Below are 135,503 nucleotides of genomic sequence, written 5' to 3'. Positions count from 1 at the left end.
TCGACCCGAGGCCTGTTCGGTCTTCGCCTGCCACCCCCTGGACTGAGCCGCGAGATGCATCAGACTACATCGACCTCGACGGCGCCTTGACGCGAGGCGAACCGCAATCCACCACAATGGCTACCACGACGACTACCATGACCTCTGCCCTCCCAGTGCGAGACCGTGCTGCTCCCCCGTCCTCGTCGTTCAAATCCGAGATCCTGTCCCACGCCAACGAGATGCTCTTGGAGCACCGCGAATTCCTCGACCGCACCCGAGGCAGGGCGTCCATTTCGCTTGACCATGACTCCAAGCTGTCGGGACTGCCGCACCAACACCATCCCCTACATTCCCACTCGCCAACCCCCAACGACTCAATGACACCCACCAACGGCAGCTACACTAGTGCTGTATTATCCCCTGACCGCTCCACCGATGCGGGAGACGAAACTGATTCGCAAGACTCGCACCATGAGCGTCACAAGGCCACCGAGAAGACGGAGAAGATTTGGTCCATTGGTTCTGGTGATGGCAGCGAAGAGGATGGTCTGGTGGAACAGTCAGTCGCCGAGGCCATTGCGGGGGTTGAACACAATGCACGCAGTCGCAAGTCCAGCTACAGCTTGCGCTTCTTCAAGGAGGGACTCCCCCCGGACGACAAGGCACGGCGCAAGGAGGCCAGAGGCTCGCATCGCGATAAGCATGTGTCTACGATAGACGAGGAACCCACTACTTTAACCGAGAAACAGCCACTAGAACAGTCGCACAAAACCACAAAGGCAACACCAGCTGCAGACGCAAGAGAGCCCGCAAAACTAACTAGGACCGAGTCTTTTCCAGCACAGGTGTCTGATTCATGGCCCATTGTCGCCTCGCCGCTCGAAGAAACCAGCTTCGCTGCCCAGCAAAAGGAGCAAGGTGGCGAAGCCTCTGCACAGCAATCATCTCTTCATCATAACGAAGCCAAGCTGGAGCCACCGCTTCATCAAGAGGTGGGGCCGGACACGGCTCAAGACGCCGAAGTGGAGAAGCTGCGGACGTCACATGACTCCGAGGTCGGTGTTTTGGAGGCTTCCGGCCACAAGGATGGAGGCGCAGCTGTGGATGCCGAGGCTGATGTCAAAGCCAAGACCGATGATGCTGAGATCAAAGCTGACGCCGAAGCCGTTGAACAGGGCCGGGCTGGCGGTCGTGTTAATGGCCACGCTAACGGCAAGGCCCATACCGACTCTGACGCAGACACTGACCTAGAAGCAGAGGCCGACGAGTCTGGTGAAGAAAAGATTGCGTCCGCCGTGTTCCACCCCCATCAAGAGCTGGATGACGGCCGTGCAAGTGTGAGTGAGGGTAGTGACAATGATGTGGTGCGACGGCCGAGGTCGCGCTCGCAGACTAAGAGTCATCCCTGGCTAGTCAAGGCCGACGAGCCTGAGCCCGAGATTGAGAATAAGGATGAGAGTTCCTACCAGGTTTCGCATGTTGCCTCCCGTGAGAGCCTTGTTTCACGTCGTGCAGAGGCCCCGGCAGAGGTCCATGTCCCAACCGAAGCTGCCGTGGAAGCTGAGAATGAAGTGAACCAAGTTACCCCTACTAAAACCCGAGCCGTGACCCATCATGAAGACCATGTCCATGACCACCAGCATCAGGCCCGTCGACCCCTAGAGGCCATTGAACTCATCCCATACAAGCATCAGGTCGGCGGCCACAATACGCTGTGGCGATTCTCTCGCCGAGCCGTCTGTAAGCAACTCAGCAACCGAGAAAACGAATTCTATGAAACCATTGAACGATATCATCGTGATTTGCTGCCATTCCTTCCTCGGTAAGTTTCTGATGTTGCGCTTCTTGACACCTTGCTCTTCTCTCATCCCCCCCTTTCTCCCCCCAACTCAACGTTTGGAACATTTCCCCCCGGTGTCTGAACTCAAAGCGCTAACACGTCTCGTTTTTCTAGGTACATTGGAGTGCTGAATGTGACATTCCAGAGGAAGCCTCGGAGAAAGAGCACCATTAAAAAAGACGAGACGGCGGATAAGCGCCAGCCGGAGTCAAATGGCAGCAACGAGGCTGGGCAGACGGCGACCACCCCTGCGCGGGTTATTAGCCAATCACTTGCCAGCTCCAACATCCCCATTCCCACTGTAACATTCGACGATAATTGGCACATTCTTCCTCGCAACCTTCTCCAGCCATCGCCCGTATTGGACCCGGCGCACCGCCGGAGCACATCGCTCTCCAAGATATCGTCCGCGGCGGCCGTCTCGGCTAAGGTGCCGGTGCGACCTACCTTGGAAGAGCGCCCCAACAGCTGGGGAGCAACGACGGTGAACAAGCGACTGCGCAACGAGGTGTTCAACGACGCATTCCTTAAGCAGCCAATCGAAGTTCAGAAACACCGGCGCCCATATCAGCGACCTGTTCCTCTACCAAATCTCCAGCGACTGCTCCGAACTAGCAATTCAGACCCCAGCCTTGCTGAGAATCTTGTTGGCAATGCGGAAAGCAGACCTATTGTAGCCAGCCCTCTAAAGCCACTGACTCCACTTGTACCGCAGATGAGCGATCCCGGATCCCAGGTCGACCGTCTATCAGCGGAGCAGCGAGATGAACCTGTTGAGGTCAAGGACGTCACGGGTACTAGTGCTCCCGAACCAGAGACATTGACGAACAACCCCTTGCTCGCCAAAAAGAAGCGCAGGTATTCTGGAAGCGGGCTTCGACGCAAGCCACAGGATGTTCGAGACTCAAGGGGAGATCTCAAGTATTTTGAGGAGGCGGATGATGCTGATTACAAGCGCGAACACGACGGCGACAACGGCGGTGAGGGTGTTGAAGGGGGTTCGCCAAAAACTACTACTACTGCCAACTCTGCCAACGAATCCCTCGAAAAGGTTGTGGCTGCTACTACAGCTGATTCTACATCTACCACCACCCAGGAGCCTGATTCTACCGAAAGCTTGACGACAGTCCAACAGGCCCTGCAGCATCCGTCAGTGGAATTTGCGCCGGTGCTTCGACCGAACAATCCCAAGGAGGCCAAAACTCAGCGTGACAGGGTGGAATACTTTTTGCTCTTGGAAGATCTCACAGCTGGCATGAAGCGACCGTGCATGATGGACCTCAAAATGGGAACGCGCCAATATGGTGTTGAGGCGTCTCCTAGCAAGCAGAGATCCCAGCAAGAAAAATGCAGGACGACGACTTCGTACGAGCTCGGAGTGCGCATCTGTGGACTGCAGGTATGGAACGCCAAGACACAGACGTATGACTTTCAGGACAAGTATTTTGGCCGAAAAGTCCAAGCCGGCAAGGAGTTCCAGGCCGCTCTCACCAAGTTCCTCTATAACGGCGTCGACTTGCACTCCATCCTCCACCATATCCCGGTCATTCTGAGGAAGCTTTCCCAGCTGGAGCAGATTGTCAGCGAGCTGCGTGGCTACCGCTTCTACGCCGCGAGTCTGCTCATGTTCTACGACGGAGATGCCTCAGACGAGAATGGAGGCTACGAGACGGCGTATGATTCCATGACGGACGCTGCGACGGATACCGAAGAGACTGTCCGGAAGAAGAGAAATAAGCGTGAGATTGATTTCAAGGTGGCAGACTTTGCCAACAGCCTCACGCCGCTGGACAAGGTGGAAGACAAGCCGTGCCCACCCCAGCATCCTAATCAACCGGATCCCGGCTTCCTCAAAGGGCTGCGAAGCCTGAGGAAGTACTTTTTGCAGATCCAACGAGACACCAGAGCCGAATTGGGGCTTGATCCCCGCGGATGGAGCTCGTCCCAAGGCTTTGATGCCATGGACGATGAAGAAGACGATGGAATGATTAGTGTATAATCCTATTTTTCCATACAGAGGAGGCATGAGGCCATGTTCCAAGCCTATGGCAACAACTCGAGTCCTTCTGGTTCCCTGCTTTTTACCGTTTTTAACACCCTCTGTTTATTCTTTCTTCTCTTTTACCTTATATCCTCTTCTAACGTTTCAACGACGCATCGTTTATGATTTTCCTTGTCTGCACCGGATACCAGGCCGAGTGGATAGCCTGATGATGAGGAATCAAACTTGTCATCAGTTGCTAGACGCTTGAGCAAATGACGACGACCCATGAAGCCTTCTTGTAATGCTGAGTATATTATTTGCGAAATTTCTTCTTTCTTTTTCTTTTCTTAGTCGTCCAAGGCATCCTCCATCCATCAACTCGGATGGTATTCATGGCCAGGTGGCCAGATGAGAGAGGAATCACGAACCAACAAACAAATTGTGCTTTTTTTTCCACTTGTACGGATAAGGGCGAAGCAATTCCCGGTTCCGCATTTATAATGCCATTAGCCTTTAGACAAACTGTCAGACCGACATTTGATCTAGCGTGGAATCAGACTGTCTTACTATGTGCTTTTTTCTTTCTAAATGCTTCAAGTCTTTTGGCGGACAGGCGGATGGACGGTATGGCACGGCACGGCACGGCACGGCACGATACTGGGCGAATAACAAGGGGCGCAGGTTCTTTTGAGCTTTTTGTGAATTGTTTATTGTGTGTGTTTATCTGTTTCTGGAACGGAATGAGAATGATGCTTTAGAATGGTAGATAAAAAATTGAATTGAATGCTTATTACTGCATTTTTGTTGATCTAGAAACTTGGTGAAGCTGAACTGTGAAATGAAGCTGGAAATTCGGATCGGCATCCGTCTTTTGGTATTTTTGTCTTTTTGGCGGTAGCAGCATTCAGTCTCCAATAACCTGCAGCTGGCGACTCACTAATACGTACATAATCTGGCCTCGGCATTTCTCAAAGACGCATCTGATCTGATCCATCACCATGAAGCAATAAAAATAGCCATCCAATCAGGCACCAATTCATCGACAGCGAATACTCATTCTCATCACAAATATCACAATCGTCACCATCATAGTCAAAAAGGCCTTCAAAAGCAAAGATGGGCGCCGTCATCTCAAGCATCAAGGGTGGCATCACCACCATCACCAGCGTCATCCGCACCATCTCTGCGCTCAACGCCAAATACCAGGCGCTGCTGCAGCGCATCCAAGCGGGCCCGTTTACGCCGGTCGAGAACCCTACGGAGTCGTACTGGATGCGGGATGCTCCCTTTCCGGACATTGGAGATGTGATGGGGGAGCTGCCGGGGGAGGCGGATGTGGTTGTCGTTGGGAGCGGAATCACGGGTGCTGCTGCAGTGAAGACGCTGTGTGAGCTGTCTTCTTCCTCTGAAGGCAAAGGAGCGCCGAGGATTGCCGTGTTAGAGGCGAGACAGCTGTGCAGCGGCGCGACGGCGAGAAACGGGGGCCACATCAAGTGTGCGCCGCACGGGGAGTTTGCGCGCTTGCGGAAGGCCTTGGGAGAGGAGCGGGCGAGGAAGATTGTGAGGCTGCAGATGAGGCATTTGGAGGTGCTGAAGAAGGTGGGCGAGGGGATGCCGTGGGGGGAGGTGAGGGAGGTTGAGACGGTGGATGTGTTTCTTGAGGAGGAGGGGTTTGAGAGTGCGAGGAGGAGTGTTGAGGAGATGAAAGCGTGGATGCCGGAGTTTGAGGTTTTGGTTTGGGGGGAGGAGGAGGCGAGGGTGAAGGTGAGTGATGTTTGATGTTTGATGCTTGATTTGCTTTATGAGGACCGATGCTGATGATTCTGGGGGGTAGTTTGGGGTTAATCGTCATGTTGTTGGTGCGATATCGTATCAAGCTGGGGCTCTTTGGCCGTTTCGTCTGGTTACAAGCACGTGGAACGACTTGATAACCCGATTTCCAAACCTCACCGTTAGCACACACACACCCGTCTCATCCATCACTACAAATCACGACTCATCATCATTCCCATACACGGTTCACTCCTCCCGCGGCTCGATCCGTACACGACATGTCCTCCACGCTACAAATGCCTACACGGGCCATCTGGTTCCCGCCCTCCGAGACTGTCTGACTGGTGTAATCGGACACATGACGGCGCAGCAGCCGGGAGCAGGGTTCGCACCCGTTTGTCATGGTGGACGGTCCTGGTCTGTGATTTACGGCAACGGGTTTGACTATGTGACGCAGCGACCTGATGGAAACGACGGAGCACCGGGGCCCTTGATGATAGGAGGCGGCTTGTTTCGGAGTAAAGACGAGGGATTGGATCAGATTGGTGTGTGGGATGATTCAAAGGTAGATACGTTTCCCTTGATGCATCTTAGGGGAAGCATGGCGACGGTATTTGAGCCGAAATGGGGTGCTGGAGGGGAATTGAAGGGTGCTTGGAGCGGTATCATGGGATTTACGGGTGATACGCTTCCATTTGTGGGAAGTCTTTCGCCTGCCACTGGGGGATTGAGGAAGAGTCTTGGAGGAGGACTTGATAAGGGTTCTGGGGAGTGGATAGCTGCCGGGTTTAATGGGGAGGGCATGGTTTGGGCGTGGTTGAGTGGTGTTGCTGTGGCGATTATGATGCTGGGTAAGGAGGATGTTGATTTGGAGGAGAGTGTTGGACGGCCGGGGGGAAAGTTGGGAGAGTGGTATCCGAGGGAGGAGGTTAAAGTTGATAAGGCGAGGTTGAGGAGGGCGCGGTTGGAGAATTTGGCGAATGAGATTTGAGTTGTGATTGGTGAGATGGCGCTTTGGAGTTGAAGCAAGGTGAGTAAATGTCTTGGGTGGATCTGTTGAAGACCTGCTGTTAGTAGCGATAGTATCAAATACAGAAGAGTCGCTACTCTCTCTATTGGTAGAAGATATCGCCAACTTTCTAGTATTTGCTCGACCAAATCTTTAATCCCAAGAGAGAAGAGGTTTTGTGTTCAATCGTCTCTATATTGCACCCAGCTATAGGGAAATTAAAGTAGCCAATTAAAGTATTTTCTTGTTGTCATACTATTTTACAACCGTACTGTTATAGCCTAGGTTTCTGCCTTACAACCACTTACTAACTCATCGCCTAACTCCTATTAACTCCTCGTGCTAGATACAGCAGATGCCGCTTCAGCTGCCGTAGATAGGATCCTAAACACTTGGGGAGTAAGCTCTAAGCTAGGCTGCTGTAAAGTATGATAGAACATGAGAAACTATAGCGAAGTAAGAGAATAGATTATAAGAGCAGAAACTGGATGATAAGGATTTATGTTCAATAAGATAAAAGCTAAGCTTCAGAAGTATACCTGCTATAGGTTTATAGTTGCCCTTTTGGACTTTCCACCAGGCGAAATAAATAAATAAATGAATGAATGAATGTACCATCGGCAATAACAAATATCCTAAAGTTAAGGCATTGCCCTATACGTAAAGCAATCCGCAATTTGCTGCCTAGAAATAGTCTTGCAGTAGACGAGTAAATGTGAAGTATTCTACCGACTTAATTAGCATTTATCAGCCTCAGGAGAAGCAGTCAAGATAAGAAAGGGCATAGTGTGATGGTTGACTGTCGCGATCGCAATAATCAACGAGCCATTCCTTGTGACTGATGGTTGGTTGGTCAACGGATTTGTAATAGCTACAGATCAAGCATCTATTTAGATGCATCAAAGCGCAACAAGGACCAGGAATAAAAGCACAAAGCGCCGTAGCTCCGTATTATATTGATGTAAAAACTGACTTAAATGAGCGAGAGAATACACTTGATTAATTGAAGCTATCGTGTAATGGAAACAAAGCCTTTTGTCATCTCACCAGCCGTTCCCAGCTATCGTTACCCTTTTCGGATCATTGACCCTTTCGATCAACGAAGCCCGCAGACCGCTTCAGCATAGTAGTAGTTTGAATTTTAGCCTTGATTGGTGAAGGCTATCAATTCTAGCCCACACATTGTCTCAACTTTTGTATCGATGATTGGCCTGGTTTTCTCCAGAAGTGTGCATCTGCGACGCAGGGCTGAATACGTGGGTCTTTTGCAAAGGCTGTAGGAGTTAGGTATAGAACTGTAGTTTGGCTCCTGGATATTGATAACAGCTTGTTCCAGTGCCTTGAAACTATAGCCTTCAAATCCTGATTTTGGTAGCGGGTCAAGAATACAAGCTGCATTCATGCCCTTGATAAGAGCACCCAGTAGAATCGAAGAACATTCAAAGGAACAAGTCCCTTCATCCTTAGAGAACTGGGATTTCAGGTCATGTAGGCCGGAAATAACTTCAGAGACAAGATTCTGCCTCCTCATCTCAAGAGCGTCTAGAGATAGGATTAGCTGTTTACTAAGGGCATACTATTCTCGATGCTTACCAATAACGTCCCCCGGTATTGGCAAATCTAGCGAATGAATGGGACCTCTGCTCTCATATACGACGGTCTTTGTCAACGACTGGAAAGTGTCGGCTTCTGAGAATACCCACGATACACAGAGCCTAAGCAAGAGATTTCTTCCATAAGAAGAAGGAACTGGTTCTGTCAGATTACTAATCCACGTTTTCGCGAAGAATTCTACCGCCTCGTGGCATTTGTAGTAATCGACAAGAACAGACATTTTGGTAAGCATCTCAAGACTGATTGTTCGGGGTACCTTTGTCGTCTGGCCATGGATTATATTCATTAGGATAAGTAACGCTTTCTGATCCCATCCATCAGCAGTTACAACATAAGAATAGCCATCCTCAGGGTTGGTCTCCCTCCAGTCGTTGGCCATCATTTTTTCAAAGTACGCAGACGCTAATGTAAGATGTTTTGACGAGAGTCGTATTCGTATTTCTTGCTTGTTCTCTTGAATTCGCGGCTTGGAAAGAGACCTTTCAGAGCCTCCTAAGCGTAGTTCATCCAGTCTCATTTGCTGGGACAAATGATTTGGCAGCCGGTTAGGCCAAAGGATAGCTGAACCTCGGATTGCAAATGGTGCGTTGGGATAGCGTAGGGTGAGAAGAGTATCCCCATTTGGATCAATTTCGTGAATGCCCGGCTCCATTGTGATAAGATAGAAAGGCAGATGATGATATATTCAATGCTTGTCATTTAGCATAGTCAATGCCCTTATCAAGGCAATAGACATAATGGAAAGGCAGGTGATGATAATACACAAGTATCATATGGTAGTGGCTAATGTTCGCGGCCGGGGCTTGACCTCAAAAGACGGGAATATGTGGCGGGGCGATCAACCAATCAGTGTGAAAACAATTTCTTTTCATGGCGCTATGTTGACGTCACGAGCATGAGTAAAGCCGTTGGAGCTATCCATGGACTTCTAGTTATGTGTGAAATGAAACAAACTAATCTACGCTGTAATTTGTTGCACAGCCTATGTATGCTATCTCCTATCTCCTTGAAGACGGAAGATTCCATTCAGGTATTGTGCTGCCCTTGGGACTAGGAGATGATTGAAGCACCTGCCACTTTCTCCCCTGATTGGGCGGGTGTTGCTCTACCTATATTACCGTGGCGGGAAATTATTTAGCTTGTTTGGAGCGAACATATTCCGTGGACTTTACTCTATAGGTCTTCTTTTGTTCCATAATAAGAATGCTTACGTTGGTCGATACAGAAGAATGGTCTTTTCGTTTGTGTGGGACAGCACTATGTATGTTGGCCGGGTTTTCTATATTTTTCCGAGTATTGTGCGGTCACTAGAGCTACATACCTGCTTTAATTATTCACAGGTATTAACAACTCTACAACCTGCTGCTTTGCAGCATAACATAATTGATGGTATGGGCTGACAAATCTTGCCTGCTAATATAATGACTATTAGTATATTACAACTGCCATTGTAATATTGCTGCAGTCTTACTATGACCTATTGTTGCCTTAGTACATTGGTGCCTTACTGCAGCACAGCCTAATTGCACAGCCTACGTTGCTGCCTTATTATCTCACTAACTACATGTATTACTATTCTGTTGCTGTATTATCGTTATTAAAACTTGTGCAATACTCAAGGCGAAGCCTCTTTTCCTTTGTCTTACACAGTCTCTCTGGAAACAGCAACTCAAAAAAGAAAATACAAAAGAGTCTACAATATGCGACTTTTGTGTGCAAAAACTCAAACGCTCCATGAATTTGTTGCTGATACGATACCCCCTTACGCAACGCTATCTCATACTTGGGAAGCCGATGAAATTACTTTTGACGATATTACGAATGGGCATTCTTATCGAGAGTCGAAAAAAGGCTGGGCGAAAGTAATCAAATGCTGCCAACAAGCGATTGAGGACGCTCTCGAGTTCGTGTGGATTGATACATGCTGTATCAACAAGTCAAACAGTGTCGAGCTCCAAGAGGCAATCAACTCTATGTTTAAATGGTACGAGATGTCGATCGAATGCTATGTATATGTATCCGATTTTAGCCACCCTGGCCTGAACGCAGATCCCCAAGAGAAACAAACAGCATTGCAAAGATATATGCAGTCACGCTGGTTCACTAGGGGGTGGACCCTTCAGGAGCTTCTTGCTCCGCCGTCGGTCCGTTTCTTTGATTCCACTTGGCTGGAGTTTGGGGACAAGATTTCTCTCCGGGAAGAGATCTCTGAGGCAACTGGCATCTCCCAGGAGATGCTGGTTAACTCTGCTATTGATGTACACCGGGCCCTGGATTTTACCAGCATAGCACAGAGGATGTCGTGGGCTTCGCGCCGCACTACAACCAAGGAAGAAGATATAGCATATTGCCTACTAGGAATATTTGACGTCAATATGCCGTTGCTTTACGGCGAAGGGCCCAAGGCTTTCCAACGCCTCCAGGAAGAGATCATAAAGAAGTTTGACGATCAGTCCATCTTGGCATGGGGTTTCAATCTTGAGGACAGAACCTTGTGGAGTGTCTCCACGGCCCTGGCGCGATCACCCCGGGATTTCTACAACTGCGGAGGGATAGCATCAAGGGGTGCGGCAGCCCCTGGAGATGGTTTTTCGATGTCACAGAGGGGACTCCGACTCGACCTGCCGGTTTTTGGAGACTTTGACAATGGAGACATAGCGTACTGCATCCTGAACTGCACCATGGCAGAAACAGGATTGAAAGCTTTCACAACACGTCTACTTGCTGTGCCACTTGCTCGATGCTTATCTCGGGCTGATGGAGCGAAACCCAAGCCAGACGAATATTATCGGCTATGTAATCGAATCCCCCACTGGGTAGAAGAAAATGAGATTGTTGCCAGCAAGAGGGCGACAATATATATGCCAAGTTTTTATCGGCATGGAGACTTGATTCGACCTAGACTGGACTGCAATCTGGATTTTGGACCTCTGCCTCCTGGTTACTTTATCGGAGGCATGTTTCCTCCTGAGAGGTCTACGGATTCCTTACTAAATCTTGCTCTTCACAACCAACATGGTACAAGTTATGTTATAGTTCATATTGCAACAAACTTCCAACAGCCTGGTCACCTAGTTGTTATGAAAGGCAGAAGTCTCTCTAAGAGCTCTACTATCTCTGATTCATTATACCACGAGGATTCGCGCCCAGACAGCCTGGACTCAAACAAGGGCCTTCTCCTTCCCTTAAATAACGTCCAACTCAGAGAGATGATTATGGAGTCCTTTGCCGCTGCACTTCATTTAAAGAGCTCTGAAATCAATTCCACGTCTTCACTGCAGGAGCTGGGTTTCGACTCATTGAGCGCCATTCATTTCGTTGTAGAATTAGAAGAACGGACTGGCATTGACTTTGCAGACCATATTTTTTGGTCCACAAAGACTATCAAAGATGTGGAAAATAAGCTACGGTTTGCTACGCGATCTTACATTCGAGAGTTTGCAAAAAGCGGGAAAAGCCGGTTCGAGATCCCTCTATGTACAATTGACAGCCCCCAATTTGCGGTAGTAGAGGTGGCACCAAATGCATCCTTGATTCAACTGCTAACCAGAGCAGACTTCTTGGAAACTGCTGAATATACAAACGACACTTCTGAAGCAATCTTCCAACTGTCAAAAGGCTTGCAGTTAAAGGTTAGCTATAATGATGTTGAAATTATGGATGGATATATCCGTAGGGGCGAAAAACTCTTCCGGATAGAGTTCTTAAATACGCAATAATCCATATTTTATTCCCCCGTCTAGCTACCCATTTCTCTTCTTGAAATCAATAATCTCTCTCATTTTCATTCATTTTAAATGAAGCGAAAGGTTTCCAATAAAGACTTATCAAAGGCAGAAAGGGCATACAATTTTGGGGGTGAAGCAAGATGGATATCGCTATGGAGATCTTGCTTTTGTTACCTGTGGCTTTATTCCTGTACTGTGGCACGTTGACTCCTTAAACTATAAAGATGGGACTGGCTGTGTTAGACTGACAGTCTTTTATATGCCTTTCATATCAATATAGCTGCCTTTTATTGCATTTATTACTGTTTCTAGTATCTGCTACCATCACAACTTTCTTCTAGTATCTGCTACTTTCCGCTACTTTGACTATCCGACTACTATCGCCATCTTCCTGGTATCCCCAAACCATGACCCTTTTACCAAACTGCGGTGGCGTTATGAGAGGAGGAGCCTTGCAAAGGTAATTTTACGCTACGTGCAATCTAATTCCTAGAGTACTGATAAACTTTGGTTTGCAACATATAATACCCCCCTTCTCCCCCCTCTGTTTATTTCTTTTGATTTATCATTTCAACTTTGATGAAGCCCGTCAATCACTATGGAAGATATGTGTGACCGAGATATCTTGGCTCAATTCAAGGCTTTCCTCGAATGTGGGACTGCAAGCCAGAAAAAACAAGTTTGCAGATTCATTAAAGCCCAGCCAACCCATGCGACTCTTGATGCACTTCTCCCCATGAAAGAGCTTCCCCTCAAACTTGAGCTTATCAGGGAGCTTGAGAAGCTTGTAAAGACAGATCTTATGTCTTCTGATAACATGTTTCACTTTACCAACCTCCAACTATCGGCCCTCTCCGTAATGTCGATCGACACTCTGCAAGATTTGGTCAAGAGCCTCATAAGATGCTTGCATATTATAAGTCATTATACACCTCAACTTCAATTACCTCTTTGTATGCAACTATATATATATGATTTAGTCCTATATAGCTTTCTAACGACAATCTAGTGATCCAAGGGAAACTTCTCCGCTGTGAAAGCAGAGGTGTGCCACAGGTATCGGAGAGTAGTGATAATAACATCCACCAGAGCGCAAATGAGAGCGAAAAGGTATAATAGATATCCTTTACTAGCCTTTTAACGACTACCACTTGCTGACTATTTATACCTTAGTGCTATCTTCGAGATCAACGGGCTTGCGTCTTAACCAAGGCCACAGACGCCAGAGCCTGCGCTATCATTCCATTTACCCTTACCGCAAGTCAGGAGAACATTAGCACCTTTACGAATTCAATGTTTTATAGCGACATATTAGGACACACCACCCGGGCGAATATCGGCCGTATTATGCATTCACAACCCCTAGGTGGCCTCAATAAAAGCTGGAACATGCTTTGTTTACACCCGACCTTGTGTACATGGTGGTCTCAATGCTTATTCGGTCTGAAGTACCTAGGATTCGTCACCAACGGCGATGGAAGCTCTGTTGCTGTTCAGATACAGTTTTACTGGATGCCTAGGAATTGGGTTAAACCTCAGGAGTTAGCCGAGCCTCCTTACGATGAAGCTATCGACGCAATGCTGCAAACTGTTGTTGCAGATGAACAAAGAGATTCTTTCCCAGACCTGGAATCGGGAAAGATTTTTGAGGTTCTAATCGATAATGAAGAAGAAGCGCTCAAAATGAAGGTAGCTTTGGAATGCCAATGGGTGGCTGTTAGGATTGCGGCTCTGTCTGGCGCTGCTAGAGTCTGGGACCTCGGTCTTGATGTACAGGAGGATGCGGATGTATATGATACTGGGAGTCTTGACTCGTCTGATTCTGAAGATTAGCCGTAGAGTCTCCCAAACCTAGAAGAAAGGTATGAATACTAGAGATACTACCAAAAATAGAGATGCTACCGAAGGTAGAAATACTACCGGTAGTAGAGAAACTTGCGATACTATCGATACTATCGATACTTACGATACTAGAGAAGCTAGCAATAGTGTCGTCAACTATCAGAGAGTAGTTGTGAAAAAATATGCAATAAATTAGCTTCAAGCACATGTATCTAATGCTTCTAGATAATGCTACCAACATAGTGTTCAATGTTAAAATGTCCATTCATTAAAACTCAATGTGCTCTTATTCATCCTCCTATTCCTCCAGCTTGCCATCTTGTTCTCCATCCACTTCGCCTGAATCGTTAGGAATAAACCCGATACTACGCCAGTCAAAGTTGGAAATGGCCGCAATGCGAACAACCGCCATCTTCACTTTCGCTGCCTCCTTCTCATCCATCAAAATCTCAAAGACTTGTCCCGTCTAAAGTCCGCGAAAGGAGTCCATTACCTCCACCTCCACTTCGGCGCTTTGCAACATTTTGTTGACTGTGTCTCATTACGGAGGCGTAACTTTTTGACTCGGATCAAGGCCATTTCTGGGCATCCAATGGAATTGGAGTTTGAACCATGGACTGATCATCTTGAGGGATAATACCAAGGAATTTAGTCCCAAACAAACCTTTATACCACCACGAATGCAAAGCTGGATGCAGGGAAAGCAATTTCCAGCTTTTACCCATGGAGCCTATGGGGTTGTGTTGATAAATGATTTTGATAAACTGTTGCAAAGAATCTCCTATAAATGACTTTGTAAATGAATGAAACGCTTGAAATTGACTAATATTTTCTCGACTTGCATCTACGGCTGCCGGCCAGCCCTCATCTTGGATTGCCGGCCGCCCCTATAGCATCACGCACGTCTTCGCAATTCACTTGGCCATCACTTGTTGCCACTTGGTCGCGTCCATCTTCAACGCGTAAACACGTCGACACGTCAAACACGCTGCTTTGTTTACTTTCTCTCTGACGAATCACCTCTTGCATCTGCCCCGTGTTGACCAGCTGCCACTTTCAAAAGCCCTCTTCACCCCCAGCAACTCGACTTCACAACTTTGCTCCATCAACCTCCTCACCCTTGCCGCCGCGATGGAGAACCAATCGCCAGAGACAACCATGCAGGACACTCCGCAGGAAATGCCGGGAGAACTCGCCGCCTCCATCGATACTTGGAGACACTCGGTCCCCAGCCGCATGGAGCGCGAGGATCCCTTTGTCAACGATGGCTTCGTGCCCCGACCTGAGACTCGCATCGTCAGTATCCCCTTCAAGATGACCTCTCTATGTATGCGTGGTACTCATTGTGCGTTACAGACCTTTCGTGAACCGGAAAGGCCCGTTCGTCGCCCATCCACCCGCATCGCCATGATGCGAGCCGCCATCCCGCTCTTTCGCCGACCCAACGGCCCCAACGCTCTCCAAGAGTCCATCATGGAACGCCCCGAGACCGCCCTGGGAGTCCGGGACGACGACGAGGACGAAGTGGTGCGTGCAGCGAGGAACCCCATCCGCGGCTTTTTTGCCCTGTTTGGTCGCAAGAGAAAGCACCGCAGTCCTTCGTTGTCGCCCACTCCCACGGTTGTGCTCGATAGGCCCTTGACTCTTCAGTTTTTGTTTGTTGGCGCTGAGGGAGCTGGACAGACGTCCCTGCTTTTGTGAGATTTGAACCTCGCTGCAACTTGCTACCGCAGGAAATGATTCATACTAACGATCAGGTAGCCGTGCTCGCTATGGTCATTTCCCCGACGTAAGACTGAAATGACTGCTGCTCCCACTCAAGGTAAACCTATGAACCAAGTCGAGATACTAACCATAATGTAGTCGAGCGCCATCACTCGAACTTGTTACGAGACGTACACCAACGTCCGCATGTACGAGTCTCAGCCGGTCCGCGTCGAAATGTAGGACACCTCGGGCGCGCCAGACTTGAACACGGTAGAGCGACTCTCGTACGTGCAGTGGGATGCCATCTTCCTTTGCTTTGACATCAAGGAAAAGACCACTCTTCACACTATTCTGCAGTGGGTAAGTCAAACATCATGCAGCACCTTTGCATTTGCCAGCAGACCAGTTGACAAAGCACCAACAGTGGCAGAACGCCTTGCAGGGTGGTTTCCTCAGTCAGCAGCAAAATCCGACGCTTCTCCATCTCATCGGCATGAAGAAGGACTTGCGTGCCAAGTGCCTGGATGAAGACCATCCAATTCCCGGTCCCTTTGAGCCGCAGGCCTTTGTGCCGTTTCCCACCTGCTGCGTGGCCCCTTCTGATGTAGGTCGTCTGTCAGTGCTCCGAGACGGGAACAATGTGTTAACAGATTGTCTCACAGGCCGTTTGGCATGCTCGCCGCATCGGAGCTGACCGCTACCTCGAGTGCTCTGCCATGACGGGCGAAGGAGTGGACGTCATGCTTGAAGAAGCTGGCGCAGAAGCGACCCGACGAGCCATCGCGTTTGCTCGCATGCGCCTGGCGCCCGGCAGAAGACGTTTGTTCTAAATCGAAAGCTTCAATGTGTAGTCAAACCACGCTTTTTGACCGAGTCTTTGGTCATCGGGAGGATTTGATCTGCTTGAAGAAGGATAACGGCCCTTGATTTGATGCCATGTTGGTGAGAGACGCTCTTTGCTTTTGGCTACTTAGCCTGCGCCTCACTGAGAATGTTCATGGCAATATTTGAAATCAGGGTCTTCAAAGTTGAAATAGCCGACTCAGGCGTGTTGAATTTAAATCACAATGTGTTGTTTCAATTATTGGGACGTGATTGTTTTCGCAGTGAAGCCGATTCGATGTTTGTCTTGCCAATGTAAAGGAGGGAAAACGAGAGTGGGGCTGTGCGCTGAAACATCAAGTACGAGCAAATGTACATGTATTCTGTACTTTGGACCTCACCTCACTTGCACACTCATCAAACTCACCATTTTCTTCTCCTCAAACGCCGCATCTTGAAACTACAAGCACTGCATATTTCTCAAGGCCAAAAATGCTTCTCTCGTGATTTTTTGCTCGTTTTCCGGCACTCAAAACTCACTGTCCAGTGGCTTCTTACCACGCTCGCTCAGATGAACGTGTCCCTCTAAAATCAAGGGAGACTCAACCTTCAACACCAACCATGGCTCGCTCCATCATCGTCTTCAGCCTCGCCAGCATCGTGGCTCTCGGCTCAGCAATCTTCACCATCACCTCTTCGCCCCGCCTTCTAAAGCGCAGCACCTTAACTATCGTCGCCTCCGGCATAGCCCTCATCATCTTCGCCTCAGTAAGTCAACTCCCTCATATCCAAGCCAGCACTGAGTTAACCAGTCAACCTCATAGACACGACACATCCAGCTCCTCTCTCACCGCAGTCGCAAAAGAAGCACAAGGCGGCCTAATCCCAATTCGCAAAATGATCGCATTCAGCGACCTCCTATGGACTACAACCTATTCGTCCTCGGCTCCGGCGGCCACACCAAGGAGATGCTCATGATGATGGACGACGGCTTCTGCGACTTTTCCCACTTCCACCGCCGCTATCTCATTTCCAGCGGCGACTCCATGTCGGAGAACCATCTCCACGACTACGAAGAGAGCCTGGCATCCCTGTGCAAATCTCGTGAGACCTCCCCCGGCACATACGATAAGCGCATCGTCACCCGCGCGCGACGAGTCCACCAGCCGCTCTGGTCAACCCCCTGGACTGCACTGCTTAGCATCGTCGATATATTCCCCGCGTTGCTCGTCCCGCCGGAAAACGAAGTGGGGAGGAAGTTACGTTATCCTAGCCGCGTCTTTTCAAACGGGCCGGCCACTGGCTTCTTTGTTGCGCTGGCGGTGCACCTGCTCAAAATGACTTACATTGTTCCCGAGAGCTGCATGAAGGTCATCTACATTGAGTCTTGGGCACGCATATCGACTCTCAGCTTGACGGGCAAGCTCTTACTCTACACTGGCATAGCAGACGTCTTTGTCACACAGCACCAAGAAGTGGCAGCTCGATATGGTGTGCAGAACGCAGGAGAAATTGTCTTTAATTCTCGCCGCTTGGATGACATAGAACCCAGCCCTGCAAAATGCTAACAGATCTTTGCCTTGTTTCTTTTTAATAACCTTCTCCCTGATTGTCTTCGTACACGTCATATAATACAAGCATGCCCAACCCCTGTCTATGCCTACGCCGCCGCCGTTGCAGGCTGCGCCTCCGCTGTGTCCACCGCACCCTCCTCCTCCTCGAGTCCAAACGTCTCAATGTCCGAGCTTGCTCTGGCCTCCCTGTTGGCTGTCTCCTTGCCGGCCCAAATCTTCCAGTTCTCGTACTCCTGGTCCTCGAGCTGCATGCCAATGTCCAGCCTCGTCTTTCCAAAGTATGCGCCGACGTAGCGCGCCTCCTCAATGGCTATCCTCTTCTCGACCTCCTCTTGCTGGCGCAGCCGGTAGAATTCGCGGCGGACCGTGTCGTATGCCTTGCGCTTGCTCATCTTTTCGTTTTCCATTAACCACAGCTGGCGTTGTACGACGCTGACAAGGAGAATTTAGTCAGTGAATATTCCTTCCGCCATTGAGATAAACCGCGGGGCTTGGGAATTTTTCCTTACCTTTCACCTGTTAGTGGGATACCCGGCTGCCTCAGCCCTTTACTCCAATCGCAATGCTGATAGTCTTTGCCGTCCAACTCCAGCACCACCCTCGGCCTGGCCAACTCCCACGGATGATCCTTGTAAAAGCTCGTCCGTAGCGCATCTTCCGGGTACGCAATGCTCTGCGGGCGGAACAGCTTCTTGGGCTTGACGGCCTTTGGGTTGGGCATGCGGTGGCGCGGCGTGACGGTGCGCACGAGCGTCTCTGACGGGGGCACCGAGTTCATTACGGCGAACCACGGCGGCGTGGGAACGTTGTAGCCGGGCATGAGCTGGTGCTTAAGCTCCTCTCGGACGGCCTTGTAGACGCCCGCGGGGCGGATTTGCCTGCCGCCCATGATGGCGGGTTTTGTTGTGTGGAGGGGCTTTTGATTCGGGGTGGTGAGGCTGTTTGAGAGATTCGATTCGGCAAGGCTTCGGGAGGGGTGTTTATGCGGCGAATTGGGCTTGCGACGGGCTTGGAGTTGCGGCGATTCAACTTGAGCCGTCTTTCTCGAGATCGAATTCGATGCTGGTGGATATTGGTCGTGCGATGAATATGGAAATTTTGGGGTCGTCGGCGAATCATTCGGCCGGCCCGCGTTTGTGCTTGTCGATGAAGATTCAAATATCTACAACAGCTTGCTTCTTTTTAAATCCAAGCCATTGGCCAATGTATTAATTCCCAATTGAAGCAATTATTCTTAAATTCATAAATATTCATCTCTTTTAATCGATTCATGCCACACATTCCCAATTTCAACTCATTGCAGCTCTTGACCAGTGAATCCGTCCCTCCAACAGCAGTGCTTAGTCATCGTCACAGCAATACATCACGTCACTCTCAACCTCACCCATGTTGGCGATCTCACATGAAAAAAAACTTACATCCAGACCACATAAAAGTCCACATCACCAATACCCCCAATCATGGCGTCCGACAAAACGGCAGCAGTTGAAAAATCCATATCCGAGCGTCTCACCGAATGGGGCTGTAAGTCTCAACCCATCTCCCCCCTGTCTCTCCATCTTACACCCAAAAAAAAAAACACATCCGCCTTCTACATCCTCGTCTCACATATATTACCCACAACTCATACACAAACACACATATATCCACAACTCATCTTCTCACCTCGATTCTCACCGCTAACATCATCCTCTCTCACACCAGCATCCTCCCTTCCCCCCTCCCTCCTCGCAACCCTCATCACCGCCCTCCACGCCCGCCCCCTCCAGCCCCTCCCCCTCACCCTCTTCACCCCAACGCTCCTCTTCTCATCCTACCTCAACCTCTCGGGCTATCCCACCGCCAGCGCAGGCCTCACCGCCGCCTGGTCCGGCCTGTACGCCCTGCTCGCCCTCCGCAGGCGCCAGACCCTGCGCGCAAAGTTCAGCATCCGCGGCATCGTGCGCGGCACCGCCGTCGGGCTGGGCGCCGCGAATTGTGTGGCGGGCGGTTGGGTATATCTGCATGGCAGCAAGGATCGTGATAGGGACGAGAGGGAGAGCCGGAATCGGTGGGGGCAGTTTGACGACAAGAAATAAAAGAGAGAGAGAGAGAGAGAAATTGGACGAGGCTAGGGCTGGAAGTGAGAGAGCGAGAGAAATACGTGGCAGAGGATGAATGGAGATGGAGAGGGCATTGTATGACTAGGAACGATGGGGGCCTCATTGTCGGGATTAATGAGATGTATACTATTACCTACTTGCACATGATTAGCGTGGAATACGAATTACGCAGATGACACAGTTAATCACTCTTTAGCTGAATTGGCGATACACATGTTCTTAGTATTCAACCACAGGCCAATGGTGTTTTAGCACAAAAGCCTCCAAAGTGGGTGTGAGCCACTATCGTCTATACAAATATTGGATATATAATGCTTAATATCCACTTCCCGATTCCACAACACCAAGGATGATAATGATGATATGATGATAAAATGTGAGATGGGGCAAATAGGGTAGTTAATTAGCATGCAAAGAGCAACTATTAAGTGCCCCTTACATCACCACCACTTCTAACAAAGAAAAAAAAAAGTCGACATAGGAAATAAGAAGGATAATACCATCAAGAAAGCACCTCACATAATAACGCCGATTCGCAGATCGTGTCAGCTCTTGAAGTCTCTGCGAGCCCAATCCCCACCCATAAGATCTGAAGTACAAATCTGTACCGCGATACCTTTGCCAATGCAACACCAAACACTAGTAATAAACAGAATAATCCGTAACCCCTGCTCTATTTCTGCGGACGTAATACCGCGTCTCTCTCTCTCTCTCTCTCTCTCTCTTTCTTCGTCTTGGTGATTCTTTCGAATAGCGCTATTGTGGAAAGAAAAAACCCCGAGTCGCGCGAGTCTCTCTCTCTCTCTCTTTCTTCGTCTTGGTGATTCTTTCGAATAGCGCTATTGTGGAAAGAAAAAACCCCGAGTCGCGCGAGTCATACGTAGTACACGTTTCAAGTAACTTTTCGCTGCTCTTCTGAAAATTTGTCCTAACTGGACATGTTGTCGCGGTGGACAGCCATGCGAGAACCAGACACCAACCATATTGTCGTGACAACGGCAGTGAACAAAAGGGTTCTCATAAATGACCGGATTTGGAGTGGGCCGAAGCGCGGGTTCTCGGCACTGACTGATCGAACCAATGTAATCTCCAGGGAGCTGGGTTGAAATGAGGTAATGTACTCAATATCACATTCCCGGACCTTGGGGGAGGCATAGGTCGTGTACTCGTCAACGACTCTGTCGAGGCCCCAGCCAGACAGCTTGCGGACAACGGCGACGACACAGCCGGTGCGGTGCTTGCCATGGTTGCAATGGATCATGAGGGGGTAGTTTTTCCGGTCCAGAACAAGTTCGAGGATGGACGCCATGGTGGTGGGCGGAATGGGTTCTTTCTTTGTCCCCTTCATGTTAAAGACAGCCTGCTGGATACCATTGGCAGCGACAAAGGACTCAAGCTCGTGATCGGGATCATCTTTCTTGACCAGGGTGCTAATGCATGGTTAGCCTTCAGAGCTGACGACATGGATAGATGGCCAACACGTACACTATCGTCTTCAGCTTCAAGTCCCTCAAGAAGGCGTAGTCCTCCTTCTTGGGATAGCTACTTCGGTAAACACCAGGAACAACTAAGCCAAAGTTGACAGGTCGTCCTTCCATAGGCGCCGTCGGGAATTCTGTGACGTGGGTTGGAGTGATGGACACTACTGATGAATTTGATGTCGAGCCTGGGATATGGTCAGTACTATTCGGGAGCCACATAAAAAGAATAAGGAGGAGTGTGGAGCAACTCACGAGACATGGCACTGGGCCGTGGTAGCGTTGAAGAGGTCAGTGTCTGCTGAACAACAGTACGACGCTGGGTGCGTGGGATGACTGGTTCGTCGATAAGAGTCCGTTCGTCCACGACAGTTTCCGTCTTCATCTCGGATTTGGTAAAGGATAGGCTTTCGAGCATCAAGTCGCGCTCATGCGTTGGGAGCAGAGTAGGAAACAGTTGGGGAGAGGTAAGGGGAGTTTCGGAGGCAAAGGGAAGGATATTATTGTCGGGCAGAATATGTAGTGCCATGCCGACCAGCTCGCGTCGTGGCTTTGTGTATATCGGTGGATACTGTTGTCTGCGCAACCGAGTTGATGGTTTGATGGCTGGTGAAGCTGTAGAACTCTAGAACTCTATCCTTGGAGTTCAGCCAGAGTTCAACAAGGTTCAGCCCGTGGAGATGCGATATAGAGGAACGGTATGGAGGCAGGTCCGTTTGGTCGAATAGGAAAGCCTATGCTCAAAAAACAACGTCGTGAATAGGATCGAAGACGAAACTCGAGCTCTTTAGCCCGTGAACCAAGGAGAGAGTAGAGTAGAGTAGAGCAGAGCAGAGGGTAGACGGTAGGTGGGTTGAGGCAAGGTTTTTCCAGGTCGACAATGGCTTTCAAGGCAAAGGCACTGCTAGCGGGCACGGCCTAAAGGATCGTGGGATTCTTTTTGGAAGAATCAAGCGGGAGTTGAGAAGCCATCTTGACGGGAGTGGGAGAGGGCCAGTGTAAGTACGAGAGAGTTGCAGGCTTCGGTCAGGAAGAAGAGGCAAGGTCGCGTGGGAGGATGTGGGAGGGAGATCGCCAGGTCTGAGGTCGACTGAGACGGGCATGGGGGTTTTGCAGGGCATTGCAGGGCACTGGCGGGCGGGTACGTACCGGCCAGGCGAGCAGCCGTAGGTACCGGGCAGGGACCAAGAGAAGAGAAGAGGCGCGCGACATGCGAGGCGCGAGGGTAGCGGGTACATGTGGTGGGCGTGTCCAGCTGAGTGCTGGGTACCTCAAAGGGGCCTGTATCAGCATAGCGTCAAGGCTGTCACCTCATGTACTCGATACATGAGGTGTCAAACACCAGGCAGTACCCAGTACATACACAGCAACACGCATCCTCCTACAGCCAAGGTACCTTAGTAAAGGGCATTTAAAACTGCCTGCCCCCCAAACCCTGGTCCGGAACAGCTTATGTGCGAGTACATGCGAGTACATCCAGGCCTGGGTCCGGTGCGTTAGAGCCCATTTTCCAGTTTTGGGGCCGGAATTGGTGGCATCGCAGTGGGCCAACAGTTGGTGTGCACTGAGGGTGGGGTGCATCATCTACTGTACTCTACTGTACTCTACTGTACTAGAGGAAACAGTACAGGTGCCGTAGCGGCCAATTTTAGTGCATTGGGTTCGCTGGTAGGTACTAAAGTAGGTAATGTATTCATGTATTCACGGACGTTGCTTAGTGCCGTTCCGTCTCGGATCGCGGCTGCAGCGGACATCTCGGTTTTTTTTTTTTTTCGGTGGTTGAGAAAAAGGGCGAAATCAAGCCATTGAAGCTTGCTAATTGCTAGATAGCTGCGGCTAGTGCCTCTGCCATGACTGACGCACTTCCACGGCTGCCCACGGCGAGTTGCTGTGCTTCCGGCGGCTTACGAAGCATCAATGGAATGGAAGCTTCTGTCTGAGAAGCCTGGAACTTGAACCTTTTTGGGATGGACCCCAAGTATACGTACTCTACTGTACTCTACTGTACTCTACTGTGCTGTGCTGTACGAGTACATGGACCGTGCTGCTCGCCTCAAACTTAACAAGACATAGCGTGGTGTTGTGTTGGATCGTCTCCAACTCTCTCCCCATACATGTACTTTATCCAGCACAGGTACTCGCTCTCCCCCCTCGTTAAATCGTCGAATTAGAATTAAAAGCTTCTCCTCTGTGGCGAGAGTCTCGACAAAGGATCCGTCATCGCAATGCTGGGGGGCTGGGCTTTTGGGCTTGGGCTGGCTCCATGCTAGCCTCGCTCAACTCATTTCTAGGGCACCAATGGCTCAGCCCGCTGGAGGATGCAGCTGTGCATTTTGCATTTTGCATTTTGCACTTTGCATGCAGGGAGACATGCAATATGGTTGCCATGGACGGTGATGCTGAAGACACTTTGACGGGCAGCATCAATATTGCATCTGCACGCCTGATTGGGGGCTGCACAACGCGGCCATGTATCTGCTCACGCGACTCAGCTCCGGATATACATAGTGCACATGGGTACATCCAGCATACATCCAGCATACATGTATTCAGCATGAAACGCCTCAACTCTTTGGTGTGCCGTTGCCAACGCACGAGTGCATGCGCTGACACGCATCCAGACTTTCTCTTCTCTTCTCGCTTTCCCCTTGTTTATGTTCTCTTGTCCCCTTTCAAGCTAGCCAGAGCTGGTGTCTGGTGTCTCAAGAGCCCGTCAGGCCAGAGGCGCCACTTGAGGCGAAGACTAATAAGCCGCGGCACAGGGATCAAGACCGCCGTGGTTGATGTAATTGGACCCCGAGACCATCTCCATCATGTCATTCGGTAACCCGAGATTTGCTGCGTCTCTCTTATTCGCTGTATATCGGTTTTAGCATGGAGCATAGCTGTCCATGTGAAAGATGCTTGGCCCAAATTACATGGATCAGTGTTCCTTTATTCACCAATGTCTGGATGCGGAAATGACGCACGCGGGATGCCAACTGGACAAATGTACAAGTTAATTACGAGTACGGAATCCTAGCACCGGGCGCGTTGAAGCCAAGTTGAGGCAAGGGGGGTTGATATAACGCCAATACATGTAACTAACTGACTGTGCGAGTGAGGAGAAGCTCCCATGTCTTCTCCTCACATGCCACCCCGCGCTGACCGTCGTGGCTGAAGAAGGAAGGATGACGAGTAAAAATAGAACGCTGCACAATGATATCAATCCCTTATTAGTGATTTTCCTGGCTGGTTGGTAACTCGATGGCTACATTGATTTGCTGCTGATGGAATCTTGGGACCGAGAATCAATCGGGTTGCCTTGCGAGCGACGACTAAGAACCGTAGTGGGTGTCTACCCAAGCCCGTGCCAAGGTGACTCTTGTTCCATCGGGCTTCGTTCCATCGCAATAAGTTCCCCGGAACGCTCTGATGGGGGGGGGCATCGGACGTGGTGTGAGTGGGAGCAACTGCCCGATCCTACGGCACGATGAAGAATCTCGTCCACCAACCCTTCAGGCTTGACTCTTATGTGCTAGACCCTGTGATCAAGCGTAGAGGCTGTCGAATTCGGATTTCGGGCTAGGTACCAAGACTTGATGCAGAAATACCCCGAAATCAGCGAGGACCGCGAGCTACGACATGTCTCTACCACTTATCTTGCTGTCCCAAGCAGCTGGGTAGCATCATGTAAATACTACCTATGAACATACTCGACACCGTCATACGACCAAACACGGCATGACCTATTCTGCGCATCCAAACTGCATACGACTCGAAGCTGCAAACATGGCTCGTAGGGCATAAAATAATCGTAGGGTATTAAATAACGCCGTGCAACCTTCCCATCTGGTCATGCCCATCACCGACGACGCAAGTAATCTGACAGGGCCAGCCAAGCAACTCACATCATGCCCATCACCTGGTACTACTGGGTATGTACGTGTCCCTACCCCAAACGCGGTCTCCTCAGCCGCAGCGCCAGGATCTGTATTATTAGACTATATGTATGTACTATTGCATGTGACATGTGCCCCCCAAGCATTGAGTGTTACAGTACATACTGCAATGTACTCGCTCTGCTATTCCGGCAGCCACAATACAAAGCCCATCACCTGACAACCCCATAGAATAGGGGTTCGCGAGATCTAGACAATTTACACTTGATCGCAAAAGGAGACGAGACGGCCCGCATGGCAAGCGGATCTCGTCTGTTCGACCGAGAGAGCTGCTGCTAATCCACAAGCCGTAATTCCTGGAACGGCCGGGCTTGACGAGTGAATGAAAGCATCGTTTAGACGCGGAAGGGCCGCAGTAGTACGAGAGCTTACGAGCGAGCTGCACATGTGCCTTAATCTAAAAAATAATAAATGACAAAAAATAAACAAGCCTTCTAGCCGTGATTCGGGTCTTGGCCGGGCAGCTCCATCCATCTCTTGGTCGAATCAGGCACTGCGCACTCCCTTCTCCGTATTCTAGACGCAAAAGAGCGCAGAAACGCGATCCTTGTAGCTGCTTGTACCACCAAAGTACAGCCAGCTCCGGCAGTTGGCCCATTACCAATCCACTTGGGCCTTATTAATGCTCCAATATCAAGGGACCACGGAGTTCGGAGCTGTTGCTGCAGTCAACCAGCCGCTCCGTGTGCTCAATACTCGTACAGTAGCGGTTTGGATTACGGGGTATCACTCCGAAGGCAATGGAAATTAGAAATTGCCTGCACTTTGTCCCACGCGACACAGTGCCGTATATGTGTCACTGGCAATTTCAATCTTCTGTGTAGGTACTCCGTACATAACAGAACATTGTAGAATGCAGAATAACAGTGCTTCGTCACTCGCCCGCTGAGCAATTTCCCGTTTTGGGCCAGTCCACCATCTTCGTGCTCCCTTTTTCTCCCACTCCCCCAGCTTAAATCCGTATGTACCTTTGAGAACATTGAACAAATGAGCCCATTATTTTGCGCTTTTTTAGCTGAGGTGGCAAAAAGCCCGAGGGACCCAAACGCCCAAAGCTAGAGTTTCCCCGTTAATTGCTTTTTTGCTGGGGAAAAAAGCACACAAAGAGAAAAAAAGAAAATTACTACACGCGACAAGCTACCGATTTTCGTCACCGAGCCTCACGCCTCGGCCGCGAACTAGCCATGCAGCCTAGATTGTGTTCCAGGTTGCTTCAGCCAGTGACGAGGCTTGATGCGGTGCAGAATGCGACGTTGTTTTGCGCTTTTCGTCTTCTGCAAACCGAGGCTGCAGGAGTGTGGATATGGCCTCGTTGGAAAAGCAATTGATGTCAATGTCAGCCCAATCTCAAAAGGCGTCAAGGAGCGAAGGGCAGCCGAAGCGGCACCGACGAAGCGGTACTAAAAAATAGCAACACACCCTCTTGTTACTCGTTTGTTGCTAGCTGAAGCAATATTTCCGGGAGCAGAGGGTAAGCCGCGACGAACGCCTTTGATCGAGGGCGGAATTACGAGATGTCAATTGTCCGCGGCAGAACGCCAGAAGGTGGCAGCTTGGCCTGCTTGACATATGTGGCTTTCTATTTGCCTAGAGGGATCGTCAATGATGCCACAAGTGGTGCAGCTGCAGATGCATGCAAGCGGGAACTTTTTTTTTTATTACTTGTCTCTTGTCTTGGCCCTTCTCTCTACCTAATGTTCGTGTGGCTTGCTACCTTACTCTATGTGAGAAGACGAACATGTCTATGCCTGCCTTAGTGGACTTAGTCGGAGCCCAACATCTCGTCTGTTGGAACATACTTCTAAAAGCTCGACTGATCACGGGACGAGGTTTGGCCACCGTTACCTGACACTCGAGGTCGAGCCCCCTGCTGTTGGATGCAGATTCTCGGGCATGAGGCAAAACCCTTCCTGAAGCTCCCGTAGCGTCCACGGATCTGATACGAGAGCATTGACTGCCAAGTGCTGTACGAAATACATACTGGTAATGGTTACATACATGTTTAGTAGTGAGTATTAGTTGGCAGCCAAAGTCGAAGCCGGCCAGTCATGCAGCATATACTGGTCACCTGTACGAAGTAACATCCTGTAGGTAGATGAAGATGAGATGGCTGGCTGATGTCATCCAACTGTTCCTCTGCAAGCCGCCTCGTGTCGAGTCACATGTATTCAATCCTACCTATTACGGATACAAGTACCTACGCAGCATTGATGTTCAAAACACCAAAACTCCAACCTCGTTCAAGCACATCTCCATGCCATATCCAAGCCTCACCATCGAGATGCTCCAGATGCTCACTAATACTCCAGCAACTCCCCCTCATCCTCACCATCCAGCGTCTCCTATCTCAAACCCCCCGCAATGCGCTAGTCAACATCAGCTTTATCCATCTTCTACCGTTTACTCCCCGACTTATTCCCTGCAAAAGACAAAAAAAAAACCACCAACTGGAATACTATCCTTGCTTCCCATTCTCCCATGCCGCGCCTTATTGCCGTTCCCCCTTCCCCTCTCCCCGGCGGAGATACTAAGCACGACGTGACGAGCCGGTTTCCGGCGACGGCTCCCGTCTCTTAAGAATCGCGTGCGCGCATATCGAAATGCTAGTTTCTGGCCCTTTCTCGTCTCGATACCGAGCAGCAATGACTGTCCCGTCACGGCGCTCAACTTACCTAAACCCCGGTCATGTCCAAGATCCAGCTCCAGGAGCAGCGTATCATGGAGCCGCAGCCTGTCGGTGCTGCCGATGCGGGCGTTTTGGAGGAGTCAGCACCACATGAGCTGCAGTCGCCGGCCGAACAGGCCCAGAACAACGGCCGGGACGACAGCAACGCGCCTCCGGACGGCGGACTGCAGGCGTGGCTACAGGTTGTGGCCTCATTCGCCCTCTACTTCAATCATCTGTACGGCAAATCATCCTTTCATGACGAGACAATGTTTGAGAAATGTGTGTGCTGACATGGAGATTTGCTCAGGGGCTTGCTCAACAGCTTTGGTGTCTTCCAGACATACTACGAAACAGACCTCCTCAGGGACTCTTCGCCCTCGGCCATTTCCTGGATTGGATCGATCCAAGTGTTTTGCTTAATGTCCGTTGGAGCTGTCATTGGCCCGCTGTACGATGCAGGGTACTGTCGCGCGCTGCTCGCCGTTGGGACGCTACTCGTCACCCTGGGCTTCATGTTGACCAGCATTAGCACACGCTATTGGCAAATCTTTCTGGCGCAGGGAGTCTGCCTTGGCTTGGGCACATGCTGCCTCTCCATTCCGTCCATTGCCATTGTGCCCATGTACTTCAAGAGACGCAGAGCTAGAGCCATGGGTCTGGCCACCGTGGGGAGCGGGCTGGGCGCAACGCTGTATCCCCTCATGTTCCAGAACCTCAGGCCGCAGATAGGCTTTGGCTGGACGATGAGAGCCATGGGCTTTATGGCGTTTGGAATGTGCTCCTTTGCCCTGATCATCATCCGGCCCCGCACGGCGGCCAAGAAGCCTGGGTGGCAACAGAACGGCTTCTCTATCAAGTGGTTCTGGGACTCTTCGGCACTCAAGGAGCGAACGTACATACTCTACTGCGTTGCCATCTTCTTCAACAATCTTTCATTCTTCAATCCGCCTTACTACCTGCAGAGTTACGCCGTCTCGCACGGCATGCAAGGCCACGTGCTGGCCGCGTATCTGTTGCCTATTCTCAACGCCTCGTCCATCCCTGGCAGAATCATACCCGGGTTCGTTGCCGACAAGGTTGGTTCTTTGGACACGTACGTCGTCGTCTGCGCCTTGAGCAGTGCCAGTGTCTTTTATTGGATCAGCGTGACAAACGCGGCTGGTAACATTGCCTTTGCCGTTCTATATGGCTTTTGGTCCGGCAGCGTAGTGGCTCTCGGCTCCGTGGTTTTGACCTCCATCACCCCAGATATGAGTCGTCTGGGGACTAGACTAGGCATGGTGTCCATCCTCAAGGGCATCGGATCTCTCATCGGCCCGCCCATATCGGGTGCCATTCTCAACAGTACTGGCAAGTATATCGGGATTCAGCTTCTTGCTGCCTGTGGCATTATGCTCACTTCGCTTCTATCCCTTGTTTTGCGACTGATTATTGCGAGAGCGCTGTTCAAGTCCATCAGAGATGATGACGAGGCATACACAGCTGCGAGTCGTCCGAAATCCAAGGTGCCTGCTGCGGCCCATGTCACTGAAGACAAACGCGCTGCCTAGAGCGCTGTGCCTGGTCTTGCAATTGCAATCAGATGACCGGTATGTCGTCGTTGGAATGTCGTGAAAACTGCCGATAATCAGCGCTAGATGACGAGATTCTCATTGTGATTGTTGCGCATGGCGCATATGTGATAGTAGATGAGTGGCCACTAATTCTTTGATTCGAGCAAGCAGCGAGCGTCTTTGTACGATGATTTACGCAAGCAATGAATAGAGCCTCTACTCCAAGGAGTACGAGGAGTAGACTGAATACCAGATGCCCTTTTCAATAGAACAGAGGCTATTTCGAAGCTCGCCAATTTCATTGCTTTACCCAACACAAGAGTTGTAGCAAACACTCCAGCTACCTAGGTTTCCATTGTCACTCGCGGAGTATCGCACATTCGAGTCCGAATTGCCAGTCACAAGGGTCACAGAATAAAGTAGCCTGCACAAAACCCAGCCGGTCAACCTGGAGAGAATCCTTCGGCTGCCTAAGCCACGTCTCCCATCGTGACAAGAGCATCGCAGCCAAGGAACCCCCATGCGCCACAAAAAAGACCTCATTAAGGTACATACATACATACGCAAGCTTTATATTAGCCTATTCACATGGTCTGATGCGCCCAATGCGGGTTATCCCTCGTGACCCCTTGCTTCTTTGTCTCAATGTTCGCTTTTTTTTCTTTTAGGGTGCGTTGGAGAGCGGGAGACGCGGCCGAGACATTTTGGGATGTTCCATGTCCAGCTGAAGGATTGGAACCTAAGCGACTCTTCTTTTTCTTGTGAAACCTATAAAGTAACGTGATATTTTGAGCCAACGGAGAGAAAATAAGGCTGTCGAGGAGTGCCGTAAATGCCGTCCTCCCAATTTCCCGGTTTCTTAGTCAAAAGAACGCCTACCAACAAACCAATAAACAGGAAAACCATCATTTAATTAGCTCTTAATATAAAACCTCCCACAGAAATATACCCACGCCCCTCTCTCCATCCATCCATCCATCCATCCCCCATCCTCACCCATGCAAGGCACCCAACACGGCAAAAAACCACAGATCCTTATCTAAGCATTCCCACTCCCATGCAACCCTCTCCTCCATACAAACCGCCAAAAGCACCCAATCACCGCGCGGCACACGAATTCCAGCCTGCACGATGGCATCTGGTGCCTGCCTGCTTGTTTTCTTCCAGCACTAGATCCTCGCAAACCTATTAGCTGTGCCCTCCCCCCAAAAAGGAGCGTATAGCGAAGAAAGGGAAAAAAAAGGGGGGGGGTGGGGGAGTGGACGCTACGATGATGATGGCGTATACCCTGAGGCACACACAACTTCACAAGGCCAGTCGCAGGGCTGAATCCGTCGGTTAACGTAGCCATCACGTACCACTTTTTTTTTTAGTTTTATTCCCGCCCCAAAAGTTTTCGGATTTTTAATTTATTTTGTTTACTTGTTTATGTTGGGGTGGTTACAAGGGTACCTGAAACGGTTGTTGGTAAGAAACGTCACGAGAAAGCGTCGACTCATCTCATACCAGATGCTTTTCGGAGAATGAGTCAAGTCCTGGTCTCGTGGATAGTTGCCTGCGTTTGTTCTTCACATGGAGACGATATTGCCGTCAAGATACTTTCAAGAAGAAAAAGGGAAAATTACGAGACCAACAAATAAGCCATCTGACCAAAAGTACGCGTGCATCGACGGCGAATCCAAGTGTAACATCGAATCTAACTAAGCTTACAAAAGCAAGCAATCTATAGGTGCTAATCCCTCATATCGTCCAATCATAAGCCCATTACCGGCATAGCCTCTGTCTAAGAAGTGTAAGAAACAAAAAGTACACGGCCCAATCCAGCATCTATTTCCCAAGGCTGAACGCTGCAGACGTGTTTCGTCATGCAGGGTGGCACAAGGGGGATATGATGCGGTGGCCCAAAGAAAAGTAGAACAGTGATGGAATGAAATGACGAAAAAGAAAAAGGAAAGGAAAAGGAAAAAAAAAAAAAAAAAAGAGAAAAGTAAAGAAAAGGGGTTCCTAAATGTACAAGTTGTTGCTGTAAAGGGGTATTCTAGGCATGAAATCGGATGCGCTGCAGTCCTCGCCAAAGCTTCACTTACACGGCCGCTCGGGGCCAGATCTAACGTGGGAAAAAGACAAAGGGAACAAAGAGAAATTGAAAAGGCCATAAAAGGGGGGGAAATGCAAATGCATGAAGCACAAAACACAAAGGGAACAAAGGACAAGGCCCTATTGCTGCTGGCCGCCCCAGTATCGGGGATCGTTGTTTTCATGGTACTGTCCGTACTCGTCATAGTTGCCGTAGTACTCTCCAACGTCGTAGTTTTGACCACTGGAGCCGGACGCGCCCGCGTATTCGCCATATTGTCCGTGGGAGGGCATATGCTGCCAGCTGCCTCCTCCGCCATGCTGCTGCTGGCCGTAATAAGCGCTGCTCCCATAGCCACCCTCTGAAGCCATGGCGTCACCGCTGTTGTCCAGAGACAGGGAGCGCAAGTCGAATCCATCGTCAGGACCGAGAGTGTCAGGGTCCAAAAGGTCCAGGGCATCGCCGTATTCGTCCCTGGAAGACCGGGCCCTGGACTTGCTGCTGCTAGCCCCGGCATATTGGGGGTGCTTGCTGCTTCGATGCCTTGACTTGCCAGACTGGCTGCCAGGGCTGCTGTCACCGCCTGCCAACTCGCGGCTGTCAGTGGAATTTCTGCCGCTGGACTTTCTACCACCTCTGCGTGAGGGAGAGCGGGTATATTCGCAGGGGAGCTGGCTGGCGATGCAGCGTTCACAGCCACTCTTGTCACCGCTGCACTTGAGCTAGTACGAGGGAAATTGACGGTTAGCGCTAGATCATCAACAAGGAGAAATACTTGCTTGGCAGTAGCATAATATTGCGTCTTATTACCTTCTTAGCGTGGCAGTTATTGCATGCTTGGTGCTGACTTGACCGGGCAGAGACGGGGTCTGAGGCCCGCCTGAGCTCTTGGACGCTCTTGGTCTCGGGGTCGTACTTGAAGGTGTTGAACATGGCTATAGATTGCACCGGCTTTTCTATGTACTCGTATAGCTATGGTGAAACAACAAGTCTGAAGATGAGACGAAAGAAGAAGAAGAAGAAGTTTGCTTCGATTGTCCTAGACAGTTGCTACTGGTGTAAACGAGAGTACGAGTGCTGATGTAGTTGCACGCCAACAGATCTTCCCATTGATAGACCCAGAAGAAAGGAAGAAGAAATCCCAGGATACAATGCAATGCAATGCACAAGTTGACCAAGGGCTCTGTATGGCAGGTATGCGTATAATGCTGCGACGTAGTATGGAATGATTCAATGTATTGACTGGACGGATAGTGAAACCAACCTGTTAATTCAGGCCAAACATGGCCTCTTATATCTCGATTGGGATGCCGGAGGATTTGACAGCAGCCAGCCAGGCAGCCGCGGGCCTTCTCCACACCGGCGATGTGTTCCCCTGGCCCCTCCATGAATCCCTCCACCAAGGGAAAAAGAGGCCATGGTTGACAGTCTGTCTGGTCTGGGATGTGCCAGATTCGGGAGCGCCAGCCAGGATGGGGCCTGGAGGGAGTGCGTGGAGAGAGGCCGAGCAGATCAGGGGGCGTGGCAGCATCGGCAGCCTGATTTGGCTGTGCGAACCACGGCAGCGGCTAGGCATATCATGCGGTTGATGGAAGAATCGAAGGTTGAGATGGTTCATGGCCCAAGATGAAGGAAAAGAATCCGGCGCCGTGATAGGGCAGAGGCCACTTTGTCAGCAGGTCCGGCTGCGGAAGCGGCAGGCGGTGGAGCAAAAGGTAATGAGGGGTGGGCAGAAGTGGGGCGTCTTTGCGCTAGAACTAGGCTCCCGTGGGTGGGGCTGCCAGAAAGAGCGTGGCAGTATTGCAGGGGAGAAATAAAGTGGTTACAGTTGAAGCTTTGGATGATGGAAGCAAGTCATAGTAAATTGATGGGAAAAGCGCTGGGAATAATGCCTCATCTCATCGGATGCCGGGACGAGGAAACGAATGAGTCAAGCAAAGTGAGGCGAGGAATCTGCGGGAAAAAAGAAAACGAGAGAAATAAAAAAAAAAAAAAAAAAAAAAAAAAAAAAAAAAAAGACGGGGCAAAAACAAGGCAAGACATCGCAAGACATCGCAAAGAGTCACAGCCAAAGGGGGTGGTGAATGACCACGAAAAGAGTCAATTCATCCATCCATCAACCCAGAATAAGCACCGAGTACACCGGACGCCATGCCAAGTGCCAAGTCCAACAGCCAATGACTGCAACTGAGTCGTACAAAGTCCAGTGCGCCATACAAGAGGCAGGATCTGAGTCTAAGACTCTAAAGGCGTGGCTTGCGTGCCACAACAAAAGTCCGCAAGGCCAAGGAGCCAGCCAGCCTGGTGCCATTACAGGTGCCATTAAACTTCAGCGAGGCCATTGAGAGAAAACGGCGGACACGGTGGCAGTGCGTCAGCGGCGACCTACGGGCTTTGACGTGGGCCTGGCCCCATTGCCCTGCGAGATGAAGATAAAGTTGTGAGGCATTCGAGCTTGGCTGGGGCTGGTGGCGCATCGTATTTCGGGTATTAACTGAGACAGTCAAGACAGTTGTCAAGATGGCGATAACAACGAAGCACTAATCATCCTTGGCTTTCATGGGTAATAGTGATAGCTCGACTCGTCTCTATACCCTCATTTCTTATTCGGGAATATGTATCCTGATCATCAGCGTCAAATCCCCGTCATGCGGCCAAGAACTGAAGGGTCTGGATCGTCTGCCCCGGACAAAAGGCCTTGCTCAACACCACGGTATGACGCAGCGGCGAGCGAATCACGAATCGGCGCATTCTTTAATTAGAACAAAGTCACAATCTCAAACAGGGAAAAAAACAAAATAAAGAAAAAAAAAACCGCAAGGGAAAATCGCAGACGTTACAATTAACTCAGCAGGGCGAGGATGCGCGTTGGACGGACTTATTCCGGCAGACCGAGAGCGAAACGACAGCACAGCCTTTCCAGTCACCTGCGCCGCTCCGGAGCAATCCGTGCGAATAGGCGCATTGCTTGCCCTACCTAGTATCCAGTAGTCTGGCGTATAGCCGTAGGGGTGCATATCCCGCAAGGGCTGAGCCTATTAGCCCTCATCCTTCCATTCATCCTGCCAGTATTACTGTATGGAGTGGATGCTGTCGTATGCTTCTGGACTCCCACTGGGTGAGCCCCGTAGGGCTGCATGGCTAAATACGTAGTACAATGACGATGCTGTGGTGTTTTGGGGTCTTTCATTTCATCGTTGAAGTTTATTATTAATCAGGTGCGCGTACAGCTTTGATTACGTGTAAGCTGTACGATGTGATTGGGCGTGGGAATCTCACCGTGATCGCCATGCATCGTGAAGGAGGAGATCCTCCTGTGGTGATCTGCAAGGAGGCGAGGAGCTGATGGCTTATCCGTGCTGTATCGGATGTAGCGACTATTTGGTGAATAATCTAAGAGAATTTTGAATAATTCAACAGTTCTCCCCCAGGGGAATAGGTGAATATGCCTAGCCATTTGTCTTCTAATTTCCTTGTAGTCAGAGAAGTTCAAGATGAAGAGCATCGCGCCTTGTAATGAACCTTGCCATCCGCCTTGCCCCATGAACCATGAAGCAAATAAAAATACCTGGTAATTAAAATAACAAAGAATACTTGTCTACAAATTACCCCGAGATTCCAAATGCAAGCTGTCATCGTCCCACTAAAAGGAACTGTCGTCTCATCCCCATAGCCTTGCGCTTACCGGGTAGCGTATCCAATACGCCCTGGGTATACTTGTAGGAGATCGAGACTCCGTCTTAGCTTGTCTTGTCTCGCCCTGCTTCGCAAGTGCCGCCGCACTGTCAATATTTCGATACGAGGATGCGATACGAGCCCGTCATACGAGCAACATCCTTTTGGGAACTGACAGTTCGAGACAATTTGAGCCAAGACGGGCATGGATGGCGGCGCTGGTGGCGGCGCTGGCCTGCGCCACAGCCGAAGCCCCGTGCCGGGCATGTCGCCCTGAATCCAATCGATCCGGATCCGAAACTTCGGGCAACTTGGGGGCCTGTTTGCTTCATGGCGATGGCTTCTTGGTACATGCGGGCATCTCCCATATTCGGTACCCAGATAGGTAGGCAACAGAGCATACCTGGGCAGGTATCTTTCTGTCAGCAGCCTCTTCATATGATACACCCCCCCCTTCTGGGTGTTAGCACATGCATGTGCATGCAAGTGTGTGCATTCTACTGCTGCACTATGATAATATTCCGGCGCGAATGGCCCTTGTCCACGCTCATGCAGCCACTTACATGCAGCGACGTCAATCACGCGCTCTTTGGCTCAATACGAAGTCTTTTAGAAAACACCACCCAAACTCTGGCGAGAACTCGTGCAAGTCGTAGGCAGACTTCCAGGCATCCAAATGCACATGCTCACATTTCTCTTTTCTTTTTACAAGAAGAGAGAGAAAATGGGCAAGCAAACAACCATCTGTCAATTGTGCCGAGGTTGAAGGCATTCCATTCGCCAAAAAGGGCATTTACTCTACAGACAACGTTGTCTTGAGTCATTGGCGCTCAAGAAGCCCGCCTCATTAGGCCAGGTCCACGGTTTGCGCGCTTTTAGACAGGAACAATGTAACTAAATTCTAGCAGAACAGGCGCTAAACAAGCAGGGCGGGATAAAAAGTTCCCAACTAGGCGGAGCAGATGCTTAAACGGGTTCTCGGTTAATACCACAACTCGTCTCCCAGGATAATGCTACGGCAAGGCGAAAGAGACTCAACGGCTATACAGCGCGTTTGGTGAGAGTTGTCAACTGCGGGCTGTTCAACCACCCTGCTGTTCTGCCTAAAGAAAAGTGGGTGCGTGAGTCACGGATAGATCTCATTTCAACGGCGTTGCAGAAGATGCGCTCGAGATTCTGGCCTGTTAATTAAACAACCCTGGCTCGCGTCTCCATCGCTGTGGGGAGGCGCTGCCATGTGCGCGTGTGTTGCATTTGCTCGGGAGATGGACATCGGAGAGTTTCATGATGACTGACTGGTGGAACTTTTCCGGGAATTGTGCAATCACGACGACAACGGGCGTTTGGAATACGAAACTGCATGATATTGTGATTTTCTTGGCATGGTAAACCAGCCATGCTACATACAAACAACATGAAGCAAGCAAACAAGCAAGCAAGCAAGCAAACAAAGCAAAACAAGCAGGTGCGAATACCATCTAACAAGCTAGTCAAACTCATAACTCTATCGTCGTACCGTTTCCTCTCAAGCTCATCACGACATCCATCAAAAACAGCTGTTCCCCTGTCCTCGCCATTGCGCCTCGCCATAGGCCACTCGGATGGCGTACTCAGCAATAGCAATATGCACGCTGCCGGTCCTTGACAATGATATGCTTGATCTGGCCCTTCAGGTCGCCCACCGAAACTCCATCCTCCAATTTGTCAAGCCTGCCATCTTTCCATCGAACAAGCACCTCCAAGGTTGACCTCGAATTGAATCGATGAAGAAGATCCCTCAAAGTGGCGTTGGCATTAACCGTAATGGTATATTTCTCTCCGTACATACGACGGTTGGGCCCATTGCTAGTGTCTACGACGTCAAACCTGACATCTTCGGGCGCTGTTGGTGGAGGACCGCAGACATATTGATAGGCGAGCTGCGGAGGGCACTTGGCCGGCGGATTCATTGGCCAGCAGTTGGACACCGGCCAGCAGCCGGGAGGGAGGGCCGGCCAGTCGAAGTTGGGTGGCGCCTCCTTGTAGCAGCACACCATTGGGTAACATGACGGCCCAGCAGTCGGCGCAACCCAGCCAGTGCCGATGCATGGACATGTTGGCTTCTCTGGCTCCGGCTTAACAACTTGGACATTTTCGGGGTTGAGCGGCAGGTTTCTATGAGATGAGCCGCCGCAACCACCGTGACTATGACCGTGGCTGTGGCCGTGGCTATGGCCATGGCTATGATCGTCATCGTGGCCGTGACCGTGGCCGTGATCATGATCGTGATCGTGGCCTCCGTGGGAGGAGTGAGAGCCGTGAGAATGTCCTTCACACATCTTCCAGGTTGTCTTCGACTTGATCTTCAAGCTTTTCTTCGTCTTCGTCTTTTTCTTCCAGTGCGAAAACATATATCTTGTATCTGAATGAGGCGTATCGTTATGCTGAAGCGGTAGATATGGTTTCTGTGGTTTCCGTGATGTGGTGACGAGAGAGAAGGGCGGATTTCCAACGACATACCCTCGATCTTAAATACTCCAATTCGGAGATATTGAAGCCAGATGCTTGGGTATTTTCGGGAAGTCCTCACTTGGCATAATGGCAAAGCAAAAGCTTTGAGTCTTTGACTATTTGGAGAGAGTCCAACACAGAGATATGGTGGGCTGATACAAGGCTTTTCAGCGACGGCCTTTGAAGAGTTGCTGTTTCTGGAATATCAGTGGAGTAGCAGCATGTATTTTCGGCAGCAGTCTTTGAAGTGTTAGTATTGCCCATGCACCCTCAGTGGAGCAGAATCATTGTGTTTCAACGGCCGTCTTTGAAGAGCTGTTGTTCATGGAATCCCGGTGGCGTAGGAGCAGCACGACGCATTCACGACGCATTCACGACGCATTCACGACGCATTCACGACGCATTCATCACATAGCGTAGTCATCATTAGTTTCCTGCCATGGTGTCACAAAGAAATAGTCGTTGGTTCTGGCCGACACTTGTCAGGCTGGACTATTGCTGCGATAGCTCTGGCATGTAACACAAAGGACGTTGCGGTCTGGACTAGTCAAGCGTGGAGATTTGGTTCTGCGTGCACGTGAGATTTCGGTGGGAAACAAAAGAGGCAGAATACAAAAAAGGACTTCAATTCGACGAATTTGGAAATCTCAACGCTTTGGCCACTTGAGTCTCTTTGAGGAACCGAGTCGCATTGACCAGACTGTTGTCGTTGCAATTGCAGTTGCAGCCTCTCTCAATCGAAGGCCTCGGAAACAAAAAGAATGCGAGGCTTGCACGCCTTCACCCGCCGCCGTTGGCCTTATCTGCTAAGAGCGGGGCGCCCGATTCGCCCCCGGAAAAAGGTGGTGCCCATCGCCGGAAAGGCCAGCAAGCCCAAAAATTTGGCTGCAATATAACAGCAACAAACGCCTTGCTTCTTCCCTCCCAAGAGGAACATTCCATCCCTCTCACGCCAGCATCCGGACTCTTTTGTTCGCCGTTTTCTTTTACATTTTTCTTTGGAGCATCACTGCGCTTGCAGTCGCCGCCACAATGGGTATCAGTCCGCAGATGTAAGTGCACAACACATCACGAGTCGATTCCGTTCGTTTGTCGCAGAGGCGAAGGACGAGGCATGAGCAACGAGAAGCCACGAAAAGCCTCGTCGCAAGTCAAGTGATGGCGCAACAACGATGGCCGCGTGAGGAACACGCCTTGGAGCAACTCGCTAATTCTTGGGACGCAGCACCAACCTCATGATCATCCTTGGTATGATGCAAGTCACCAAGAAGATCCCCTTCGAGGACGAGAACGTGCTCAACCTTGTCCGCGCCATCTACATTGGCAGCAACGTCATCATCGCCGCTCTCTACTTTTACATTCAGATCCAGATCAACAGGAAGAAGGGTGCGTCTGATTCACGTTTGGTCTTTGAGTTGACGCCACGCAAAAGCATTGACACTCTGATCGCTGCCTTTTTGTTCAAGCACGAATGCTAACATACCTGTTTCTTTCCCACAGACATGACCACCCTCAAGTACGTTGAGCCCCCGCCAATGGGCTCTTCCGAGGAGGGCAAGCTCGTCACCACCACGATCCACGCCTACGATTCCAACCAGCTCCGCCAGCTTTGGCGCGGCCAGCTGATGGGTATTGCCATGATGTCTTTCATGCACCTCTACATGAAGTACACCAACCCCTTGGTCATCCAGAGCATCATCCCCGTCAAGTCCGTCTTCGAGAGCAACCTTGCCAAGATTCACATCTTTGGCCAGCCCGCCTCTGGTGATCTCAAGCGACCTTTCAAGGCGGCCCAGAGCTTCATGAGCGCCATGCAGGGTGCCAACGGCTCCGTCCAGAGCGACAAGAAGGCTGTTGAGGCTGCCGAGAAGGCCGGTCGTGGCGGTGCCAAGGAGGAGTAAAATATTCCACAGAATAGATGTACCATATATGAGCAGGCCAAAAAGGCTCCACTGGGCGCGGGTTCGGATTCGATAATGTATAGTACCTTTGCATTGGGAAATATATTATCTGGCGCTTTGATCTTTGATCATTCTCGTCCGTAATGATTAATCTCTAACATCCTGTTTGTTCCTTGCCCTTTCGCATGTTCAGTGACATGTCCCATGTTGTTGCCAGCTATCTTTTATGAGTGTTTCCATTATTACTTGCTAGATGCCTAGTACAGAGTATTCTGCCAACTTACTAAGACTGTCTTGACTTATGTTACCAAGTCACGTTACCTCGCGTTAAGTGGGCGATTTTCTGCGTCACGTCTTTGCCCCTCCCGCGCCTCATCATCCTACGCTTCACAGTTCGGCCAGATCACGCGCAGAGTTCCAAGCTGGGAGTTTCAGGCATTTGGTCTGCTGTAAAATCTTACTAAACCATTGTTTCACTGTATTTGCAAGTTTCGTTACATAGCAGCAATGGAGCGTCCAGTCACGCCTCCAGCGGCTGCGAGCAAACCGCAGGCTGCCTCGTCGCAAACTCCAGAAATGACAAGGCGCATAGTACGTTTGGTTTCTGGGCCTCTAGGAGAGATCTCTGGCTAACCAGGGCACCGAAATACTACAGGAAGAGAGTCGTCTCCGAGCCAAAGCCATCCGTGAACATCGAGAGGCCGAAGAACGTGCCTCGGGAACTGCGGACATACTTCCCAAGTCGGCCGCCGGATTCATACCCACCGAAAATGTGCACGTATCGAAGCCTGCGAATGGAAAACGGCCCTTCAATGAAATTTCGACGGGAGATATTGCGGGAGGGAACAATCGTGATGGGCGCAACGTGGGCGACGAGGCGGCCCTGCGACCGGCACGCAAATTTACCAAATTTGTCGACTACAACATGAGCTCGATGACGGATACAAAAGGTGGCTTTCTTTCTATGGAGGACGATCCTCACAACTATGCGCTAGGTGCTCAGAAGCCCGGCCAGGCAGACGAACAGAGACCAAAGGGCATGACGATTCAAGAATGGGAGAAGCAAAAGACGATCCAAAACTTGAAGAGACTAAAAGCAGGTCCTTTTGAGCCTGGCATCAGCGTTTTAGACGACCAAAAGACGAGGAAGAAATGCAGAGAGTGTGGCAGTCTGGAGATTGACTTTGTGTGGGAAGAAGTCTTTCACGTCTGTGTGTGCAACAAATGCAAAGATAAATATCCCGAAAAATATTCTCTGTTAACCAAGACAGAGTGCAAAGAAGACTATCTTTTGACAGATCGTAAGTCCAACAACCTCATACCGTCGCTGCGGATTTGTGAAATCTGTGACACTGACGAGATATCGCTTTCCTTTTGATAGCCGAGCTGCGGGATCCCGAGCTGCTTCCTCATCTAAACAAGCCAAACCCACACAAATCTCACTGGCACGACATGATGCTCTTCTTGCGGTTCCAGGTAGAAGAATACGCCATCGGTACGAAATGGGGTTCGGCAGAGGCGTTGGATGCAGAATATGAACGGCGCGAGTCACAGAAGAAGGCCCGCAAAGAAGCCAAATTCAAAGAGAAACTGCTGGACCTAAAGCGCAAGACGAGGACAGAGGCATTCCGACGACAGGCAGGGACGCTAGGCAACAAGAATGGGGCGCCAAGCAAGTTTGGCGATGCTGTGGGCGGAGGGGGTCGACACGTGCATGAATGGGGGCGAACGATCGAGAACGAGGAGGGCATGACTGTCAAGACGTGTGTGACATGCGGAATGGAAGTGGAAGAGTTGGAATTCTGAGCGATGCTGCGCTCAAGCTCACTTGAGTCGCATCTTCACCTGAGCTTGTTGATGTGGAAGGGCATAAAGAGGCTCGTCTACTGACTCCGCAGATGAGCAGTGGATGACTGCAGGCATACTGACAAAACCCTGTCAAATTGTGATGCTGAAATGATTTTCACAATCACCACTGCCCTTGCCTCTCACTGCGGTCAAGCGGTTTGTCAAGCGAGATGCAAAACTGGACTAGAGTGGGCTTTGAACTGAGCCCCCTTTTCTAGCTATCCGGATGATGCCTATTTGGCTGCATCTTTGAAGCAGTTGTTTGCCGACAACCCCTTCGACCTACCGTTGGATCCATTGGGAGACGAACAGCCAACAGAAAGAGATCAACACTGTTTGCTCAAGGCCTTTTGACAAACTCTTCTCGGAGGGTCAGAAATCAGGCGCTGGCCTGCTGTTCACCTACAACAGTGACCCGCTACTCTATTCATGCTGGAAAAGGGATGGACACGAAAGCGCCATGGGAGTTGTGCTAAACCGGGGCTCTCTTCTTCCAGTACAAAGTCCAATCATGCCATCACAAATTTGAGCCCATCTTTTGTATCCGATTTGTGGGGTATCGGCGTGAAAGCTGCTGCAGAGACGGCTACATCGTAAGATTTGCAGCATCAGGTGCGGTTATCTTTGCCGTCCCGCTTTTCGGAAGCCATTGCGGCATCAATAAACTAGCAGTCAGGCGAAAACAGCAGCCGAATATCCAACTGTCAATCCGATTTGTTGGTAGCACATGTTCTTGTTGGGACAAGCTTCGTGCCTGGAGGCCAACTATCAACGCAATCTCGGCGGAAGATCCGGCTCTCCTAATGATTCATCCGGTATAGTTGATGATAGACATGACTGGCACCTGCATGGCCTATCACACACAAATGTGGATATGCTATATTAATATTTCATCACACAGCAGTCACTCGCACCACTGTCTAGGCGGAAAATGACAGGTAATATGACATCTCGTCACATACAACTGCTTTTGGGCGCTTGACTTGCCATAGGGCTGCGCCTGTGCCGATTATTGCCATTATCAGCACCCATACTCCCTCACACTGGCAGTGCTAGTATGCCTTTACAAATGCACGGATCAGTAGCAGCACTGCGAACTCGTAAGCTTATGCGGCTGCCGTGGAGGCCACCCGTATCGTGGGAGCGAATAGATGCATCCCGTATATTCGATGCGACGATCAGCCGCTGCAGCAACCTTTAACAAGGCCGATTCGACCAGATGTATGGCAGAGGACATGAACTACGATCTCTCTTGTGCTCGACGGATCACCGAAAAGGCAGCACTGCATGTTGTTTAACGATGAAAATATCAAGCCAGATACTAATATCCTGCAGCTCAGAGTGGACGAAAATATCCATGAGTCAAGGCAGCATATTGTACTCGGCGAGCCTGAATGATCCGAATACATAGTAAAGGAGCTTCGTGCTTCTTTCTCTCGCTTTCTTTTCTTCTTTCAAGTGACAGCCTATTAATAGGTGATAACACGACCGTTGGCCGTTATTTCCCACTACGTCCATGATCCCTGTTCTGGCGATTTCTTTTTCCATTACTCCGTACTCCGTACTCTTTATTTTCTTTGTCTCGCGTATTTCCGTTTTGTGTCGCATGACATGGCTGCAAAACGGCAATAGCAGCATCGGATCGGCTTTTTTTTTAAACGAGATTGAGGCATGCTGTCACCAGATTCGAACATGCCATTCCTATTTGCTCTCTTGTTTTCTCATGGTTCTTTGTTCTATCCTTGAGGATCAACCTGTCAATTTGAGAAATCATTGTTTTCGCCACCGCAATACGAGTGAAAGAGATGAAAAGAAGAAAAGAAGCGAAGAGAGGCGATGGCTGTGTCTAGAGAACGCAACAGCTGGAGCGACCCAATCGCGGAGGGCCCGACATGCTGCTACGAACCAAATATACTCCACAAGGCCATCATGTCCAGGGGGGCAACAATAAAAACCCGCGGCCTTGCGAATCGAACCTGGTCAAACGCTCGGTTCTTGCTGTGTGCCAAGCTCGGGTTCTCGACCCAGCGGGTTTTTAATGATTACAGCAAATGACAGAAAGAGAGAGAAAAGAGAATGTACAAGTATGTGACATATACTCGTACTCGTACGGGTAGAGAAATGAGAATCCGCAGGCACCTAGCCAAAATAACGGACTTTGACGGAGCTCACAAATAACATGAATCTTGGTCGACACCGCCATGTCAAACATACTAGTAATGCCACTTATACGAAGCACGCCGGCTTCTGTCCCCAATGTTCCCCGCGCGCTTGCGGCGCTGGAATTCCAAAATGGTTCATGGCGCTGGCCTTAGCATGAGTCTGCGAGACTAATAAGCTGGCGGCGTGCCTGGCCGTGGTGGAGAAGGGCTTTAGCCAAGGGGCCAAATTATGTTCCTTGGACAATCTTATCAGTCAGGCTGACCATCTCTCTTTGGATGGGACGCTCCGCCCGGGTTTTAGACTGGGCCTTATTGCGACGGTGACAGAAGGTCTGAAAGGTGCTCTCCAAAGGAGAAGGGAGAGAGGCCATGTTGGAGAAGGGCCAGGTACTGCTATGGAGCACACAAGCCGGGGGGGGGGGGGGGGGGGGTCCCAAGAGCCCCGTAATGCTCATGGCTTGTCTCTGCTCTGTTCCACCAGCCTCGCTCGACTGCGACGGGCGGCCGTCCTAAACGTGGGATGAAGCTGAACGTTGTGACGTGCATTCCGCTCTTGCTTCCCACGTCCCCGGCATGAGGCTCCCCCCATCGGTAAATGCTAGCGGTGGCGTCGTCTCTTGTGCAAGAGGGTGGAGCAAGCCGTTGAGGCCGGCTGTCGTTAATTACCAGTACTCATCCAAATGGAGGTGCATTACGAGGTACTTAGTCGTGGCCTGTGTTGCTACAGTACAAGTACAGGGTGCATCCCACCTCCTATTAGTATCGTCCCGGCGCCCTCTTGAGACGAGAATAGTGCTTCGTCACTCTCTCACATTGGCGTGGGCTCGGATATTACATGGATGGACAATAATCGGGTTCACAACACCACTACCAGATGGGACTTGGGGTGATTGAGGACTTCGGCATCGTGGCCAACCGAGTTAATTGGTCCCTAACAGCCATTGCCATAAGTTTGTCACGCCCTCTGGCCAACGTCTCATATGTCATTTGTTTGCTAACTTGAGGCCTTGTTTCTCTCTTCTCCGCCTGTAGTCATCGTCATACTTCGCATAATATGTCGAGCGTGCTTTCACCGGGGCAGATATGGCCGTCTTGGTCTCGATGACTTTATAACTTTTGTCTGCCTCATTATCCTCATCGTCAGCTGCATCTGCTCCAGTATTGGCATTAGTTACGGCCTGGGGCGGCGAGAAGAGACTCTGTCGCCGGAGCAGCTTGAGCAAGCCATCAAATGGAATGCCATCATTAACTCGGTCGTCATCTGGTCCTTTTCTCTTCCCAAGTTCGCCATCATTGCCATCCTCAAACGAATCCTCGATTATGGAACCAAGACGACTGTTCTCTTCTTGAGCCTGGCGCTTACCTGTCAGGCCTGCTTTCTCGCCGTCTCGATATGGTGGTTTGCTCAGTGCCATCCTGTAGCCTACCAATGGGACAAGACTATTGAAGGAGGCTCGTGTGCGAGCGGAGAGGTCTTGACGAGCCTGGCCTTTGCGACGTCGGCTTATTCCGCCTTTCTCGACCTCTTCTTTGCGTTTTATCCGGTTCCCTTTATTATGAGGCTCAACATGCCTCTGAAGAATCGACTGGCTGTGTGCGCTGCTCTTGGACTCAGCGCAATAGCATGCGCCGTGACGATTTACAAGCTTACAGTGTTCCAAGAGGCCTTTGAACAGATGGCTGTGGATCGGACATGTGAGTACATATTGACTAGGGGGGGAGAGGACGAGAGAGAGAACATGTGGAGTACACGCTTGAAGGTGATCAACATTGGCTAATCTTGATATACGACAATCTACAGATTCAGTTCCATATCTCGACATCTTTGGTGTCGCCGAGGGGGCCTTGCTCATCATCGGCGCATCGCTACCCACACTGGGCCCAATGTTCCGTATACTCAAGTATAAAGTCACCTCGTACGCAAGCAACAGCGCGTCGGGCGATCGCAGCCAAAACCAGTCTGGGACGCTCACCAGCAGCAACTGGCGAGGCAAGCGGGGCCGCGAGTTCGACGACGAGGAGATTGCCTCATCGCCAGGGATGCACGCCAGCGTCGATGACATCCCGCTCGTCAAGACGGCGAAGCCAGTCTCGCGATATCATGAAGATCCCTTCAAGGATGAGCTGTCGGTCGATAAGCCGGCCGCGTACTAAAGAAAAGAGACCATGGCATCGCCGTTGCCCCCCGACAGGGAAAAAAAAATCATTCTGGGAAATAGTCCTGACGATCATCTGACAATGCCCCGTTTACGACTCAGTTACAAATTTTATTTCACTCTTTTTTATTTGTCGATTTTGTTTTCCTTTTGTGTTACTACTGCTATTAACTAACTAACCCCCAAATCCCCCCTCTTCTTTCTCTCTGCCGGCTAAAGAGGGAAAACGGGCTGGAGGATCTTGGGGCATGGGACGACTCATGAAAAAAAGGAACAAGCGCACCGGCATCTTTCCCTAGTTTCGCCCGTTGAGTTTTCCGGAGTGTGCGATGGAGCATGTTGCCCGGTGCAGGTTGATTCTACAGGTAATTGGGGGTCACAAGGACAGAAAGAGGGAATGCATCTGCAGGGGGCTAGTCAGGCACGGAGTCGTTGTGACTGGGGTGGCTGAATAGACATGTAAGGTGTAATGTCCGCATACATGTGAGCTATCATCATTTGGGATTAGGTGTCGGGAGTTGTCATTTTTTGTTGCCCCCTGGCTACTTATTTGCAGTCCCGGCTGCGAGGTTGAGCCGCGGTGAAGACAAGGGCAGCGGGCCATTCGCTCCGCAAGAAACGGGCATTTTTCATTGGAGGGCTGTTGATTCCTTTTGTCGTTGTGGAGGCGGGCTCTGGGGGGGACTTTGTCGTTATCATAGAGGCTGGGGTTCACACATAGAGCATCGTTCACTATTAGAAATACCAAAACACGATTGTCGTACATTCGCCTCCCCACGTGCCCAATCTCAGCTGAATGATCTCAGCTGAATGGATACATTCCTGAGTCGCAATCATTGGAGAAGCTGTTGAAAATCGCCACTACTTCGGCGAAGTGGCCTCGGCGTGCGGAGCTACCATCCCTGCTAGTCACAACTTGTGCCGTTGCAGAACCAGGTGCCAGGCAAAGGACGACAAGCCATGCACGTACTAAACGTCGCTTGACAAGGGAGGGAGAGGGAGGGAGGAAGCGAAAAGGCCTGAAAGAATAGCGAAAGGGCAAACCCGTTCGTATCCATGGTGGTCTTAGTAGCGTTCGAACTTGATCCCTTTTCGGGGCTGATGTGCAGCTCTCTGCCGTCTGTTTGGCGCACGAGCTGAGGACACGGCAAAACGCCATCTCTCGCCTTGCAAGCTATTCTAAGCTAGAAATGTCTTGGACAATAATATAGTGTGCACTCCAAGGCGAGCCCGGCCCGGGTGATGCATCACATTCTCAGCTCTGCCAAGACATGGTTGTGCTTATTGCCGGTCCGTACGGAGTTTGAAAGGCGCAGTATCTCGATGTCTTGTCGCACGCCATGTGCTGATGACATGTTTTGTCACCTTTGCTCACGGTAGCCCCTTTGGAAGTGCGGAGAAGATGGGATGGCACCCTCTTCTATTTTCTCCTTGCGCGTGCCTGCGTATCATCGTCTCACCTCCTGGGCAGTGTTTGGCTATCACAGTAGCACTAGCATATCGTACCCCGGCTGAGAGTGTCCGTTTGCGACGGGACATGCATGTTCGATATAAATTGCCTGCCAAAACCCGGAGGCTTGCTATACTCGTACTTGCTGGTTTTGGGTGGCTGCACCCTGCTCTCTGGGGTTGACAAATTGGGAATATTCTACGCGGACTCTCCAAAACAGCAATCCACCGCTAGGTTCTTGCAAATACAATACAAACCCCAGAGGCCGTTTGTCTCGTTTATGCCGTTGGCCGATCAAAAGCTGAGCGCACCCGTGCGCGCGGTGCGGCCCCCTGGAATATACACGTATATAGCGCGGGGGGCGATACAGTAAAACGGAGCACCTGGATTCGGCCACAACCTTAGGTCCAGAAGGTTATGTCGAAGCGGGAGTCGCCTCTCCATGGGCGGCGGAGAATGGATGGGAGGGACCGGCTTATTGGTGCGGCCGAGTGCCAACTAGCTGTGGACGTTGCCTTGACAGCTCCATGACCCTGGTTCTCATAAAACTGTAATTATCTCTCCATTGTAGCGGGCTCCAGAGACCGAGTCATGCCCAGCAGTCTCGATTGTGCTAGCATCAGAGTGCCTGCATTCTAGACAAGCTACTGCAAGAAATTGGCCAGGCAAAGATGTGATAGATCAAAACGGACAGCAACGTTTTGCCAGAAGACGGCCTGATTTGCCCAGAGTTTCATCCTCCTTGGCCCGAGTTCCCGGAACGGAGTTCGGCGCATGAGCTGGAAGAAGATGCTCTTGATAGCTTGTCTTGTGATGCTGGTTCGTACTTCGTGATAACCCACGAGACCACTTCATCGTGGGGCCTCTCCTCTTGAATAGGGCTCTCAGCTCTTTGACGAGTTCGGTTCCGCCGGCACCTGGATGGAGGAGGAATGACCTCGTGGAGCTGAATATGATCTTCTCGCTCGGCACGTGGCGAGAACGGCCAAAAATGTCCATGATCTTCAAGAAGCTATGGTGTCATTTATAACGCTAATCTTGTGCCATCCTACAGGTAGGACTGTAGCATTAAGATTACCTTTGGGATTGAGTTCCGTACGGGCTTTTGCAAGAGCTGAATTCCGTGCCGTTACACACTATTGTCTCTTGGGAACAATTGCCTTCACACTTAAGACACAAAGTGGCCAAGGGATACAGCAAGGCGGATAAGGAGTCAACTACCGGTTCACGTGATGAATCAATAGTTCATCATAAATTCAAGGGTAGGTAGTTACGCCCGACTGCCGGATATTGAAACCGGGACTGGACAAGGATAAGTGTTCCAGATTAGACTTGTGTTCAGAAGACAAGAATCCAAGTATGGAGTATGGAGTAGACTTAGGAGTCAATCGATGCTCTTGAGGCGGTCAATTGAGGGCTCGCGTTGATTTAAAATGTGTTACAGGTGAAGATCGGGCACAGACCAGTGGAGTCTCACCACGGTCAGTGAAAGGGTACGCTGCTCCGATCCTTGACTCGGTTCGCTGGGGCAGCCTCGACGTGTCATCCCTGCTGCTCATCCCCTTGCTTTTTCTGAGATTTGCTGTAGAATCGCTCTTCTCCGTAGTGCCTGGGGTTTATTAGAAGGTCTGTTACTCCGTAGTACGAGTACAAGGATGTATGATAGACGATGCCGCCGTTGGAAAGTGATTGCATAACAGAGCACTCCTGATGAGACCCTTGCCGCGATAAGAGCGATAAGAGTTGCCTCTTGGCGTAGCCGCTGGCCGTTTTGGAGCAAGTGTAGTATGTAATTGTTCTCACCTGGGCCGAAGTTCAGAAAGCAATATGTCCGTGTAATATGTTGGTTCGGTTCTTGGATGATTGGGACAGCTCGAATGTCTCTCACGCCTCAGGCTACCTCAGCGGGCATCGGTTGCACAAATATTATAAGATGTGTGATCGAAGGTTCCCGGCCGAGAATAATAGAATGACTCTATTCGTTGAAATGTATGTTACTCTTGGTAGTGTCCAGGGTAGTCTTCAGAGGAGTTGATCTTAGTGGTGTGCTAGTTATGTTCCGTATGGAGGCAGCATTAAAATGCTGTCGAAGTATGCTTTCAATGCTGTAGTTCTGGTAGTATGGAATGGTGGATTGAATATGGATTAAGTTATGGTCAGGTCGCGTCCTGGAATTTCTCGCTGTGATAAAGTCGGAGGCCACTAGAAAACCAAGATTAGAAGGGAGATAATGTTATTGCTGACTATTATTGACTGAGTTTGTAAGCTTGCCTGGTGAATAGTGGACATGTGGCAGATTCGGCCTTGATTTTTCATGATGAGCTGCTTATACTCTGAATTATCTCGAGAACGTGAGCTTCCTCTCATAAACAAGCTGCTGGATTGTCTCTTTGAAGGCTGAAGCTTCATTATTGGTTCTTAGATTAGTTAATAGCGGACCAATCACGCCTTAGTGGAGGTGATATGGCGACTGCACGGCCCGCTGGTCTCACCCGTTGCGTGTGATTGGTCCTTGCATATTTCCAAAACGGGACAATGGCTAAGAAATTGATCAAAAAGAGGTCTATTTTGAGCCATTTTGGAAGCTTTGTGCTTCATAACTTACTATTCGTGAAGAAATGTTGATAAAGTTGAGTCAATAGAACTATCTCAGGCATATGGGCAACTCAAATGCGCTGACAAATTGGTCATTTGTCAGGAGGACTGCAATGGGCCGAAGGTCGTTACGGAGATAAGCAGCTCGATGCTATGCCCCTCACGACTGTGTTGATTGGGTAAGGAACGGAAGAGCGTTGCAGTCAAGACAAGAAAAAAATTCACCGACGTGTTTTGCGCGCGCAGTTGCTCTTTATAAAAAGAGAAGCAGAGGCGTTGAAGAGCCCAAGTCATTGAGTTCGCAGCTCTCATTGCGGGGGAAGAGACGATTTGAACGACAAAAAGCTCCCGGAACCGACAGCAATGGCCGCGGTTAGAGAAGACACCACGACGGGCGAAGAGGCTTCAACTGGCCTCTCCAAGATCCTCTCCAAGATGCTCTGGACACCGCCGTGGTTGAGATGGAATGCAGACGAGAACTTTGAAATGTCGTGGCCTCTAACTTGCTTGTTTGGATTTGTATGATTCACACGCCCTCGACCTTTGCGACGGAGATGCTGATGGACAATTCCTAGGTTGCAGCTTTTAGTGTCGCAAACCTCTATTATACCCATCCAATTCTTCACATCTTGGCGCAAGACTTTGGTGTTTCTGACGAGCGGGCTTCGCTGGTTCCAACATTGCTGCAGGCTGGCTATGCCACTGGTTTGCTCTTCATCGTCCCCATCGGCGACATTGTACACCGCCGGCCGATGATCATCAGCCTGGTTCTCGTGACGTCGTTGTTTGTAAGTTGATGAGACTTTTGCTGCCTTTCTTCTTCCTTGAAATCTCATCATTTAACAATTTGAATAACAGTGGCTTGGCTGTACTTTGGCAAAAACTTTTGAGCTCTTCCTCGGCTTGTCCTATGTCGTCGGCCTCTTCACCGTCACACCGCAACTCATGTTTCCTCTGACTGTACGCTATGCCCCAGCTCGACACCGACCCACCATGACCGCCATCGTCATGTCTGGGCTCGTCTTTGGAATTCTGGTGGCTCGATTGCTCTCTGGTATTGTGACGCAATACACAAACTGGCGGAACATCTACTGGATGTCGTTTGGCTTACAGCTTGCAATTGTGCTCCTTGCCTTCTTGCTCATGCCCGACTTTCCCGTGTTGCGACCGGGCGCGTCTTATCCTAGCATCCTTCTTAAGATGGTGAAACTGCCTTTCCAGCAGCCAGTGCTAACACAGTCAGCGCTCATTTCCTTTGTGCTCATGGGAATGTTTACTTCGTTCTGGACCACCTTGACGTTTCAGCTCGCGGGGCCGCCCTTCCATCTATCGACACTTGTCATTGGTCTTTTCGCCCTGGTGGGCATGTCACCGGTTCTCTTTAGCCCAATCTTTTCACGACTGGTCATGACACGTCTGCACCCGAGCGGCACTTTGATCATAGGGCATCTCATCCTGCTCACAGCTGTTTGTATTGGAACCTTTACCGGCACCTTTTCTTTGGCAGGACCTGTCATTTGGGCCAGCATCGGAGACTTGGGCATGACCATTGTGACTGTTTCCAACCGGATGGCGTTTGCAAACGTGGAGCCCACTGCCCAGAACTCAGTCAACTCGGTTTATATGGTCTTCACTTTCTGCGGCCAGCTATTCGGAACGGGTGTAGGAAACAAGCTGTACGCAAGTGGTGGATGGATCAGAAGCGGCTCTCTGTCCATTGGCCTTGTTGGCGGCGGCCTGCTGCTTGTTCTTGTTCGAGGACCACATGAGACAGGCTGGATAGGCTGGTCTGGTGGTTGGGAGGTGAGAACCAAGAAACTGCGCGCGAGAGAGGCGGCGAACTCGGAGGAAGTATCAGAGGCTACAGAGCATCCGTCTGATGAAGAAGCCGGCATTCCACAGGAGAGTGAGGCGAAGGAGAAGATGTGAGCGACGAAGAGAATCTGGATGATGCCATGAGAAACGAAATAGACGTAGATATAATTTCTAGATTGTGTTTTTTCTTATCTTGTTTGAAGATAGAGTAATATTAGGCGTTGGTTGTTCTTGCCCTGTCGTTCAGCCTCAGGCAACTGATGGGACGTTGAAGTGTTTTACTTTCACGTGTTAGGCTCCCGTGAATTGCTATACTGCATATATGCATTTTGCGGAGACAGCCAACTGCGCCAAAAAACAAGAAAGAAAGAAAATCGAGAAGAGACATGTAATAATGGGAGACTGTAATATATTTGGTGGATAGTCCAATTTAAGGTTCTTTTTGTCTATAAATTGACATGATAACTTGCGGGTCAGAAATCTCCGTGGAATAGACAACTTTGGGGAAAAGAGATCAATTATAGACAAGAGCTGGCACTCTGTAGGATATTGTATTTTCCAAAGAAAAAGACACGCCGATAATGCAGTTATATAGGAGGAGATGGTACACCGGACACCTTCCCTCAGTAGTATATATTGGTGATGCTCATGACAACTCCCACCAGTAAACTCAGCGCCACTCCAGAGCCCACAAAGACCTGCCACTTTTCGCTCCATACATCTGAGCGAAGTAACCAGGCCAGACTCCCCAGGGGAAAGAAGAATCCCACCATCATGCCACGAATCATGACGTCTAGCATGTTGGACATGCCGTTGAGATCATCCTCGGCAGCAGCATTCGCCGAAGGAACACCCCCAGCGTTGCTGTCGATCCATTCATCTTCCATATTGCGCAAAGTGTCTGGCGAAGGCATGGCATCTGGCGCAAAGCCTTCTGTGCGAATGGAGGCGAACTGCGTGCGTAGCGTCTCGATTTCCGACTGCGTAAAGCCCGTTTGGAGGAGGCGGTCGAAGCCTCGTGGACGAGGGCGCGTCCATGATGAGGGATGGCCATTTGGATGAGACGAAGATGCACTCGATGATTCATCAGGGGGGTTGGCCGCAGCAGCCTGCTCTTCGGCGAGTTCTTCGGCCGAGAGCTCATCGCCAATGGAACAGTTGATGTATACTCTCACGGGAGCCACGCCATTGTCCACAGCTTTGCCCTTTCCTTTGCCTTTGGAACTATTCTCATGAGTGGGTGGGGATGAAGATGGGGGAGGAGGTAGTTTGATGCTGGAACTGAGGGCGGAGGAATCGAGGAGGAGGCGGCCCTGGTAGATCAAGCGAAGGCGGTTCCGCGAGGAAAGGCGCTCTCTTATGAGTTTTTTCAGAGATAATACTGTTGTGGTTTGTGGAGACGCAATGTCTAGGTCTAGATCTGGGAGGGAGTTTGAAAAGCGGATGGTGAGATGGTATGGGAGAGAGGCGGTTGAGGATGCTGAGGAAAGCGGTAATGCAGGGGCTAAAGACGCCATATTGATGGCATTGTTTGGTGTCCAAGTGAGGAATTTGATTATGCAAATGGATGCGGATATTCTGTGGATGTAAAGTCGATGTCAGAATAACAACGAATGTGATTGATATTGAAGGTAGATGGAGATGGAGATTCTACGTGTAGCACTATTGTATCATCTGAAGCCGTCACTGAAGTGAAGTGACGTGACTGGGCTCAGAGCATTTAGCGGGGCTGTTAGCCTTTCAGGGCTCTAGTGGCAGCGATGGTCCGCTGGAATCTGCGATTACTAGCGTGTTTGGGGTAGAAATTATGGCGCTGACCGCCTGGCAGAATCGCTGACTTTCTAGAAACACCAGACCGAAGCTGCAGCATCAAATCGCCGCCCTGCATTCGCCGTTGCTGCAGCTCTGCCAATCCCATCGTCGCCTCTCCGCGCCGGCCGTCATCGTACAGCTTATCGGCTACATAGCGGCTACTTCTGAGTGACTGAGTGGCAGCACAGGGCAAACCATGGCGCGCCTGAGGGGGAGGCTGCTGTCCTGCTTCTACTGTGGGAAGCGGTCATCTATTCGATATGATGGCCGGATACGCGACTTTCTCTGCGCACATTGCGATGCGACAAACTACCTGGACGAGGTCAGTAAACATGCCCCCTAGTTATACTTGGCGCAAACTGTGGTATCTGTTCATCTCCGAACGGTATTGATGCTGACAGATGCATCTAGCATGGCGACGTCACCGACCCTCCTGCCCTCGAATCTTCCACGCCAAAGCGATTCGTCAAACAATTGCCATCTCGACCAGCATCACCCACAGACAGCATTTTCTGCGCTACGTGCCTGAAGAACCAACATCTATTTACCAGGTCATTGGCCCAGTACGAGTATCTCCCCGACGATCCTTCTCATCCCGACTACGCCGAACTGGAGCGCAAATACTTCCGCTACCGCAAAGAACTGGAGAGACGCTACCCTCAGATATGCGAAGACTGCGATGTTAAAGTCCAGGAGCGGATAAAAAAAGCAGATTATACTGCACAAACGGAATTTTTGAGACAGATGATGGAAAAGAGCCGAGGCAGAAGAGTTCCTAAGAGGATGACCTCTCTTGATGTGGTAAACGCTATGGGACGATGGCTGTGGTGGGGAGGCTTTATTATTCAAATTGTTTGGCACTTGGTAAGCGCATTACATGTGCTAGACAAGCGCGAGGAGAGCGGCATGCGTGATCCAGACGACGAGAGCACTTCAAAGCAGGTGATTGCATGGTTGAACTGGCTACGGGCTTTCCTGCCCGCTGCTGAGGCCTTGATTGGGTGGAGTATCTGGGTTGGGTTCCTCTCTGCTTGGTGGAATCCCTACTTTGTGCAGCTTATCCGTGGGTTTACACGGCATCTATTTGGATTCACGCAGTGGTATTGCTTTCAAGGTCTCATCATCTTCTTCCGGTACATCTTTCGCTCTGTTCTCCATATGCAGGGTGGCCAGGCTCAGTCCACTGCGGCACAGCTGAGCGCGCATTTTGCAATGGCTAGCATTATGGGATTGGTATGTGGTCATTTATCTGCTTATATTTTTGTTTTCCCACTTCATATCAACCATCCATTATCTGACCTAAACTGTAGATCTACTATCTTGCCAGGGGGTCTATTAAAGTCGATACGACACCACTATTTAAGTCAACTAGGAAGACAGTATCTGCAGGCCAGCAAAGACCTTTGCCGACCCCTAAAAAGAAAATACGAGAGCCGAAGACTCTTGCCGAGGCTCTAACTGAAGCGCTGGAATCGGCAAACCCGTCGCCGGTCAAAAATCCATCGCCCATCAACTATCCCACTCCTCAGCGACCACAGCGACCACTGAACCAGTTGCCGTCTCCTCGATTCACTAAACATCCGTTCCAAACACCCCATGATGAACTCTCTTTTGCCGGCTTCAGCATATCAGACAAATCTCCTCAAAAGGCCCTTCGCGGACAAGATCCTGATGCCATGGATTGGTCCCCTCTACCAAAGCATGCTCAAAGATCGCAATACCGGGCTTTTCAAGACTCTCCCACGTCTAAACCTGGCGCTCGTCCATTCGGCCAATCCCCCACACAGCCCGACAGTGGGCCATTTTGGTTCAAGGTACCACCTGCACCGGCGAACCCAGCACAGCGATTGCGCCATCCCCAGGGTGCTCCGCTGTTTAAGAGGGCGTTTTCGGTTGAGCCAAAGAAGGAAGAGAGTAGTTTCGGTTTCGGAATGGGTCATTTGGACGATAGGCGAGAGGAAATGCCGAGAGCGAGCAGCGTGGACTTTAAGAGTCCTAGTTTTTTCGCACCGGAGGGGCCTGACGATACAGATGCGCTGGCAGATGCCCTTGGACAGAGCTTCAGTTTTGCCAGCGTCATTGACGATGAATCCGACTCTGAGAAAACCGTTGTGAACGACGATATTCCTAGTATCCCTATCCACTCAAACCCCATCCTCTCGAGTTCGCAGTCCTCGCACAAATATGACCTCTACTTTTTGATGGCCATCCTCCCTTCCTGGTTCCTTCCACTGGTCATTACAACTCCTTATGCTAGAGAAGCACGGCTTGCGATTTTAGCTATTGCTGGCGTCATCGCCATTCGTAGCATTGGAGGTGCTACTCATCAGATCTTACGCGGCGGCGATGACTCGTCTGGATTGGCTATGTCCCTTGCTACCGTTACGAGTGTTCTTGAGCTAAGCGCTATTTGCTGGACAGGATGGCAACTATGGACGAACGAGAGCGACATTTTTCAACATGGTGCTTCTGTATTGGCCTTTATGCTGGGCCACCAAGAACTGAGGGGCTTTTCTTTGAGACGAAGTTCGTGATGCTGGGCGCGGCTTCAAAACTTATGTCTTTTTCCCTCTTTTTTGCATTGTTTGCGAGGTATTTGATCGACTAAACCGCTTAGTAGGTGGGGAGTGTGACGATGAGGACGAAAAGACCGCGCGGACACGGACTCAATTTATATAATCATGGTATACTGGAAATTGGCGGAGTTTTTAGGATAGAACGGCTGTAGCATATTAGAATCAAGCATGTGTACGTGTATTGGATGAGGGAAAAGGCTTCATGGTATGGGAACGGACTGGTTAACGGAACTATGATATTTTTGGGCGTTATAAACATTTCATCAAAGTGCATATACATTCGTGTGATTCTCATTCTACGTTTATTAAACTAAGGAGTAGCTATCCTGTATTTTTTTAATCAGATTGTTATGCGGTATCTACTGGGTCTGTATAATGCGCCGATGGAATCATGATATATAAGAGCTACATATTCAAGCTAAAAAAGCAATGCTTGCTTTGGCGAGCCGTATTCTAGCAATCCTCGTTTTATTTATTTTCCCTTTGGTATAGGATCATACCTTTTCCAATTTTTTTCACCATATACCGCAGCAACTCCGCCTGGCTGCTCCAGTCTATTATAAGTCCTATGTGGCGCACCTTTATAGGGCTCATTTGCTTTGAGTTCACCCGTGTAAGCATAAACCGGCCGGTTAAACAGATCGGCAATTTGTTGCCCAGAGGAGGTATTTGGCCCTATTGTCGAATCTTCTCCGCCGTGGCAAGCGAAAAGGTAGAAAGGCTTCTTCTCTTCACTTCGCTTGTTGAATTCCTTCCTTCCGTAGAGCTTCGTCATACGGGGAAAGATGACATCCCTCGCCACTAACTTTGCAGGACGTTGTTTAACTTCAGCCTTATTTTTATCCCAGACTTCCTTGGCCGTGGCGTGAGTTTGTAAGGTGCCGAGGCCGCCGTGTGCCATGAACCCTTCGACGCCTGGCTCGCCGTTGATTGTAGGAAAGTAGACTACCATTACAAGCCTATTCTTTTCGTCAAGGAAACTGACCAGTTCTTCTCTTTCAGGTTTTCTTGCCGCCGGGGTGACAGCTGGTGAGGCTTCGTTTCCTGCTCCCTGGCTCGGTGGCCTGTAGCCAGACGGGCCCGGCTGGTCATTAAGATTGGCCGGGTTGCTTATATTCTGCCTCACTATGGGTGCTGCGGCCTCGGGGGCTGCGGCTTGGCCCTCCGTCGGGTTGCCGGGCGCTTGCTGCTGATGATCAATTCTCGGCCTCTTAGCAGGTGGCGGATCATCGAGGGCTTCTGATGCCCGTCTCTTTACTGGGGCTCTAAACGTGCCTTGCTGGTCATGGAAATTAACCGGATCATTTCCTACATAGGCATACAGATTGAGTCCATCTTCCGGGCCAATTGGATCCGGAGAAGTCCAGCGCCCTAGCCATGGAGCGTAATATCTTGCACCACAGGCATAAAGACCGCTTTCCCTATCTTTTTCGTAGCCCATGAAGCGGTACTTGCGAGGGATACCCTTATTGAGAGCCTGGTATGTGCTTGATCCAAAAGGAGAGTATTCTTCGTAGGAGAGAATTTGGGAGGTGTCGTCAAGTTCGAGATTATGGCTTATCTGGTATCGAATTACTTGCTCCTGTGTATTGGCGTTGTGTTCAAGCATCATAATTGGCGTCCCAGAAAGACTTGAGTCGCCAATAGTTGTTGTGGTGATCTGGTTAGATACCGAGAGCCCGTCTCCATGATACGTGGTGAAGACATCTCTCATGGGAAGGTACCGCGTCTCCTTGATCCTTACAACAGTCGAAGCATCATCGCCCCTTGATGCTCCGTCGGTGACTTTTCGGGTTCTGTCACCCCGAGCATTGTAGATGTACCACGTTGTCTCTGGCGTTGCATCTTCTTTCGAGACCCTTTGTGTTGAGAACGAACGCAGCTTGTCGTTGTGATTCCAGGAGAGCGCTGTGTAGCCAGGGATGGACGTTATGCAACCGTTGCGACCTGCATCATCGTCGTATTGGTAGGTTTCCGTCACGTTTCCGATGGCTGTGCTGCTCAGCCTATTACTTTTCACAGCTTTGTCTATGCAACTGGGCTCATCATATACATATGTCCGTGTCCAACCAGAGTAATCTTTTGCTGCTCGTGGAGCATGCTTTACCTTCATGATATTTTCTCCCAGATCGTACTCATAAGTCTCAATGTACTCAACCATCTGACGGCCGTCTCCGGGAATTTTATTGCTTCTTGAAGAGGTTGCATCATGCGGACGTAAGCGCTTTTGACCACTTCTAGAAGCGTCAACCTGCTCACGACCTGTGGCTTTGATGAGTTGCCCAAGCGGGTTATAGCGATACTCTTGTGAAGGAGATATAACGCAGTTATTGAAATAAATGGTTTCCTCGACGCTGTTAGTCTTCTTGATTACCTTTCCGATGCAATCATGCATGTACGAAATGTCCTCTAGGACAGCCTCGTCGCTAGAGCGCTTTGTGATTGTTCCGACTAGTAGTCGTGTTTTTGGGTCATATTGATGCGTAGTGAGAGATCCATTGCCGTAATTAATTGACAACACTTTGTCATCTTCAGTATATGAGACATTGTCAACAGAGGATGTGACAGTCTGTCCGTCTTTGGCGAAAGATTTGAGAGTCTTTACATGGCCAGCGACGTCGTACGTGCGCCGTATGCTTTCTCCACCAGAATCTTCTGTGTAAACGATGAGGCCGAGGGCGTTGAACAAAGTCTTGGTCTTGTACTCGGTATCTTCTAACGCGTTGTTGGCTTCTACGGACCAATCTAACGTCTTTTTATACTCGACAGCGTATTTAATAGATGATTCGATGCAGCTGCCGTGGAAGTCAAAGCGATTGTTGGTTTGTAGTCCGGATTGGTCATACGTTTGATAAAGCTTGCCGTTGAGATTGTTTGTCAAGGAGTCTGGCCGGCCTTCTCCATATATATTCTTCACCACCGTAATCTCCGGGGTTGAAGGAGATAGCTGAATCTTGACACTCTCTACTCTCCCAACCCCGTCGTACGAATTGCGGTGTCGGATACCTCGGCCAGTCCAAGATAAAAATGGTGAACCCAAACAGTTGGGTAGATTCCATGCACTTCCGCTGTCCATGCTAATTCTGTGTAGCGGATGCCCGAGCAAGTCGTATTTGGTCACTGATACAACACGATCTAGAGCATCTCGCAGCTGAGTCACGTTGCCACGGAGGTCATAGTCTTTTCGCAATACTCTAATGTCCCTTGAAGAAGTTCCATCAGTTTGTGGTCCGTTGTCCAGCTCAACAACAATTCCTCGTCCTACGGCATCTGAATGGCTGGTTTTTGGTGTGTCGTGATATATCTTAGACTTGGAAGCTGCTTCACGAGGAGTCTCTTGGCTGTTGTACCAGGTTGGAAAATACGAATCGCGGTCCAGCATAGTAAAGTAGTTGCCTACATCCGCATCAGCGGCTGGATCGTCAATCTTGACAGTGGCTCCTGCGTTAAAGTCAACCTGCGTCCACGCTGTAAACCTGGTTTTGGTCCAGGTATGATCAGCATTCACCACCGCAACTACACGATCCAGGGGATCTCGCAGCAGCGTTGTGGCGGGGGCTTGTGAACTGTCTGCCTGAGGGCGGAATCTGTGCGTTGCGGCTGTGGATGGCAGGAACTGCTTAACAACCTGGCCTTTGTTATCTCGGATAGCCCAGCCGGTGAGGCGCCATTTCTCAGTGGCTATGTCGCTTCCAGAGAGAGAAGCTTCCTGAATTGCCTCACTGTGGCCATCAAGATAGACGAAGTTGACAGAAATTTGCGAAGAAACAGGTTGACCGTCATCATTCTTATAATGGGTGTCACGTACAAGCTCTGCCTGAAAACTTGGTAACATATTTGCCGGCTCCGAATCCTGCTGAAAGTGATCGTGATATATGAATCTACGCCCTGCATTACCCAAGAGCTGTGCAGCTATTGGTCCTGAGGGGTCGTTGAAGAACTGTTCTAGCTGTTCCTCAGTTGGTGCACTCAAGAAGCCATCGAGACTGTCCCCGAGCGTCTCCGTCTGTTTTCCTGCGACTGCGATACCCAAGGGACGCCCAAATGGGTCAAATACAGTTTCAATTCGATTGCAGTTGGCATCAGTGACCAATTTAGGCTTCAAATACACATAATTATTGTCAAATACTGTCACGTTCTTCACCGCGTCGACAGATTTCACCAAGAGAAGCTGAAATTGGTCCATCTCCTGGTGAGAGACGTAGCCAAATTGATTGATTTCCGCATTGGAAATGTAGAAATGAGACCTGGCAATGTCCAGATTATTCTCTGGACTATCATCGTTCATGCTTTGCTTGAATAGTTTGCGAGATGATGGAGCCCACCACTCATCATTTTGACCGTCTAATTCGGGTAGCTGCACGTAACCACCCTTAGACAACTCCTCAGCGAGCTTTCCTGGATTGATCAGCAAAGATTCGCCGTCTTTCAGGGCCGCTTCCAGAAGCTTATTGGTAAAGGCAAACTGATAGCTCTGGTAGTCGATCGAGAATGGCTCCAGCTTATGCAGTAGTAATGGGCCGGTGAGATCCGCCTTGCTGTACAAGGTACGATTTTTAGAAACGAGTACTGCGAGGCCTTTTTCCGAACCTCCACTGGGGGTTTCATGAATTGGAACTTCGTCTATTCCTGGTAGCGATGCATTCAAAGTTTCCCAGGTGTATCGATTTGGCGAGTTGCAAGCCCATTCGGATCCCGGAAGTATACGGTATTGGCGAATTTCGGATGGAAGGGGTGTTTGAAAGTAGCCAGAATGCTCTGAGGCTGTTGATAAAGTAGGATCGATAGCATTTGTATAATCTGATTCCGTGTAGGATATAACGGTTTCTTGCTGTTTCCTACGATCATCATCATTTTCCAGGTTACTCTCGAGCTTCCCATAATTCACAACCACTTGTTTGCAGACATTTCCATAGTCGTCTGTTTGCAGCGTCAAGGAGTGCTGTACTAGGCCCTCACTCATGTCTCTTTCGTAATGACATGTGAGTTCTTCGCGACCATGTACTCGGAAGATTCCATACCGTTGTCCTGAAGGAATACCTTGACGCATCACTACCTCATATGTTTGTTGAGAGACGAGGTACGGAACTGGAGTTTTAGTAGAACTGTCGGCGCCAAAGACTTCTTGTCGGCGCCTCTGGCCTGAGAGTGCTCTGTATGCGTCCTGAACCTCTGCCACGGCTAGTTTATACTGCCCAGTGGAGGCCTTTCCAGAAATCGTTGCGGCGGGTAATGGGGCCTGCTGAGGTACATCGACATGGTAGTACTCGGGAAGCACAATAACTTCGTCCATCTGCTGCAAGCCTAAATAATACCAGCTCTTTGTGTGAACTGGAGGTCTCTGAAACTTCTTCTGAGATGATTTTGAGGCAGCCAAATCCTCGGCGTCCCATTCCTCCACCATCTGAAAGCCGCAAAAATGCCGTTCAACTGGGTCATAGTAGCCATTGTGGTAGGCGTAGCGCATAGTATAGGCTGTCTGGGCAATAAGATCTCTGGTGATGACACGCTCTACGCAGTGGATTGGGAATGGTAGGCGTCTTTTCCAGCTCCTCCCGGCACGCTGATCATCCATATGATATTGAGTAGAGGAGCGATAAGCCATCTCAATTTGGCCACCAATTCCATTCGAACACTTCTTCAGCAACCCCGATTTGCACCCTCCCATCAAGTCAAAGAATCGTACTGTGGTTAATCCAGGGCCGCCGCTCAGGAGATCTGATGTCCAGCAGAGGCATTGCGTACCACGGGCGCCAATATCCAGCACATCAGTGGCGCACGAACGATCCAATACAGGGAATGAATCCAACACATGGGCACGACTCCAGCAATTTCCAGATTGGTTATAATATATGTGAGCACCACCCTCTGGTGGGAGATAGATCATGTCGGTAGTTCCAGTCCCGGTGATATCGGCCATACGGATGCGTTGAGTTGAGAAGCTAACATCATCGGCTAGAAACGGGGCATTGCTCATGACAACTTGACGACCGAACCGCCCGTGGCCCATGTTAGGCCAATAGCGGACGCTGCTGTTAGATATAGAGACAATGTCACTAAGACCATCTCCTACCATATCACAAAGTACCGTGAGATTTGATTCTCCCGAGGGCAAGCCTGGTGCCCCTCTTGTACGGTATTCAGCGTCATATCCCTCGCGACCGAGTGATGGATACCAGATAAACTCATTGTCATTCCGATACTGAAGTAGCAAGAGGTCAGCATGGCCGTCACCATTAAGATCAACCTTGTGAACATCCGGATCCGTGGCGAAGTCAACATTTGGAAATGAACGAAAGGGTACAAAATCTGCCCATTTTTCGCCATCCCGGTGCTCATAAAAGCCGTTCATCTGGTTCTTGGAGGATGCCACCACCACGTCCAAGTGCCCGTCTCCAGTCAAGTCCTCAAAGTTCCAGTCATCTGACTCAGTTAGATTCGGAATCGGGGATACTAACTGGGGACCTATAAAGCTTGGTGTATCACAGCTATTGTTTTGATAGTAGTACCATCCCACGCCCGGTCCATGTGCAAGGATGCCAGGAGCGCCATCGCCATTCAAATCAACCCATTGCACTGTGGGAGTAGACAGCCCAGCTAGATCCAATTGGAGTTCTTCCACGCCCAGATCAGCAATATCTGGAGCCGTCCAATATTCAAACTCAATGGCCGGCAGTCGAAGACACGACAAATTTGTGCCAGTCTCGTCCCATTGGTAGCCACACGGAACGCAAGACCGGAGAACAGACGCTCCGGACTTGGGATCCACGTCATAATTGAATTCAGTTGCAGCAACGAGATAATCTTGGGACTTCAACTCTTGAAAATGGTGGAACATGAGCACACGCTGGCAACGTCGGTAAGTGCGAATTTCGAAGCCACTATTGTAAAAAGAAAATGGGTCTGGACGAAGTGCCCATCCCTGCGAATCTTCTTTTGTAGTGGGCGACTCCCCAGCGTGTTCACCATAGTCAAAGACGACTTCGAACATCCAGTACCATGGGTCGTCTTGCGGTGGTGGGAGCACCTTTGTCCAATCCTTCAAATTGCGGTTTGGCGTCTTATTACCATATTTGATTGACTTGAGATAGCGTTGGGTGGTGGCATTCCGATGATTCTCGTATGCTCTCATGTTGTCGTCGAAAGCTGCCGCTAGATTATCTGTGGACTCGCTCTTGTACGAAAATATCATGTGGTTCCCATTCCTGTCGTATATTTCGCACCCTAGCCATGTGAATACTAATTTATGATCTCCTTTGTCATCATTTCCGCGGTTAGATGAGATTTGAGATTGAGCGTCTTTGCCAAAGATAACTGTAATGCCATTGGAGGACATTGTCTTCCAATGCATTTCATCAGAGCCATCTTGACTCACCCAGCGCTCAACGCGAATAGGATCCGATTCCACGCGTGGTCGATAGGGTCTAACACGATAATTGATACCATCCAGCTCATCATCTCTCTCGACAGGCTTTCCAGAGCCAGTGTCTACTATGGGGACAAGATCACCAACTGTAGAGTGAACAAAAGTATCCTGGTCGTCGTCGTAAACGGGAATCATAACAGATGTCTTGCGAGAGATGCTGTCAACACCTGACAAACTCCACCCCAAGCCAAAAACGCCATTGCTGCTGGCTGATCCAGAATTATACACGAGATCCAGTGAAGGACCAAAGCCACTGCGCCCTAGTGATGTCTGTATGGGGACGCTCAACGATACGCCGCCAGTGTGAGTGTCGACGTTGAACTTTTCGCGCAGAGAACGCTTATCGGCCTTGCCTGCCAACAGACGGTTAGGCGCATCTTGGCTCTGCTGGCTTGCATCATTGATGGTGTGAGATGAAGGATTCTCTGCGATTGTGCTCTGGCGGTCCTATTGAATAAATCGATGGTTAGGCGTGTGAACAATGCTGGAGCCCGAGGTCCGTACCTGCGACGCCTCTCCAGGAGTACCAGATACTGCCCGAGGTGAATAAGGCACAGAGGATGCCATATTAGGAGCGAAGTATTAAGAGCAATAAATCAGTATATGGTTACGGCGTAGCCGTTATCATGAACTTAACGTCACAGGACTGATGGTGATCTGGATATTGTTTCGTTGTTTGAGAAATCTAAGAGCGCGGGGATAGCCCCTAATTCGGGGCTTCCTTTTATCACCGCAACTCTGGGCGTATGACAATGTCTCAAATTACTTCAGATGACTGGCTACATATTTCCCTCCTGTTGTTATTAAGATAAAGTAGCGTTTGTAGGATTCGGTGTCATTTTCCACGGCGCAATGACGATATCAAATGATGAGTCGACTTCTCGGGAGCAAAATCCCCGCAACTAATTAATACATCAATACGAGTGATGCAATGAATAATTGAATGGGCGTAGTCGATGTTCTGAGTGGGATTTCAGCCAGCCACTGTGCCGTGCTTGGGGCTGAAAAGCTGTGCAACCCCTCAATCAGCGCTGCACATGCTGATTGTCAACGAATTAAATGTGCAGATTGACGCGGATACAAATTCGTTGTCTTTACGTGCGGCAATGCTATTCGAGGAGAGTTCCCGATGTATGGTTGAGGGATTCCACTTTCGTTGTTACCGTTGCTATTAGGATTTGCCGAGATCGAGACGAATAGTCCGAGCCAGCATCGGCTAACGGGGGTCGAAGCAAAATGCAAAGCAACATGAGTACATGCAATCATCTTTATGAACAATATCCCGTGTTTCTACCACTCTTCTTATAACCGCATTGTTAAATACATCTGGCGCTCTGACTATGTGTAACACCTAAAGACCGCGCCCATATCGGTCGTAATCCGCCGCAGTCAAAGCAGGTCCCTTCGCCGACTTTGTCTCACCATTCTGCAAATTCAGTCCATTATTGTGAACATAGCCCATCCATTTGTTTTCTAGATTCTCGCTGAGCATTTGAACATCGTCAATAGGTCCTTTGCTGCACAAATATTCGCACACCATACTGTCTGCATCACCTTCAGCATCATAGTAAAAAATTCCAGGAACAGTGTCAGCCGTGCAATAAAACTGCCAAGATCGGTAGGCTGCAGGCAATTCCGCTGGTCGAATGCGGTTCTCCATTGCAGCTTGAATCTCCGGAAGAGTAGCCTTGTTGCGCTCACTTGAATCAGGCATCATGTTGACAACTCCGGACATGTACGAAATCTGTTGCTTGACCCAAGCCTTAGACATTCGGCTCTTCTCGTAGAGTTGAATGGCTTCTGGAACAGAAATGACTCCGCGCACGACCTCACTAATGACACGGCCCAGGAAAGCTCCGTCTTCCATAGCCGTCGCTGCGCCTTGTGCCATATTGTTTTGCATGCAGTGTACTGCATCGCCCATCATCACCACGTTCTTGTGCTTGTTGGACCATGTTTCCAGTGGAGGCATCTGCAGAAGAGGCCATCTCTGCGTGTAGTTGACCAGCTTGAGGATTTTCTGAATAACCGGGCTATAGTCCTTGTAGTAGTCTCGAAATTCTTCAATATCGACCTGCTCCATTTTCGTCACGTAGTCATCTTTGCAGAAGGCGGTAACAATGTTGAGCTCTTTGCCTCCCGAAATGGGGTAGGTGAGGATATAGCCGTTGGGGCCGGCCCAGACATCCATACTGTTTCCGAGATAAGCACGGGCTTCTGGGATTTCGTCGAATATCTGCTTATAAGACAACACTCCACGATAAGCGGCAATCTTGGAAGGGGCCTTGGGAACGATGCCGGGCAGCAGTTGAGATCGAATGAAGGATCTGATTCCGTCTGCGCCAATGACCATATCAAAGGAGTACCGGTCGCCATTTGTGGTTTGAAGATGAACGCCGTCTGCTAAATCTTGCATCTCGCTTACTCGAGCTCCCACAATGACTTTGACTCCATGGCGGCGTGCCGACTCAGTGAGACCATAGTGCAAATGATCACGTCGGACAACCCACCTATACGATCACCGTCTGTAAGAGAGTGCGATACTTAGAGAGAGAGAAATGGGTTCATACCAGGGAAATCCAGCTTTTGCAGCCAGGTCAGATGCCAAGGAGTGCGCGATCAGAGTGGCATTGGGACCAAAATATGTGTTACAATCGTGGTGGCTGACAATGTTATCACCAATAATCTTGTCTACGCCCCATCGCACGAGGAATCGAGAGAAGTTTGGAAACATCTGAAGTTCATTTAGATTCTTGTAAATGAGAAAGATCCATGGAGTAACATACCTGAATTCCAGCACCAATCTCGCCCAGCTCAGGGGCAGCTTCAAGCAGAGTCACCGTTGCCCCAGCCCTAGCCACTGCAATAGCCGCAGTGAGTCCTCCGATACCAGCTCCCACTATTCCGACATTGAGGGTTTTTTGAGTCATTGTGAATTTGGGTTGGCTGAGATGAGCTTGGGTTGGCGCTTTACTTTATATGTCGATATCGAGCTGCGACTGTAATTGTACTCGACTTGACTGTGTCGTGTAGTAGTTTAGCTTGAAGGGAAGAGCGCCAGCATGATCCTTTTTATATGAGAGACGACAATCCCATCTCCGTCTGGCTCATAGCCCCAAACTTCCCCTCTCCGAGGAACATGATCAAGCAACAATCGTGTCCATGATTATGTCATAAAGAGCGCCAGTGACTTTAGCATCGATCCTTCGTGAGATCCTTCGCGATGTTTTCGCTTGAAGTGGGAGGCGGGATTTACCCGCTTGCACTAAACTGGCAAAGTTGCTCTGTTTAGAAACTCGTGACGAACGTATTATACCCGCATCTCCTATTTCTATGGCACACGCATTGAACGAAATAAGGCGGTGCGTTGTTCCGAGGTCAAAATGCCCTATTACGTGAAACCCTTGTTTCTTAGAAGGTAGTATCTGTGTAGGAGAGGGTTGTAAGGAGGCTATTCCGAGGATTGGTATTACGGCACCTCGGATCTTTAGCAGCGATGTTTCCCAAGAATAAGTCAGATGCACATTAATTGATGTTTAATTTGTTAGACTGAGATAACTATTTTTATAATTCCATGTAAAAGATACTGGCGGGTTTTCCAAAGTCAAGTTATTCGTCGCGCCATATGCCTGTGATGGTCTGTATTGGGCGAAGCTGACACCACTCATGAAATTAGTCTAACTTCGTAAAGGCCATCCATCATTGACCCTAACCGACGGCTACATGACAACACTCAATAACATACACGATCAAATTTGACTCGTATGGCTAGAAAAAGAGAAGTGTTTTTCCTGGGAACGAAGCCACGCTTCGGCTTGGCCGACAAGAGGCGCCCTGGCCTCAGCGGCTCTCCGCATTTACATGAGGCTTGATCGAACATGAATTAATAGTACTTGTAATCATCGTGAGTTTGCCCGCTCCTAGACAGCAAGACTAGACGGTAAATTAGCGCGAATCTCAACGAGGCACGATCCACCCGTCTTCTTCGGGTGCATCCGTACTCCGGGGAATACATGTTGCTTGTTGCAGGACCTGAATCTCCCGGATAATTAAATCCTTCCCGCCAGCCATTGTGTTGATCATGACGGCTGTTTGCGCCTTGGAATTCGTGTTGAGAGCCATCATACCCGCCTCACCTCCATATCTCATAGTGAATATTTTGTCCATCTTATTCTTCAACACTGACTCGTAGTGTAGTATCAGTTAACTTGCGTACATTTCAACTTCTCTTAAACATCCCATAACCTATACTACGCTCATTTCTTACCTGTCAATCATTTTGCCACTTTCAGTCGTCTCGAGAGTTGTCTAGAAGCTAGCACATCTATTAGAACAGGGGTTGCGGCAAATACCCTCCCGAAAGCGTATATTTCCCGGTTGAAAGACTCTCGGGGCCGAAAATGCCGCCGAGCCGGATTCTCGAATTCATCACCAGATTTTATTGACCTCGGAGTGGTAGAGTAGGACTGGTTGCTACCAGCGCGAACTTGATGGCTCTGACAAAGTTGTATTTCCAATCTGTTTGTCATCAAGAGTATCGTCTGAATTTCTCCTTTGGGCTCCACCGCAACCCCAGGCCCGGAAATCTGGAGACTTTATGCCGCCGCATTTTGATTGGGACCAACAGTACCAGATTATCCAACAGAGGTCACCAACCACGTTTCACTCTTCAGAAGTGACATTCTCTTATTCAAGATGGGTGATTCTGAATTTATTTGCGAAACTTGCTCTGCCTCATTTGGGCGTTCTGCGCATCTGAGAAGACATCAACGTTCCCGTATGTACCTCTCCGCCTGTCCGGGAATCCTAGCTAACATATGTCAAACTTGATTGCAATCATGAAGACAGTGGCAATGAATCGCATCAATGTACCTATTGTTTATGGAAGTTCACACGCCGGTACGCAGACCCTGCATGAATACAGCCATCACTGTAATACTGTATGCTATAGATAGCTTACAAACTTTTCAATCTAGGGATTCCTTACGCAAACACTGGAAATCATGTCTCCTGCGAAAGGCTATGGGCCATTCTGTCCCGAATCCAGAGGTGCGAGGGAGAAAACGACGAGCCTGTGACCAATGTGCAGTGGGTAAGCGAGCATGCAACTTTAAGTCGCCTTGTGGAACTTGCTCCATTAGAGGCTCCTCCTGTTCTTACCGTCGCATGAGCTCACACCAAGAGCCTAAACCAAACTCGGATAACTTACAGACTATGGATTCTTCTTCTTCTACGGAAATGCTTCACCGTTTGGCAGAGGCTGACGGTGCACTTATGACAACTGTTAAGCCAACGTTGTCCATGTCACTGCCACTGTCCCCATTCACCCTAACACCACTTACACCTATTCCGATTCCCCTCAACTATTCATGCTTTGTTTCGCAGCAAAGAGGTAGAGGATTCTCCTATCAAGCTTTTGAAACCGAGCGCTTTGAGTTTCTCCTTAATTTCACCTCACACGACGGTCTCGACATCTCATTTAACTTCCTAACTTCTGCGGAGAAAGGGACCGACAACTGGTATTCTGATAATTTGCTGACTATTGATGATTTGTTGGTCGTGGATTACGAAACCAGTAACAAGCAGATAAAGGAACCCCTAGAGAGAAGTCGAGCAAGCAGAACGATGGAATGGCTGTTTGATCCTCTTCTGTCTCAAACAAAGGCAATATGCGAAAAACTGCTCAACTTACCTGGCATTAACGAAATTGCAGCAGGCAACCATGCTCAATCTTTAGAAGAACAATGTCTCGAGTTTTTCAATCCACCGAACCTGCGCAGGCTGCTAGATACGTATTGGAAAAGGTGGCATCGGAACTGCCCAGTTATTCACACACCCAGTTTCGACCCTTCTCAAGCCCCTGCAGAATTAGTTCTGGTCATTGTACTCATTGGTGCTTGTGTTTCTAAGTATCCTGGAGACGCCCAAAATGCCCGCACATGGTTGGAACCTGCCGAGAGACTCGTATTTGCGCTACCATGGCTATCGCGAGAAACTCAGAGCGACCAACCAAACCTCGCCTTGACACGATACACAAAACTGAGAATACTGCAAACGGCCATACTGATGTGTGCTTTGCAAACCTGGGAAGGGTCATCTAAGGCGAAAGAAAGGATCAGAAAGCTTCGATATCCCTATGTCGCCCAAGCCTCTCAAGAGCTGGCATACTCTCGGGTGGGTGAACAGATAGGTTCGGATTTAGCAGCAACGTTACGATACTGGGATGAGTTTATTCTCGAAGAGCAGTTACTTCGGTAAGTTAAATTTTCGATCGATAAGATTAACAACTATGTTTATTACGCAGCTCTGAAACACTAATGTGATTAATTGGGCAGTACTAAATCCTACATCTTTGTCCTTGACACAGCCTTTACTATCTTTCATAGTATACCTCCTCGTATTACCGTTCCTGATTTAGACTTTCCGTTTCCATATCCGGATGTCTGCTTCCATGCTCATACAGGTTATGAATTCTTTGAATCAGTGCAGCAGATCTGCCCTAATTATCCTATAACAAGAGAGACACGGATACATAGGGTGATTCAGATGCTATGCGACACGACAAGTTCAACTTTATATAGCCACTTGCTAGAAATCACGGATCTGGGTGGTTTTATTCTGATTTCAGGTATGGTTATCTCCAGAGTGAACAATACTACTCTTATCAGCTGGGTCAACTACTTACTTGTATCCTTCTCAGCGATACATTCCATCATATTCTGTCAACAAATCTCCTGCTTCTCTTCGCAGGATACAATTATGCCACTCTTTTACTCCCTAGAGAAATGGCTATCGTTGTGGAATAAGCGTATCAGCCCGTCTCAGCTGGGCTCCGAAGCTCGCGCACTAATAGATCGTGATGAATCTGTGGTTTACACAAGCTTCGTACGGCACTCTCGCGAGTACTACACGCTGGCATTGGCAAAATTAGAAATGATTGACAAGTTACACAGTGCTGGACAAATATCTCAAGTAGCCGACGCTGATAAAGGGAGTGTGAAACAGTTGATCTCCTATGTGAAGGGAGCATGGCCATCTCGCACTGGGACCGCCGCTGCTAGTGTTGTCTAAATTGGTCATACAGGAATTGCCTGTCGAGTTTGTTGGTACGCCTGCTATTGGACGGGCGTATCCCGATAATGGAAACGAAAATATGTATTGGAAAGGCTTCATTTTCCTTTCCAAATTTCACATATTCATTGGGACCATTGGTCAACGTGTCTTCTGTTCTTCAGGAGCAATCTCGGCACCAAATTCCGGAGCTATCTATGTTGGGGTGCTATTGAAAGAAACAAGCGATTTGACCTCTGTGTATTGGGATAGGTGGTAAGCCTGGGTAGCGATTTTCCAACCAAGTCCCACCAACATCATGGTTCTTCTCATAAATGACGAGAGTTGTTGGGCGTACGTTGAATGTTTCACGAAAGAGTTTCACGGCAGCAATACCTCCGACTCCGGCTCCAATCACCACTACCCGAATAGACCTTGGCTGTCCAATCCATTGGTCAAAAACCTTGTAAGCTGCTTTAGAGTCCATATTTGCTGCTGTCGTACTTGGGAATGAATTCAACGGTCGATCTTCCGCTTCTGGCTCCTGCTCCGATGTACGGGGTAGGCAGGGGAAAATATTGAGGAGAATGTCTCAGATGCAACATTAAATCTCTCAACCCACGATAACCATCTTAATATATATGTTACGGCAGTGTCACTTTGTGGACGGATTATCCAATCCCGGCGTTGCATTGTGATTCACAGGCTCAGACATGTTATAGGGTCAGCGCAGGCATCGGCCCGCGCCTACGGAAGTGAATGTTGACAGTACAATTGCATACCTAAGCAATTGAAACCTCCGCAATGATTTTGAGAGGATATAACGTGTGGAGTTAATAAAAAGGACATCAAGAATTCATGGTTCGCATGATCTGTCGGTTAGCTACCCAGAGACGTAGCTAGGCTCCGAAACAGCACATCCAATTCTGGATTACATTGAATGATAAGTATTAAGAAGGAGAAAGAAGTATTTCATCATTCACTTCTCCGAAACGTAGTTATATTTAGTCAATGAATGATTGCTTATAAATGCACCATGTAGTCCAACGAAGAGTACACGCATAACGGACCGTGCTGTCCGCACGGCGAGGGAGGCAATGCCGGGTGCATCACGGTGCTAGGGACATACGAAGTATTACGATGAGTGGAAATTACATGATGATGGTCTTAACTTACTAACTGTATAACTATAACGTCCGTTGTAGTACAGTACTACGTAGACACATACCTTTACCTGATGACGAAATAAGCTCCAATCCCTGCCACCTTGATACCTAATATCATCATGAAACCAAGTCAACCACTTCACCTGGGTTTCATACACTGTCCATAATGTAAATACCTCTACAGCAATGAAGCAACTCTACTGATACATAGATAACCTACATAGGCCGAAAGTCCCGTCGATGCCTGCTATTTAGTGGCGACTGAGATCATGGATCAAATCCCTGCTTGACACGTCAGGCCCCGTTTGCCGCTGTGGCTGGGCGTTAAGCTGCCGCGTCTGATTTGCCAATGAGACGCGGCTTGGTACGGGTGCTGCCAAGCATCGTATAGATAATATGCCGGGCGGGGTTAAAGATCCTTGTAACCTGGCTGTATGGAGTACGGCTGGGAATACAGCCAAGTCTGCCTAAAGCCGGCTCTCAGCTGGATCCCTATGTCTCGGACTTCTCAGGTCTTTCGTATTCAGAGGTCGCAGTCAGCTTTTTATACTTCTCGGCGAGAATCTCTCATGCCTCATTCTTAGAAGCCCCTCTTAGGCTGCGTTAAGCACTTTTCTTACGAGCATCCACGATTACGTTGGGGATCATGGGTAGCGAAAATCATGCAGATGGTCTTGAATGTATGTCAGCGCCTAATTCTCCTTTCATCCATTTTTCTTTGCTTCTCCACTAGGAAGGAGTAGTATTGCCTTAAAAGGGCAAAAATGAAGCATTCCATAATAGCTTGCATGATTAACAAGGGCTATTCAGTAGCGGCACGGGTTGATTCTGCATACACTATCGACCCTTTGAGTACGAAAGCAACGCTCGTCGAGAAATCCCGCGGTATGTAGTCGTTTCTTCATCTTATTTGCCTAGAGTAGCATACGCACAAGCATTCTAGCCATGTTAGGGAGATTACTGTGGGGATATGAATTTCTGACGACAGATGAATGTTTCGCTGGCATTCTTAAAGTATTTTGCTGACAGGCGGGTCGGAGATTAGTTCCCTTCAGTCACAAGGAAGATATTTTCAAAGATGCGCCACTGATTGCTGGCATCTACCAGCAAGAGAAGAAACTCGTTAGCATCGACATATCTGACCCGAGCTCTGTTAAAGCATATATGAAACACGATCTTGATGTTACGCGGTTAAATGAAATCCACAAGCATCTTTGGCTAGCCGGCCTGCCGCAGATTTCTCGAGCACTGCACAATCAAATCAGAGTTGGACGCCAGATCCATATCACAGAGAGGGCAGATCTTCACCTTGTTTGGCGCGACGATATTCTGTACCTGAAACCGCTGCCGGATTATCTCCTGAGTCATCACTTCTGGGAGAGCGCATTTTGCTCGGACCGTGAACTTTTTGAGAGCGCGAAAGGGTTTCTCTACTCCTACACATGGCTAACGCGCAGTAAAAGTGACCTACGGATTGCACACGAGCATGGCCTGATATCAGACGACATAAAATGGGAGCAATGGGTACCATTTTCTGCAGCCGTTGTTTCCAACATCAACGGGGATCTCAGTGACATCAATCCAAGATATCTCTACGGAGAACTACGCCTTACACGGTTGAATTTGATTAGCAGATTCTGCAAGAACACTTTCAAATTCAGGACAATAATTCGCGGGTACGAATACGGTTATCGCCAATACTCAACTTACCTGGAAAGAAATTTCAAATGGGTTTTGACTGCCTTCATCTATATAACCGTGGTTCTGGCAGCCATGCAAGTCGGACTAGCCACGACCAAGTTGAACGGAAACGCAATGTTTAACCGCGCATCATACGTGTTTACCATGTTTTCTATCTTGGCTCCAATTATCTCGTTGGTAATTGGTGCAACTTTCATACTAATACTTGTGATTTTCAATGTTCATTATGCACTAGATCAAAGAGCAGCCTCACACAAGGAACACCCAAGGGTTTTTGAGAACAAATCTGTAAAGGACCACGAACATTGATGATATAAATAGACATACCCGCGCCGTACTATTTTATTTGGTTTTTTGTTGCCTTGGAGTATCGGAATCTTGGTATTTATTGGTTTATGCTTAGTATGCCATATAGAAGATAATCTAGTTACATTTACGTCTCCAACAAATATTGATAAGAAGGTTAGACCTTTTACCTTAGTTTGGAGGGTAGAAGAAGCAAAAGAGAATCTTTGCCGGTTTGTTGCAGCTTATGCTCCCTAAGAGCCTGTGGAAATAATTCACTGTGAAAAGCATCCAGCCTTCAAAGTCGATGACGAAACTCAAATAAGGACAGATAGAGATACTAATAACCTTGAGGGCAGGTTTCGTAGGAAGGTAGTCAACAACGGCTGGTTGTATCCTGGGGAAATATTTCTGTTTTCTAATTTCTAAGTTGCTACTCTATGACGTACTCAAGTCTTTAGACGCTCTATCTCCTCTTCTAGGCGCTCGCATCGAGCATGATCCAAAGCACTCAGTAATTTTTTTCTTTTGCTGGCCTGCTCTTTGACCTTAAGAAGCACCTTTTCGTCTGACTTCCACATGAGGGGCAGCGCATATCTCAACCATTTACGCCGCCACTGCGGTCGAACAATGACATGGAGATGCAGGTGGTGAACCGAGATTATGTCTGGATAATAGATGCTGCCTATCAAAGGTCGCCGGCCGCGGTGATACCCTGAATGAACTTCGGAAAGAGGTATGTGAGGGCAATACTTTTTCAGGATATAATGCTTCACCGCATCCATTTCGCATACTGCTTTGTTTGGAAGGAAAACATATTTGTTAATCGATCTCTTCTGACGGATGCAAGATTGATGATGCTGTCTCTCACGTAGTCCATAGTGTGAATAGTTGAGGCTCTCAATATCTCGAACGTGCTTCCACATCCTCTTAGGCCTACTAAGAGGCACGCGAATCTCGCGAATCTTGCGAATCTTGTGTCTTGTGGGCTTGTGCTTTCTGGGCCTCTTGAGCTCTCGGGGCTTGTTGGGCATGATGAGCCAGTGCTTTTCCCCTGAGCTACAGATGTTCTCGACAACTATGATTCGACCACGCTTGGAAAATTTTTAGTGTTTATTGCAGTAATTTTAATCAAATGGTATGGAAGGGTTCACCTTATAGATTATTTTTTTAAAGTTTTCATGATGGCAAAATTTGCATATTTTTTGGACTACCAACGTCCACTGCAAGCTGGCAAGGTAACGGCAACCCCCCCAGATTGCTTGCTTCATGTTAAGTGGAAGATTGAAGAGATATTCCCTAGTTGCTTGCATTATGATCAATGGAAGTTTGGAGAGATGGCAACGGCGATGACGAATGCCGTCCAAATGGGAAAATGGCAACGAGCCGAATTTATAAACAATTAAATTTTTTTATCCTTTGTTCCCCTTTGTTGACCCACAGACCCGTTATTGATCCGTGAAAAATGTTTTGTGCCTTGTTATGTGCTATGCCGACATGTGCTTTGTTGTCATGTGTGCTTGTTGTACGCCTCGAGAAAAGCCCTGGAGCCTGGAGCGCTGTGGTCTAAATTGGCTGCGCCTCAACAAAGGGTCAATATCTAAGAAATGTGCTAATATTCTGACTGTAACGAACCAAATTAAGTGCTCATTTATCGTAAATTTTCTACGAGCCTAGCTTAACATCGTGCACTATGCCGATCTCACTGTATTAGATTGGCTTTCGTTGAGTGTTTGCCTTGCCGAATCCCATATACATGTAGGTAGGTACCGGTCTGTTGCTGACTCCACTAATAACACCACCGATCTTTGTGGCGACTTGAGCTTTTTGATGCGGCTCTATCCGGTATGTCACATATGTCCACTCAGACAGGAAGAAAAAGTTGGACCATTAAGCGGTTGTTGGAAAGCTGTCGATTTCCTTATGATGTTATAACGCTGCATATCGTCGGGAAGCTACAGCTACCTAAAGTACTGACTAAATCCCATTGTTACATACATGGCGGTAGGTAGTTAGCTAAAAGCTCGAAAGCTATCCAATTATAATTGATCGATGGATCCCTATTATAGGAGCTAACCCGTCAAAGGGGTTTGCAAAATAACGGCCCGGGATTTTGCAAACAATCGGCACACAGAATTACGCAGGATGCATACATCGACTGCGCTAAATTCCTCGAAATAGTGCTCGTATTATCTCAACCTATGCACATATTCATTTTGCGGTCCCTCTTTTCTTGAGCTTGCCTAATCGGCGGAACATTCTTCGGGCTTTTGTATATATGTAAGTTGTATATATGCGAGAATGTCTCTCCAAAAACTCTCCTTCTTTTGGTATCCATTTAGGGAATTTTAACTGTTCAAATATTGATATATCGAACCCCTTTGATTCAAATTCTGTCATTATTGCTTCCCATTGCTTTCGGGTGCTTGAGTTCAATCGTCCTCCATTTTGAGCAAGAACGACCATAAGTTGATAGTGGTATTCGTGGGGGCAAAACATAATCGCATAACGTTTACTCGTATAGCCGTCTAGTGGTGTATTCCCATTTACATCCTGCATATTTGGATTTGCTTTTCTAGCAAGAAGGTCCTTGGTTATGTTTAAGGAAGATATGTGAAGGAGACTTGGTTTTTTTGAAAGTGTTTCCTTAGCTATCGCATGCATTTCTAGGCCCTTGATAGCTGACGAGTCGATGATCCTATCCAAAATACGTGGAGGGTTCACGACAGGTTCTGTACCTGTAAAATTTCTTGTAATGCTTTGGAGCACGGAGTTGTACGAGTCGTAGTTTTGACGGTTGATTCTTAGATCCAAGAGTGCATCTGCTAAGCAATCGGCATGTCTGCGGAATTGAAAACTTTTAGAAGCTAAAAAATCGATCGTCTGTATAGCTTCTTCTTGGCTATACGCGTTGTTTTTGAACGAATCAAAGACATTCCCTGCGCAACAGGCAGTCGTCTGAGATAAAATAGATGGGTTTGCTTGCAAATAGTCCCGGATGAAGAGGCGAAGATTGGCACGGAAAGCCATTTCGATAATGTCTGAACTGAAGTCGTAGACCCTAGTACTGCTATAGCATGTAAGAGAGGGGTGGAAGTTTGCTCTGGCGTTTGAGTGGTTCCTTAGAAAGAATGAATACAAACTCTTCCCCGTAGTTCTTTCGGCATTGTTGGCATAACGATAAAATCTATTTTTCACATTTGCCAAGTCATTGTCAAGGCTGGACCATCTGAGAAGGTTAAATTTCGCAAGAAAAGTAAATCCATTATCATTCATGGCTTGCTCTCCTGATTCCAGAATAATACTTTTGAACTCCGGCAGCTGAATAAAGTCTATAGTTGTCTGGTGCATCAACTGAAGTTTAGTATACACCGATTTGAACAGCCCATTTTTTGGCCCATAGATTTCGATAAAGCCCCCTGCGTGAGTTCTCAACAAAGATTCCAATGTACGTATATTGGGGTTGGCTGATTTCTGACGGATATAATCACGCGCAGAAAAGTCAGAAAAACGTAAACAGTTAAGAATCAAAGGGACATCGTGGAGATAGATTGCTTGGACTCGTTTAGCAAGAACTTCAAGCAGACAAAAAACCTCGCGACGAAAGGACATTGGTATCCGCTCGACTATGGTGCGATAGTACTCAATCAAATCGCTGGGAAGGCTTCGTAAGGTATCCTGTAACTTGCTGGATAGATTCCCAGTATCGCTTCCCGGAGCACCCACTGCAATCTTGGTCAAGTCTTGTAGTACCAACTTCGCCCATAGGAAAACACCGTTGGATCGTTTCACAATCTCCTCAATTAGCTCTAAAAGTTCCTGTGAATGAGGACATTCGGTCTGTATGATGTGGATGCACAGTTCGCGGATATCATTCTCGGTATGGTCATGAATGCGAAATCCCGGGCGATCACCAAAAGCTGTCATGAATATGTCCCAGGGTCGACTAGAAAAGAGGATTTTGAGGCGTGTGCGGCTTTTTTTCTTTTTCCTTGTAATGTCCTTTAGAAACTCGACAATGAATTCTGGCGAACCATCATGCTCATCAAGCGCGTCAATGAACAGACATACTTCCAAATTAATTGATCGTTGGTGTATGATTTCAAAGAGTGCCTGTTGAAGCTTTGGGGATGCCCATGGTTCATTCTGAACAAATTGTCGGATTTTTTCTCGCTCATGATACCGGTGCATGATGTCTTGAACGTCTTGGATGATCTTCTCCTCAGTCGGCGTTAGTGTAGCTGAATCGTTATTAGAGAGATAACTAGACAACCCCTTCAAGCGCAAAAGGTTAGACTTCAAGTCAATTTTCTCAAGCCATTGAAATAACAAAGAAAAAAAGCGATGGCTGGTTTTTTTGTTCCATTTTGGAAGATATACTGGGGGTTTCGCTTCCAAAAGTTTCGCCTGCCATAGAGATTTGAACCTCTCAGCTTTCGTTCCTGAAGGATTTTTTGAGGCTGTCACCTGTCTTAAAATTTCCAAAAGCTGTTCCCTGCAAGGAAAAATGATTTTTTCAATCTTTTGCCAGTCAATAGAAGCTCCGTTGCTGGTGCGTAGAGGTTCCACGAATATTGTGTGGAATAACTTCTCAGGCATTTCGCAAGCTGAGATAGCATGCAGTTTCCTTTTCATTTCTGAGCTCAGTCTCTCATCGTGGGTCACAATTGTCTCTTCTAGATCCTGGTACAAACTTCCAAGAGATTGTTCATTGATGAGTTGCCGGTAGCGGTGCTGGAATAACGGTTGAATTATTGAAAAACTTGCTGGGGCCTGCTCTAAAATTTGGCTGAGAATGCTACGGAGCAGACCTTCGAACGACTTTTGAATGAGATTGCCGCGGTAGTGAAAGAAAAAGTTTGCTTCGACATGTTGTTTGCCTTTACTGTACCAATGTCGAAGCATCTGTTTTGTGCGTTTGTCGTTATAGAGAAACTTCATAAAGGTTGACTTTCCAGAAGCAGGTCGGCCAGAAATCCAGTAGAGGCCATCTCCCTTTTGTAGCCATTCTGTTAACCCAACAGAAGGATCTTCAAATGCCCATTCGAAAGAGTGACCAGCCCTTTTATCGATTTGAGAAAGCCTTTTGTCTCGCTCGGGAGCACGTAGAGATTTTATGATCGCTATGGAAACATTAGTTTAATGAACAAATCCGGCATCAACAACCACTAACATTTAATGTACCAGAAATCAGGATCTTCACTGGGATCTCTAGTATCGCTCGAGTCGATATCGCCTAATCCTTGGCTAGTGGACGCCCTGGCCTGGAAGTTGCTTGCAGCCAACCGCTCCAAGTCCTGGTCAAGGCCGTGTTGATCATTGCCAAGAATCTCTCGTAGTTTATCGGCAACGGCGTCAATCATATGATTTCCAACTGAGAATTTTACCATCTTGGAATGGTCCTCGTTTATAGGTATTGTCGATATAGGGTCTGAATTACACCGATTGCCTGTGGCGGACTGTGGTGATACCATTATGGTTCCTGGCCCTGACCTACGATACGTGCCGTTGACCGACTGCCAAGTATGTTAGCCAAATCATTTTGCATTTGTATTTTATGACCATGAGCCAGGTATTGTTACCTCTAAAGTAGATGTCATCTGGGTTTCGTATGCCCAAAAAAATCTCATCTTTCGGAAGCCTGTAATACCAGATATCCGTTCCTCCAAGCTGGATAGAAAGCTTGAATTGCTTGATATCTCTGCTACAAGACCATCCCTATTTGGTTGATCTTTAAGCATGTCTTCAATGTCTTGAATGTTCATGCCTTCGCTAGGCACGCCAAAAAATATTCCACCTTTTGTCTTGTCGAGTATGGACTGAAAGGCAGCGTCACTGTCGGCGAGCATGTAAAGACATTGCTTTAGAACTACTCCACCAAGACTATGCGCCAGAAATATTAATTCTTTGGAGTTAACGGCTGTCCAACCCCCTGCTTTTAGTTGGTTGATCAAGCCAACAGCAAGATCTTTCACATTTTGGAAAGATTTACTTCCCATCAATTTAGTGTCATATCCATAAAGGATAAATCGAACACCTGGAACAAGCTGGGGTAGTGTGTCTCGTATCCACATATATGATTTATCGTCGCCTCGAGGCTGCCATGATCCCATCGGATGACTTGCGAGGCCTGAAATCACAATGCAGCTTTGAAAAATCAGATTTAGGCATACACAATCCTTAAGTGTGCTAATTTGACTTACTCATATTTATGCTGGTGCTCTTCAACTTCATTCAAGGGAGTGAGACCATAGAATGTAGCATCCAAAATGAGTGGGTTGGTTAGAGCAGGAGTGCAAAGCTTCCACTCGCCCGTTGTAGAAGAATTGTTCATAATTTCAGGAGTCTTCCGTACAGTGACGGTCGCTGTCTTTGTGGGACTTCTGCCTGGGAACCCGCAAGTCGGAGCGAGTGAGGCAATAGTAATATCTTCAAGTTTGCCATCCGGAATAAAGGGTTTGATTAACTCAGCTACCCCAAGACGGTCCCTATCCGCCGGGATATCTCGAAGGCGATATACTTTGTCTTCCAGGGAAGCCATTTGAAATCACATGAGCTGTGACTCTGACAGTCTGTGATTGAATTGCTCAGTTGAAGAGATTGGCACCGGCTGCTAGAGCACTGTCAAACGAACACAAGAATGAATAATGAATTTTGCGGAACGGGCTAGATGGAATGTGAACGATAGAAGTTTTGAGCTGTTCCAGTAGTGTTAAGTCTGGCAGAATGCCCAACGCCATGGGCTTTTATGCTTCGCGCTTATCGCCAGATCTAATCCCCAACTGCCTTATTGACCAATCATCTTGAAACAACTGTTTACGGCAGCGATACACAGCATCGTGTATAAATAATTAACAGAGGGGGACTTTCTCCATATACATATACCGGCTCGTTTCATTGGCAGGTATCAAATCAAACAAGTGAGAACAGAACGGGTAAGAACATGTTCACTAACACTACAATAGGGCAGAAACAACATAAGCGCGGTGGAACAACCTAGCCGCGGAGTATGCCTCATCAAAATTAGCAATAACACTTCTTGCCGCCTGTGTTACATTGGGCAGCAAGTTACGTATATCAGTGGTGCGACTGAACATTGTTGTGGTAGCACAGACAGAAGTAGGAACAACGAAGTTTAAAACAGTCTAAGAATAGGTTGCGCTGTGGAAAGATCAACTCCATATTGCCAACAAATTTTGTCCTTAGACTATTTTTACATGCAATCTGTATTTTGTAGCTCAGATTCGGTTTGTAGGACACCGCCGTCTTGCTATATTAAAAAAAAAAGGTTATAGGTTCCTTAGGAATCCGTAAGTTGTATTAACTCATTATAGCTCGCAGTTCCCTTCTGTCCAGACGCGAAGAGCCGTTTGAGACTCAGACTACCAATCCTCATATTGGTTCTTCTCCAGAAATGACACTTCATGTCGTACATCATTGATGCATACCCCGGCGCTTTACCAAGTTAAGTGAACGATGTAGAGTGATAAGCCAACATGGCATATTAGCAACTCGAATGCTGACCCTGTCAACGAACCACTCCTGAATAGTTTAAAACTGTGTCACCCTCAGCATACACAGCCCAAATATTGCGACCAACATCGAAAAGCGATGCAAAGGCCCCAATGTCGAGCTCGATGGAGTTGGTGCAGAGGTGGCAAAACTTCAGCCAGCGCTATGGCATGCAATATGATAGGCTCTTATCGTAATACAATGAGTCTTGTATTGCGTCACCTCCTTCAATCAGAAACCGTAGGTTGACCAACACCTATACTACTGTCATACAGTCTGCATCAAACAGCGTTGGCTTCAGTGTCTCGCCCCAATAATAATCACACGGCCTCGTAGTCCTACGCCAGCCCAACATTTATGTATTGCAATACTCGAAGTACGTCAAGTCAGCTGTTACAATGTACCTATACATCATACGCAATATCGCATTATATTCATGTACAGTCAGCTCCTTGATCAGTAGGCGAGATTCTTGCATGTATCGGCGTCGGTATCGCGGACATTCCACAAAGACCGCAATCCAAATTCACTAGCCCGCATGGTAATCGAGCATAGCAACTAGTATATTTTTAGGCGAGAGCTGCCTCTATGGTAGCGGAGTTTGCATCTTACAAATGGATAGATTCATGGATACAAGGTTTTCCGAGCTCGCTAGCTTCCGCAAGTCCTCAGTGGGGTTACCGCGCGGCTAGAGGAAGTGTACCTTTGTACTTGTACCGTCTACCTAGGTAGTTGTAAAAACGTTTGCTACATATCTGCGAAAAATTAAATTGATATAAGTGGCGAGGGATAAATAAATATCTACAATAGATGAAGTAAAAGAAGAGGCCTAATGCGTTGAGACATGAATATGATTTCGGGGAGACATGTTAAGGCGGAGCGTCGCCATAGAGGATGCAAATTTGGTAAGAGAGTCGTCTTCAACACTTGGGCTTAGTTCAATGTGGTAAACAATCATAGAGAGGAAGATTCAACGTAAAAACTCCGCAACATAAGGTAATCCCTGTGCTCACGGACTTTCTCGGTTGTCCGGGAGGATGCTAATGCGGGAGTTGACGATGCGTTAAGTTTTGAATAGCGTATCTTTGCTCGCAGTAAGTATGATGACGATGCTTGTCTACATCCGATCAGATATATAAATAAAACCATATCATGTCATATACTGCTGCCATCTCAAATAGCTTACAACCTCTTCCCCGAGTTTTCGATAAGGCCATTACCATCAGAAGTCCATACCAATTGTCTTCACAAAGCATAAGATTGTTGGTATATTGCTGCCTGTAATGCTTCATTCATATTTTGACTGACTCTCGTTTATAGGGTTAGAAACTAGAAGAAAATGAGTGCCAAAGAGCTATTACAGTCTCACTTTCGAACCATCAGGGCCGATCCTCAAGCATGGCGCTTATTGTTTGCCACTGATGCTGTCTTGGAAATGCCATTCGCCCCTCCTCATGTGCCCAAGGTCTTGAAAGGGATCGATGAAATTGCAGAGAGTGTCTCAGGCTTTGTTCAGCTTCTCGGTGATGACTTCGAGATTAACCAGAAGAGCGTACATCTAGTTCAAGGCGAAGATGCCGTGGTTGCTGAATTTTCGATGACTGCCACGGCTAAACCAACAGGCAAGATCTATAATCAGGATTATATCTTGTACCTTCGTGCTGAGGATGGAAAGATTGTGTTTTATCGAGAGTATTTTGATGGACCTCGGACGGCTGCTGCTTTTACACCAGACAGCTAGAGGGTTCTAGAGCTCAGAGTCATTATATCAGACGCTTTTTTATCTACATGTGTCTTTCCAGTTGGGAATCAGTTTCTAAGGCTTAAAAGACATTTGTATCGATACCTCACCTAAACATAATCATCATACTCTTCATACCCTTCATCTTTAATATACTCTAGATAATCACAATTGTCATCTTGAGAGCTCCGAGCCAGCCAATCTTCTCTAAGACCTAGTATTATACCATATAGCACCCTATTTCAGCCTAGGCCAACAGGGATGTTGAGCAGGATTGATACGAATCTGCACTATCTAATACACTCCATCATTGAAATCAACAACGACGGCCTTGTCAATAAGACCTCCGAGGCTCTTCACAAAGGCCTGATGAACGGGGTCTGTCTTGACGTAATAGTCCCTATCCTCAGCCGAGGAGAATTCGGCCACAAACCCATGCGTGATCCCATTCTGTCCAGGGTCAGAGAAGCCTAATGTGATACAAACATCATGTAGCGGTAGGACAATACCTGCAACTTTTCGGGGGAATTATCCTTTCCCCCCTTCAACGAAAGAATGTATTTGGCCCCCGTCGTCGGGTGGATGCAGCTATCCTTCAACGCAAGAAATCGCGCACAAGCCTGCAAAAACCAATCAATACCGTCTCATGATATACAATGGGTAACACAGGCGCTTACCGCCTTGACGTCGTCAGCCGGTGCTTCTGCCTTGAATTGGAACAGAACGGTGTGAGTGAGGCTCATGATGTCGGGGGGGCGCAGCAAACGGAGAAGCGGCTATGAGATTTGAAGAAGAACAAATTACAAATAATTCGAGGGCAATAAACAAGGATGCTGCCAGCCGCTAATTTTTGACTGTTGTTGAGCTGGAGATGGCGAGGCGAGGTGGTGATGAGACATTGAAATGGGCCGAGCACATCACGTGATGGTATTGACTCCAGCAATCAGTATTTAGAGGCCAGAAGACACATCAAACGAGCGAAGATTTAGAAACCAGATGCAAAGCTACATGATGCGTTGTGATGGCAGTGAAGTTGTCTTGTCTCCATGACCGAAGGAGAATGTCGGCTGAAGTCCGTGAAATCTTAATAGACCCATGTCTGAGGGAGGGCCTTCACGGCATTGCTTTTTTTGCATTTGTTGGATGCCACCTTTTCTTTTCGAACGTCTTTGTATCAGCTACAGACTCTGTAAATCATGTCCAATTGGTCCATAGCACTTCTTGTTGCTACATTTTGCTCATTTTGCTCATTTTAGTTCCCGTTTTAGCGTGAGATCGCGTGAGGATGTCCGAAAGATCGACGGGTGGGGGATCATGTCTACCCGGTAGTTCCTCTTATTCGACCCAACTCCATCATTAATCGTCTCGATGTCTTTGTCCACAGGTAGAACGCCCGGAAATCCTGTCCCGGACCTGTGTGGTGGGATGAAGCGTTCTCAGATAGGAATGTTGCAAGGGTTCAAAGAACGAGCATGACCTCATTTTCACGAGAAGAATTCCACCATGAATGTGTACGACAATATTGTCTTGACTACTAGACAAGGATAGCGACGAGAGCTTCATCTGCGGGCTTCATGCAGTTGATGAACTGGACGCTACGGTAACCAAGAATCCTCCAATCTATGCTATAGATACACGCAATGAATAGCCCTCATATCAAGGTATACTAATGTATCTACAAAAAGTACCACGCATGGAGACCAAAACTCATTACTAAATCATGTTCTGATCAGATCTCGAAACCCTCATCAACATGAAGGATAACCATCTACCAAACATTATATCCATATCTACTGGCAAACCAAACAAAAAAAAGCAATTCTTTTCATCCCCCCCAAGCTCCCAAAACTCCATCAGCCGTGAGCAATGCCAAAGCAAATGAGGATAAAAAAAAGAAAAGGAGGTATCTACATATGGCTCTTGAGTAACTGACGTAAAAATCCGAAAAAAGAAATCGTGAAGTTTTTTTTCTTTCCTTCTTCGTCCAGCGACATTTTTTTTCTCAGCAAAGTAAACAAGGAATATATACTTTGTTTTCCTTTACAGATACAAGCTCTGGGCAGCCACGATATCTCTCCTAATCTTCTGCAAACTCTCCTCAAACTTCTTCGTCAGGTCGTCGTTGCCCATGACCTTTGCGGCCTGGGCCATCTGTCGAATGAGCTCTTCAAGACGGCGGAAGATGCGGATGAATGAGCCTTCGTAGACGTTTGCCATTTTGCTGCAGGAATTGCGTCAGTAAAAATAATCTGTCAAGGCGGAAAAAAAATTAGAGATCTCAACTTACCAAATCTCGGCAAACGTTCGTCCCTGAGCCCATGCATACACAGTCTCCATAAGCTGCCACTTCAAGCTCTGGACATATTCGTCCTCATTCACATCCAGCTTAGACTCCTGGCTAACCTTGGCAATCATGCGAGCCTTGGCCTGAATCTCACGGAACGGCTTCTGCAACTCCTCCTTCAACGCCTGCATTTCAATCTTCTCGTCAAAGACGAAGCAGCTGAGCACAGCGGCAATCGTCTCGGGCGTCATCTCGTTGAAGAATCGATCAAAGAGAAGCTCCGACAAGAGGAGTTCGTGGCCCTCTGTGGAAGAGATTTCGCAGGCAACACGAGCCTTGAGCTGAACGACTTCGGCATCGTTAATGAATCCGAGACGGCGCAACACTCGCTTTCTGGACTTGAGCTCGTCCATCTGTGCAATGCTATGAGCTTTGGCAATCTCCTTCTTCTTTTCCTTGATCTTCTCCATGATTTGAACCTTGGCATGGTACTGGTCCCACAAGGAGGGAAGCATAGGAGACAGATGCAGTGGGTTAGTAACCAGTCGAGACTCAAGAACTTCAATCTTGCGGAGCAGCTGCTTGAAAGATTCGTCCGAAATATCCATGTTCTCAAGGGGGTCCAAGATTGGGACGCCATCCGGGAATCGGCGCTGCACTTCGCTCAGGGCCTTTCCGGAATCTTTGCGCTCGTCATCGGACTTGAGGCCGTCCTTGGGAATGAAGATTCGAATCTGGCTAATGGCTTTGACGCAGGTAAGGAGGCATGGCACTATCGCAAACATGCCGTCATCTTCACCTGATGGTATAAGACCGGGAGGCATGTTTCCGGCGAGATTGCCAGGAATGATTTCGGCGCTCGACTTGGATATGTACAAAAGAACCTCAATAATGTGAGATTCCTGTGGCGGGAAATCGGGCTCACCAAGCTTGGGGGCTCGTCGCTGGTATTGATCAGTAATGACACCCCAACCAAAGTCGAGTCCTCCACCAATTTTCTCTGCCGACTCCTTCACGTTGTGGATCTGCACAAGTCGACCGGGCTGTAAGAAGGGAAGGCAGTAGTTCGGGTGCTGGATGACCGCTCGCATGTCTTTGGTGTAGGTATTCAGTGACTGCCTGATTGTGTAGTAATCCTTGACGGTAGCTTCATCTGGTATTGTCAGAGCGTCCTTCTCTTGTTGCAGTGCCATCAAATCCTTCTCCAGGCTAGGGACGCTGGCCGCGTTCTGGAACTGGTGGAAGCATCGCTCCAGCATGAATTCGGGGGAAATGGCTTCAATTCGGAGCAGGTTGAGAATCATGTTGTATCCTAGATAGAAGGCAGAGTTGAGCTTATCCTGATGGCCAGTGACAATGTCCTTGGCCACTTCTGGCTCAAGCTTGTCATCAATCATCATAATGACAATACCTCTGGCATCGAGACCACGACGACCAGCGCGTCCAGCCATCTGAATGTATTCGGATGACGTGATTGGTCGTCTCTTTATGCCGTCCCACTTGGTGACCTGGGTGAAGACGACTGTCTTGGCAGGCATGTTGAGACCAATTGAAAACGTCTCGGTCGCAAAGAGAACCTTGATCAAAGATTCTTGGAACAGAATCTCAATGGTTTCCTTGAGAATGGGCAGCAGACCAGAGTGATGGACACCAACGCCCTTCTCCAGCAGAGGCAAGAGGTTCATGATTTGTGGCAATTCTCGGTCTTGTTCTGACAAACTGTCAATGGCGCTCCGGAAGACTTTGTTGACCATGGCCTTTTCAGAATCGTCGTTGAAGTTCAAATTGGAGATCTTCAGAGCCATGTTTTCACACTCCCGCTTGGAGAAATTGAAAACAATGACGGGGTTGTAGTTCTTTTTAATCGTCATTCGAATGATCTTGTTGATATCGGAACCTTCGTCAGCGCCGCCCTTGTTGGTCTTCTTATTCTTTCCTTTCCCCTTCATCTTGGCGGTGGGGTCAGCTGGGTCAGCCCCCTTCTTTTCTTCAACTTCTGCCATGACAATGTTGAAGTTCTCTGCATTAAAGTTGCCCTTTTCATCTACCACCATTCTTGCACCCTTTCCTCCGGCGGGGTAAAAGTAGTTTTGGAGGGGGGTAGGTCTGAAATCTGTGTAAACGACGTGACACGCTTGGTGGTGGATCTTGGCAATCCACTCGGCAAACTGGAAAGCATTCGGGATGGTGGCCGAGAGGAAAACGTATCGGACCTTGTCGGGAAGCATGATGATGGTCTCCTCCCAGACCACACCTCGAGTCTTGTCTCGCATGTAGTGGACTTCGTCAAACACAACCCAGGCCACCTCGCGCATAATCTCGGAACCGCGGTACAGCATTGACCGCAAAATCTCGGTTGTCATGACAAGACAACTGGCTGTGGGGTTGATTGTGACATCACCCGTCATCAAACCAACATCTCCAAAGATGGCCTCAAAGTCTCGATATTTCTGGTTACTCAAAGCCTTGATCGGACTAGTGTAGATGACCCTCTGGTTGCGCTTGAGACATTGTGCGACCGCGTACTCTGCCACCACCGTCTTTCCCGCACTGGTATGCGCCGACACCAGCACACTCTCTTCGCGCTCGATGGATGCGACAGACAAACTCTGGAAGGGATCCAGCTTGAAAGGGTATGTTCGCGCGGGCTCCTCGGGAGACTTGTGCTCTGAAAGAGGAATGTATTCGTAGTTGAGGTCAGGAGGAAGAGCCACCTGATGCTGGATATTGTGTGACAGAACAAGCGATGAGTCTTGCGAAACAAATGTTGAGGCACCCGCGACTTCTCTTGACTCTGCCGTCTGGAAGTTGTCCGTCATGACAGGCCCAGCGCCATCAGCCTTCTTGCGTCGCTTCTTGTCCTGCTGCTCGGGCGTGTCTGAATCATCTTCGCCCTCGGAATCCTCGTCTCGAGAGGCATCGGCGGCATCAGCCATTCCCACATCGGCGTCGTCGTTGTTCGCATCCATGTCGGCGTCGGCATTTCCATTCATAGCTTCGTCAGCCTTCCGCTTCTTGCTCTGGGCTCTGCTGCGGCTCTTTTGGGGGGTTCTCTCATCCTCGCTGGCGCTTTGGGGCTCCGCCTTGCCCTCGAAAACATCAAACATTTCATCCATCTTGGCTGTTGTTACCACTCAATTGTGGTGGGTAAACTTGGAATAGGTAGAAAATCAAGGTGAAGGAAAGAAAAAAGTGCCGATGGAATCAGTCGTCCTGCGGTCTAAATTTGTAGAGGACAGCTTTTGAACAAGCTGTAAAATCGTAAAATTCAGACCAGCAATTAAAATGGCATATCAAAGCAACCACAATAACTACCTGGAAGACCGAAATACTCCCCGGGGTGAGAGAATGCAAAGATTGCTTGACCAAGATTTCCCGAGAAAGATGTGGATTTAGGACGGCAGAAAAGAAAATAGTGGTGCCAACTGAGAAGGCGGTGACACGCGCATCGAGATGGGAGCAGTTCAGCCAATAGCCATGACCCTTAGTCAGCACAAAATACAAAGTGCCGGAAAATAAGTTGATAAGGTAGCTTTGGTTGCTTAGATAAGGCAGCAGATTTCCTGGGAGAGCTGCACGTGACTCGCAGGCCAAGGCTTTCGTTTTGACCTCGATCGAACCATATTGAACTCGAGAAGCTTTATAGCCGCAGACAAGAATCGTCAACCCGCCTCAACTCCACGGCCCTCCAATCTCGACGCCTGTCAAAGTCCGCCATCCTCCCGCGCCAGATCCGCCATCCCCTGTGCTTCATCCAGCTAATTGACCTCGTCCAGATGCTCTCCCGCGCCGCTACTCGCACCACCTCCGTGGTCGCCCGCCGAGGCTTCCACACCACCCGCCCTCGCATGTCCTCTCCTTACCACTACCCCGAGGGCCCCTACTCCAACCTGCCCTTCAACCCTCGCAGCAAGTGGTTCGGCGCCGGCTACTGGGCCTTCATGGCCACCGGCTTCTTCGCTCCCTTCGGCATTGCTGGTGAGTCGAACTGCTGCCCCGCCATGCGTCGCGGTTTTCGTTTTGCGCAGATGCTAATACCCGAGGCTAGTCTACCAAACCTACAAGACCCAGTAAACGATTGCTTCGATTACAAAAGGCTTATATGGGCTGGACGCTTGGTGTCATGGATGGGCGGTGGACTGTTGCGGCAGAGTAAATAGCTCGAATTAGACGTGGGACCACTTCACAAGTCACATACATAACAAAACCTTGCTCCGTGCCGGCTCCATTTTGCGCTCGCCCTTGGAATTGCGACCTGGATATGGTCCAAACTTGTCATAAAATCATTGCTGCATTCCATGATGATCCCCATCAACGTAGGATAGGGCTAGTCTATATGTTGGCATATGCTGTCTAACGTACAAGTACATCTATATACAATCACACAGGTGGAGACCTTCTCATAGCCATGACGTATCCTTTCTGCGTCGCTGATGCTGAAGATCTTCGTTTCGTGTAGACTTGAGATCTTTGTCATGCAAAATGTTCTCAAATAGTGCATGCATAAACTGCTGGCGGTCCGGGTGTATATCCCACCTCTGGGACATGGAGTCGAATGTTTGGAGAAGTGCCTCGTTGGAGCAGCATTTTTTCACCGCGCGCAGGGCCCAGATGACCACCCATTGGTCAATACGGAATTCCTTTGCATGCTCATCATGAGCCTGATAGAAGGCTGCCAGCACACCTTCCAGGCGCTGCTCAGACCAGTCCGAGCCGGAATATCCACCGTGCATGTAGAAGCCCTTGAACAAGGCTAAAAAGATGGTGGGTTCGATGGAAATTTTCAAATGTTTCATCTCGTCCAGATATTGGGCAACCTTTTGGAGGTTGCCGATGCGAGTGGCATAGTGATCAACCAGCAACTTGTAGGTGTGCAAGTTTGGAGTTAGGCTGACGTTTGTCTGAAAGGATTTCTTCAGCTCCGGATGCTGCTTGCCAACTCGAGTAAACATCATGAGAACTTTGGTGACGACCTTGTTCATCATATAGTCCTTTTGCGGAATCTCCGCTGCCATGTGGTGGTCGTTTTTCATTCGCTGATACGTCTCTTCAGCTGCCGCCTCCTCGCCACACCTGAGAAGCCCTGAAATGACACAGTTGAGAACGACTGTGTCAATCATCTCGCCCGACTCTACCATTTCACGGTATGCCGCTCGAAGGCCCCCAGAGTCAAGCTTCAATCCAAAATAGTGAATGAGACTGACGTGGTGGAAACGATTAAACTCAATCCCCCGACTCTCCATTTCCTTGTAAATCATGTCGGCCAGTGTAAAGTTGCCTGCTTTGGCGGCAACATCGAATAATATGTTAAACGTCACATCGTTTCCCATAATCTGTGCTTCTTTTTCCATTTCCTTCCAAATCCTCAGCGCCGATTCCATCTCTTCGGTTGTAGCCCTAGCCGTATACTTGGAGGCAAAGGCCAGTGCGAAGTTCCACTGCGAGCGGCGGAGAGTGAGCCCCGCGTTTTTGACATCCGCAACCAAGGCGAAATAGCGCAGCATTGAGTCCATGTCCCTCTTCTGAGGCGTGCCCATGACTCTCAACAGCCGGTTTCGCCACTGCCACGTGAGGCACAGCATGCGAGGCTCTGGAAGCTGGCTGTATAGTTTGTATATCCCGTCGAGAGAGTAGCGATGCGGGTGTCGTAGTCGCTGGCCAATGGCAGACTGGAGTCGGGCCAGAACACCTTGCGTCCCGTCATCCACCATGGCCGTCTCCTCCGGCGAGGGATACTGCACGTCTCCCTTCCTCTCCGACACACGCAGTCTTGGACCATCCGGAGCGGCATACCCTCGGCGATACGGGTCTCTGTAGAAGTCAAAATACTCCTCGGCAGTCCCCACCTCGGCCTGGTCGACGTATGAGAGCATCTTGTCCTTGTCCTGAATCACAACAGGCGGCGGTCGTTGTCGTGTGCCCGAGACGAACGAGGCAGCGGCTGTCCCGTAGGCGCGGGCGGAGCGTCGTGGATTCTGCGTCGGGGCGGTGCGGTGCTTGTCGAGGCCCGGCACAAACGTCGCCAGCAGCCATTGCGAGCTGCGTGGGCAGACGAGGCTCTGGTGAGTTGTTACAGCCGCCGGTCTCCTCTGCGAAGCATCTCTGGGCTGCGGCCGCGGAAACACATTGTTGCGCAGCGTGGCCGCGGCTGATGATCGGGTCGACAGCACCGCACCGCAGAAAGAGCCGTCCACTCGCCCGGGGAGTTTCATGGGCTCCTCCTCATGATGTTGTCGAGGGGTTGATGGGATTGTTTGCAGGCCGAAAAAAGCATGGGAAATCGAGATAATTGCAGAGTGGGGCCGCAGGTTGGTTGGTGGGATGTGTGTGCATTTATAGCCAATGAGATGCGCGGGAATTGGGCTTTGTGCGAACATTGGTCAATTCGCACAGTACAGGCATCACTGAGTTTTGTTTAGGCCTCAATGAGTTGATGGCTGAAGACGATAAGAAGGTATGTAGTAGCATTACGCAGATGCTCTGAATTCAATGGGTTGAAGGTATCAAATTAATTCAATGTTCCTATGATTTTAGACCTAGGATATTCATATCATCACTCGATTTTTTATCCTTTGGTGAACTAATCATTGACCATGGTAGGACCCAGAAGTGTCAAGATTTAGATACAGATATTATACATTATCCAGTGTTTGTACATAATTAATATGCTATTACTCTAATCCAAGCCTCAGTATTTTCATATCTTCATCATCATCATATTCACACTCGTCTAGCAGTCGAGTTTGATGGCGCTGGGCTGTACAGCTGCTGGCCGTCCTTCTTGAATCCGATAATCACATCCTGGCCACGCTTGCCAACCACCCATTTGGCAAAGTCGCTGGCCACCTTGGGATGAGGAGCCTTCTTTCCAACCAAAAGATGAGCAGGGTTCAGAAGAGGATCATCGGCACTATCTGTGCCAGCCTTGTAAATGACCGTCTGGTTGCGCAGACCAGCATCCAGAGACAAATAAGTGCCGCGGTCAGTGATGGTGTATTCATTCAAGAGAATGGCTGCAGTGAGAGCCTGGATGGGGAAGGCAATGTATTGGTGATACCAGGTGGAATAAGCAGTAGCCCAAGGGACCTGGAAGAGAGGTTAGTCACATATGAATATGGTAATGTTGACTTGAGTAAAACACTCAGACATACCTGGCCAATGCTAACCCACAGCAGGGAATCCTTGATGTTGGTAGCAGACTTGTCGTAACGACTCAGAAATCGCACTGGTGGTGTAGTAACTTCATTCTCAGCAACCTGTCTGATCTGAGAAAACATGGTGTAGATGTCGGTTGACTTGGAGACGTTGGCAGGGTTGGCCCTGGGGCCAGCCAGCAGAAAGTGGTCCCGGAAGGCATAATAGCTGGGAGAAAGGGCGATTCCCTGATCAATGGCAATCTTTTCTGCGGCCGGGTTGTAGGTGATGCCGACATCGAGGAGGCCAGACTGGAGATACTGGATGCTGTAGGTGGTGTCGCTAGTGTACCATGCGACTCTGAAGGGCTTGGTGCCTTTGGAGACGGAGTCCTGGATGTACGCATCCGCGAGAGCTATTGGTGACAAGACTTGTTAGATCCATTTGCAAGCAAGAGATTTAATAGTCTCTTTCACTGTTTACGTGTACATACCTTTAATCAGACCACTCTGACCAGCACCGCCGTTACCAATGGCAAGCTGAATACTCCCATTGTTGCCCTTGATGCCTCCGTCGTAAATAGCATTAGGATCGATAGCAGAGGAAGGCGCCGCAAGAGCCAAAGCCACAATGGCTGCAAACTTGCAAAGATAGACCATATTGATGTCTTTTTCTTTTACTTCCAAGTATCCAAGCGAAGAGCTGTACCGAAGCACATTCATGAAAAAGCCATGATGCAACCTCCTTTTATATCCATCTCGTCAATAAGGGGACAAACACCCAGCATGTCTCAAATTATTCATTGCCCATGTCCAGCCAAGCCCAACGGCTGCTTCTCTTGTCAGGGATCGGCTTCAGCTGAATGCTTAAAGACATATTAAGCTACTTTGATCCCGCGGCCCCACAGTGATTGAGTTGTGATTGATGAATCTGGCCGGGATGAAATGCGCAAGATCGGCGCATCTTGACGATTAGTGGTTAGTGCTGATCTGTTAGACCGGCAAGCCCTGCTTTTTTGAAGCCCAACCTGGGCCATGACAGTGAGTTCGCGTGATGCTACTGGCGACACGTAGAAAAGCACGAATGCATGTCTCAGTTGGTTTGGGTCTCACTATGGAGACTGTTGACGGGAAAACATCCCAATTGTCCATTGTGCCGCCTAGCAATGAAAAGCAGGTGAGAGAAAACATCAAGAGCATCATAAATCGCGTCATTCAATGTCTTCAGGTACAGGTACAGTATCCAAGATCATCAGCTCTGCATGATGCAGAATTAGTTTACCAGATCTATGTGCGAGACTGAGATAAGATTCACCGATGAGCTGATAGGCGGCCTTGTGATCTAGATAGGCAATTTCGCTAGAAGAAGCCTCCGAGTCAGGGGCGCGGAAAGGGCAGAAGCTATACTTGTACTGATACAGCACGTGTATTCCGTTGGTCCCAGCAATCCGAAGAAGCCATCCCTCGCGCTTCGTTCAATAGCTTAGGCGTTCCGAAATTCCCATACTTCTTTACTTATTCTTACTCTTTTTAGCTCCCGAATTGTGTAAGTGGCTTTGCTTAAGGCTATTCATCTTGTGAAGCGGCGGCCCACAACCCGGACGGCAGAGGTGTTCTCGACCGTCGCAGTCCGTTCAATGGAACTAACTCTCGATGGATGCGGGACTGCTTCCACAATCCCTATCACTCGAGAGTAAGTCAATACCAGCAGAGCTAGAGCAGGAGCCTATACTCCGTAATCTTGTCTATATTGCGTGATCGTCTGAAGCGCGGAGTGCCTTTCTGGGGTGGGCGGCGCAGATGCTCGTGGCTCACACTCCTCATGTCTTGTATCCACTAGAGGTGCACGCTGAGCAGCAGCAAAATACATGCAGAGAGCTGTCAATTCCGCAACAAATTGCTATGATCCAAATCCACTGCCAATGCTATGTGCGTGTATCCCATTTCTCGCGTCATATGCCAAGGACGGTTTATGGAGTGGTGCGCGACTTCTCAGCAAGGCTGTGGTATAGTTTCTGTAGTTTTTCTCTTGCTCTATGCATTGCGTTGCTTCTACCTATTCCGTGTAAAGTTCTATGGAATGGATTCCATGCTTTTGTTGAACAGACTCTCTTGTCAATTCTGCCGTCTGTCATCTTCATGTGTGCATCATGGCTTACAGCTTGGGCCGAAATTGGCGTGCTCTCCATTGGTGTGCTCTCCATTGGTATAGTTGCGGCTGGGATATTCATCTTTCATAACAGGGAGTCCGCAGTGCTGTAGCTAGCACCCATACTGTATTGCTCGCATTATGGGCCGCATCCAGTACCGAGCATGACTCTGTGCTCATTGCGCCAGCATCCTCAAGCTGGTTGTTTCGAGCATCTCCACCCACGACGATCTCGGGGGCATTGACGAGAAGCTCGACTCTTGAACTCTCTTGGCTACAATCACATCAACGTGAGCTAGTTCTCTGTGCCAACCTTAGTCTTCTGCGAAAGTATTAGGTGACAAAAATACACCTGGCTCCGAGCTCGCTCCTATGACTAATTCCTACTCTCCTCTTTCTCTGGATCTTTAGATAAGGTTCTCTACGCATCAATGAAGCTCGACCTCGCCATCCTCAGGCGTGAGGCGATTCGATCTCGTCCCAGGAGCCCATCATACTGCCTGAGACAGTGAGAGAAAACCTTTGCCTCACTGAACAGGTCTTCTCACATACAGACCTTGTCGCAGCGTCATCCTCGGCCCGTGTACAGGGATTGAAGTATAGGGCTAAACCCAATCGAATAAATGGGAAACAGTTCAGGTACAATGTTGTACACTTGCAGCGCATTTCTGAAGGGCATGTTGAACTAAAATCGGGATGAGGAATATCTGACTAAGACTGAGAGCGTTCAATCGAGCACCCTATCGCGCTTCGAGACAGGATCAAGAGATGTTGAGAGCATCTTTTCGGATGCTGCGAGTTTACTCCAACCTTGGGCTGACTCGACCTCTATTGCTTTATGTCTATAACTGACGAGTGGTAGTGCGTTCGTACCACTGCTCTACCATCTTCACCGCGCCGGCTATATGTCGCCATCGATGCGAACTCGAACTCGGTAGAGCGAAGGCATATTAGGATTAACATCATATCGTAACAATTGATTTAGATGCGGAAAGTTGTAGCTTCAGCTTTGCAAACAGATTATTCGTTTTTGGTCGGCCTCGCACGATCTGAGACGACCGATATCTCTCATAGAGTGATTCGTCTTCCATAGAACTTGAGCTTGAATTTGTATAACTTATTGAGAAACCACCCCATATTCCAAGAGGATGCGCTCCGTGACAAGCTCTGGATTGCTGTTGGGTTGCTGTCTGGAGTTCTGTTGACGTACATCAAGTAAAGCCTTGTAGAACAATGCATCATCAGATACTTTCAACTCTAGCTTGAGTTCATAGGCGCATATCTTTCAAATCCCAGAACATAGCAGAATAGTGCGCGTAAACAGTTTTCTGGCTATGTCCATTGCTAGACCTACACGGAAAACCTTTAATGGCTTAGCATTAGAAGCTTAAGGCTTATCCGAAGGTATCCATCTTATAGTATGGGCACGTTGTGCGAATCAGTAAGCCTTTGTCACAGTAATATGACTACTGAACCTTTATATGCAGGGGTCGTTCTCAATGCCTTAAAAAGTCAAGTAATTTGATGACAACTGCTGTCTTAGAAATGGGCGTATTGACCTGATGTCCGGTATCGAGCCGTGCAATGACTCTACATGTGACTCATCTGCCAGTGGGGGATCCTATGTTGGCTCACTTATTGCAATTTAAAACCAAATTTCACCCAACAGCATCATCCTCTTCAACTACCACGGCATTGCCTCGACCGCTGTTTCGCACGCTCCTCGTGCGCTTGTCGCCGTCGTTTGCTTGAAGATTCTCTAACACGTTAACAATGGCTACCAACAGCGCACGAGAAACCCCAAGTAAGTCCAATCACGAAGGTCTCAGAGCCAAGATGTAGCTAACGGACGGCAGCCGCCGCGGCCGACCCGCAGCAGAATGGCACGTCGGCTCCGGTGGCTGACGGCACTAATGCCGCCATTCAGCCCAGCTCCTCTGGCCCGGACTCAGGCACGGGACACGCCCCAGCCAAGGTGAAGACCGAGAAGCAACTTGAACGGGAGCGCAAAAAGGCAGAAAAGCTGGCTGCCTACGAGCAGAAGAAGGCTTCCCGGACTGAGGCCCCCGCAACCGCTACGAAAAAGACGAAGGAAAAGGCGAAGGATAGAAGGGCCGAAGTTGAAGTCTTACCTCCGTATGTTGAGGACACCCCAGAGGGAGAGAAGAAGCGCCTTAGGCCATTTGACGACCCTCACTATGCCTCGTACCACCCTATTGCTGTTGAGTCGGCTTGGTATGCTTGGTGGGAGAAGGAGGGATACTTCAAGCCGCAATTCACGCCAGAGGGCAAGGTCAAGCCCGAGGGCAAGTTTGTCATTGTTGTACCTCCTCCAAATGTTACAGGAGCCCTGCAGTAAGCCTCCCAACTCATATATTTCCTAAAACCTAGCACGGAGTATCATTGACAATGCACCAGCATGGGCCACGCCTTGGGCAACTCGCTGCAAGACTTAATGATCCGCTATAACCGGCAAAAGGGAAAGACTACGTTGTTTCTACCCGGTTGCGACCATGCTGGTAAGATTCTCACTGACAAATTCTATCAATGGACACTATCTGATGGCTCCCAAGGCATTGCGACACAGAGTGTTGTAGAGAAGGCACTTTGGAAGACGAAACAGCAGACTAGGCATGATCTCGGCAGAACACAATTCGTTGAGCTCGTCCAGGATTGGAAGGAGGAATACCATCAAAGGATCAACAATGCTTTCAGAAAAATGGGAAGCAGTCTTGATTGGAGCAGAGAGGCGTTTACAATGGTTCGTATTCCAAGATCGAGCCATGGTTACACCATTCATGCTAAACCCTTAATAGGACGAGCACTTTTCAGCAGCTGTCAGAGATGTTTTCATCAAATTCCACGAAGAGGGCATCATCTATCGAGCTAATCGTCTTGTTAACTGGGATTCCACATTAACGACCGCCCTCAGCAATGTCGAGGTAGACAGCAAGGAATTGTCAGGACGGACGCTTCTTGACGTACCAGGGTACGACAAAAAGGTCGAGTTTGGAATCATTGTTCATTTCAGATATCCAATCGAGAATTCGGAGGAGACTATTGAAGTTGCGACAACGCGTCCCGAGACCATGCTAGGCGACAGCGGCATTGCTGTACATCCCGATGATCCTCGGTACACTCACCTTGTGGGCAAATTCGCCGTTCATCCCTTCATCGAGGGCCGCAGGCTTCCAATCGTGGCCGATACATATGTCGACCGCGATTTCGGTACAGGAGCCGTTAAATTGACCCCAGCGCACGACCTCAACGACTTTAAGCTAGGAATGACCCATAATCTCGAATTTATTAACATCTTAACGGATAACGGATTGATTAACGAGAATGGTGGCCCATACCAAGGCCAGAAACGATTCGACGTCAGGTACTCCATCCAGGAAGATCTGAAGAAGCTTGGTCTCTACGTGGATAAGAAGGATAACCCCATGACTGTACCACTTTCAGAGAGGACCAAGGATGTTGTCGAGCCCATGCTGAAGCCACAGTGGTGGGTGAAGATGGCAGATCTCGCAGAACCAGCTGTAAGGCCCACCTCCTGTAGATTGTTCTTTGTGCTTCGTCTTATTTGCTCATACTTGTCTCATAGATTAAAGCAGTCCAAACCGGCCAGATCAAGATCAAGCCCGAGTCTGCTGAAAAGAACTACCTTCACTGGATGGCCAACATCAACGACTGGTGCATCTCAAGACAGCTGTGGTGGGGGCATCAGTGCCCCGTATATCGTGTTCGTTTTGAAGGAGAGGATGACCAGGATGCCGACGACAGGTGGTTCGCGGGACGAACCTATGAAGAAGGTCTGCCACTCATATTCCAACACTTACTCTGGGCTCCTAATACTGATTAGAATGCAGCCTTCGTCAAGGCCCAGAAGGCTTGGCCTGACAAGAAGTTTGAGCTGGTAAGTTAACATCCTTGATCCTTTTCCTTGGTCTACCAGGAAGTGTGTTTCTTAGTGAATGTTTTTCATTCTTGGTTCGCCGGAGGTCAATATCTCAGAGACTTACGTATGAGATAATAGGTTCGGGACGAGGATGTCCTTGATACATGGTTCAGCTCTGGTCTGTGGCCTTTTGCGACTCTCGGCTGGCCTAACAACACTCCCGACATGTCTCGTCTGTTCCCTACCAGTGTTCTAGAGACCGGATGGGATATCATGTAAGTTCACCTCGGCGCGCGAACATCTTATTGTCGTGTCTACGAGCATATACCAGGAAACCCCACTTGGAAAGCACATGCTGACTTGGAGCCCTGAAGTCCCTTCTGGGTCGCTCGTATGATCTTCCTTGGTATAAAGCTCACTGTAAGTAGTATTCTGTCGCAAATGATGCGAAGGAAAAGCATTTTACGATGCCGTCTCCTCTTCATGACAAGCAATATTGACTCAATTAACAGGGAACGGTGCCATTCTCTGAGGTGTTTTGCCATTCCTTGAGTGAGTATACAACATCCCTTGGTGTAACTCACGCTTGGCTAACCTTTGTATAGTTCGTGACTCCGAAGGACGAAAAATGAGCAAATCACTCGGTAATGTTATTGATCCCTTGGATGTCATTCGCGGCATCGAGCTCCAATCTCTGCATGACAAGCTCCTCAGCGGCAACCTTGCTGCCTCCGAAGTCAAAAAGGCTACTGCGTACCAGAAAACTGCATTCCCGCAAGGCATTCCGGAATGCGGAGCAGACGCTCTTCGCTTCGCTCTCATCGCCTATAGCACGGGTGGTGGCGACATTAATCTTGATGTTAAAGTCATCCACCTTTACAGGCGCTTCTGCAACAAGATCTGGAACGCCTGCAAGTATGTCCTCGGCAAGCTGGAGGCTGTCAAGGACTTTGTTCCTGCTAAAAAGCTGGCCCTTAGTGGAAATGAGTCACTAGCAGAGCTCTGGATTCTTGGGAAGATGAACTACGCTACCAAGGCAATTAATGAGGCTCTCGAGCAGAGAGATTTCATGAAGAGTGCAAACCTTGTATACTCCTACTGGTACTTCCAGCTGTACGTGGCCCCCGGCGCAGCCTGATTTAGGCTCAACTAACGTGCAACATCTAGATGCGATGTCTTCATCGAGAACTCCAAGGCTTTGATCCAGGATGGGTCAGAAGCTCAGATAAATTCTGCGCTCCAGACGCTCTACTCCGTTCTTGAAGTGGCCCTCGTCCTCTCTCACCCATTCCTTCCCTTCATTACCGAAGAACTGTGGCAGAGATTGCCCAGAAGGCCGGATGATGAAACACAGAGTATTATGTTGGCGAAGTATCCCGAATGGGACCAGCAATTCGAGAACCCAGAGGCTGAGGCTGCCTACGACATCGTTTTGGGCTGTTCGAAGGGTGTTCGGTCCCTGGTATCCGAGTACACATCCAAAGACGAAGCGAAGATTTTCATCCAGGCCTACGACGCAGCCTCGCACAGGACCGTGTCCGATGAGAAGCCATCCATCCGATCTCTCAGTGGCAAGAGTGCCATGGAAATCGAGATCCTCTCTCCGAATCATGCTCGTCCTACTGGCTGCGTTGCCTTCCCCGTGTCCAGCGCCGTTTCCGTCTTCATCTACGTCAAGGACCGCGTCGATTTTGACGAGGAGATTGCCAAAGCGACAAAGAAACTTGAAAAGTCCCGTGCCGCCGTCCAGAAGCAGCATAAGCTCCTTCAAGATCCGGTGTACATTGAGAAGGTGGCCGTCGCAACGCAGAATGCCGACAAAAAGAAGTTGGCTGATTTAGAGAGCGAGGCGAATGGCTTTGAAACAACCATCGAGCAGTTTAGGCAGCTAAAACTCGAGTAAGAAAATGATCATTCTGTAGACCATTAGGACTGCAGAGCAGTAGATCTCTAATCTCTGTTAGATTCGCGTCGTGCATTTTTCTCATAATACAGTAGACTTGTGTCAATTTAAAGAGGCAAAATCGCGCTCCGATCCCTTTCTTTGCATTTGCTCATGGAACTAAACTGGCGACAATGCTCGCTTCCAACCAGAAATCTGTTGGATGACCAGAATTTCCAGACCTAAACTTGATCTCTTTCTGTTCTGTATGGTGTGTGGATATGTGGTGCTTAGATGTCTGTTAGGAGACAGCCGAAGCTGTTTTTACTTTAGACCTGAACCTCCTTAGGAAATACCTCACATGTGCAGTGTCTTAGAACAAAAAAAAAAAAAAAGCCACTGTTTCACTCTAGGGTATTACGTACGTCAAAGAATGGCAACGTGATTGTAAGATTGAGGCTACTTGCGTCCAGGAGACCCTCGCCATGTCGGTGAGAACCCGTGGACACTTCGCGTGTCATTGACCCCTGCCGAGGGAGCCGAGTCTTTCGTATACAATTAAGTTGAAAATAATACTGGACCGCAAGCATTCAGCTTGGCACTGAATCCGTATTTATCCCATCATCAAATTAGGCAAAGACACCACTAATGCAGCCCCTGCGTGCATGCAACGTGGGAACCAAATTCAATTGCATCGACCTCGCCATGGCGTTAGACTCAGCCCAATATCGAGACTCAGTCGCCCTGCTTGACGCTGCCCCAAATCAAACCAAATGCCGCTTTCAGCAACCAACGCAAATACTGGACCCCCGTACTCCGTACTAGCAGAAAAGAAACAACCCGCCTTGTCAAAATCGTGGGGGGATCCGGGTCTCCTTCTGTGGGCAGCGCTGTGATTGGCCTGCTGTCATTGGGCCCTTGACTTTCACATGTCAGCAAGCCTTCTCGACGCCTCCAATCGTCGTCACGAGGACGGGCAGCAGCACCCCCAAGGCCGAGAATCATACCGAAAATCGGGGTTGGCATGACATGTGCCTGTCACAAGCCTGCTCAATCCCGTATCTCTCGTAATCGTGCACTCCTATGTTCCTTTGTAATCTCCATATCCCTGGACATCCTCTTACATCAATCCTACACCATTGCCTGCTGTCGAGAGTCGGGTATCGCCACCTTCGACTGACACACGGACATTTCGAAGGCGTTGTCCTCTAGTCGTTGGATCCTACTCTGGATTGGCTGGATTTTGGATTCTTTTCGTATTCTATTTCTTTTCCTAATCCTCTTCTCATGACGACGACCGACCGCCCTATCCGATAACAGCCGCCCACCTGCGAGACTCGACTCGACTTTGCGAAGCGGAACAGCGCGCTCCCTTTACGATTGCATCCAAAGCCTCAACAAACAATTGAAGACTCGAGTGTTCAATGAAATGATCCGCCATTGCACCTACGATCCAATACCATTTACGACAGGCCCATCGTACCGAGCCTAGACGAACATCGCATATGTATTATTACACGTTACACACCCGGATATAGATCAAAATACCCTCGCGGCCTCTGTTTATTGCCCCTTCGCGTTTTGTTTTCTTTCGTCTCTTTCCATCCGCATCATGTTAGACCACGTCCTCGGGAGGCCATCGTCTAAATCAAGACGTCTGCAAGTCCTGGCCGTATTGTCCTTTTGGACGTTTTATCTCTACAAGTATGTCCCCAGCACTATTGGTAGAAATGGCTGTCTCTGACTAAACCTGCAGTGGCCACAAACATGGCCCGCCATTTGCTCAGAAAATATCCAAATTCTTCTCTCGGCGGTTGACAGCATGGCAGACGGTTGTTATTACCATGCTATACCTCTATGCCGCACGCAACTTTAGTGCTCTGGTCGGCCTGGCCAGTCCCGAGCCCATGGCCAATATGTACGATCCCACCTACTACCGGGCCACTTGGGTCTTGACCGCGTTAGATGCCGGGTTTTGGACTGCCATGAAGATCCGATCGAAGTGGCTACGTGATCTTGCCAGCATTGTCTTTTCTTTCTACTATCTCGTGGCCGCCGAAAAGGCAGACGAAAAGGTCCGCAAGGTCCGTGGAATGATTACGGTCGAGCACCTGCGAGTTGCGTGGAACAAGGGAACGACTCCATACTTGGGCTTCCTCCAGCGTCTTGTCCGACCACGGTTTACAAGATGGCCGCCCAGACAAGTCCGCATCCCGCGACCTGCCAACAGCGACTATAAAGAAGCCGTTTCCGCCTGGCTTTACTACGACGGCCCGCTTGCGGATCTCGAGCATCACAATAAACTCGTCTTGGACGTGCCTGGTGGCGGGTTTGTGGCCATGGATCCTCGATGCAACGACGACAAGCTGTTTGCCTGGGCTTCCAAGACTGGCCTGCCCATTCTCAGCATCGACTATAAAAAGGCACCAGAGTATCCGTACCCTTACGCTCTGAACGAGTGCTTTGACGTCTACGTAACTCTTATCAAATCCCGGGGTAGATGCATTGGCATGTCAGGCAAAGAGGCTCCCAAAATCGTCATTACTGGAGACAGCGCAGGCGGTAATCTAGCTGTTGCAACGACACTGATGGTGCTCGAGACTGGAATCAGCCACTTCCGACGCGCTTCAGGCGTTGGCAAACTGCCGCCTCCGGACGGTCTCGTCTGTTTCTACCCCACACTGGACATGAATATCGGAAACTGGATGTCGGACGAGCAAATGTCGCTCATTCGAGACCGGAGGATGAGGAAGACGAACAAGTCCATCGTGCGGAGGAAGAGCATGCAGTACAACGACCTCGTGGGAACGCCGCATCACTCCGACGATGAGGACGGGACGCCTCCACTAAAACAGACTACCGATTCCCCTACCAACATGAATGGGGGAACACGACCCGAGTACTGCCATGCTGGTCCCAAATCACTCAGCACTGCCAACAGCCCCGATGAGAAGAAGGAAGGGGCTGTATCTCATCGTGCAGAGCCCATGAAGACCCGTCTAGCAACGTCATCCATGATATCTTATTTCAACGACCGCGTCATCACCCCCGAGATGATGCGAGCCATGATTATCTTGTACATTGGAGCGCATAACCGCCCCGACTTTACGCAGGACTACTTCCTGAGTCCCGTCCTTGCTCCCGAAGAGCTGCTAGAAAATTTCCCCAAGACATATTTTATGACAGGAGAACGAGATCCCCTGGTCGACGACACGGTCATCTTCGCAGGACGTCTACGGCGAGCAAAAGAGGCTGCAGCACGACGACAGCTTTCCCGGTTATCAGTTGTGGATGAGAACTGGACATTTGACGACAAGGAGGTCACAGAGGTGCTTCTCATTCCCGGCACGTCGCACGGCTTCATGCAGTTCCCGGGCGTCTATCCGCCAGCGTGGAAACACTTCGATCGAAGCGCAGCCTGGTTCGACCAGCTCTTCATCGATGCCGAGACACAACGAGCAGAACAAGCCAGACGAGCAGCTCCGGCCAAAACACACATCACAAACGGCGACTTTAGACGCCAGTCCGTTGCCGAGTCCAGCGGCGACGAAGACCGACCCTTGGAAATCAGCATGACCAAGCTGTCGCGTGGACGAACGCTGACGCAAAACGGGGATACAAACGGCCACACGAATGGCGACACGACAACAGCGTCGAGCTCGCCGCCACTCAACGGGGAGAAGAACGGCAAGAAGCCCAAGAAGGGTATTCGGGGCAACAAGAGCCTGGTCAAGCTGACGAGCTCGGATGATTTGCTGGGCCGCAGGATGCACGGGCTTGCGAGTGGGTTGACGAGCACAGGAGATGATGAATAGGTAGCCTGATTGGGCAGCAACAGGAGAGAAGGCGGTTCTTTTGTTTTATTGTTTATTGGCTTTGTCTGGTGTTTTTGTGAATTATAGAGCGCGCAAGCCATCAATGTTTGTACATGTACCAATCACATTGTGTTTATTTACGTGTTTCATAAGACAGACTACAAGTCCATAGTGGCTCTCGTAGAAGCCATCATCTGAAAAGCACCTGTTGCCATCATAAGCCAAGAATTACAGCACGTTCATTGATCTAGAGTCCGCTAAATCTGAAGGACGAGGGAGCTTCGAAATCCCCTATCAGCTGCCTTGTGGTGTGCTTTGTGGCCGTGTTTCCCCTTTCGGATGACGAGGCTATGCTGTTCAACACCACTACTGAAATTGCCAGGCTCTTATTCGCGCCCCGGATATGCCTCATGCGATTTTATAGCTCAAACGCACTCGCCGAACTCACCAAGGAGCCGTAAGGAGACACGAACGCGAATGGGCCTGCGAGTAATACAGCACGCAAACCAAGTACAGTCAAGTATCAGCACTTTGCAATGGTCCGTGTTCGAATAATCCCGACTCGTACACCGAACAAGGGAGAAGGAAGAAAAACACGCAACGCAAGCCCGCCCCCAAATATGTCTCACCGTTAATTAAGGAGAAACAAACAAACCAAAAAAAGTCGCAGCTTTGTTCAAGCTTCTCGATCTGCATCTTTGTCCATGGAAACTGGCGCAGCGCCACGGTGGAGGCCGCCACAAAAGCTTTTTGCAAGGCAGAGTCCGGGACGCCGGCACATGTAATGGGATCGGCCGCTGCCAAGCTGTGACGAAAGCGACATCATCTATTTGTCCTGAGAAATGGGGACTTTAGCCGTCAGATCCGATGAAGCCAGGTGGGGAACTTGTTAGTCGTTGGCAAGGGAGCATCGAGCAGTAATAAGTTGCAGGAGTAGCAGCACTAGCTTGTAGGATAGAGGGGGAGGGGCAAAAAAGCAAGGATCCAAGAAGAACGACTGGAAGATGGAAGGATGACATAGAAGACACAAAGAGGGGCAGGGCGACGGGAGGAGCTGTGATGCCAGCGCCCCGAGACAAAGAAACATGCGGTTAGTTAGTTGCATTGAGAAGGGGGTTTCTCCTAGATGAAGTCAAGCGTCTGATACAGACCGTGACAAGCTTCAGCATTGCTTCCACCCCCCGCCAGCTGCTGCCATTGGAGCTTCCCGGAGCTTCAGCTCGTTCTTGATAGCTTCCCGTGGCTTGGGCTTCTCCACGACCTGTCGGGGGATCCATGGCCGGAGATGGCGGCCGGCCATTGGTGATCGTCATGCATCGACTAGTTGGTTATGGGAAAAGAACGTTTGCGAGACGCAGGAGGAGGTCAGGAGACGAGCCCCGTGGATGCTTGCTTGTGTCCAAGCAAGTACAGGTACCCAGCCCGTACCCGTCTGAGAACCCCTCATCATGACATGCCGAGCAGATGTATGGCGTAGTGACGGCCTCGTGTTGCTCTACTAGGGACGTAGAAATACCCGCCCTCAGCCCAATCCCTGGACCGGCGTCATCTTTCGAACGCTTCTCTCTCGCCTTTATATATTCCCTCTCCCATTCTTTTCGACTTTTAGTCGCTTCTTCGTCTTCTTTTATCCCAACCTAGCCACTTTGACAAGCAATCAATCAATCAATCTATCCATCATGGTCCACCTCAGCGCCATCAGCCGATCCGGCTCGGCCACGCCCTCCAACCAAGGCGGCGCCCCCAGCTCGCTCGCCCCGGAAAAGCCTTTGCACAAGAGCCTCTCGCAGGTCAAGCTGTCCAGCTATGCCGACGAGTTCACCACCAGCGTCTACGGCTCGCAATTCGCCGGCCAGGACCTGCCCAAGCACTGCATGCCCGACGGCGCCATGCCCAAGGATGTTGCGTACCATATGATCAAGGACCACCTCAGCTTAGACAACAACCCCAAGCTCAAGTAAGCTGTTTAATGCGATAATTCAGAAGAACGGAAAGGAGATCTAATTTGTCGACTTGACAGCCTGGCTTCCTTTGTCACGACTTACATGGTGCGTTTCTGCTCAAATTACCCATGTACACATACATAGCTATCTAACATTCCCTATAGGAGGAGGAAGCTGAAAAGCTCATGACCGAGGCCTTCTCCAAGAACTTCATCGATTACGAGGAATACCCACAATCTGCCGACATCCAGAACCGCTGCGTCAACATGATCGGCGAGCTCTTCCACGCCCCAGCCGGCGGCGACAGCATCGGCACGTCGTGCATTGGCTCGTCAGAGGCCATCATGCTCGGCGTCCTGGCCATGAAGCGCCGCTGGAAGCTGCGCCGCCAGGCCGAGGGAAAGCCCTTCGACAACCCCAACATCATCATGTCGTCCGCCGTCCAGGTCTGCTGGGAAAAGGCCGCGCGGTACTTTGAGGTCGAGGAGAAGTATGTGTACTGCACGGCTGACCGGTACACAATTGATCCCGAGGAGGCTGTGAACCTGATTGACGAGAACACTATTGGTATTGCCTGTATCTTGGGAACGACTTACACGGGCCATTACGAGGATGTAAAGGGAATCAATGACCTGCTGGTGGAGAAGAATCTGGACGTGCCGATCCACGTAGACGCTGCCAGTGGCGGCTTCGTCGCTCCGTTTGTTCTGCCGGATCTGGAGTGGGATTTCAGACTGCCCAAGGTTGTGTCCATCAACGTCTCTGGCCACAAGGTATGCTCTTTCTGCTCTTCTCTCTTCTTACCGTTCTAATCCTGATAACAACAACACAGTATGGCCTCGTCTACCCCGGTGTTGGCTGGGTCGTCTGGCGCTCGCACGAATACCTCCCCCAGGACCTCATCTTCAACATCAACTACCTCGGCGCCGAACAGTCCTCCTTCACCCTCAACTTCTCCAAGGGCGCCTCCCAGGTCATCGGCCAGTACTACCAATTCATCCGCCTGGGCAAGCGCGGCTACCAGTCCATCATGAGCAACCTCACCCGCACCGCCGACTACCTGACCGAGTCGCTCGAGAACATTGGCTTCGTCATCATGTCCGAGCGCGCCGGCCAGGGCCTCCCCCTCGTGGCATTCCGCTTCAAGACCCCCGACGAGGGCGGCAAAGAGATCCACTACGACGAGTTCGCGCTCGCCCACCACCTGCGGTCCAGGGGCTGGGTCGTGCCCGCGTACACCATGGCGCCGCACACGGAGCAGATGAAGATGCTGCGCGTGGTGGTGCGCGAGGACTTTTCCAAGAGCAGATGCGACCTGCTGATCCACGACATCAAGCTGTGCGTGGAAATGCTGGAGAACTCGGATGCCGAGACCATCAAGCGACAGGAGGCCTTTATCAGGGACCACATTGCGTCGCATGGAAAGCACAAGCATACGAGCAGGCACCATGCCTCGAAGCACTACTCGGTAAGTTGCCACAAGGGCTACAATAGCTGTTTGAAAACTAACAGAGGTGTCTGTGTAAAGGGCGAGGGACACTCTTTGCAGGGGAAGACGGGGAAGACGCACGCCATCTGCTAATTGTGGAGGGAGACGTGCTTGAAGGATACAAAAAGAAACCAAGAAAAAGAAAAAGAATGGAACAAGGGAAACAGGAAATACCACAACCTACCAAAGGAGAGTAAACCATGACCGTAGTCTTACTATTTTACATATTTTGCGTGATGTTGTCGAGCCACTCTAGTTTTGACAATCAGAGGTTGGAACGGCAAGATCCGTGTTTTTTTATATAGGACATGCTCTTTTGTTTTTACACGCTGGTTTATGCATGTAATCGTCATGATGCTTTTTCATATTCTGCAAAACTCAACAGCTTTTATACATTTTTGACTCCCGACCAATCCAAGACCATACTCAAACCCGCCAGAACATTATACATGCAAACGAAAAAACAAAGCTGGAAAAAGGGGGAATGATATCCTCCCACTACGACCGCGTAGCAACAATGGCCTCCTCCAAGATATCCAGACCATGCGTAATCTCCTCCTCCGTCATCACCAAGCTCGGCAAGAACCGCAGCGTGTTTGTTCCCGCCGTAATCACCAACAGACCCCTCTCGCGCGCAGCGGTGACAATGGGCGTAGGATCCTCCGTCAGCTGCAAGCCCAGGATAAGTCCACGGCCACGAGACTCGGTGATGAGGTCTGGGAACTTGGCCTGCAGCTTGGCGAAGCGGTCCGTGAAGACCCGCGACTTGGCCAGCACGCTCTCCTGGAGATCGGGCGACGAGAGCTTGGACACGACGTAGTGCGCCAGGCGGCAGGCGAGGGGGTTGCCGCCGAAGGTGGTGCCGTGATCACCAAGCTTGATCTTTTCAGCGACGGCCTCGGTGACGAGGACGGCGGCGATGGGGAATCCGTTGCCGAGCGCCTTGGCCGTGGTCAAGATGTCTGGGTGGGCCTCCTTGGGGAGGCTGCCGTGAGCCCACAGCTGGCCGGTACGGGAGAGACCGGACTGGATCTCATCGTAGATCAGGACGGCGCCGACTTCACGGCATCGCTTGGCCAGCGCCACCATGAACTCCTCGCTGCCAGCGTAGATGCCTCCCTCGCCCTGGATAGGCTCGACAATGACACCGCATGTCTTTTCATTGACGAGGTCGTTGATGCCGGCAACGTCGTTGAATGTTCCCTGCTTGAAGCCAGGCACCATGGGCGCAAAGGGCTTCTGATACTTGGGGTTGTGCGTCGCAGAGAGGGCGCCCATTGTACGGCCGTGGAAGGCCTGGTTGAATGACACAATGTCAACCTTGTCGCCGGACGGATCGACAATCTTGCCCACTTTCCTGGCAAACTTGATGGCGGCCTCGTTGGCCTCGGTGCCCGAATTGCAGATGAAAGTCTTTGACGCCTCGTGCATGCATCCCGACTCGAGTGTCTTTTCGACGAGCAGCTTCGACAGCGCGCCGGTCCAGGGATTGTAGTACAGGTTCGAAGCATGAATCAACGTCTTGGCCTATTTGCACCGGTAACTGTCAGCCCTTCCATCTCCACGCCGCATTGAGAGTTCTTCCCCCTCGAGTGCGCCAACTCACCTGTGCAGCAATAATGTCCGCAAACTCGGGATCGCTGTGTCCCAGGCTCGTCACGGCAATTCCCGCCGTAAAGTCGAGGTACTTGCGGTTCTCAATGTCCCACAGCCACGAACCCTCGCCTTGGACGAAGACGGGCGGCGGGCGAGCATATGTCGCGACCATGTATGGCGCATATTCGTTGACGAGGGCCGCGCTGGGAGAATCTGAAGCGGGATCGGGGTTCGGCAGAGCTGCGTCTCGCTGCAATTGAAAGACTTGTTAGTCAAGATGGAATAGTGAAATTGATAGCCAATTGACTTCTTCTTGCAAAGCCACTGCACCATATTATTCCATCCACCGCAGAAAACCACATGTGACATCCCCAACTCACCTTGATGCTCTGCTTCACACTCTCCGACAAGCTCGCCGCCGCCCTTGTCGTCGAGAACATGCGCCGGTTGGACGCCCTGGCCAAACCAGCCACCTGCCGCGCAAGCGATACCCTCAGAGCCATGATTCCAGACCGACCAAGAAAAAAAAGAAAGGGGAAAAAAAAGAAAAGAAATTCGTCTCTTGGTCCAACGCAATACAGAGACCCGGCAATGGAACTGGAATGGCTGAATGTTGCTTTTAAGCTTCTCGGCTGGTGGGGAGCGATATAATTTCTACGCCCTTTATCGATAAAGCTCCGCTATCGCTGGCTGCAAAATGTGCTGTGACGACACAGAGTTTTGCTGCAATTGAGTCATTTGTCTGAGCTCATTGATCGATAGAGTCACCGCTTCTTGTATTTCGAGCTTGGCCAAGCGGGAAAATGTGAGTCTTTTCTGTATGCCGAGCCGCTATTTGGCTCCATATATCGGAATTACGAGTATGCTCCATACGGAGTACATTGTGCCATACTGCATGCAAGATGAAATACTCCATACAAGATGCTATACTCCATACAACCTAGATACTAGGTAGTCATCACTAAGAGTGAGCAAAGCAACAGCGGTAAACATATTGTATGGGATTATCAATAGTAGAACCCAAAAATAAATACAGTCTCTACAAATACCGCCCAAACAAAACGCAACGAGTCTTAGTATGCAACCAGAACGCCGCCTTGCCAAAATGACAAGGGGATTAGGAAAAGAAAAATGAATTACCAAGAGCCCCAAGCATTGTGCATTGTATAACCCTGTCGCAGCCTTCGTGTCGTATCCCACCTATCCCGTCCATTCACCCCTGGGCCGTGAAAATGAATCTTTTATCGCTCAGACGGCGCTATAGCCTCCGCGACTGCCAGCGCCCTGGACCGTGTTCAGAACCCGGCGCGTCCAGTCCTTGAGGAGATAGGGAATGTCGCGCAGGGTGTCGCCGTGGGGGAGGAGGTCCCACCCGCGAGCGCCGTACCGGTTGTAGTTGAGCCAAGAGCCGAAGATCAGGTATGCCGCGATGCCAAGGAAGACGCTGCAAAGAGAATAGTCATTAGTCAAAGGATCCATCCGTCTGGAGCAATATGTGTTGCACTTACATGATCACAAACCAAGTAAAGAAGCCCCAGCTTGCGCTCGAGTCGCTGGGCTCGTGGCCATCACCCTTTCCACCATCACGCTTCTCACACGCATACTTGGTGTACCAAGTCAGCCGCAACACGTCCAAGTCCTTCTCTTTAGCATAATCCTCCCAGATGAGAGCGGCGTTGTCGTTTTTCAGCTGGTGCTCGATGGCCGAGTCCTCCTTTCCGTCATCTTTCTTGTCGCCATCATCTCCGCTTTTATCGTCCTTCTCCTTTTTGTCTCCTTTATCATCCTCTGCTCGTCGTCTCGCCGAAGGGGCCTTCTCGTACTCATCCTCAGAAGCCCACTCGCCCTCGGTGCCAGTCTTTTCCGGGTCGCACAGGAACTCGATGACGGCTTTCTGGTCCCTTCGCTCGGAGACTGGCCCGGTGAGAGGGTGTTTTCCGCCCTTGAGGACCAGTCGAAGGCCCTCCTTCTGAGAGTCCGAGTTTGAGTCGCTGTTCTTGAGCCTCGTCGCCTCGTACTCGAATTGCGATCCGCCAGCGTTTTCCAGTCCGCCCGCGATGGCGACGACTTTTGTGACCGAGTCTTGGTCGCCTTTGAGGAACCGGGTAATGGCACAGACTGAGAGCGCTTGGTTAGACATTCCGAAAGTCACAAAGGATAAAAGAAAAGAAAAGAAAAAATGGCGCCTCACCTCTTGTTCCATTGGGGCACTCCTCCTTCGACTTTGCCTTTCCGCTCTTCTTCAAGGGCTGGCAAATGTCCACCGTATACGTAGTGTTGGAGTGAGCTCCCGTGCTCGACTCGAATCGCGACGTCACCACCGAGTGCGGGCCCCCAAGCGGCGACAGGTCAAAGTTGTGGCCGTCGACCCGGATCTTGTCGCAGCTCAGCATCGACGCCGCGTGCAACGGCGCCAGGAGAAACGACAGCAGCAGCGCTGACGACCGAGGCGGATGCATCGTGACGGCGGACAAAGGCGGCGAGACGGAGGGGAGAGAAGACAACCAGGGGTGGCGATGTCAAGAGACGGAGGCAGCTAGAGATAGGTACAGATGCCAGCAAAAAAAGACCAGACAGGTAAAGACGGACGGACGACAGGACAGCGATGCTCAAGTCTACCCTCACAACGGCGATGGCAAAGGCTGCAAAAGAATGGCTGCTGAAAGGATGCACAGGATTTGCTTCAGCCTGGATCACGTCAAGCCTTCGCGAAAGCAAATGGGGCTAAACGCTAAACGCTTGGGTGTTTGACATGACGTTCCGTCATTGCTTGGGACCTCCCCGAAGAGGCCGGGGCACGTGACACCGCCGTTTCGGGGCTGCTGAAGGAAGAAGTTCAGTGCAGTGCAGTAGAGTTTACAGGCGGTGTGCAAGTATTAGCAGCTGGAGCCGTTTGGCGGAAAAGGGGCTGCCCAGTATTATTTACGGGCACGAGGTGGAATACGATGCGATACATGGAGTTGAGGGGATCCAGTCCCCAGCTGCAGCGGTCCAAATCCAAATACTGCTATGAGTACCAAGGTACAGTACGGAGGATTATGTGTTAATCAGATCTACCTTAGTAGATAGTAGATGCATGCATTTCATGTACTAAGCCGTCCGTCCAACTGTGCGCTACTACTGCATGACACAATGCATCATGATTCATCACGACCGAAGATCGCAACACTCAATCCATCATTCGCCATCATACACAGAAAATGCATGTACTCAAATTTCGTTTATTGCAATACTCATGTTTCTGCTGCTCTGAAAATAAAAAATGATAATATACAAACATTTCAACTCCATTACTGCCACCAATCCTAGTATCCCCCCTTCCCCAACGCCAGTTGCCGAGCGACTTCGTTAGATTCATGCCCGTCCAAAAGCCGACATATTATGTGCTCCATTCTTCTCAAAGCAGAAGAAGAAGAAAGAAAAAAACAAAAAACAAAAAGCAAGCAAGCTCATCGTGGTTAACCTGCCACCACAGAAAACATCATTCCATAGGGTATTAAAACATAGTTGCCCAATCGCGGTAAATCCTGACGTAGCCGAAATGTGTAAACCGTCCTCCTAAACTCCGTGTAAAAAGACAAGTCAACAGCCGTCATTTCTCTTCTTTCCCATCATCCAGGGTTCCAAGGACGCTTAGTTGCATGTGCTCCTTGGATTTGAGCTGCTTTCTTCCGCCGCCTTTGAGCCGTTTGGGTATTCCCCTCTTTTCTTCTCACGCCTTTTCTCATATTTACATTCCTTGATGCCCCATCATCCCACCCATGCCTTGCATTGCTGCTTGCTGCTGCTGCTGCTGTTGAATCATCATCTGCTGCTGCTGTTGCTGGGCTCTCCGCTGAACCAAGTCCCTCACTGATTGTTGGGCTTGAGCGTAGGATTGCTGCTTAATCTTATCCACTGCGTCCTGTGGTATGTTTTCAGGACCGCCGAATTTAGCAGCCGCCGCCGACATGAGGCGATTATAAACAAGACGGGCATGAGCTTGCATTTGGACTTGCAAGGCAGCATTGCCGTGTGCCTGCTGAGGTCCTTGTGCCTGGTGTTGTGCCTGTGCTTGGGCCTGTGCCTGAGCCTGCGCTTGTGCTTGGGCCTGAGCCTGGGCATGTGCCTGTTGGGCCTGGGCATGAGCCTGTGCCTGCGCTTGAGCCTGTGCTTGGGCCTGAGCTTGTGCTTGTGCCTGCGCCTGCGCCTGCGCTTGAGCTTGTGCTTGCGCTTGCTGCTGCTGCTGCATTTGCATGGCTACCAAGGCTTGCATGTTATTAGCATTGACATTGCCATTCATCATCTGCCCATTCATCTGCCCCCGCATCATATTCCCTAGCTGTCCATTCATCTGACCCATTCGGGCCATTTGTTGTATTTGGGCCTGCATCTGCGGTGTCATCTGGCGTATCTGAGCACCCTGCATATTCTGCAACTGTTGAGCATATTGTTGAGCCCATTGCTGTTGCTGCTGCTGCTGTTGTTGTTGCTGCTGCTGCGGATTCATCATGCCGTTTTGCTGGTGTTGTTGCTGTTGCTGCTGTTGCTGTTGCTGCTGCTGAAGTATCATTTGCCGTTGCATCAATTGCATCATTTGCTGCTGCTGTTGGGGAGTCATGTTCTGGCCTTGCGAAGCAATGTTAACATTATTAAAGTTGCCATTCTGCAGAGCGGCGGCCATTTGCTGTTGCTGCTGCTGTTGTTGCAGCATTGCTCGCTGTTGAGCCTGTTGAGCCGCCATCTGGGCCATAACCTGGGGGTTGGCCTGGTTCATGACTTGGCTGTTCATCATCATCTGCTGGCCCATCTGAGAGTTCTGAGCCATCATATTAGGAGGAGGACTCGCTTGGGTCATGCGAGGAGTTGCAACCATTGCCGGCCGGTTAATAGGAGTGGCATGAGAAATGTTTGGCGTCGAGTGGGGTATACGAGGTGTGTTTGAGGGATGGCTCTGCTGACTGTTTCTAGAAGACATGGCGTGCGCCATAGGTACCGATACCTGCTGGTTTTGCACAACAGAAGGGGGTCGAGGGGGCGTTGCTGCCATGCTGGAGTTGGTTTGCTGCATAGGTACGCTTGCAACCATGGGTGACGACATGTTTTGGGGAGTGTTCTGCCTGATGACGGGCGAGGACGCTGGAGCCTGAGACATTTGGGCTTGGAAACGGGCCTGGGCTGGTCCAGGTATGCTGTTTGGCATCGCATTTTGCTGAACTGCCTGGACGCCGTTTTGCATGCCGTTGGGTACAGCTCCGCTCTGAACGGAAGGGTGAGCATGCTGTGTCTGGTTCATTTGCGCTTGGTTGTTGTTGGCCTGCGCCACAGGAGTTGACGCTGCAGCACGAGCAGCCATTGCTTGTCGTTGCGCTTCAGCTTGGCGAAGCTGGTTCTCCCTGGCCGCAGCCTCCCGCCGAACTCTCTCTTGTTCTGCTTGCCTCTGAGCGGCGAGTTCCGCTGCCTGTTGTTGCTGTTGCTGCTGTCTCTGGAGCTGCAGTTTCCGATCATTCTCCTGCTGCTTAAGTTTCTCCTGTTCCTTCTTTTCGGCATGCTCTCTCTTGATATCTTCAATGAGCTTGAAGCGCTCGAATCGGGGCTCAAACGTAGATGCACCAGTTGGGCCATCTCCATCCGCCCCACCAGCACCTTGAGCGCCGGTAGTATTTGAGGCAAGGCGATCGTCCAGAACCAGCATATAGCGTTCCAGCTCCGCAGCAGCTGCCTCGTCGGCAGCCATTTCGGCCACGGTCCTTTTGCGCATCTTTGGCTTGGGTGGGTCCTCCTTGTGGCTGGGATGTGACCATTCCTCCAGTAAGGCGATGGTCTCCTCTGCACTCTTGGTCGGCTCAAGCATCAGAGGTGCGTTGGTTGCAAGTAGCACCTGGCCTTCGAAGGCGTATAAACTATTTCTATCTAGTTCATTCTTTTCCCGCTTCTGTTTTTTCGCGGGTGGTTGCATAGTTGCGGTAATTGGTGTCGGTGGCACCAGTGTTGAGGGAGTTGATGGAGGAGCCATGGCCGAATTGTCATTGCCAGCACGCCCTTCCACAGCGGTTCGTGGAGTCGTAGCCTTGATCAGAAGATCCATTTGTATACTCTCGGCCGTTGGGTGAAGGACAACAGTATAAATCTTTGGCTTCGCGCCGACTTTGTTGTTTGATGTGTCCACAGACACATTTGGCATAGAGTCTTTATCAGCGTCTTTCTCATCGGCATCTGTCTCTTTTGAAGGGTCTTCTTTTGGCTTCCCAGGCACTTCATTGACGTTTTGCTCTTCTTTGGGGTACGGCACGTGGGGTGAAGGCGTAAGACACTGGTTGTAGTTGTGGATGGACGACGGCACAACGGTGCTAGACGCTGATGAAGGCCGTTTGACGCCCTTTGTCTGAGCCACGGATTTGTGGTCGTGGATCTGTACAATGAGACATCCTTCGTAGAAGGGCACATTGCCCTCAATAAAGTATGGGAGGAGGTCGTGGGGAATCGTGCGGTTCTTCACATGGTCAAGAAACATCCTCATCGGCGACTTATACTGGAACATGCCATCCTGACCATCGAAGCGGAAGTGCGTGGGGTGCATATGGACAACCAGCGACGGGGGTCGCCCTAAATGCTTCTTTAATACGTATGCATCGGTGACAACTGTACGCGGATGCCTAGTTAGAGTCATGCTTATATAGTTCCAACATGGATCATCATATTACCGTAAGGTGGGGGTTCATAGCCATGAACCGCCATATCTGCTGCGAAGGAAGCGGATCGCATGCCCGCACTGTTTCGAGAATTGCGCCCAGCTGCTTGATTCAGGGTATCGCGACGGATCCGGGCCATGGGCCGCACGGTGGAAGCCGTAATGGCCCGATCGCTGGCGGAATTGGGCGGCTGCTTCGCGCTTGGCGGCTTGTTGTTCGCCATGGAGGGCGACGGCGACGATGCAGACGAGGCGGCCCCGTTGGTCTGTATGCCCGGCGGCACCGGTCGCTTAATCTTGGTTGAGCCGTTCTGCTGCACCGCAGTGGTGGTGGCCGTTGCCGTAGCAGTGGTGACGTTTGTCGGCGCCATCGTGACGCCGGATGCACGACGGCGCGCGTGTTGCAGGATCTCGGACCCCGGCTTCTACCGCGCTTGCTGGGCGTGTCTCGCGGCGTCGATCGCAAGCATCTACTTGCGCCGCAATTGCAGTCGGGATGGAGAGACGTGAAGCTGGAGTCGCGGCGCGAGATTAGTGGGTTGTGGAGACGATTGCTCAGCGTGGATCCGGTGACCAAGGCCGAACAGAGGCGCAAGAGCTCGAGATTAGCAGTGATCCATCAGCAGGCGGTGGTCGAGCCGGTGGCAGCGTCTGGCAGAAACGAGAGTCTGGAGATTAGTTGGATTCTGCCGGCGACTGGGCGATTGCGCATAAGGGACCATCTGAGGTGAAGTTGAGCAGACGTTGAACTTACTGACAAAGCCCGAGGCTCGCCTGTCACGTGACCCCGCCTCGACCCTTTTTTCACCAACCACGCATATAGGATAACAGACAGGCGTTTTCATTTGGATAATGCCAGTATATGTGCAGGTATATGCCTATATGTACAATCATATATACATACAAGAGACGATTTTGATGACGAGGTTCTCTGAATATTGTGATAAAAGTTAAAAATTAATTTCGCGCCACTATTGCCTATCGGGCCCTCTACCTGCAAGTAATGAGTCAAAGCAATAGCCAAGAAACGAGACAGCTTCAAATCTTAAACTCTACCAAGTTAGGTGCTCTTGAGTTTTAACCAGATTCTATCTATGATACATGTATGAGTCAAATCGGTAAGCACAATGTTCATAAACATTGCGTGGACATGAACAGGTACTGGTACGTTTACGATTGCGATACTCTCTTCTCCTCCCCAACTAATAGAAACTGTAGCTAGCACTAAGTCGCACTGGTAAAAATGACCAAATCAAAGTATATGTATATACAAATTTACAAAATCAACGTCCTGGTATCTTCCCTTTCATTAATGTCCTCATACGTACCGTCTAACCATCATTCCCGGCCCTGGACTCTTCGTGCCCAATCGTCATTAACGCGCACGCTGTCAACAACAATGATGCCTCGTCCGCGACCGACACGCTCGGGTTTCTGCCACCACTTCTCGGGCTTGTCAGCTCTCTCGGCCTCGGATTCGCTGTCAGCCAGACCGCCAGATCCGTCTTCGGCGCCTACCACCAGGACAATGTCGTGGCGAAGCCAAGTCTGGATGTTAGTGATGTAGCTACCGCTGTCGCCCGCAAGCGACTCCTGGAGATAGATGATGTCGGGCTGCAGGTGGCGGAGGATGTGAGTGTGGCCGTTGGGAGTGGTGAATGGAAGGATCATGGTCTCCTTGTCTACAAGAGCCAGGGCATGCGAGTACACGGCATTGAACAGGGTGTTTTCTGCCGTAGCGCCAAGACTGGATAAAGCAGTAGCGTTAGCATTATCCCCGGTGCCAACATACATATCAAGTAAGAGGAAGAGGGCTTACACTGGGCTTTTGGCCTCGGGAGTTTGAGCTTGATCATATCCAACGTTAGAGAATGACGAGCTAACCGAAGGAGGCGGGCGATTACTCGTAGCAGCATCAACCGTGCTGTCCTTTAAGCCAGGTGCATAGATGAGGACAAACAGCTTGATGGCAGACAGGTCATTGTGCTTAGGGATGTGGCTCAGGATCGACTATTTCCCCCCCAGTTAGCAGCTGTCGACGATGACAAGTAAAACAAGCAAGGGGCTAACTCACGGCATGCTCATGAGTGATGTCGTCGTCGTCGTCGGTAAACTGAGAATCGGCAGAGATAACAATGGCGACCGTCTTGCGCTTCTTCAGGCTCGGCGCCGGTCCCTTTTCTCTCTTGACTTCTCGTTCTTCGGGCCAGGCGCCCGTCTCGTGCTCCGGCCTGTCCTCTTCGCGGATCGAGGCCAGCGCCTTGCCGACAGCTGCGCCGGCGGCAGCGACGCCAGCCGCAACCGTCTTTCCAGTCGAGTCGAGGAAGTGCTGCGGGTTTGACGTAAAGGCGCTCGTCATTCGCGATCCCCATCCTGACGGAGTGCCCTCGGCCATCTCAGCGCCAGTCGCATAGCTGTCGCGTTGGGTCGACTGCTCCGGCGGCGGCGCCAATCTGCGGTGCTCGGCGCCATACGCCGGATTCTCCCCATAGTCGGCATTCTCGTAGTCCAAGTCAGGCTCTGCCTCAGCGTGGTCTTCGACCGTCTCCTTGCGCTGACTCCAGACCCAGGCGGCGAGACCGGCCGTGGCAACGGTCAGGGTGATGGCAAGAGGCACCCAATGGCTCCAGACGCCTCGCCGCGAGCGGGAGGAGCCGTGATTGTCGTAAGGAGGCGACATTAGACGGAAGAGCGTGGCATCGCTTGCAGGTGCGGTCACGAACGGCTACAAATGCCCAATCCGAGGGCGGTCGAGGAGCTGCAAGATGCAAAATGCACGATGCTGCGGCTATACGAAACAACAAAGAATAATACTGAATAAACAGGCACAAACGAGCTTGTAAGTGCTGAGTGGGGGAGAGCTGAGCCCGGCTTAGTCGAAGGTGTGTCGCAACAAGTCGGTGGCTGGGGGTTCAGCTTGCTTCATGTCAACAATGTGGAGATTCTTCCCAGCAACGCGCCGCTCCCGAGGTTGCTGCGGCGGTGGAGCAATTTAAATCCCGCGCCACCGAGGCTGCTGCGCACGTGAATGCCGCGCTCTGATTTGCTGATGAGTGATGGCACGATGATAGACACCAGCCACATATCCATGGAGCTGCGCCACATACAAACTCTCTCTCAGCCTTGTAGCAGTATGACTCTTCAAACCTGCAGGTGGGGGAGATTTTAAAGAGATTCACAACCCCGGTCAAATCTCCGTCTACAAGGCGGCATCTGCATCTCATTTGAACCTCACTCGACAGGCACCTGTGGTAGTCCCCAATCTCTCGAATCTCTCGAATCGTCCAGTCAGCAACCCGCCACTGCCCTTGTTCTGCGTGTCTGTCCGCCATCCAGACCCCTGCAAACAGGATGCCGCACGCCTTGTCGATGGCCTCAACCGGGCTTCAAGCCCTCATTCTGTGTGGGCCTGGCTCATCATTCCCAACCTTCACCTCGAACCCAGATGAGAACCCAAAGGCTCTGCTGCCCATTGCCAACCGCCCTATGGTGTGGTATCCCATTGACTTTTGTCTCCGTACCGGCATCACAAGTAAGCGCATCTCTTCATTTCTCTGGTCTTGGTAATTCCTCTTTGAGATTTGTCTCAGCGGGGGAGCTTCATTCTTTGTGCAACGTCGACATCCATGTCTATATACGGATGCCGCATATACGGTCGTACCGTTTGCATTCTGGCAAAGACCAAAATATTCCGATAAACAAAAGGTGGTGGCTGATCACTCTCAGGCATAACTCTCATCTGCCCCCCATCAGCCTCAAAAGCATTGACAGCGGCCCTCAACACCAACCCCTATCTCACAGCATTGCCGCTGCCACGGCCAGATGTCTTGGCCCCCGCTGATTTAGACCAAAATACGGGCACTGCTGAGATCCTGCGGCTACCCGAGGTTAGAGAGCTAGTAACGGGCGACTTTATCGTTTTGCCATGCGATCTTGTTTGCGAACTTGCTGGCGAGCAGCTGCTCCAGGCCTGGATGGTGAAGTCCGCCAGTCTTACAGACCTCCTCGGGGCGAAACGGTTGTCAAATGGCCATCAGACCCGATACAGCGGCGGTCTCGGTGTGTGGTACAACACAAAAGCCAGCGCGCCCGTTAAGGGTGAGGAGACGGATTTCATTGCTACAGCTCCTCTGCCGACTTCTCCAACCGTCCCTCCCAAAGGATCCATCTTTCCCAATGTATCAAAGCTAGTATACTCCATGCCCACGGATTCATTCAACGATCTCACGGAGGAGAGAAAGGCCATTCCAATTCGTCACGGACTAGTCAAGGCCAACCCCCGAGTTCGCATGTATACGACCCACAGAGATGCACACATCTACATCTTTCCTCGATGGATCCTCGACTTTATCAAAACGAATGAGCGTCTAGAGAGTATTGGTGAAGACGTGGTAGGGTGGTGGGCCAAGGCCGGATGGCAATCTGGATTGGCCGAGAAGCTTTCCTTTAGCGAGGTCTGCCGCGCTGGTGATGATGACAATGACGAAAACGAGTCTGAGCTGGAAGGCAGGTCATCGCCCGCCGAATCCGCCCCCGGAAACCAGGAAAACTCGAGAGAGTCTATTTCGTCAATCAACATTGCCGTGGATGGTCAGTACACAGGTGATAAACATGGCTCTGCCGCAACGGCATCAAAATTCGAACCCCCGTCTATCCTGGCGTACATTCATTCACAAAAGGACCAAGTTCCTGGTTCAATAGTGCGCCGTGTCGACACAGCACAGTTGCTACTTGCTATTTCCCTTCAGCTAGCTAAACTTCCCTCCATCGAGGAGGACTCCGAGAATCACTCGCCCTTTGCTCACCCAAAGAAAGTCGCGTACCCCGAAGGCGTGAAGCCTCGCACTACCATCACGAAGCAGGACAGCTTGATTGCAGAAAACGTCACAGTTGAAGAGAAGACATCCATCAAAGAGACTGTCATTGGCGCCGGCTGCCAGATCAACGAAGGAGCCAAGCTGTCTCAGTGTCTTCTCATGGAGGGTGTCGTTGTCGGAAAAGGATGCAAGCTCACAAGATGTATTCTGGGTAAGCGGTGTATCATCGGCGCGGGTTCCGTCCTCACAGACTGTGAGGTACAGGAGAACCTCATTGTTGAGCCTCGCAGTAAGCATCTCCCATTTTTCTTTTCTCCTCCTCTGAAAAAAAAAAAATTACAACTATTTCCATGTGTACTAATACGTTGCTGCTATTTAGCCGAGGACAAGGATAACAAGCTCATGAGCTCAGAAGGCCTCGAGGCCACTGAGGCGGAGATGGAGGAGGTTCTGCACGAAATGGATGAAGAAGTAGCCGCGACTGGAGACGATGTAGACATGGAATAAGGTATCAAAAAGTTGAATAGAGAAAAGTGAAATTGCTTCCATCATGATGAGTATCTACATATCCGATCTACAAACCCGATGCGTGAATGATCAGAAGTCGGAGATTTCGCTTAGAGTGTGGAGCTTCCATGGGTGATGATGTTGACAACACCATAACTGGTATCCCCTACCCTGCATCAATTACATCAAACTTCATAACTGTTATTGAAAACTGACATCAATACCAAATGACGATAATAATACAACCTCATCAACATTCATGATATTCCAAACCATTGTTCTCTTCGCATTCTACTTCTACAATTCCTACAGCTACCCTACAATAACACACCGACAGCTCGGCAACGGCGTATCGCAATCACACTCTGAGACATGCATATTCCCCCAGTCCAATCCAAGGGAGATCGTACCACTCTCAGACATTACCCGATGGTAGTCACCTAGTCCAGCTGAAAATCCAAGCTGCAGAGCTGCTGCTGTCAAATTCTGTCGCTCTGCCGAAACTGACATGAGCGCAACGCCATCTATCGAGGCCTTCTTCTCTAGCCACATGCGCAAATCGCGATTCTCCAGTCCAATGACAGAGCAGCTAATCAGGCCACCAGGGTGACGATCGCTACATTAGTCTCTTTTTTCTTTTCTTTACTTCCTTGTTTTCTTCTCTTTACATCCTTGTTTTCTTTCTCTCTACATCCTTGGCCACCGCCTTATCGTCCTGTTGGCGCTCGAGTTCGTGCTGCAAGGGAACAAGTCGGGCCACCAGCGCTGAGCAAAAAAAGTCCACTTTGCCCGGTCTCATTTGCCATTAGAACATGGAGTCCAAATCTCGGCCAATTAGTAGCTCGGAAACACCTTGTGACCTCGTTTCCTGCGATTGATTGTTCCATCCAGCTTGCCCGCTCAGAAGATTAACGCGACAAGGCCGAGCTGCTATGACGTCCAACCTGAGGGAGGGCTCTTGGCACGTCAACACCATTGTCACAACCGAATCCCCAAAGTATCATGTCCATACTTGTACAGCCTGCCTGATCTGAAACCTACATTGTCTGGAACACCGCCTGTGATGATGATTTGCCTCGCTTCCCCCCACACCGCGAAGCCTTTGCCATGTCAACCGAGAAGAGGAGTGTCGAGCAACCAACAACATCCCCACTGGAAGAGCGCACCAAGATCCAAGGGTTGGGGATAGAGGGTCTCCTAGAGGCGATCATTTTCTCCCGGTGCCTGACAATGCGTCTGCCTTGTGCCAAGAGCTCATCCCTGAATCAAACAATTAGCTGGTCTAGGCATGGATCTATCATCGGCCGAGTCGCTAGTAGAGCTGAACAGATTAGCATGCCGGGAACTTTCCAAGCTCTGTCAGATATCATCTCAAGAAGCACATACAGTAATTTGGGGTTAACATAAGGGCGTGTGGTTAGATTAGCAGCGAATCTGGGTATTATTAGCAGTCGCATCATTCTCATAGCTGTCACTGCAGTAGACACAGCCACGAGAGCAGTCTGCTGCCAACAACGCCCAAGAAAAATATTTGCTCACTTCTCCATCGAGAGTACCGACAAGGTGGCACCCATATGGCCTTGTGATTCCAGTACCATGTTCTCGGCTCGGCTGGCCCTCCACCGCCCCCTGGATCAGAGATTGATCACCCTAGATCCTAGCTAACGCTTGGACCTGATGCTCTGGAACGCCCCCCCATAGCGTATCAACCTACCGCGATGCCCAAAGCAGGTGATGCCTGGACTAACATGGCGCTGCTAGTGCCATTTTTCATGGGGTTATACGGAGTAAATACCGGAACATGGCGTAGCCCTAGCAGAGTAGCTACGATGATGGAGAGATCGTGGAATTGCCGCCATCGAGCGGGCACGCCCAGACACATCTTTCTGATATTGCCCTGCCCGAGGTCGCCGAATGTGTCTGGGATGGCATCCACCGCAAGTGGCACTGCTTGATCCAGAGCTACTCAGGCTCGATACATGTGCTCACGCACTGTCCACCCGCTTCTCTCGGGGCCGCCTCGGTATTTACCCCACAATGGCAAGAATACGACTCTGCCAGTGACGGACGGGTATTATAGTAGTAGGCGATGTGGTTGGGGAGGCTGAAACCGGTGTGGGTTGATTCTATACTGAATCGGGGTTCTATAGTAAGAGCTCATGAACCAACCATAGACATGACTTGCTCCAAGACCAGCTACCAGGTTCCCTCAGTCATGTCTCGACATTGGAGCATCTCGTAGAGACAAAGCATCGACGATGATGGAGCGATTGATCCTTGGGAACCCCATTCACGGTAATTATTAAGGTTCCTATGAAAGCGCGGCGGAGCAGCGCGTAAAGGGACGGACCGGATGGCGCATTTTGCATGGACGGAAAGCCTGATTTTAGGAACCCGCGTTGGCGGGGTGTGGGATGGTCAGGTCAGGGCAGTGGCAATGGCCCAACAAGGAGGTGAGAGAACTTCACTATTCCCGGGAACACTGTCCCTGAGAAAGCACCAAGGCCGCATTCCCCAAGTTCCCCAAGGAAGATGGAGATGGAGCGGCCCGGAAGACAAGGATCCGACGGTCGAGTGGGGGGAACAAAGGACCCCAACTGGTGGGTGCCCCAACGCCAGGAATGATCTGGAGCTTCTGGCCCGTGATGGCGTTGCTGTCAACGCGGCCAAAGCGACAAGTGACAGAAGTGTAATTAAGTGCGTATGTTGACGTACATCCGGATAGATGGGAAGGATCGCTCTCCTTGGCAGACTCAGCTCTGTTAGACCTGTTTCAGCAGCCATCACTCATCAACTGATACATCTTCAGCCAACAACCAGAGACATACATGTCTAATCGCGCAGGCACACTAACAGCGGCGAGGAAAGAGCAAACACCATCCAGATGTGGTGTGTTTTCCCGGATTGAGAGCCTCTTGTGATTAATTACACCCGAGTCAGTCGACGGACACTAGCTCGATATGACAGATCATGTATGGTTCGCCGTATCTCTTAGGGCCATTTGCTTGTCCTGGTCGACATCTAGACGAGTTTGAGCCGAAGAGCGAGATCAAGAACATGAGGCTCCGGCCGAGTTCGCTTGGTATGTAGCATCGCCAGCTTGTCTGGTTCTGGCTTGGTGTGGAGGGGGAGACGGGCCGAGAAATACCTGAACGGACATAGGAGGAAAAAATATGAGGCAAAAAAAGAACAATGAGGTTCGGCAAAAGACCAAAAATACGAGGTCCAAGCGAGAAAAAAGCAAAGAAAGCACTTTTCCGGAATCGATATATGAGGCTGATAATCGATTTACAGGGTAAACCGCCACGACTCCCGGGGTCGATATGCAAAGCGAGCTGAATATCGCCCAGACGGCGGGGCAATTTGCCAGGTATCCTCGGAGCTGTGTGCCTGGATTGTGAATTAAGTCCGTAGGTTTTGGCATAAGTGCCGCCGCCAGTGATGCAACAAGGTGGTAACAGCCAATGAATTGGCTGCTATTCTGCCCTTCTGCCCATCGTCCGGCCTATCGGCCTGGTGGTGGTGATCCATGCGTAAAGCTAGGCATATGACATGTCGCTTTCTCCCAGAGCCAGTTACCCACCAGCCAGGCTCTGTCACTGAGATGGCAAGGCAGGATTTACATAGGTGCATGTTACAGCTCATTTCGCTCTTCTTGGCCAGGTTGGACATACGTATACGATGCATTGGCCCTCCTGGGTAGATGTGAACATGGTCTTGGCTGTCACACCGATGCTGCATGAACTAAGACACACCCAACATCTGGATGCGTGACAGCTGTCGATTTTAGAAAAAAAAAAAAACCGACAGGCTGGTCATCGGCAATGCTGTGCTACCCATCAACCATCACCCAACAGCATCCCAAGTCTTTGGGATTGGGTGTAGGTTATAGGCTGCGATGTGTAACCTGAGGTGCTACACCCCACGTAGTATGTTCCTTGCGGCCGGCACCAAGCAGCTGGTAGTCCTCAACCAAATAATGCCGTTGCCGTATTCCAAATAGGATGTTCATATTGCTGTCTATGACATCGCTGTGGGGCTGTTACTTGGTGTCTTGGAGCAGGTTGCGCGGCTGACATGCGGCAGAAACTTGTTGGTGAACATATGGCATCTGGTGTGCTTTGTTGGAACAGCAATTTCTCCATGAGACTTGTCCAGAATCATGCTGTGCTACAAGTAGGACGGCTATTACCACTTGGTACTAGGCATGGCCTAATACAGAGAATCAGTATTCTGAATCGGACTGTGCCTAGTTCGCGGGTGATGGCCTATTTCTCGATTAGACTAGATGCATAGAGGATCGAAAAACACCTTGGTGCATGGGCCGGCGCAAAACAAGTGTATGGCGGATTGCCTTTACTCAAGCATACTGTGCATTCATGAAGCCGCCGTTCTTTGCCAATGCCGTAACCGATGTGAGTAATGAAGCTCAGTACCGGCTATGGTCTTCCATTGGTGACTTTAGGGCCGCCTAGTACGCACGCATGCTCACTCAGGACGAGCCACCGGTTGACACGCGGCCTCAAAGTTATTTGGCAAAAGAAGTGTCGTTGCTACTGCAGGTGCTAGGCCCGCTGTAGTTAGAACAAGCAAGCGGCCGATGCTCTTTCGCAGGACATTTCCATCCGAGCCAGCGGCTTTTAGACGGTGCGGCGGTGGGAATGAGTATGGGTATGGATGGCGAGATCGAACTACCTAAGTAGAGGTAGTATTCGGGAAAGACGGAGATCCTTGCCCAGCGTCAAGCTAGGGCAAAAGATCCATGTCCCTGTACGCGATAAAAGATTGTACTCACCCCTCTGGCTGCTAGCGGAGGAAACAAAAATGTATCCACCGATAGGACGTGATATCAAGCTCCCCGTCATCAGCTTGCATGAGTGTCATGGCCGGCGCGGCGAGTTGTAGCCACCGCAAGTAGGGGTCTCCTACATTAGTAGGCAGAGACTGGTCTGTATCAGAATCAGGCAGCAGAGATAGAAACACATAGAAATATGACATGTCAAAGGATCAGAGCACTTCAGTTGACATTTGGCGTGGTTCTCGCATGGCTCCCAAAACGAGCGTGTGGCATGACTGTGCTTCGTCCGCGGCGCTCCATACTGCGAGGTGACCAGTTCCTGCATACGAGTATCTCTGTGGACCAACTCAAATAATCAATCATCTTATTAGACATTGTTTTATAAAGGGACACTGCAGAGCTGGGGACAACGGCGTTGTGCGCTGGTAGAACCACCAAGGGAACGGCGTCGCTGCCCTGCTTATTCCCTTGGGTATTAGCACTCGTACTGTACTCATCGAATGAACACACACTGATTTTACCTCGGATTAGATGTCAAACATGAAATATTACGTTACTCAGGTCATAAGCCAGGGATAAGCCGCGCAGCGAATCACCATGAGCAACGATCCCAGACAGCGGCCGTGTGTCTCCCTTAGGGTCTGTACGGGGCCGGCAGCCGATCCTGCTTTTGGCCGGCAAGGTTGCGAGAAACTTTATCTGCATTAGTCTGTGACGACAGGTCTTAGCCTATCTGGGACTTTGCTGCTCGTGAAATGCAGGGCGAGTTGTCGTCTGGCAGAGGTGAACACTGAAACTCCGCATGTAACGGTACTAGGTAGGTACCCTTGTATCGGGATTCCGAGTACTCCGTAATGCATCCCCGATAGATGCATAGCCTTGGCCCCCAGCATTGCATGTACAGGAGCAGCTTCTCCGCTTACGTCGTAGACTATTCTCACCGATTTGCTCATGACATCACGTCAATACCAAAAGCCGAATTGCAAACCACATGTCAAGAGAATTGCCCTTCTCACGCTCTCACGCTGCCCAGACTTGGAAGCTTAGTGGAAAACCTGCCCCTGACCTGTCACCCCGCGGCTCCCTCGGCCCTGACGATGGATGGGTTCCGCCGTGAGCTAATCGCAGGGACCCGTGAACTCTATGTCTAGTGGGTGTCCGGCCATCTTGGTGGATGGATCGAGCCATCATGGTCCATCAGAGGAGGCGAGAGCCCGTCGAAAAGCTGGGGCCACCTCGTACCTGACTGGCGACGGCTTCAAGAGTGGGCTAGAGTGGACTCTGGCCTCGATTTGGGCCTGTGGTTTGCCCTGATGAAGAGGGCTGGTTGTGTCAGACCTGCGTGAACAAGCGCCAAACTCTACTCCATATACGATCCTTTTTTCAATTCCCTGATCTGATTCTGCTGCACGCTTTCCAGCCGTTCGCCCGCCATGATGAGAGACAAGTTTGGTCTCGATATGGCGTGGCTGTTTGAACTGCCGCTCAGGTCGACATGGGTTTCTTTGTCTGTAGCCTGCAGCCCCCGGATCATATCTTCTCGTCAAGAATATGATAGCTGCTGCTGTCGTCAACTTCTTCTCAAATGCCGAGGCTAGTGGCAAGGGCACATGCCGAAGAGAAGCACACAAAAACCTGTTTTTCCACGTCAGCAGTTTCCTCGTGGCTGACCCAGAGAGCTACCTACCTGCTGTACCCTTCACACACGCTATCTGAATCTTCGATACCTCAACCGACAAGACTTTTGACTTGAACTCTATTAGCTGGCAAGCTAAACTTGGCGTATTCGCCTTGATCATGGTACGATAGCTGTCTCACCTGGGTACGAACGGTGTTTGAACAGAGGAAATTGTGGTGGTTTATCGTGCCCACATTCCAACATGTCTTTCAGTTCCACTTCAATTCCACTTGAGGCTCAGACCATTACCGATTAGAGTGGAGTGATTTGTGCAGAGAGTTCCCTCTGGGGGGATCTGGAGTCGACACAAGCCTGGGACATCATCAAATCTCTTCCCCATGACCACGGCGGAGTTAACTCTCCTCCCGCCATGTGGGTTTTACACAGCACAGTGCTGTGTGAGCTCGCCGGCTGAAGGGCCCTTTGCCGGACGGGAGCTGTATTCGACTTTGCTAACATCCATGGCCATGATTTCCCGAGTTGATTTATCTAGCGGTATACAACACACGGCACACGGCAAGCATATCCTTACTCACATGCGCAAGTTTGATATGATAGCGAGAAATGAGATCCGCCCGCTCTTCTAGCTAACCTGCCATTGGTAGATCATCATGCAGTGACCCCAGCAGCCAACCGGGCACATCCGATCTTCTTAGCGACAAGGGGCCCCTGCTAGCAGAAAAAGGTAGTGGCTTCTGCTACTGCTACTCATTAGGAAGGGGTTATGTACTACTGCTAGCAACAGAACTGCTCGCCGCCGGCTGGGTTAGTGACGCCGCTTGAGAAAATGACGGGACGCCATCGCGGGTGTATCCTTTGCTTTTTGCGCACGCTGGGGTTTATTCTTGGGCTGTCAACTTGAGCTTTCAACTAGTCGCCTTGAGACTTGTACAAGTAGGTTGGCCTCTCTTTTGGCCTTGTGGCTTTATCCCCTGTTTCCAGGCCGCATGCAAGTGTATGGGGGGCGGGCTCTTGATTTCATGTCGAGTGTATTATTGAATCGCTGGTTCAATGTGCCTACACCAGCTTGGCGCATGTATGGATCCCATGTGCATTTCATCCATCTTTGTTCTCTTGTTGTTGCCGTCGCCTCTTTGGGTGCCTGGCCTCAACATCCAGCCTCCAACCTGTGCTATACGTCTCTCCCAACACCATAAATGCCTGGACAGGGCGCCCGTGCCAAGCGGTACGCCCCCCCACAACCGAGGCCACGATAGTCTGAGAGATTACGCTACGCGGGTGTCTGCTGCATGGCAGAATGCTGTAAGTGGCTATCCACACATCGATGGAGCAGCAATTCTATCTGTCGTTTCTGTTTCTGGGCATACTACTATAGTACCAAGTAGCCAGGGTAAATTGGACACCCCTTCCCCTTGTATCCCTTCACACCCCCTGGTCAAGAGCGGATAAGAGTCGAGATGGTCAAAACATTGCGACAACAGAGTACAACCGGTGATAAAAGTCCATGATTCGCCCTCGCCTGACTCGGTCCTGAACCACGCCCCCCTAGATCTCGATAAGTTCGATCTATCGAGCTATCCTTGACTTTTACGAGCACTCATACCGCACCCACAATTTCTTAGTGTCTCGGTCTCTCTCTGTCACTTGCTGCCAAAACCTCTTTTCTCGGGGATTGATCTGCAGGTTGGCTTGTCTCAGGCCCGCTAAGAGCATCCCCATTACTCATTCCAAGGCGATAATATATCTTCGCTCGTCCGCCCTCGAGGAAGAGTCCAGCATTCCCGATCAGAATTCCCAATCATCCCCCAAGTTCTTGCACGCTCGATCTTTTCTCGCCTGTCGTCGTTGTTCTGCTTTGCTTGGAGTACTCTCCTCCATATTGAAGGGATTCTAAACTTACACTCCTTCAATACCCCAAAATTCCTCAATTAATACATCGTCATATTAAGATTGAACTGGTTGTTTTATCTACTCTTTTATTCTGCTCCCTTTGACCTCCTTTCTCCCGACTCTCTTCTTGTGTCCTTCTCTTTCGCTCTCACTCGCTCTTCATTACCGCCGCAATCACCCAAAATGCAACTCGCCGAGCCGGAGACCTACCACTCCCGATACGAGATGGACGACTACAGTCTGACTATATCGTGCCCCGGGGCCAGCTTTTCTTCGGCTTCCTCTAATTCATCTTCTCCGTACGAGATCCTCACACCCATTTCTCGTCGTTCCACGCCTAACGATCTCAGACTGGATTTTGATGGCTACCAGTCATATGGCAGCCAAGGGGACCTCACACCGCCTACAGGGCTGCCTAAGTACATGTTTGGTCCCGTGAAAGCGGAGCACGGCCGGATGTCTTTCTCTTCTTCTGACGGAACCCTTCCCCCTTCGACACCTCTCAGGAAACTGAGCGACATCATGCCCTACGACCACATCCTCGACATGAACAACATGACCACACACTCAATCGGTTCCATCACCCCTTCGGGTCCCGTAACAGTCTACACTGAAGCACCTCTACAACCTGCCCCCTACATCATGACACCTACTCACAGCATCTCTCCCTCGGAGATGGCAGACAGTGCACCTTGGTCGTCGTGCAACAACGACAGCCCAATCTCCTTCTTCAGACAAAAGGTGTCGTCCCCACAAGATGTTGAGTCCTTGGACATTCATCGATACTCCCAATCCCCTATGGGAGGACGGTACTATCTCCATGGTTTACCAGTGTCTCCTAACAGGCTGCCTACACGGACACCGGGGAACGCCTTGGTTCGAACCCACATGAAGACCAAAGAACTTCATAGTCAGATGGGAGTTACCAGAAAGGTACCCGAGAAGCAGCAGCAGCACGACAGCTCATACGACGTGGTACGCAAAGCCATGTGCAAGTGTGACTACCCTAACTGCCAAAAGGCATTTAGAAGGAATGAGCATCTCAAACGCCACAAACAAACGTGAGTATCATCACCCAGTCTCCCCAAGCGAGCAAACAACCACAGAATACTAATAAATCCCCTAGATTTCACGGAGAGGGCCCCAACCGATTTTCCTGTGAGTTTTGTGGAAAGGACCAGTTCAACCGTCAAGACAACCTCAACAATCACCGCAAACTACATGCTCGCCCAAACAGCCGCAATCGAGGGGTGGAGTTTATCCCTGCTGCGGTACCTGTCATCGAGCAAGAGGAGCGAAGCCGCAAGAGGCGGGCACCTCCCAAGTCAAGGCTCGCCGCAAATGGAGCGGCGGCGGGTGAGAAGCGTGAGAGCAGCTACTAAGAGCATATGCCTATCCTTGCCCACTCCAAAGCCGGTCAGATTTGGGCAACATCTTGAGTCCATTCCATACCTTGCCTGACCCATTCGTCCACCTGTCTTGTGGGGCAAGCCACACCCGATAGACGCCGAGGTGGCATCGGGAATGGCTTACCGGCTTGCAGCAAGGCATCGGATAGCAGCAACAAAAATTCCTTTTTTCTTCTCATTTTGCATACATGCGCTGGAACCGAGATTACTATTGGTTCGTCCTAATCACAACATCCTGCTTGACGGCTGTTGCCCAAGCAGAAGACCTCTTCTTTGTCTATCCATTTACACCGAATCCCGTCACACACACACACACACACACACACACGCTGGCGGTCAGCTTCACAAAAAAACCAAAAAGCAACATTGTTAAACACAAGCATCTATTGGAAGAAATGTTCCATTAATTTTCCTTTTTTTTTTCTTTTTGTTTTTGGATCAAAGGTGGGAGTGGAGGATATGGGGAGAAGGGACGGACACCGGCGCCTCTTTCTGTGGATCTTTACAAATCTTGATATCCAAGGTGGGAGGGGATGGATACATACGTACATGGTTATGCTTGGTTTATTTCCTTATTATTGTTGGGTCTCATTTTTTTCTTCTTCTTTTTCTCTCCTTTGCTTTGTTGACGCTGCCCTGCAGCAGTTGCCGCTGGCCCCCAACTATTTCATTATTTTTACACCAGTTCAGCTGGGCCGCATGGCTTGGCGACCGGCTTTTCAGTTTTATTGTGGTTGGGAGAAATATGTTTGACGTTTTACTGATACCAAAAGATATACGAGACGGTATGGCCCATTACGGACTGTCAAGATGTCCTAAGGACACCCAAAATCATAGGTGTGTATTAGCATATACACTTGGCAATGTATAATATAGTTTTTTGTGATGAACAATGTTTTGGCTCTACAAGTGTCCCTCTCCCAATGTCCGCTCTCTCTCTCTCCCTCACCGCTTCAGGCATTCTCGTCAGTGTTGGCAATCATGTATATTAACTGCTTCATGCAAGTCTACGGATGGCAAGACGTGGTTGGCTGGCTGCTCTCTGTTCTGAGGCTGCCTGAAGTCTGTTGAATCCACTGATCCACCTCTAGCATATCGGTAACTCTTAGCTGCCCAAACGGTGAGCCTGAGATGGTAAAGGGAGGGGGCGTGTGGCGGAAAAATCCCCCCAGCCTCCGGCCGAGGCTGGAAAGAAAAAGGAATAGGCGGCTGAATTACCGACAGAGGTTGAAAGGGGGGGGCGGGAAGGAACAAGAAAAAAACAAGAGAAGAAGAGACACTCAACGCGGGCTGATAGGAGGCCGGGTGAGCACGAATTCACGGGAGGCTCTCGGCGGTGGGGTGTGTGGTCTGGGTCCGTGTCTTTGTCTTGGACTTACAGGAACTCTGCAGAATTGGAGTACCGTTGGAAAATGCTACATCCCTTTTGGAATGGAGGATTGGGGATCTGGACTCACCGGTTGGGGATCAAGGCCATGATCTTCGCTTTCTTTTTTTTTCTTTTACGAATATATGTACTCATATTACTGCCCGTACACCATCACCTCCTGGGGGACGGCAAAGAGATGGCTTCAAGCTAAGTGTAGATCCTTGATCCCTTGCTGGGGTTTTCTCGGAACAGCCGGGGTTTGTTTATGTCCAGTCTAAGATCTGCCCAACTGGGCAATACTATTCCCAAGGGGAAAAGCTGTGGGTGCGTCGTCCAGAGGTAGGTAGTCAAGGGCGGGAAGAGAGGAAAAGGGAGGGGGGGTGGTTGTAAAGATGCGAGCGAATGGGAGCAAGTGGCAATGTGTTGGCGAAAGCTGTGCTAATCAAGCTACTCACGCATTTTGGGCGAATGTCTTGGGCCGTTTTGGGAGTGTTGAGTTAGTATGAGATGGGGAGATGGGGACAAGGGAGCGGCCGTTTTCTTGTGTCACGACACTTTTTTTTCTTGAGATGGTTTAGATGAGAGGAGGGGGGAAGAGATAGAGGCCCAACACACGTTTCCTTTTTCTTTGTTCTCTCTTTTCTCTTTTGTGGATGAAGCCGTTGTGTAACTGCCTATGTTTGGAGGTTAGGTATGTGAGAGTTGGGGACTGCGGTTATGTCTAATTCTGTCGCCATCTGATATGAAACGGGAGCATGGATGGATTAAGGACAACATCAATGTTGGTGATGCGTCTCGACCGGGCTCTAATGCCAAGTTTTCACCCGCAATTGTCCTGGTCCCCACGCATCGTAATCGCTTCGCCGTTAACCGAAAGTAAAAACCGATGCCTACATGGACGGAGCCGCCAACTCTGCTTCGTTACGCCCGGTAAGGCTACCATGACGCTTGCTTCGCTTCTACCGCGCCGAAAACTCAAAACAAGGCCGATATAGGGAGGGAAATGAGGATATTGGCTGAGATACATCCACGTATTTGCTTTAGACCTGCGTTAGCACGAGTATTAGACGAGGGTGGGCAGAAAATAAAGCGGCGCGTGTAAAAAGAGCATCACCGGTGCATTAATCTTGCAGAAGTGGCTTTTTGTGGCCTCAGGGTTAATAAAAATGAAAGAAGATAAAAATAAAATAAAATGTGTAACGGTCGAATTGTCTTGTAGGAAAAACATGAAGCAGATCTATGCTCATCTCACAGTCTCAAACACAGGCGCAGACATGGTTTCTACACGGTCGTTTCATGTCTAGAATGCTGTGTGTACAAGCATGCTGATGCATCCATCAATGTGCGTGCACACTCGTCTGTATTAAATTGTTCCAACCAACGGACTGTGAGGGGGGATGAGTGTCTGACCGGCTACAAACCGATGCCAAGAATCCCGTCCCATGGCTGTGCTCATCTCGGTGATCTGTGCCCTGCCATGGGCGGGAAAGCAAGGAAACGGGACGCTCGTCAGCCAAGCTGCCGGGACAGACTGTGCGTTGTCATGTGCTTGTCTGTTGCGTGGGCTACTGTAACTGTATCTGCCTGTACAAGCATTCGACGTGTTGGTCCGCAACTATAGGGGGGTTGACAAGGTCTCGGTTCCTTAATCTCCTTTTTTCCTATCTAGCCATAGCCGGCAACCACTTACTTGCGGCAACCCGTCACATCTTGCCATCGTCACCCGTCACCGTCGTCTTGATGGCGCTGCCCAGCCAGGGTTCGCTTGACCTGTCAGTTCGGAAGCGGCTTGAAGCGTCCGAGAGCTATGACATGGCCGTCTTAGCGACGTTAGTTGTCCGATGGGAAAGCCGGGACACGTTCCGTGCCGCCGAGCGGATGGATTTGGCTCAACTCTTGGCTTAATGCTTGGCCCAACTTGTATGCATGGACACGAAAACATCACAACTGGGTCCGTGGGCACGGGCTTGCTTGCCGGCGGCCCGCGTGACGCACATCGGAGGCGTCCGTACCCAAGCTGTGAACTGGGTTTGTACAAGTCAATCTTTGCAACCGCAGTAGCAGTAGAGCTGTGGTTGTCTATCTGTGCCGTGCTTTGCTGTCCTCTGATGTGATCATCCCATGCCCATGTGGCTGTCGTACTAGGACACTTGTCAGTCACAGCATAACTAGAGGGGGGGTCCAAGCCATCTGTTGATAGGCCCAAAGCAAGGCCCAAAGCAAAGCCCAAAGAAAGACCATGACGGTTAGCTGCAAGGCTCTGGCGGTGAGAGCAAAGTGAGGCTGACATGCTGTTCCAGTTGCCAGTTGGCGGTCCATGTTGGATATATTGCAGCGAGTGCATCGCCTGGGGCCACGACACAGCTTCAGCTGCGATAACAGCCTATCAAAGCTGATCAGCTGGCTAGCTCGCCCGCCTGCATCATGTGCATGTTAGCTGTCCATACATGGCCGATCTCGGTAAGTGATGATTGCAGCTGTGAAGTTCAAGGCGCGGAATGGAATCCCAGGACGATGGACGTTGCTGTGCTCGTACGAGTGTAGTGGCTTCTAGCGGAATGGCGCCGCTAGGGCTGTAATAGCGATCTAGCCGCTATGGAGCTAGCAGTGAAGCAAGCCACAGCGGTACAGGGGACAAGATCCATCGACCTGCGCTGACCGACCTGCGGGCGAGGGGGCAACTTGCAGGAGATGGGGACGTAGGATAGATACATGCAGACGGGCAGTAGATTGTATGATGCCACTAGGTACCTACTTTTTGAAAAAGCGTTGCAAATGGGAGGATAGGAGGTTACCTAACTTGGAGGTGGTATCTGGTACTTGCTGGGCTTTGCTGGGTGCCCAATTTGGAAGTACTTTGTCTAGGAGGTACCCAGGTATAGTGAGGTCGCTGTCATGCTCGTCAGAGGTACATACAGTCAAGGCAAAACATCAAAGGTAAAACATCAGCGGCACATGGGAGTTGCATTACTGCGCGGTACCAGCATGATGTATGCCACCGTGGCCCAGGAACAAAGTACTGACCCGTAATCCCTTAGTATGTACATACAAGGCCTTGCAAGGCGAGCCAACGCATCAGCTGCTGACTGCGTCGAGTCCTTCAAATTGCATTAGCAGCCAATTTAATCTTCCATGTTTTCAATGGTCTTCTTTCCTCATG

General features: G+C 49.8%; 40 protein-coding genes across 40 annotated transcripts in view; 22 read left to right on the top strand and 18 right to left on the bottom strand.

Moving 5' to 3' along the window:
• Window positions 1-3,821, top strand: part of TRIVIDRAFT_232485 (uncharacterized protein) — a gene marked incomplete at both ends in the record, with an annotated part of 4,323 nt that extends 502 nt beyond the window's left edge. The window contains 2 exons of the mRNA XM_014094846.1: window positions 1-1,804; window positions 1,937-3,821. The exon at window positions 1-1,804 is cut by the window's left edge and continues 502 nt beyond it. Coding sequence (XP_013950321.1) covers window positions 1-1,804; window positions 1,937-3,821 — 3,689 coding nt within the window. The remainder of the gene's footprint in view (window positions 1,805-1,936) is intronic.
• Window positions 3,822-4,922: 1,101 nt separating this feature from the next.
• TRIVIDRAFT_39476 (uncharacterized protein) lies at window positions 4,923-6,570 on the top strand (the record flags this gene model as incomplete). The annotated part of the gene is made up of 2 exons (XM_014094845.1): window positions 4,923-5,570; window positions 5,641-6,570. 2 exons carry the CDS (start codon window positions 4,923-4,925, stop codon window positions 6,568-6,570), a joined length of 1,578 nt encoding a protein of 525 aa, XP_013950320.1.
• A 1,159-nt stretch (window positions 6,571-7,729) lies between these two features.
• Window positions 7,730-8,854, bottom strand: TRIVIDRAFT_164228 (uncharacterized protein; the record flags this gene model as incomplete). Its single annotated transcript, XM_014094844.1, has 3 exons — window positions 7,730-8,130; window positions 8,182-8,655; window positions 8,770-8,854. 3 exons carry the CDS (start codon window positions 8,852-8,854, stop codon window positions 7,730-7,732), a joined length of 960 nt encoding a protein of 319 aa, XP_013950319.1.
• A 1,048-nt stretch (window positions 8,855-9,902) lies between these two features.
• Window positions 9,903-10,835, top strand: TRIVIDRAFT_129595 (uncharacterized protein; the record flags this gene model as incomplete). Its single annotated transcript, XM_014094843.1, has 1 exon — window positions 9,903-10,835. A coding segment is annotated over one exon (933 nt), but the record flags the coding sequence as incomplete, so codon positions are not given.
• Window positions 10,836-12,337: 1,502 nt separating this feature from the next.
• TRIVIDRAFT_65061 (uncharacterized protein) lies at window positions 12,338-13,763 on the top strand (the record flags this gene model as incomplete). Its single annotated transcript, XM_014094842.1, has 4 exons — window positions 12,338-12,390; window positions 12,618-12,883; window positions 12,940-13,040; window positions 13,104-13,763. The coding sequence occupies 4 exons, from the start codon at window positions 12,338-12,340 to the stop codon at window positions 13,761-13,763; spliced, it is 1,080 nt and encodes a 359-aa protein (XP_013950317.1).
• Window positions 13,764-14,951: 1,188 nt separating this feature from the next.
• On the top strand, window positions 14,952-16,309 carry TRIVIDRAFT_164189 (uncharacterized protein; the record flags this gene model as incomplete). The annotated part of the gene is made up of 7 exons (XM_014094841.1): window positions 14,952-15,068; window positions 15,129-15,469; window positions 15,534-15,561; window positions 15,636-15,677; window positions 15,720-15,839; window positions 15,904-16,083; window positions 16,142-16,309. 7 exons carry the CDS (start codon window positions 14,952-14,954, stop codon window positions 16,307-16,309), a joined length of 996 nt encoding a protein of 331 aa, XP_013950316.1.
• A 556-nt stretch (window positions 16,310-16,865) lies between these two features.
• On the top strand, window positions 16,866-17,946 carry TRIVIDRAFT_174799 (uncharacterized protein; the record flags this gene model as incomplete). Its single annotated transcript, XM_014094840.1, has 2 exons — window positions 16,866-17,069; window positions 17,126-17,946. 2 exons carry the CDS (start codon window positions 16,923-16,925, stop codon window positions 17,867-17,869), a joined length of 891 nt encoding a protein of 296 aa, XP_013950315.1.
• A 15-nt stretch (window positions 17,947-17,961) lies between these two features.
• TRIVIDRAFT_40248 (uncharacterized protein) lies at window positions 17,962-18,764 on the bottom strand (the record flags this gene model as incomplete). The annotated part of the gene is made up of 2 exons (XM_014094839.1): window positions 17,962-18,307; window positions 18,385-18,764. 2 exons carry the CDS (start codon window positions 18,762-18,764, stop codon window positions 17,962-17,964), a joined length of 726 nt encoding a protein of 241 aa, XP_013950314.1.
• A 571-nt stretch (window positions 18,765-19,335) lies between these two features.
• Window positions 19,336-19,953, top strand: TRIVIDRAFT_65065 (uncharacterized protein; the record flags this gene model as incomplete). Its single annotated transcript, XM_014094838.1, has 2 exons — window positions 19,336-19,399; window positions 19,580-19,953. The coding sequence occupies 2 exons, from the start codon at window positions 19,336-19,338 to the stop codon at window positions 19,951-19,953; spliced, it is 438 nt and encodes a 145-aa protein (XP_013950313.1).
• A 952-nt stretch (window positions 19,954-20,905) lies between these two features.
• TRIVIDRAFT_163776 (uncharacterized protein) lies at window positions 20,906-21,677 on the bottom strand (the record flags this gene model as incomplete). The annotated part of the gene is made up of 2 exons (XM_014094837.1): window positions 20,906-21,407; window positions 21,463-21,677. The coding sequence occupies 2 exons, from the start codon at window positions 21,675-21,677 to the stop codon at window positions 20,906-20,908; spliced, it is 717 nt and encodes a 238-aa protein (XP_013950312.1).
• A 6,386-nt stretch (window positions 21,678-28,063) lies between these two features.
• TRIVIDRAFT_232483 (uncharacterized protein) lies at window positions 28,064-29,917 on the top strand (the record flags this gene model as incomplete). Its single annotated transcript, XM_014094836.1, has 2 exons — window positions 28,064-28,299; window positions 28,372-29,917. 2 exons carry the CDS (start codon window positions 28,082-28,084, stop codon window positions 29,612-29,614), a joined length of 1,461 nt encoding a protein of 486 aa, XP_013950311.1.
• Window positions 29,918-31,834: 1,917 nt separating this feature from the next.
• On the bottom strand, window positions 31,835-32,627 carry TRIVIDRAFT_65068 (uncharacterized protein; the record flags this gene model as incomplete). The annotated part of the gene is made up of 2 exons (XM_014094835.1): window positions 31,835-32,416; window positions 32,505-32,627. 2 exons carry the CDS (start codon window positions 32,625-32,627, stop codon window positions 31,835-31,837), a joined length of 705 nt encoding a protein of 234 aa, XP_013950310.1.
• Window positions 32,628-36,979: 4,352 nt separating this feature from the next.
• Window positions 36,980-37,945, bottom strand: TRIVIDRAFT_65069 (uncharacterized protein; the record flags this gene model as incomplete). Its single annotated transcript, XM_014094834.1, has 2 exons — window positions 36,980-37,770; window positions 37,939-37,945. 2 exons carry the CDS (start codon window positions 37,943-37,945, stop codon window positions 36,980-36,982), a joined length of 798 nt encoding a protein of 265 aa, XP_013950309.1.
• A 946-nt stretch (window positions 37,946-38,891) lies between these two features.
• Window positions 38,892-39,760, top strand: TRIVIDRAFT_65070 (uncharacterized protein; the record flags this gene model as incomplete). Its single annotated transcript, XM_014094833.1, has 3 exons — window positions 38,892-38,911; window positions 39,085-39,245; window positions 39,360-39,760. 3 exons carry the CDS (start codon window positions 38,892-38,894, stop codon window positions 39,758-39,760), a joined length of 582 nt encoding a protein of 193 aa, XP_013950308.1.
• A 507-nt stretch (window positions 39,761-40,267) lies between these two features.
• TRIVIDRAFT_39247 (uncharacterized protein) lies at window positions 40,268-41,566 on the top strand (the record flags this gene model as incomplete). Its single annotated transcript, XM_014094832.1, has 3 exons — window positions 40,268-40,351; window positions 40,416-41,061; window positions 41,142-41,566. 3 exons carry the CDS (start codon window positions 40,268-40,270, stop codon window positions 41,564-41,566), a joined length of 1,155 nt encoding a protein of 384 aa, XP_013950307.1.
• A 3,235-nt stretch (window positions 41,567-44,801) lies between these two features.
• Window positions 44,802-45,924, top strand: TRIVIDRAFT_39171 (uncharacterized protein; the record flags this gene model as incomplete). Its single annotated transcript, XM_014095065.1, has 2 exons — window positions 44,802-45,465; window positions 45,572-45,924. Coding segments are annotated over 2 exons (1,017 nt in total), but the record flags the coding sequence as incomplete, so codon positions are not given.
• Window positions 45,925-50,041: 4,117 nt separating this feature from the next.
• On the top strand, window positions 50,042-52,178 carry TRIVIDRAFT_214697 (uncharacterized protein; the record flags this gene model as incomplete). Its single annotated transcript, XM_014094831.1, has 4 exons — window positions 50,042-50,490; window positions 50,547-50,759; window positions 50,830-51,766; window positions 52,153-52,178. The coding sequence occupies 4 exons, from the start codon at window positions 50,335-50,337 to the stop codon at window positions 52,176-52,178; spliced, it is 1,332 nt and encodes a 443-aa protein (XP_013950306.1).
• Window positions 52,179-52,424: 246 nt separating this feature from the next.
• On the bottom strand, window positions 52,425-53,276 carry TRIVIDRAFT_17430 (uncharacterized protein; the record flags this gene model as incomplete). Its single annotated transcript, XM_014094830.1, has 1 exon — window positions 52,425-53,276. A coding segment is annotated over one exon (852 nt), but the record flags the coding sequence as incomplete, so codon positions are not given.
• Window positions 53,277-53,794: 518 nt separating this feature from the next.
• Window positions 53,795-56,132, top strand: TRIVIDRAFT_65075 (uncharacterized protein; the record flags this gene model as incomplete). The annotated part of the gene is made up of 3 exons (XM_014094829.1): window positions 53,795-53,920; window positions 54,010-54,831; window positions 54,909-56,132. The coding sequence occupies 3 exons, from the start codon at window positions 53,795-53,797 to the stop codon at window positions 56,130-56,132; spliced, it is 2,172 nt and encodes a 723-aa protein (XP_013950304.1).
• A 1,312-nt stretch (window positions 56,133-57,444) lies between these two features.
• TRIVIDRAFT_43 (uncharacterized protein) lies at window positions 57,445-63,939 on the bottom strand (the record flags this gene model as incomplete). The annotated part of the gene is made up of 3 exons (XM_014094511.1): window positions 57,445-59,325; window positions 59,425-61,344; window positions 61,426-63,939. Coding segments are annotated over 3 exons (6,315 nt in total), but the record flags the coding sequence as incomplete, so codon positions are not given.
• Window positions 63,940-64,951: 1,012 nt separating this feature from the next.
• TRIVIDRAFT_228034 (uncharacterized protein) lies at window positions 64,952-66,530 on the bottom strand (the record flags this gene model as incomplete). The annotated part of the gene is made up of 3 exons (XM_014094828.1): window positions 64,952-66,110; window positions 66,171-66,334; window positions 66,387-66,530. The coding sequence occupies 3 exons, from the start codon at window positions 66,528-66,530 to the stop codon at window positions 64,952-64,954; spliced, it is 1,467 nt and encodes a 488-aa protein (XP_013950303.1).
• A 1,908-nt stretch (window positions 66,531-68,438) lies between these two features.
• Window positions 68,439-70,671, top strand: TRIVIDRAFT_228033 (uncharacterized protein; the record flags this gene model as incomplete). The annotated part of the gene is made up of 4 exons (XM_014094827.1): window positions 68,439-68,499; window positions 68,577-68,692; window positions 68,812-69,854; window positions 69,936-70,671. The coding sequence occupies 4 exons, from the start codon at window positions 68,439-68,441 to the stop codon at window positions 70,669-70,671; spliced, it is 1,956 nt and encodes a 651-aa protein (XP_013950302.1).
• Window positions 70,672-72,980: 2,309 nt separating this feature from the next.
• On the top strand, window positions 72,981-73,826 carry TRIVIDRAFT_164148 (uncharacterized protein; the record flags this gene model as incomplete). The annotated part of the gene is made up of 1 exon (XM_014094826.1): window positions 72,981-73,826. One exon carries the CDS (start codon window positions 72,981-72,983, stop codon window positions 73,824-73,826), a length of 846 nt encoding a protein of 281 aa, XP_013950301.1.
• A 425-nt stretch (window positions 73,827-74,251) lies between these two features.
• TRIVIDRAFT_65080 (uncharacterized protein) lies at window positions 74,252-74,836 on the bottom strand (the record flags this gene model as incomplete). The annotated part of the gene is made up of 2 exons (XM_014094825.1): window positions 74,252-74,595; window positions 74,674-74,836. 2 exons carry the CDS (start codon window positions 74,834-74,836, stop codon window positions 74,252-74,254), a joined length of 507 nt encoding a protein of 168 aa, XP_013950300.1.
• A 1,288-nt stretch (window positions 74,837-76,124) lies between these two features.
• Window positions 76,125-80,343, bottom strand: TRIVIDRAFT_10289 (uncharacterized protein; the record flags this gene model as incomplete). The annotated part of the gene is made up of 5 exons (XM_014094524.1): window positions 76,125-78,209; window positions 78,270-78,925; window positions 78,976-79,318; window positions 79,385-79,949; window positions 80,006-80,343. Coding segments are annotated over 5 exons (3,987 nt in total), but the record flags the coding sequence as incomplete, so codon positions are not given.
• A 2,310-nt stretch (window positions 80,344-82,653) lies between these two features.
• TRIVIDRAFT_40120 (uncharacterized protein) lies at window positions 82,654-83,055 on the top strand (the record flags this gene model as incomplete). The annotated part of the gene is made up of 1 exon (XM_014094824.1): window positions 82,654-83,055. One exon carries the CDS (start codon window positions 82,654-82,656, stop codon window positions 83,053-83,055), a length of 402 nt encoding a protein of 133 aa, XP_013950299.1.
• A 294-nt stretch (window positions 83,056-83,349) lies between these two features.
• On the bottom strand, window positions 83,350-83,798 carry TRIVIDRAFT_65083 (uncharacterized protein; the record flags this gene model as incomplete). Its single annotated transcript, XM_014094823.1, has 3 exons — window positions 83,350-83,505; window positions 83,565-83,675; window positions 83,733-83,798. 3 exons carry the CDS (start codon window positions 83,796-83,798, stop codon window positions 83,350-83,352), a joined length of 333 nt encoding a protein of 110 aa, XP_013950298.1.
• A 1,297-nt stretch (window positions 83,799-85,095) lies between these two features.
• TRIVIDRAFT_39829 (uncharacterized protein) lies at window positions 85,096-88,275 on the bottom strand (the record flags this gene model as incomplete). The annotated part of the gene is made up of 2 exons (XM_014094822.1): window positions 85,096-85,276; window positions 85,343-88,275. 2 exons carry the CDS (start codon window positions 88,273-88,275, stop codon window positions 85,096-85,098), a joined length of 3,114 nt encoding a protein of 1,037 aa, XP_013950297.1.
• A 710-nt stretch (window positions 88,276-88,985) lies between these two features.
• On the top strand, window positions 88,986-89,566 carry TRIVIDRAFT_111283 (uncharacterized protein; the record flags this gene model as incomplete). The annotated part of the gene is made up of 3 exons (XM_014094821.1): window positions 88,986-89,048; window positions 89,116-89,317; window positions 89,388-89,566. 2 exons carry the CDS (start codon window positions 89,116-89,118, stop codon window positions 89,411-89,413), a joined length of 228 nt encoding a protein of 75 aa, XP_013950296.1.
• Window positions 89,567-89,613: 47 nt separating this feature from the next.
• On the bottom strand, window positions 89,614-91,212 carry TRIVIDRAFT_184547 (uncharacterized protein; the record flags this gene model as incomplete). The annotated part of the gene is made up of 1 exon (XM_014094820.1): window positions 89,614-91,212. One exon carries the CDS (start codon window positions 91,210-91,212, stop codon window positions 89,740-89,742), a length of 1,473 nt encoding a protein of 490 aa, XP_013950295.1.
• Window positions 91,213-92,059: 847 nt separating this feature from the next.
• TRIVIDRAFT_65086 (uncharacterized protein) lies at window positions 92,060-93,132 on the bottom strand (the record flags this gene model as incomplete). Its single annotated transcript, XM_014094819.1, has 3 exons — window positions 92,060-92,425; window positions 92,491-92,888; window positions 92,967-93,132. 3 exons carry the CDS (start codon window positions 93,130-93,132, stop codon window positions 92,060-92,062), a joined length of 930 nt encoding a protein of 309 aa, XP_013950294.1.
• Window positions 93,133-96,394: 3,262 nt separating this feature from the next.
• On the top strand, window positions 96,395-100,422 carry TRIVIDRAFT_195959 (uncharacterized protein; the record flags this gene model as incomplete). Its single annotated transcript, XM_014094818.1, has 12 exons — window positions 96,395-96,425; window positions 96,478-96,976; window positions 97,040-97,140; window positions 97,195-97,382; window positions 97,438-98,160; window positions 98,226-98,433; window positions 98,491-98,537; window positions 98,658-98,794; window positions 98,894-98,939; window positions 99,032-99,071; window positions 99,125-99,632; window positions 99,687-100,422. 12 exons carry the CDS (start codon window positions 96,395-96,397, stop codon window positions 100,420-100,422), a joined length of 3,264 nt encoding a protein of 1,087 aa, XP_013950293.1.
• A 1,588-nt stretch (window positions 100,423-102,010) lies between these two features.
• Window positions 102,011-103,874, top strand: TRIVIDRAFT_20979 (uncharacterized protein; the record flags this gene model as incomplete). Its single annotated transcript, XM_014094817.1, has 2 exons — window positions 102,011-102,105; window positions 102,158-103,874. Coding segments are annotated over 2 exons (1,812 nt in total), but the record flags the coding sequence as incomplete, so codon positions are not given.
• A 1,921-nt stretch (window positions 103,875-105,795) lies between these two features.
• TRIVIDRAFT_217152 (uncharacterized protein) lies at window positions 105,796-108,024 on the top strand (the record flags this gene model as incomplete). Its single annotated transcript, XM_014094816.1, has 5 exons — window positions 105,796-106,173; window positions 106,237-106,264; window positions 106,324-106,932; window positions 106,992-107,627; window positions 107,688-108,024. The coding sequence occupies 5 exons, from the start codon at window positions 105,896-105,898 to the stop codon at window positions 107,739-107,741; spliced, it is 1,605 nt and encodes a 534-aa protein (XP_013950291.1).
• Window positions 108,025-108,146: 122 nt separating this feature from the next.
• TRIVIDRAFT_56664 (uncharacterized protein) lies at window positions 108,147-109,416 on the bottom strand (the record flags this gene model as incomplete). Its single annotated transcript, XM_014094815.1, has 2 exons — window positions 108,147-109,175; window positions 109,255-109,416. 2 exons carry the CDS (start codon window positions 109,414-109,416, stop codon window positions 108,147-108,149), a joined length of 1,191 nt encoding a protein of 396 aa, XP_013950290.1.
• Window positions 109,417-110,225: 809 nt separating this feature from the next.
• TRIVIDRAFT_184539 (uncharacterized protein) lies at window positions 110,226-111,931 on the bottom strand (the record flags this gene model as incomplete). The annotated part of the gene is made up of 4 exons (XM_014094814.1): window positions 110,226-110,688; window positions 110,753-110,992; window positions 111,068-111,362; window positions 111,436-111,931. The coding sequence occupies 4 exons, from the start codon at window positions 111,701-111,703 to the stop codon at window positions 110,493-110,495; spliced, it is 999 nt and encodes a 332-aa protein (XP_013950289.1).
• A 521-nt stretch (window positions 111,932-112,452) lies between these two features.
• On the bottom strand, window positions 112,453-116,285 carry TRIVIDRAFT_232477 (uncharacterized protein; the record flags this gene model as incomplete). The annotated part of the gene is made up of 2 exons (XM_014094813.1): window positions 112,453-115,865; window positions 115,928-116,285. 2 exons carry the CDS (start codon window positions 116,283-116,285, stop codon window positions 112,975-112,977), a joined length of 3,249 nt encoding a protein of 1,082 aa, XP_013950288.1.
• Window positions 116,286-117,080: 795 nt separating this feature from the next.
• Window positions 117,081-118,709, bottom strand: TRIVIDRAFT_174777 (uncharacterized protein; the record flags this gene model as incomplete). Its single annotated transcript, XM_014094812.1, has 4 exons — window positions 117,081-117,661; window positions 117,734-117,761; window positions 117,819-117,924; window positions 117,989-118,709. 4 exons carry the CDS (start codon window positions 118,592-118,594, stop codon window positions 117,253-117,255), a joined length of 1,149 nt encoding a protein of 382 aa, XP_013950287.1.
• A 556-nt stretch (window positions 118,710-119,265) lies between these two features.
• TRIVIDRAFT_39363 (uncharacterized protein) lies at window positions 119,266-121,238 on the top strand (the record flags this gene model as incomplete). The annotated part of the gene is made up of 3 exons (XM_014094811.1): window positions 119,266-119,446; window positions 119,641-121,020; window positions 121,111-121,238. The coding sequence occupies 3 exons, from the start codon at window positions 119,266-119,268 to the stop codon at window positions 121,236-121,238; spliced, it is 1,689 nt and encodes a 562-aa protein (XP_013950286.1).
• Window positions 121,239-129,811: 8,573 nt separating this feature from the next.
• TRIVIDRAFT_118500 (uncharacterized protein) lies at window positions 129,812-130,947 on the top strand (the record flags this gene model as incomplete). The annotated part of the gene is made up of 2 exons (XM_014094810.2): window positions 129,812-130,626; window positions 130,692-130,947. Coding segments are annotated over 2 exons (1,071 nt in total), but the record flags the coding sequence as incomplete, so codon positions are not given.
• Between the last annotated feature and the right edge of the window lie 4,556 nt (window positions 130,948-135,503).

This window comes from Trichoderma virens, assembly GCF_000170995.1.
Source record: "Trichoderma virens Gv29-8 chromosome Unknown TRIVIscaffold_91, whole genome shotgun sequence".
NCBI lineage: Eukaryota > Fungi > Ascomycota > Sordariomycetes > Hypocreales > Hypocreaceae > Trichoderma > Trichoderma virens.
This window is presented reverse-complemented; position numbering and strand designations above follow the sequence as displayed.